The sequence below is a fragment of the Oncorhynchus kisutch genome, linkage group LG18, assembly GCF_002021735.2.
Source record: "Oncorhynchus kisutch isolate 150728-3 linkage group LG18, Okis_V2, whole genome shotgun sequence".
NCBI classification, from domain to species: Eukaryota; Metazoa; Chordata; class Actinopteri; order Salmoniformes; family Salmonidae; genus Oncorhynchus; species Oncorhynchus kisutch.
The window spans coordinates 33,251,991-33,390,336 of record NC_034191.2 but is presented as its reverse complement, the minus strand read 5'-3'; the positions used below and the strand labels follow the sequence as shown (position 1 = coordinate 33,390,336).

The following is a 138,346-nucleotide window of genomic DNA, read 5'->3' as shown; positions in this document are numbered from 1 at the left end:
GGTTTTCACGTTCCGTTTGTTGTTTTGTTTTTGTATAGTTGTTTCATGTATCATCATTTCTTCATTAAAGATCATGAATAACCACCACGCTGCATTTCGGTCCGACTCTCTTTCGACAAACGAAGAACGCCTTACAGAATCACCCACCACACACGGACGAGTGGCGTGGTTACAGGCAGCGACAACAGGAGCGAAAGGAGGTACTTACGAGACGCTGTTATGAGGACGTAATGGACAGCAGAAGCATGGAGTATACGACGTGGGATGAAATAGACAGGTGGGCGGCCAACCCAGAGAGAGTGCCTGAGCCCGCCTGGGATTCGCTAGAGCAGTGCGAAGAGGGCTATAGGCGAATGGAGTGGAGAAACAGACACGGCGGCGCAGAGCGAAACCCGAAAGTCACCCCAGAAATGTATTGGGGGGGGCTCAGAGGGAGAGTGGCTGAGTCAGGAGATAGACCTGAGCCAACTCTCCCTGTTTATCGTGAGGAGCCAAGGAGGAGACCAGAACCAGAGCCGGTGTTGGAGGTGAGCGAAACAGAGACTGTGAAGGAGTTAATGGGGAAATTGGAGGAGAGAGAAATGAGGGAGTTGCTGTGTTGGTGCTTTTTGCATGGAATTCGCCCGACGGAACGTGTCGGGGATTTGATGGCACCTGGGTTAGCGCTCCATACTCGTCCTGAGGTGCGTTTAGTTGGCTGGTGAAGTTGGTGCCAGCCTCACGCACAAGGCCTCCTGTGCACATCCCTAGCCTTGCACGTCCTGTGCCAACACTGCTCTCAAGATCTCCAGTACGCCTTCACGGTCTAGCCCATCCTGTGCCACCTCCACACTCCAGTCCTCCGGTAGCAGCTCCCCGCCAGGCTTCCTGTGCATGTCCTCGATCCAGTACCACCAGTTCCAGCACCACGCACCAGGCCTTCAGTGCGCCTCGCCTGTTCAGCGCAGCCAGCGCTTTCCTCCTCTCCTGCGCTGCCGGAGCCTCCCGCCTGTTCAGCGCAGCCAGCGCTTTCCTCCTCTCCTGCGCTGCTGGAGTCTCCCGCCTGTTTAGCGCAGCCAGAGCTTTTCTCCTCTCCTGCGCTGCCGGAGCCTCCCGCCTGTTCAGCGCAGCCAGCGCTTTCCTCCTCTCCTGCGCTGCTGGAGTCTCCCGCTGTTTAGCGCAGCCAGAGCCTTTCTCCTCTCCAGCGCTGCCGGAGTCTCCCGCCTGTTCAGCGCAGCCAGAGCTGTCAGTCTGCATGGAGCAGCCAGATCTGCCAGTCTACATGGTGCAGCCAGAGCTGCCAGTCTGCATGAAGCAGCCAGAGCTGTCAGTCTGCATGGAGCAGCCAGAGCTGCCAGTCTGCATGAAGCAGCCAGAGCTGCCAGTCTGCAAGGAGCTGCCAGTCTGCAAGGAGCTGTCAGTCTGCAAGGAGCCGCCAGTCTGCCCAGCGCCGCCAGTGCCGCCAGTCTGCCCAGCGCCGCCAGTGCCGCCTGTCTGCCCAGCGTCTCCAGTCTGACCAGCGTCGCCAGTCTGCCCAGCATCGCCAGTCTGCCCAGCGCCGCCAGTCTGTCAGGATCAGTTGGATCCACCAGTCTGCCAGGATCCGCCAGAAGTGCCAGTCAGCCAGGATCCGCCAGAAGTGCCAGTCGGCCAGGATCTGCCAGTAGTGCCAGTCAGACAGGATCTGCCAGTCGGCCAGGATCCGCCAGTCAGCCAGGATCTGCCAGTCAGCCAGGATTCGCCAGTCTGCCAGGATCCACCAGTCAGCCAGGATCCACCAGTCTTCCAGGATCCGCCAGAAGTGCCAGTCAGCCAGGATCCGCCCGAAGTGCCAGTCGGCCAGGATCTGCCAGTCGGCCAGGATCCGCCAGTCAGCCAGGATCCGCCAGTCAGCCAGGATCCACCAGTCAGCCAGAATCTGCCAGTCAACCAGATTCTTCCAGATCAGCCTGTCAGCCAGTCTCTTCCAGATCTGCTAGTCAACCAGAATCTTCCAGATCTGCTAGTCAACCAGAATCTTCCAGATCTGCTAGTCAACCAGAAATCTTCCAGATCTGCTAGTCAACCAGAATCTTTCAGATCTGCTAGTCAACCTGAATCTTCCAGATCCGCCAGCCAGCCAGGATCTACCGGAGCCTACTACCTACCTGAGCTTCATCTCAGTACTGGGCTTCCTCTCAGTACTGGGCTTCCTCTCAGTACTGGGCTTCCCCTCAGTTCCGGACTGCCCCTCAGTTCCGGGCTGCCCCTCAGTTCCGGCTGCCCCTCAGTCCCGAGCTGCCTCAGTCCCGAGCTGCCCCTCAGTCTCGAGCTGCCCCTAGTCCCGAGATGCCCCCTCAGTCCCAAGCTGCCCTCAGTCCCGAGCTGCCCCTCAGTCCCGAGCTGCCCCTCAGTCCCGAGATGCCCCTCAGTCCCGAGATGCCCCTCAGTCACGAGCTGCTCCTCAGTTCTGTGGAGTTCTGGGTGAGGACTATTAGGCCATGGTCGGCGGCGAGGGTGGATTATCCCAGGACGCGAAGGGGAGGAACTTTATTTTTGTATAGTTGTTTCATGTATCGTCATTTCTTCATTAAAGATCATGAATAACCACCACGCTGCATTTCGGTCCGTCTCTCTTTCGACAAACGAAGAACGCCGTTACAGCAGGTGATTCTCGTTGTCTCTGATTGGTGTCAGGAAAATAACCTCACACTCAACGTCAACAAAACTAAGGAGATGATTGTGGACTTCAGGAAACAGCAGAGGGAACACCCCCTATCCACATCGATGGAACAGTAGTGGAGAGGGTAGCAAGTTTTAAGTTCCTTGGCATACACATCACAGACAAACTGAATTGGTCCACTCACACAGACAGCATCATGAAGAAGGCGCAGCAGCGCCTCTTCAACCTCAGGAGGCTGAAGAAATTCGGCTTGTCACCAAAAGCACTCACAAACTTCAACAGATGCACAATCGAGAGCATCCTGGCGGGGTGTATCACCGCCTGGTATGGCAACTGCACCGCCCTCAACCGTAAGGCTATCCAGAGGGTAGTGTGGTCTGCACAACGCATCACCGGGGGCAAACTACCTGCCCTCCAGGACACCTACACCACCCGATGCTACAGGAGGCCATAAAGATCATCAAGGACATCAACCACCCGAGCCACTGCCTGTTCACCCCGCTGTCATCCAGAAGGCGAGGTCAGTACAGGTGCATCAAAGCTGGGACCGAGAGACTGAAAAACAGCTTCTATCTCAAGGCCATCAGACTGTTAAACAGCCACCACTAACATTGAGTGGCTGCTGCCAACACACTGTCAATGACACTGACTCAACTCCAGCCACTTTAATAATGGGAATTGATGGGAAATTATGTAAATATATCACTAGCCACTTTAAACAATGCTACCTTATATAATGTTACTTACCCTACATTATTCATCTCATATGCATATGTATATACTGTACTCTATATCATCGACTGCATCCTTATGTAATACATGTATCACTAGCCACTTTAACTATGCCACTTTGTTTACATACTCATCTCATATGTTATACTGTACTCGATATCATCTACTGTATCTTGCCTATGCTGCTTTGTACCATCACTCATTCATATATCTTATGTACATATTCCTTATCCCCTTACACTGTGTAAGACAGTAGTTTTTTGGAATTGTTAGTTAGATTACTTGTTCGTTATTACTGCATTGTCGGAACTAGAAGCACAAGCATTTCGCTACACTCGCATTAACATCTGCTAACCATGTGTATGTGACAAATAAATTGGATTTGATTTGATTTGATTAGGCAACCATATTCTTTGAGTGTGTCGTGGGTGATTGTTCCTGTCTTTGTGTATTGTCACCAGATAGGCTGTATAGGTTTTCACGTTCCGTTTGTTGTTTTGTTGTCGTGTTTTCTCGTCATTAAACATGTATCGTATTAACCATGTTGCATTTGGTCCGACTCTCTTTCGACGGAAGAAAACCGAGAATCACCCACCACACCAGACCAAGCAGCGTGGTGACAGGCAGCGGCAGCAGGAGCAACCAAGGATGGAATATGCGACTTGGAGGAAATAGACGGGTGGGCAGTCGACCAGAGAGAGTGCCGGAGCCTGCCTGGGATTCGCTGGAGCAGTGCGAAGAGGGCTATAGGAGAATGGAGATTATCGAAGAGACGAGCACGGCGGCGCAGAAGGAAGCCCGAGAGTCAGCCCCAAAATGTCTTGGGGGGGGGCTCAGGAGAGTGCGGCAGAGTCAGGGTTCAAACCTGAGCCAACTCCCCTGTTTATCGTGAGGAGCAGCGATCACAGGACTTCTGGACGTGGGAGGAGTATTGGACGGAAAAGGACCCTGGACACAGCCTGAGAAAGCCTGGCGAAAGCGGAAAGGCGCTGGTATGAGAGGCGCACGCGAGCGGATGGCAGCCCGAGAGTCGCCCCAAAAAATGTATTGTGAGGGGGCTCAGGGAGAGTGTGGCGTTGGAGCAGACACGGCGCGCAGAGAAACCCGAAAGTCACCCCAAGAAAGTATTTCAGAGGGTGCTGAGTCAGGAGATAGGACCTAGACCAACTCTCCCTGTTATCGTGAGGAGCCAGGGGGACCAGAACCAGAGCCGGTGTGGAGGTGAGCGAAACAGGACTGTGAAGGAGTATTAATGGGAAATTGGAGGAGAGAGAATGAGGGAGTTGCTGTTGGTGCTTTTTGCATGGAATTCGCCCGACGGAAACGTGTCGGGGATTCTGATGGCACCTGGTTAGCGCTCACTCGTCCTGAGGTGCGTGTTAGTTGGCTGGTGAAGTTGGTGCCAGCCTCACGCACAAGGCCTCCTGTGACACATCCCTAGCCTTGCACGTCCTGTGCCACACTGCTCTCAAGATCTCCAGTACGCTTCACGGTCTAGATCCTGTGCCACCTCACACTCCAGTCTCGGTAGCAGCCCCCGCACCAGGCTTCCTGTGATTCCTCGATCAGTACCACCGTTCCAGCACACGCACCAGGCCTTCAGTGGCCTCGCCTGTTCAGCGCAAGCCAAGCGTTTCCTCCTCTCCTGGCTGGTAGCCTCGCTCGTTCAGCCAGCCAGCTATTCTCCTCTCCTGCGCTGCTGGAGTTTCCCGCCTGTTTAGGTAGCAGAGTCTTTTCTCCTCTCCTGGCATCGGAGCCTCCCGCCTGTTACAGCGCAGCCAGCGCTTCCTCCTCTCTGCGCTGCTGGGTGCCGTTAGTGCAGCCAGAGCCTTTCTCTTGAGCGTTGCCGGAAGTGTACCTGTTGTGCCAGGCTGTCAGTCTGCATGGAGCAGCCAGATTTGCAGTCTACATGGTTCAGCCAAACTGCCGTCTGCATTGAACAAGCCAGATCTGTCAGTCTGCATGGGAGCAACCGAGCAGCCAGTCTGCACCAAAAAGGCAAGCCAGAGTGGACAGGCAGCGGCAGCAGGAGCAACCAAGGATGGAATATGCAGGAGGAAATAGAGGGTGGGCAGTCGACCCAGAGAGAGTGCCGGAGCCTGCCTGGGATTCGCTGGAGCAGTGCGAAGAGGGCTATAGGAGAATGGAATCGAAGAGACGAGCACGGCGGCGCAGAAGGAAGCCCGAGAGTCAGCCCCAAAATGTCTTGGGGGGGGCTCAGGAGAGTGCGGCAGAGTCAGGGTTCAAACCTGAGCCAACTCCCCCTGTTTATCGTGAGGAGCAGCGATCACAGGACTTCTGGACGTGGGAGGAGATATTGGACGGAAAAGGACCCTGGACACAGCCTGGAGAAAGCCTGGCGAAAGCGGAAAGGCGCTGGTATGAAGAGGCAGCACAGCGACGCGGATGGAAGCCCGAGAGTCAGCCCCAAAAAATGTATTGTGAGGGGGCTCAGGGAGAGTGTGGCAGAGTCAGGGTTCAGACCTGAGCCAACTCCCCCTGTTTATCGTGAGGAGCCAAGGAGGAGACCAGAACCAGAGCCGGTGTTAGAGGTGAGTGAAGCAGAGACTGTGAAGGAGTTAATGGGGAAAGTGGAGGAGAGAGTTATGAGGGAGTTGCTAGGTTGGTGCTTTAGATACGATATTCGCCCGACGGAGCGTGTCGGGGATTTGATGGCACCTGGGTCAGCGCTCCATACTCGTCCTGAGGTGCGTGTTAGTCGGCTGGTGAAGAGTGTGCCAGCATCACGCACTAGGCCTCCTGTGTACCTACCTAGCCTTGCACGTCCTGTGCCAGTCCTGCTCTCAGGCTCTCCAGTACACCTTCACGGTCCGGTCCATCCTGTGCCACCTTCACACACCAGTCCTCCGGTGGCAACTCCTCGCACCAGCCTTCCTGGCGTGTCCTCGGCACGGTGAAGGCTCCGTGCAGATTTCGCCACACGGTTATCAGTATCTGTTTTTTTTTGGCAAGGAAAATATTGGATATCGGTATAAGCCAAAAATGTCATATCGCGCATCCCTAATGCAAATGTGAGCGACTTCAGAGCCTGAGGCCATCTGTGCTTTTCTCTCGTCGGCAGAGGCCCAGGTTATGTTTTCCCAATGTCCTATTCATCATTTCACAGGACCATTGCCCATCAGATGGTATGGCGTGGTGTGGGACTTCTGTACGCCTGCAACACTCAATAGCTCAATAGCTCGGTATTCTCCAAGTTGTCTCCCTGATCTGAGTGTATACGACGAGGTAACCCGTAGACACAGAAGTAGTTGTTACACAACTGATGAGCCACAGACTTGGGCAGACTGGTTTGGACACAAGAAGGCATGAGCCAATATGGTGAAGTGGTCAGTAACAACGAGCACATCCAGGGACTTGTTTGTGGAATCTTCTGCAGACCAAAGTCTATGCACAATAGTTTGAGAGGCTCAGTTGTGATTATACTCTCCAGTGGAGCTTTGGCCACCGGATCAGGAGTCTTCCTCATGATGCATCTCCTGCAGCACCACACATACTCCTTGACATCCCTCTCCTCTCTGTTGTCCCTGGTGGCCAGCTTCATCATGGACACGTTTTAACACTATGTCTCTCATGGCGACTGGTATACAGGTATGTTTTCCTCTTTTTTACCATGTTCTTTGAAACGTGATTCAATACACCCATCTTTTTGGTGAACTTGTTCCAACTTCTGAGAAGACGCAGAATCTCGACAAACACGTGAGGACGCTCTCTCCGTGACGGTCTTCGTCCCCGCTCCACAAAGAAGATCACTCTGCTCATCACGTCATCATCACGCTGCTTACTCATCCGTTAGTCTTGTGGCAGGACATCAACATCGGACTGCTTTGATGGCATCACAGCCTGTGGACACTGTGGCAACAGCAGTGCACGAGAACATACATCCCCCACCCAGCGCCTTTTTGAGTGAAGAACAGCAGAAACTTCCTGTCTTATAAAGCACCAGTTGGGGTGGCAACAGCAGACTGGCAGCTAATGACTAACTCATTGGTGTTAGAGGCTTTGTCAAAGGGATGAGTGGACCAGCGAAACACATCTTGCACTAGGTCTGTGTGCACAGCATTAGCTTTGGCTAGTAATGTCTCGTACGGAAACCTCGTCAGGCGGTGGAGTGCACTGGGTCGTATGAAGTGCTCTCTGCTCAGGGAATCTGCAATGACATTTTTGGGACCAGCGATGTACTTGATGTCAAACTCGTACGGTGCCAGCCTGGCAACCCATCTCTGCTTATAAGCAATGTGCTTTGCTTTTGTTAAGATGTGCAGTGCATTCGGAAAGTATTCAGACCCCTTCACTTTTTTGACATTTGTTTTGTTACAGCTTTATTCTAAAATTTATAAGATTGTTTTTCCCCCTCATCAATCTACACATAATAACCCATATTGACAAAGCAAATTATTTTTGTTGAAATTTTTGCAAATGTATAAAATAAATAAAAGCTGAAATATCACATTTACATAATTGAAGCACCTTTGGCAGCGATTAGAGCCTGAAGGCTTCTTGGGTATGACACTACCAGCTTGGCACACCTGTATTTGGGGAATTTCTCCCTCCAACTCTCCCTCACTCACTATGCTTCTTTGCCTCCCACATACCGGGCTTACCTGTAGCTGGATCAACCGCTTTAAGGAAACTGCGGCGAAGAGGAAGGAAAAGGGATATCCAAGCTGGACTGAAAAGTGCTTTCTGATAGACGTTCGATACTGCAGCGATGCGAAAGTAATCACAAGCTCCTGCTCACCCAATCTGGAGTTTATGATGCTGAATTGCCGGCCCCACTATCTGCCGAGATAATTCACGTTTGTTTTCATGAGTGCTGTGTACATACCGCCGACACCACGTAGCACTCAGTGAACAGTACGAGACCATTAGCCAACAAGAATCCTTACACCCCAAAGCTGCCTTTAACCAGAAAAACTAAAACATCCTTAAATATCACAAACATCTCCTGGCCTACAATTAAATGTTTGGTCCACCAGCCACTGTGGCAGGTGATGGAAAAATCCTCTTTAAACTAGTTAAATAAATAAAACTCAGTCACAAGTTTAATTAAAAAATGTGTTGATGATGTTGTACCCACAGAAAAAATCCAGACATACCCCAACCAAAAACCCTGGATGAACGGAGGAATCCGTGCAACGCTGCGAGCCAGTACTGCAGCATTCAACGTCAGCAAAGCAAAGCCTGATGACGCTGCTGCACATTATGTGTACAAGGCAAGCCTGTATGAGCTCTGGAAAGCCATTAATGATGCTAAAAGACAATATAGACTCATTGGAATCAAAATATGACAGCTCAGACACACAACGCATGTGGCAAGGACAACAGGCCATCCCGGACTACAAAGGCAAATCCAGCTGTGAGATGCCCACTGAGACCTCCCTCCCAGACAAGCTCAACACATTCTATGGTCGCTTTCAGGCCACCAACACCGAGCAATCCAAGAGGTATTTCTCTGCTCCGGACAACTAGGTGCTTCTGCACTCCGAGGCTGACCTGTGGAAAACGCTTTGTGAGTGAATACTCACAAAGCCTCCGACCCAGATGACATTCCTGGCCACGTCCTCAGAAGCTGGTCATGGCCCACATCAAGGCCAGTAGCCAGACACACTGGACCCATTCCAATTTACCTACCATGACAACAGATCCACAGAAGATGACATCTCCATTGCTATTCACATGGCCTTATCACACCTTGACAAGTGGAACACCTATGTAAGAATGCTGTTCATTGACTATAATTACATTAGATTATATTTTAATCATTAAGCAGACGCTCATTCAGTATTCAACACCATTGTTCCCTCCAAGCTTGTCTCAACCACCCTCTGCAACTGGATCCTGGACTTCCTGACTTGCAGGCCACAGTTTGTGAGGATTGGCAACAACACCTCGTTCACTCTGACTCTCAACACGGGACCTCCAGGGATGTGTCCTCAGCCCACTGCTGTACTGCTTGTTCGCCTATGAATGTATGGCAAAGCACCAGCTCCATCATCAAGTTTGCTGACGACAACCCTGTATAACCAGATCTCATAGTTTCACTTCGGAATATGCAGTAATTGGATGAATGTCTATTTTTTTTACTCATTAATTCCACGTGGTTACAGGGCTAATTCCGTGTGGTTACATGGTTAAAACAGAAACAACTCAAAGGGTTAAGTTTAGGTATTAATTCACAGTGGTTAAGGTTAAAGCTATGGTTTGGGGAAAGCATTAAATAAAAATGGCCATTTCCATTTAGTCATCAAGTAATCCCCCTGCTTGCTAGGGAATTGTAAACTGCTGTGGCATAGTGGTCTTACCAGAATGCTCTGGTTCTGGGCTTTGGGAGTTCAAGCCCAGTGTTGTGCCATTGTTTTTGTTGGTGAGCCCCGAGGGAGGCATATATCGACGTCCTCAGGACCTTCTCAAATATCCAAAATCAAAGTCTGTTTCTAGTGACCAGCCTGAGTAGAAGCCCAATCACTGACAATGACGAGTCAGCCTAGAGGGAGGATGTCAGAGTTCTGGCAGTATGGTATCAAAACAACAACCTCTCCTTCAACGTCAGCAAAACTAATTGATTTGGAGGACACACCCCGATCCACATCGACGGGACTGAAGTGGAAAAAGTCAGCAGCTTCAGGTTCCTCAGCGTCCACATCACAGAGAACCTCACATGGACCTACAACACCACCGCCCTAGTCAAGAAGGTGCAACAGCGCCTCTACTTTCTCAGGTGGCTGAAGAATTTAGGCATTCCCCCTCGGGTCCTCTACAAATTCTATCGCAGCACCATCGAGAGCGTCCTGACCCTCTGCATCACTGCCTGTTACGGAAATTGCTCCGTTTACGACCTCAAAGCCCTTCAGCGGGTACCGGAGCATCGGGTCCCGGCCTCCAGGCTCATAGACAGTTTTCACCCGCAAGCCATCAGACTACTGAACTCTTGAACCGGGATTGATGCCCGGCACAACTGTTTTTTGCACTGACTCCCTACACCTTGACACACGTGCACTCACTCACACAAAGGCTCGCACACACACACACACACACACACACACACACACACACACACACACACACACACACACACACACACACACACACACACACACACACACACACACACACACACACACACACACACACACACACACTCCATGACTGCTGCTACTGTATTCCTACTGTATTTATAATACTGCACAATGTCTATTTGTTATTGCACAATTCCCCTACACATGTGTAAATATCCTATTTCATTCAATTGAGTGACTTTTTGTAGATATTTTAGCTAAGTTTGTATCCAATTTTTTTTACATCGAGAATTTATTTTTCTTGTACTCTTTTATTCAGTCAATAACTACTTTCCTATTGTTGTTGCATTGTCGAGAGGTAAACCTGCAAGTAAGCATTTTGTTGCACTGTGTACACCACGTACATCATGTGTATATAATAACCAAACTTGAACATGAACAGATCTAATGAAAATGGGGATGCGTGCCACCAATCCAGCGCGGGCTCTGGCCTTTTTGGGGGGATTTGATGTTGGAGAGAAAAATGCTCAGCTTTAAATGTAATATTCTGCAATTCTACACATTTTGTCATGGGGCCTAGAGAAAATATTGCAGTTTTTAAGCAAATTTTCTAAAATTCTTTACATTTTTTGTCATGTCGGCAGAGAGAACATTTAGCAGCCACTTATGCACTTATTGCCTGAGCACTTACCTAACTACCCACAGGAGGCACCACACCATGACAATTTTATTCTGGGTGTCATTAGAGTTTGAGTAAACAAACTGCTGTACACTGTTTTTTTCTTTGTTTAAAAGGTATAAAAGGTCAGTGATGTGACAGTAGTTTATGTGGAATAGCCCACTGACACACAACGTACAGTATGCCTATGTCTACACCACGGCAGTCTGGAGAAAGATACTAGGTGATCTGGACTTATATCCTTTTTTAGACTTAAATCCTGTTTTGTTGTTTTAGATATATATTTTTAACTTTTTATAATTCAAACAGTAAGGACATCAGAGGGGGAGACAGGCAAGTGGGAGAAAGAGTGAGATAGGTGGACACAGGGATTGATCCATGGTCTCTGGTGGGGAGATGTATATATGACTTATGCAAGGGGGTTTTACCACCGTATGGGTCTGCACGACTTGCCTCCTGTTTGATTCACACACTATGATTGGAGTGTTTGTCAGTGTAACAGTAAAGTAAAGGCTGGTAAGCTGAGACATTGCGTCAATTGTATTTGTTATTCAATATATTGATATTATTGAACTACACTAGGGATGAATGAAGTTTGCTGTATAGACTACTCAATGTACATTGCAGCCACAGGTAACAATGTTTTTCCATGGGAATGCCTATGGGATATAACACTTTGAAGAGTAATACCGTGGCAATAATGCAAAGAGTTTTGGTCATCGATGGCAAATCTAAGAATTAAGGATTTATGAGACATCAATAAGAGATTGATAGTTTCACCTGATAGACAAATATATCTACAAATATTTCAATGTACTATTAGGAAAATGGAAAACTCAACTCAATTCACATCATTTATGCTAGCTGGATATAGTGACAGTGGACACTTAAAGTACTTCTATTTGATTATATTAACTGTGTTATACATCTCCATAGTCTTTGCGAACATTGTGCTTATCATGGTTATATGTATGGAGAGGAGCCTTCATGAACCCATGTATCTGTTTCTGTGCAGTTTGTTTGTGAATGAGTTGTATGGTAGCACTGCTTTGTTTCCTGCTCTTATGATTCATTTGGTTTCAGATGCCCATTCAGTTTCCACTGTGTACTGTTACCTACAGATGTTTAGTATATACACATATGGATCTATTGAATTCAGCAATTTAGCAGTCATGTCCTATGACAGGTACCTTGCTATATGTTATCCACTACAGTATAATGTTGTCATGACACCCAACAGGGTGTGTATTTTAGTTTGTGTAATATGGTTGTACTCTTTTGTAAAATTCATCATAACACTGTCTTTAACTATTCGTTTGAAATTGTGTGGGAACGTTATAGACAAAGTGTACTGTGACAACTACCTGCTGGTGAAACTTGCTTGTTCAACTTCAGACACAACAGTTAATAACATCTATGGACTCTACGGTGTTGTTTTGTCTGTCGCCATCCCTTTAATTACTATTTTGTTTTCTTATATTAAGATTCTGACTATTTGTTTGAAATCTTCCATTGAGACCAGACAGAAAGCTTTCAGCACCTGTACTCCTCACCTGGCCTCGCTGCTCAACTTCTCTTTCGGCTGTTTCTTAAATCTGCTCCAGAGTAGATTTGATAGGCCTATGAGAAATGTTCCAACTGTACTTCACACTATTTTATCAGTGTACTTTCTGATGTGCCAGCCACTTTTTAATCCTGTTGTGTATGGCGTTAGGATGACTAAAATCAGACAGGCTTGTAAATACATACTACCTGTAGGTCTGTACCCTAAAACATAAGCTAAACATTAGTGTGACCTTTTCTGTCCTGATTGTTAGATTTTTGTGAGGTTGACTTGTGTGTTTTGTTACTTATAGTTACCATAATGAATGGGGGTGAGGATGGTGAAAATCAGACATGTAAAACATTTGCTAATTTGTGAAATATTGTCATTGACCTTTTATTCACTTTATAAATAAATGGAATCGGACTCGTTTGCCTGACAGGCCTACTGTCCCCCTATGAACCTCCATTAAGTTAAAGCCACGCCAAACAGCTCCATGCCACCAGGACCTGGATACCCACAACAGAGGACAGTTTCTTTTGCTCCCAAGCACCATGCCTTTGGGACTCACTTCCTGACAATTGCAAGGCTGCTCAGACTGTTGGGGCCTTCAAAGTAGGCCTTATGACTCATCTCTACGAGCCTTCCCTTCCCTTCCTTCTAGATTTTGCTTTCAAGGTTTGGTTCTATATCTATATTTTGTATGCTTTTTTTGTTTATATTTTATTTGATGCACTTTGAGATTATTCTTGTGTAATGAAAAGCACCTAAAAAATGTAATACATTAATTTATTTCATAACCCCAAAAAAACTGAAGTTCATTACTTTGAATTCTTACTTATGTTGACAGCTGTATCTAAGTATGTAACAGCGGATAAACTGATGTACAGTAAATGTGGAAAAGGTAAACCCACCTTATAGCCCACCTGGCACCATTACATCCATCCTAACAGAAAATAGGCCCTGTACAGTACATACAAGCTTGGGGATTGTATGACATTTTGAGAGAGAAATTAAGGGAAACACTGTAGCATGAAAACCAACTGTATTCTGTCTGAGATCTGGATGCATGTCATGTTTTCTGAGGGCCAACTGTTCAATGTAACATGATATATGTGTGCCAGCTATCTGACAGATGACTAGCTTTGGTATTCTTCATACCAGAAAGGCAACTACCTGGGACACAAGAGTAACATGTTGCCTAATTTGGATAGCTTATTCTGTCCTCACAAAATCCAGATAATTCATTCATAATGATAAATATACTGTATATACTGTATTTTGTTTTATTTATAAATTGGAGGACCAGATTTACCTTTATGTCATTTAGCAGACGCTTGTGTCCATAGCAACTTACAGTTAGAGCATTCACCTTGAGATAGCTAGGTGGGACAACCACATACCCATCTTGTTTTTCCAGGGTTACTGTAAAATATGTTTGACCCACAGAATAAAAGAAAACAGCAAGGGTAATGATAATGGATTGCATGTATGAAACACATTTGTCATGTACTCTATCCATCCTGTAAAAAGCTGTCAAAAGTTTTGGAGTTCTGTCAATGAAAATTGTGTGAAACACCAGTAATTTGTTTTACTCCATCCATACTTTACCATGGGGACAGCAGAAGCCAATAACAAGAGCATAATAAACATGTTTATCGAGTCATTAGGTGCCAGGTCATTAGTCCACTATATTGCCTTGTTCCCTAGGAACCAATTAATGCAGCTATTAACCTGTAGAGACCTGAGGGGCTCCAGGAGAGGAACGGCTGGTCTTGATTGCATCCCAAATTGTATTCTATTCTCTCTAAATATTCCCTATTCCCTATATTGATCAGAGGCCTCTGGTCAAAGGTAGTGCACTATATAGCCATTTGGGACACACAGCTTCTGTCATCGCCTCTGGGTTGATAGGCTCTGAAAGTGTACTGTAGGCCTAGGGAAGCCCAGAGTGTCAATAACGGTCCTAATTGTTACCTAAGCAGGAAAGGCTCTGGGCCTAGGTTTTAGACTATAGCTAGGACTCAGGGTCCTGCGTTATTCCCTGTTTTCCCTGGTTAGATCATATGGTCAGGAAAAACTATAGTGCCCTAATACGTATATAGCCTGGGTTCCGGTCTGTTTGTGCTAACATTCCACCCCTTGTCATTCCATACATGACAAGGAGTTGGAATGATAGCACAAATAGATCTGGGCCCAGGCTACCAACGATGACATCTCCTCAGACTGTTGTGTTGCCTCCCTCATTCAGACTGAAGCTAACAAGGTACTCCCTCAACAATACCAAGATACCTGCCAGTGGTTGGAAACAAGAATAATGGACGGATTCTCCATGAAAGTGTATTTTAGTCCAGGACTATACTTAATCTGGGTCCAGGAAAAAGTCCATTGATATGACCTGTCCTTGGTGTTTTCTTTTTTCATCAACGCCATCATTATCTCCCCGAGATTGCGATTGCAATTTTGTGTCTATGTTATAGACAGAGTGTATTGTGACAACTACTTGCCTGTTCAAATATTACACAAAAATGTAATATGGGTTCTTGTAACTGTGCCTTCTTTAGCTATTTCCTCTAAATATGTTAAGTCTTTTAAAGAGACGAAACAGAAAGCATTTAACACCTGTACACCACATATAGCCTCTATGCTGAACTTCTTATTTGGCAGGTTATTTGTGATTCTACAAAGCAGATATGAAACTGCAGATCTTCCAGCTATACTTCACACTATTGTATTCGTTTATTTTCTGGTATGTCCACCACTTTTCAATCCTTTTATGTATGGCATTAGGATGGTTAATATCAGGCAGGTGCGAGGCCTTAACCCCAAAACATAACATGATTGTTTATTTTTATAATATTGAATTATGTTTTTCTTAAGTTGCTATAATTGACTATACAAATATGTGGCCCAAAGATAATAAAAAAAATCATAAAGTTTGTCATATATTGTCACTGAGAATGTTTTATGTCATATTAGGTATCTGATCTTTATAATTCACCAATTAAGTATGGTGTTCCTCAAGGCTCTCTTCTAGGAAAGTTCTGGTTTTCTACAGTTTTCAGAATTGGGCTGAAAAATGGTTGCGGGAAGTGGTCAGGACGTTGTGTCATCATCACCTGGAGGTTTTAGTTCCCGCTTTATCCTGGGGGCTTCCCCGATTACTTAGATTTAGTTTAAATTTCGATTTCATTTTTTCGATAATTTTAATGATCTTTTTGATTGCATCTCTTCAGTTTGTTTAGTTCAGTTTGGAAAGAACAGGGTTAATAGTGAAGTGAAAATATCCAATCAGGATTTTTCTTTGTTGGTCTCTGTGTAAAAAAAAATCGAGCTAGCTCAGCCAGCCATTGCCTAGGTCTTCAGAAGCTGGGTGGCAGGTAGCCTAGAGGTTAAGAGCATTGGGCCGGTAACCGAAAGGTCGCTGATTCAAGCCGGTAAGGTGGAAAGTTGTGCAACTGACTTGGTATCCCCTTTCCCTGACATTCAACTGTATTAGAGCAGGATTGTGGAATGGATCAACATCATTTTGACCTGCAATGGGTGGAACCATTTAAAAATAAACAAGTGACGTGTCTAGGCACATCACTACTGAGAGTGCAAGAGCAAAGAATCAGTGGCAAGAGCAAGCTGTAATCTCACCACGCTAGTTGCTAGTGTGTGTTATAGTAGTGTGACACTGGCGACAGCTGCCGCAGCAGCAGGTGTTTTCATTTTCTGTATTTTTGTTGACTTTTAAAATATACAATCCACCTGCAGAGAAGCTGCTCAACATTTGCATTACATTTTAGTCATCTTAGCAGATGCTCCCATCCAGAGCGAGCAGGGTCAAGCGTCCTGCTCAGGGGCACATCGACAAATCCCCCTGCCAGCCAACTCGGGGAACTGAACCAGCAACCTTACGGCCACCGGTTCAGCACCCTTCGCTCCCGACCAACAACCTTCCTTTTTAGTGTCTTTATTTAGTTTTATATTTTTACCGTCATTTTACCACTCACTCAGCAACGTCACTCTCACTCATCTCCAGTTCCAGATTCCAACTCTCGGTTTCTCTCATCCCATCCTACCTATCTCTGCTGGCCATTCCCTTCAGATTTCAGCCCATTAAGTGATGTTATGTTGTCTGTTAATTTCTAGATTTTTTAAGTTTGATTCAAAGTAGGCTATTGAAATATTTTTGTTCCCTCTGAAGGCCTTGGTCCGATAGTCACAGTTCAAACTAAGTTTTTAAGACATTGTGTCATGGTTCCTCTGGATGTTTTGTCTCGTTCACATTTTTTCCCGGGGACGTCATGTGATGGTAGCAAAGAAACGTTATCCATGTTTACCCAGGGCATGTATATCCTAGTTTCATTACACATCACTTGTTACTGTTGCCAAGCCCATCAAGTCAAACCACTGGTCCAGTCACAGCCATTTGTCTTTTGACAATGTTGGGGACATCCCCCCCCATACACAGTGCTTTTACCATACAATACTTATTTTCTACCATAATTTGCAAATAAATTCATAAAAAATCCTACAATGTGATTTTCTGGATTTTTTTTCTCATTTTGTCTGTCGTAGGTGAAGTGTACCTATGATGACAATTACAGGCCTCCCTCATCTTTTTAAGTGAGAGAACTTGCACAATTGGTGGCTGACTAAATACTTTTTTGCCCCACTGTATATATTTTTTTTAATAGTTTTGTTAACCTTTATTAAACGACTCCGTTTATACCAAGTTCGTTCTCCTGCGCCTGACTTCCCTGCCACCAACACGCACCCATTACAGAATCACCAAACCTTCTATGGAGTCAGCCGGAGAAGGTACCCCGGCCATAGAGGTGGAGGAGCGCGTCCAGGAGCATGCAGTAATACTTTACCATCTTGGTGCCGCCATGGACCGTGTTGTCCAGACAATGGACCACTGGGAGAGACAGGGAGTTCTTCTAGCGCCTCCACCAGCACAACCGGGGTCTCCACTGAGCGCACCTTTCCCGCTTGAACCCAGTGGCATCCGTCTCTCCTTGCCACGGGAGTACGACGGGAGTGATGCCAACTGCCAGAGGTTCCTCCTTCAATTAAACTTCTATCTGGCCACAGTCCACCCAGCTCCATCGGACCGTGAGAGGGTGTCCGGCCTTGTCTCGTACCTCACCGGGAAAGGCCTGGAGTGGGCCAACGCCATATGGAGAGAGGGAGATGCGGCGTTGGACCAGTTTGAGGAATTCATCACCGTTTCCGGGCGGTCTTCGACCACCCACCCGAGGGTTGAGTGGCAGGTGACCGCTTCCACATCAGGGGTGAAGATGGGTATCGCATTTCCACGCCAGGATTGGAGAAGGAGTGTGACCGCATTGCAGCCGTGCGTAATTGGCCGACTCCCACCACGGTAAAGGAGGTGCAGCGATTCTTAGGATTTGCCAACTACTACCGGAGGTTTATCCAGGGTTTTGGTCAGGTAGCAGCTCTCATTACTTCAGTGCTGAAGGGGGGCCCCGTGCACTTGCAGTGGACAGCTGAGGCGGACAGGGATTTTAGTCACCTGAGGGCTTTGTTAACCTCGGCTCCCATGCTGGCCCATCCGGATCCCTCTTTGGCGTTCATAGTGGAGGTGGACGCGTCCGAGGCTGGGATATGAGCTGTGCTCTCTCAGCGCTCGGGTATGCCACCGAAGCTCCACCCTTGTGCCTTCTTCTCAAAGAAGCTCAGCCCGGTGGAGCAAAACTATGACGTTGGGAACCAGGAGTTGTTGGCTGTCGGTGCGCTGTCTTAGTGGGAAGAACTGGTGGCCCACTTTGGCTAAGGATGTGAGGGTTTATGTTTCCTCCTGCTCGGTGTGCGCCCAGTGTAAGGCTCCTAGGCACCTGCCCAGAGGTAAGCTACAACCCTTACCCGTTCCACAACGGCCGTGGTCGCACCTGTCGGTGGATTTCATAACCAATCTTCTACCTTCACAGGGTAACACCACGATCCTGGTCGTTGTGGATCGTTTTTCTAAGTCCTGTCATCTCCTCCCTTTGCCTGGTCTCCGTATGGCCCTACAGATTGCGGAGGCCCTGTTTACTCACCTCTTCAGGCCCTACGGGGTGCCTGAGGATATAGTGTCTGATCGGGGTCCCCAGTTCATGTCGAGGGTCTGGAGGGCGTTCATGGAACGTCTGGGGGTCTCGGTCAGCCTTACCTCAGGTTTTCACCCCGAGAATAACGGGCAGGTGGAGAAAGTTAACAAGTATGTGGGTAGGTTTCTGAGGTCTTATTGCCAGGACCGGCCGGGAGAGTGGGCAGCATTCGTGCCCTGGGCAGAGATGGCCCAGAACTCGCTCCACCACTCCTCAACTAACCTCTCTCCCTTCCAGTGTGTATTGGCATATTAGCCGGTTCTGGCTCCTTGGCATCAGAGTCAGACCGAGGCTCCTGCGGTGGATGACTGGTTCCGGCGCGCGGAGGAGACATGGGATGCCACCGCTGTCTACCATCAGCATGCCGTGCTGCACCGTGCTGCGCCAGAAAGTTGGTGCAGACCACCACCGCAGTGAGGCCCCGGCGTTCGCCCCGGGGGACCGGGTCTGGCTCTCGACCCGAAACCTGGTGCTGGGTTCCGGTGGAGGACGTGTTGGATCCCTCTATGCTGCGAGAGTTCCACCGTCTCCATCCGGATCACCCTGCGCGTTGTCCTCTGGGTCGGTCGGTGTCGACGCGCGGCTGGGGTACTGTCACGACTTCCGAAGTCGGCCCCTCTTCTTGTTCGAGCGATGTTCAGTGGTCGACGTCACCGATCTTCTAGCCATCACTGATCCATTTTCCATTGGTTTTGTCTTGTCTTCCATCACACCTGGTTCCAATCCCATGTTGTATATTTAACCCTCTGTTTCCCCTCATGTCCTTGTCGGTGATTGTTTGATTGTATGTTTGTGCAAGTTATGTGTTGGTGCGCGACGGGTTTTGTACCCACTTTGATTATTTTTATATATATATATATTTTTTTTTGTGTCTGTGCCTGACTTCCCTGCCACCAACACACACCCATTACACTGATAACAAAAATAACAGTGCAGATGGCACAATTCTGCTAAGTGCAGAGATGTATTATAAGTAATGAACATGTATGGGACTTCAGAAAGCAAAAAAGAAATCTATATACCTTGAAATCCAGAGGTTGTGAGTTCATATCCCAGGTATGAAATAATGAAATTTCAGTTTGAAGTGATCATGTCAAAAGTGATCATATTTCAGCTAATGAATCGTGGGACCAACACTACATGTTGCGTTTATATTTTTGTTTTGTGTACTTAGTTTAGTGTAATAATGAACGGGGGTGAGGTTGATGAAAATCAGACATGTAAAACATTTGCTCATTTGTGAAATATTGTCATACCTTTTATTCACTTGCTTATCTCCATTGGCTACCTGTCCCTCAAAGACATTTGTTTAAAATTCTCCTTGTTTAAGAGGCTCTAAATGTCATCGGACCAGCCTACCTGTCAGACCTACTCTCCCCTATGAACCTCCATGCACCCTAAGTTCCAGCAATGCCAAACTGCTCCATGCCCCCAGGACCTGGCTCCTAACAGCAGTTGGGAACAAGACTAAAGGCTGGAATACAGGACCCAGATTAAGACTGGTGCTAGAATAAAATATATTCTCAATGGAGAATCTCCATTGACAGTGTGGTTTAGTTCAGGAGTAGACTCTGGGTCCAGGAAACTGTCCCTTTGTCAGAGACTTGGATTGGTTTCACTGAACTATTTATTTATTGTCCATGGTGCACAATACATAGCAAACAAACTCCTGCTAAAATGTTAGAGAGTGTAGCCTGCCCGGTCCATTGGTGATGGGGTGGTAGGTAACCTAGCGGCCAAGAGCATCGGGCCAGTAACCAAAAGGTTGCTGGTTTGAATCCCTGAGCCAACTAGGTGAGAATTCTGTCGATGTTCCCTTGAGCACTTAATCCTGATTAATCTCTGGATAAGAGTTTCTGCTAAATGACTAAAATGTGAAAATGATGTCACATACTTCTACAGTGTAGAGTACCAGGCTGCAGAGCAAGGGAAACAACTACTTCTTGGTCTCAGAGAGGGTAACGTCTCCAATTGCACGCGAGTGTGAAACACACACTAGCTAGCCATTTCACATCGGCTAGACATGCCCTGTTTAATATACTATTCTTTATGAATTACTGTATTTCTAGACAATTTAAGTCATTTAGCAGACGCTCCTATCCAGAGTGAGCAATTAGGATTAAGTGCCTTGCTGAAGGGCACATCAACAGATTTTCACCTAACTGGTTGAGGGATTAAAACCAGTAACCTTTCCGTTACTGGCCCTAAACTCTTAACCACTAGGCTACCGGCCCCATGGAGGGCCTGTGTTACAAAATGGTATCTGTTTTTCTCTATATGGTTTCCTTGACAGAGAATATCAAATTTTCCCCAGGTATTGGGGACTATTTGCATATCACACCATGTCAGGCATTTTTTTTTAATCTCACAAATATAAGAATCAAGTGAGGAGCTGAGTTTCAGGAGTTCATCATGGATTAGAAATGAGCTGTCTAAACAGTACATGAATTTTATAAATATATTTAGCATTTTAATGCAATAAATAATGAGTGCAGGATAGAAAGTATAATATTGTTTGATTTAGGCTATGAATTATGTTATCCGGAGAATGAAAAGCCATCTACATTGGTGAGTACAGCAATTGGAAAATGTATCACTGTAACATGAACAGGTCAATGTTATCAATTTAGGTCGTCTGGTCTTTGTTTTAACTTATATTGAAGTTACAGTACTATAGAGGATTTGCTCCTCTTCTTCAAACATTGACAGCACATCTTTACCAACTCCCAGGACCATGGAAAACTCTACTCACTACGAGGTCTTTAGGCTTGCTGCATACGGTGATATCGGACAATTGAAATATTTCTACTTTGCTGTAGTGACTGTAATATATTTTGTCATCATTCTTGCCAATACTTTACTTATTGGAGTTATCTGCATTGAAAGAAGCCTTCATGAACCCATGTATCTGTTTCTATGTGCTTTGTTTGTTAATCAGTTGTATGGGAGCACTGGTTTGTTTCCTGCTCTCATGTTTTACTTGCTGTCTGACACACATGATATTTCCCTTCTTTATTGTTATCTCCAGATTTATGTGTTGTACACATATGCTATAACAGAATTTAGTAATTTATCAGTTATGTCCTATGACAGATACATCTCTATTTGTTATCCTCTACAGTATAACAATATTATGACACCTAAAACCATTTGTGGCTTAATTCTACTACCCCAAGTGTATTCTTTTTTCCTCAATGCCATCGTTATCTCCCTGAGTTTGCGACTGCAATTTTGTGGTAACATTCTAGACAGAGTGTATTGTGACAACTACTCAGTCGTCAAGCTTGCCTGTTCAAATACTATGCTGAATAACATATGGGGTCTTGTTGGCACTGTGCTTTCTTTTTCTTGTACTATATGTCCTACCATATACTCATATGTAAGAATTCTACAGATATGTTTAAAGTCTTCTAAAGAGACGAAACAGAAAGCATTTAACACCTGTACGCCACATATAGCCTCTTTGCTGAACTTCTTATTTGGCTGTTTATTTTTGATTCTACAAGGCAGATATGAAACTGCAGATCTTCCACCTATACTTCGCACTATTTTATTAGTTTATTTTCCAATATGTCCACCACTTTTCAATCCTATTATGTATGGCATTAGGATGGTTAATATCAGGCAGGCTTGTAAAAAGTTACTAGGCTGTTACCTTAAAACATAACCTGGTTGTAATTTTTTTGTAACTTTTAATTATGCGTTTTATTACTTATAATTGCTATTATTGACGGTATAGATATGTGTCATTTTGGAATAATTTCTCTGTAGCCCAAATATTATTGTCAAGTTTATAATGTATTGTAACAGAAGGTTGTGTCATATTAGCTAGTTAACTGCATAACTATAGAGCATCAAGGGGAGCGGCCCTCCCTACCTTCAAGCTGTGCTCAAATAGATGCTAAGTGGGATCCTTGGGATGACCCTACACCCCAACTCGTTATGCCTCTTCTGGTCTCTTGGCCCTGGTCTCTTAGCTCTGGTCTCTTGGCCCACCGTACATAAACATTTCTGCAATATATATGTAACGTTTGCTTACGTTATTCTAGCAGTAATGGCTTATGACAGGTATGTCTCCATTTTTAGGCCATTTCAATATTTTTTGCATTATGACCCCTTCTAAAGTGAATATGTTGTTAGCCTTGGCATACTTTTTTCCATAAATATTTTCAAATGTGTATCACTTCAAGGCTCCCTTTGTGCAGGTACAACAACTTTTTGTGATGACTAAGCAGTTGTTAAACGCTCTCGTGTTGAAAGTGCGCTGATCAACCTGTATGATATATGTATCATATCAAGTCTAGTGGTTTTACCTTTGTTGTTAGTTGTGCTCTCATATGTAAAGATATTGTTTGCTTGAAAGCCTCAAAGGAGTCACAAACGAAGAATTTTAATGTGTGTACTCCTCACTAGAACATATTCATCAACTTCTCTGCAAGCCATCCTTTTTTCTGTTGTTTACAACAGGCACAGAGGTTAATGTATTAATATCAGTACAGTTAACTATTTTCCCACCACTGGTACACCCTATCATATATGGTATTAGGACCAAGAAGATCAGGACATGTATTACAAAAATTATAAGAAGAAAAATCTTTCCGAACTCTTGATTTTCCTCATCGAAAATCTGAACCTAAACTGGTAATAATTATGACTTTAGATATTACAGCAGCAGGGCAGGGTTGATGGTTTGAATCCCAGGTCTGACAGGATCATCTGCCAGAACTGAATGCTTATACAATTGTTTTGATCATCAACCTAATCTCTTGTTTCTCCTTTGTATTGCATTCCATTTCTGTGAATTCTTCTGAATTTCCTTTAAATGTATTTTACTGTAGTAAAGTCAAATGAGTGATGCTGCTAGAAGAACAATGTTCTTTTAGCATGTCAGTGGACATGTACGTGTGTTTCAGGGGGGTTGGGTACAACTTAAAAGGATAAAAGGATACAATAAGTTCTGTTTCCACAAATGGGCAAGAAAGTATTCTTCTAGACATGACGGATCTATCAGATATTCTGAAGAAATGTGAATTACAAGCCCAATCCCCCACTCAGCTACACTTAATCTAAAGACACCTCAGTCTGTCCCAATAGAGTACCACATAATACCCATGAAACCTGGCAGTCAAATAGGGAAATGGTTCCATAGGGGATTTTTTTGAAACAATTGGAACCATTTCTCTGTTTGATGGCTTGGTTTTATGGGTATTATGACACCTCCACTGTGGGTCTCTATATGGAGTCTGTAAGATCACTGGAAGTTCCATTGAGGCCATCTCCATTTTGAAGTAGTCCATTTTCTTCTACTACTTCTATGAGTTTTCAAACATACTGGAAGGGTGCATACTGCCACCTAGAGAGTGTTGTTTGAACAGGTATGAAGCCAATGTTGGCGATTTACTGACGCCAGCAGTTATGGAATGTTTGCTCACAAGTATAATTCATTAGCTGATCCCTCATTGTGCCCTTTATGAAATTATGTGATCCTTCCTTAAACCATATGAAGTCCCACCCAGTTACTACTCTAGTGACTTTTGGCCACGCGAGTCCTCCATCTATCTCTACGCTTGCAACTTTTTAGACTGGCCACTGAGCTAAAGGAATGACCCATCTGGCATTTGCCCTAATTACTGGGCCGGTCTGATAAAGCTTCATTCTTAAAAATACAGTTCCAGTCAAAAGTTTGGACACACCTACTCATTCCAGGGTTTGGACACACCTACTCATTCCAGGGTTTGGACACACCTACTCATTCCAGGGTTTGGACACACCTACTCATTCCAGGGTTTGGACACACCTACTCATTCCAGGGTTTTTCTTTATTTGTACTATTTTCTACATTGTAGAATAATTGTGAAGACATCAAAACTATGAAACAATACATATTGAATCATGTAGTATCCCAAAAAAGTGTTAAACAAATCAGAATATATTTTATATTTGAGATTCTTCTAAGTAGCCACCCTTTTCTTTGAAAACAGCTTTGCACACATGTGGCATTCTCTCAACCAGATTCATGAGGTAGTCACCTGGAATGCATGTCAATTAACAGGTGTGCCTTGTTAAAAGTTAATTTGTGAAATGTTTTTCCTTCTTAATGCGTTTAAGCCAATCAGTTGTGACAAGGTAGGGGTGGTATACAGAAGATTACCCTATTTGATTAAAGACCAAGTCCATATTATGGCAAGAACAGCTCAAATAAGCGAAGAGAAACGACAGTCCATCATTAGTTTAAGATATGAAGGTCAGTCAATCCGAAAAATGTCAAGAACTTTTAAAGTTTATTCAAGTGCTGTGGAAAAAAACATCAAGCGCTATAATGAAACTGGCTCTCATGAGGACCGCCACTGGAAAGTAAGACCAAGAGTTACCGCTACTGCAGAAGATAAGTTCATTAGAGTTACCAGCCTCAGAAATTGCAGCCCAAATATATGCTTCACAGAGTTCAAGTAACAGACACATTTCAACATCAACTGTTCAGAGGAGACTTCATTGTTGAGTTGCTCCAAAGAAACCACAACTAAAGGACACCAATAAGAAGAAGAGATGCCGGAGAAGAATGGCAGGGGAGAGGATGGCTGACATTTTAAGTGCTCCTAACCAACGGTGATGTTTTGTTAGTTTTTTCGTGTGTTGTTTTGAACTTTAAACTTTAAAAAACGTAAAAAACGAACTTTAAAAAACGTATTTTGTACATACCGTTCCTGCTATTGGCTCTAATGACCGAAAATAACATCTGGACATCAGAACAATGATTACTCACCACGAGTTGGAAGAAACTTTTTCCTTTAACAAGTCCCACGTGAAGGATATACTGCTTTCCCGGGAACAGGCCCAAATCCCCGTCATTTGCTTTCTGAGAAAAAGGGGACGGAGGTCGGGTTGCCTTCTGAGAATTTGTAGGCGAGCGAATAAACCCCTACTACCATTCACCCTATTGGACAACGTGCAATCATTGAAAAATATAATTGTGCCCTATGAGAAAGATTAAACTACCAACAGGACATTAAAAGCTGTAATATCTTATGTTTCACCGAGTCGTGGCTGAACGACGACATGAAGAACATACAGCTGGTGGGTTTTACACTGTATCGGCAGGATAGAACAGCAGGCTCCAGGATAGAACAACATCCTGATCTTCGGATGTTTTTGTTCAGAAATCCATACGCTCGAGCGGGCACGACGGGGCAGACGAAAATTTCAAATAGTATCTGTAAAGTTCGTAGAAACATGTCAAGTGTTTTTTATAATCAATCCTTAGGTTGTTTTTACAATATATAATCGATAATATTTCACCCGGACTGTAGCTTCTTCAATAGGAGAGAGAAAATGTCTGCTCCAAGCTGTTGCGCATTCTAAATGCTGCAGGCACCCAGCCATCCAATGACGCGATGTGATCTTTCTCGCTCATTTTTCAAAATAAAAGCCTGAAACTATGTCTAAAGACTGTTCACAACATGTGGAACCCATAGGAAAATGAATCTGGTTGGTTGATATCTCTTTAAATGGAGCGAAGGCAGGCAATGGAACAGAGAGCTTTCAGGAAAAACAGCACTTCCGGGTTGGATTTTCCTCAGGTTGTAATGTCAGTTCTGTTATACTCACAGACAATATTTTGACAGTTTTGGAAACTTTAGAGTGTTTTCTATCCTAATCTAAAAATTATATGCATATTCTAGATTCTGGGCCTGAGAAATAGGCAGTTTCATTTGGGTACGTTTTTTATCCAAACATCAAAATACTGCCCCCTACACTCAGCAGGTTAATGAAGGGAAACTTAAATTTGTTTTACCAAATCTCTACCAGTATGTTAAGTGTGCAAACACAGGGAAAAAAACTCTAGACCACCTTTACTCCACACACAGAGACATTTATAAAGCTCTCCCTTACCCTCCATTTGGCAAATCTGACCATAATTATATCCTCCTGATTCCTGCTTACAAGCAAAAATTAAAGCAGGAAGCACCAGTGACTCGGTCAATAAAAAAAAATGGTCAGATGAAACAGATGCTAAGCTACAGGACAATTTTGCTAGCAGAGACTATATGTTCCGGGATTCTTCCAATGGCATTGAGGAGTACACCACATCAGTCACTGGCTTCGTCAATAAATGCATCGATGACGTTGTCCCCACAGTGACTGTACGTACATACCCCAACCAGCGTCAATACAAGATCGAATCGTACTCTGCTGACCCTGACGTTCGTCAGATGTTGGAGGGCTTGCAAAATATTACAGACTACAATGGGAAGCACAGCCGAGAGCTACCCAGTGACACGAGCCTTGAAAATAAAAGAGAGCCGCACACTCTAGGAGCTCAGATGAAAAAATGTAATTATCAACGTTTCGACAGCCAAGCTGTCTTCATCAGGGTATAATCACAAACACTGCAGGATGACTCGTTTATGTAGTGTCAAAAGACACAGGAGTCTGTAATCATGGCCAAGAGTGGCCTAATATCATTGGTTAATTATCAAATATTAAAATGTCATACAAAGAACAGCATACAAACAACAAATGGATAGCATACGATCATAGATTAATTTAACTACACAAGCTTACAAACAATTACAATGGCAAAGTCACAATAATCACAAGAATGGCTTCAGATCAAAGTCTACGTTGAGACCGAAGGGCGCAAGGGTCTTTAAGTTAAAGATCCAGGCAGCCTCTCGTTTTAACAATAAATTATCAAGGTCACCCCTCTCCTAGGGAGGGTGACATGTTCGATGCCAATATAACGCAGAGACAAAATCGAGTGGCCTGCCTCCAAGAAGTGGGCCGCAACTGGATAAGTAAAGTTTTTACACCTAATGGTGCTACGATGCTCTGAGATAGGTACTTTTAATTTGCGCTTTGTTTTACCTACATCATTTTTTCCACAAGGACAAGTTATAAGATAAATAACTGCCTTAGTGGAGCACGTAATAACACCTTTGATTGGGATTGATTTCCCTGTTTGTGGGTGTTTGAAGGATCTACATTTATAAGTGCCATTGCATTGAGCACAGATCTTGGGGTGGTAAATCAGAGTGTACCAATTGGTCTCTGAGATTTCTGCCCTGCGAGAATACGACCAAGGGAAGGTCCGAAAACACATTACCGAGACTATCATCGGATTTTAGGATGTGCCAATGTTTGTGAACAATTCCCTTAATTTGTTCAGAGCACTTTGAATAGCGGGTAGTTAGAACACAAGAACGCGTCTTTTTGCGATATTAATCTGATCTGATTCTTCTAGCCCCTCTCCTTGAACTTTCTTTGCGTCTCAGCCATATTTCTGTCGAAATCTGATTGTTTTTTGCAAATTCTTTTGATTCGACAGAATTGGCTGTAGGGCAAACAATTTTTTAAGGGAAGTGGGTGACAACTATCAGCCCTCAACAAACTGTCACGATCAGTAGGCTTCCTGTAAAGATCAGTGTATAGAACATTATCTTCACACAAGATCAGAAGATCAGGAAAACTGATTTGACATGTGTCAGATTGCATAGTAAATCTCAAATGATCAGAACAGGAGTTAAGAAAAGCATGGAATGCCTGGAGCTGTTTTGCATCACCCCTCCATAGAACAAAAATATAATCAATATACCATTTCCAAATAATGTGAGGCAAGAACACATTTTTTTAGAGGATTGAAAATAGACTGATTCTCCATGTAATCCACATACAAATTAGCATAGGTAGGATCCATGGGGGATCCCATAGCAGTACCTTTCGTCTGAATAAAGAAATAATTTAGAAACATGAAATAGTTATGCGTGAGTACTATTTCAGCCACTGTTCATTAGGGTCACGTTGCAGAAGAAAATGTTCCATAGCTTCAATACCGCCCTTGTGTGGAATATTTGTGTATAACGACTCAACATCAAAAGTAACTAACAAGGTATTCTCAGGGAGAGGATCAAGAGATTCAATGATAGAGATCATACTGCTGGTGTCCTTTACAAAGGAGGGGAGCTGTTCTGCGAGTGGTCTAATAAAAAAGTCAACAAAAGTAGATAGAGGGGCCGTTACTGCATCAATGCCCGCTACAATAGGGCGCCCTGGAGGTTGTGTAACATTCTTGTGTAATTTCGGCAAAGTATACAAAGTAGCAATTTTAGGGTGTTGAATAGCCAAAAAATCATGTTCTTTTTTGGTTATCTGACCAGAACTTAAATACCCATCTAGGACAGTAAAAATAGTATTCTGAAATTGGGAAGTGGGGTCACTTCTGAGTTTCTTGTATAAGGTGTTGTCAAGCAGCTGTCTATGACACTCATGTACAAAAACTGTCCTATCCATGAGTACAACCGACCCACCCTTATCAGCAGGACGAATAATGACTGATGTATCGGATTGTAAATCAAGCAAAGCTTGTTTTTCATCCTTAGGTAAATTATGGAAAGATTTGGACCCCTGTTTATTCTTAAGGAGATGTCCAACATAATTTTCCACAAGTCTGCAATATGTCTCGATAGAGTGATTGCGATTGGCTGGAGGTATAAAATAACTCTTGCTTCTAAAAGGAGTTGGAGTATGTGCAGGAGAGCAAACTACTGGTTATATAGAAGTGTCAGAATTAGGGGAGCTAAAGTATTCCCTTAAACGGATATTTCTAAAAAACTTAAACATGTCTACCTTAACATCAAAATCGTTGCACTGGGTTGTAGGCACAAAAGATTACCCTTTATTAAGCAGAGAGACATGGGCAGGGCTCAATATCCTGCTTGATAAATTAAAGACACTCAGTCCCGTGAGTTCTGGGACCGTGTGAACGGTCTCCTCTGCCTCTGATAGACATTTCTTCTTACCCCGTCGGGTGCGGCATCTCGTCGATGCGCGTGCCTGCGGCCACTTCCGCCTTTCCGTCCATCCAGTCTCTCGTTGAATAAAAAACTACCACTGGAAGCCGATGAGGCGCTGGTTGTAGAGCGTTGATCAGACAAGGGTGGATCGAAGTAAGCGGCATCCCTCCTGCGTCTGTCACGGAGAGGGGGAGCAGGACCTCTTTTGTCAGGGTTTCTCCAGAAGTAGACTTTACCATCAGCCTTGTCTTTTTTGCCTTGGTTGAATTTCTTGATTTTAAGTTCCTTTACTTCTGTAGACAACTTGTCCTGGAGCGCTGTGACTACGAGCTTACCAGACCAGCTCAATTACTTCTATGCTCGCTTTGAGACAAGTAGCACTGAAACATGCATGAGAGCATCCGCTGTTCTGGATGACTGTGTGATCATGTCCTCCACAGCCGATGTGAGTAAGACCTTTAAACAGGTCCACATTCACAGGGCAGTAGGGCCAGATGAATTACCAGGACGTGTACTCTGAGCATGCGCTGACCAACTGGCAAGTGTCTACACTGACATTTTCAACCTCCCTGTCTGAGTCTGTAATACCAACATGTCTCAAGCAGACCATAGTCCCTGTGCAAAAGAACACTAAGCTAACCTGCCTAAATGACTACTGACCTGTAGTACTCATGTCTGTAGCCATGAAATGCTTTGAAAGGCTGGTCATGCCTCACAACAACACCATTATCCCAGAAACCCTAGACCCACTCCAATGTTTATACTACCCTAACAGATACACAGATGATATAATCTCTATTGCACTCCACACTGCCCTTTCCCATCTGGACAAAAGGAAAACCTATGTAAGAATGCTGTTCATTGACTACAGCTCAACGTTCAACACCATAGTGCCCTCAAAGCTCATCACTAAGCTAAGGACTATGGGACTAAACACTTCCCTCTGCAACTGGATCTTCCTGATGGACCGCCCCCAGGTGTTAAGGGTAGGTAACAACACATCCGCCACTCTGATCCTCAACACGGGGAACCCTCAGGGGTGCTTGCTCAGTCACTTCCTGTACTCCCTGTTCACTCATGACTGCACGGTCAGGAACGACTCCAACACTGTCATCAAGTCTGCCGATACCGGTAGTAGGCCTGATCACAGACAACGATGAAGCAGCCTATAGGTAGGAGGTCAGAGACCTGGCCGTGTGGTGCCAGGACAACAACCTCTCCCTCAACGTGATCAAGACAAACGAGAGGATGATTGTGGACTACAAGAAAAGGAGGACCGAACATGCCCCCATTCTCATCGACAGGGCTGTAGTGGAGAAGGTTGAGAGCTTCAAGTACCTTGGTGTCCACATCACCAATAAGTAACATGGTCCTAGCACACCAAGACACCCGTGAAGAGGGCACGACAAAACCTATTCCCCCTCAGGAGACTGAAAAGATTTGGCATGTGTCCTCAGATCCTCAAATGGATCTACAACTGCACCATCGAGAGCATCCTGACTGGTTACATCACTGCCTGTTATGGCAACTGCTTGGCCTCCACCCGCAAGGCACTACAAAGGGTAGTGTGTACGGCCCAGTACATCACTTGGGCCAAGCTTCCTGCCATCGAGGACCTCTATACCAGGCGGTGTCAGAGGAAGGCCTAAAAATTGTCAAAGACTCCAGCCACCCTAGTCATAGACTGTTCTCTCTGCCTCCGACCGCAAGGCACTACATTTTACCTCAATTACCTCAACAAATCGGTCCCCCCGCAAATTGACTCTATACCAGCTAGACATGCCCTGTTTAATATACTATTCTCTATGAATTGTTGTATTTCTATCGAATTTAGGAAAGGATTTGAACCCCTTGGAAGGCCTGTGTTACAAAATTGTATCTGTTTTCTCAATATGGTTTCCTTGACTCTGAAAATAAAAAATTTTCCCCAGGTATTGGTGCTTATTTGCATATCACACCATGACCCCCCCCCCCCCCCCCCCCCCCACAAGTATAATAATCAAGTGAGGAGCTGAGTTTAAGCAGTTCAACATGGATTAGAAATGGTCGGTATAAACGTAGGAATTGGCATACTTTAGATGTAATCAATTTATTTAGCATTTTAATGTAATAAGTAATACGAGTGCAAGATACAAAGTATAATATTGTTTGATTTAGGCTATGAATTATGTTATCAGGAGAATGAAAAAGCATCTATATTGGTGAGTATAGATGTGGGAAAATCTATCACTGTAAGAAGAACAGGTCAATGAATGTTTCATTTAGGTTGTCTGGTCCTTGTGATTTCATTGTTTCAATTTATATTTAAGCTACAGTACTATAGAGGATTATCTACTCTTCATCTAAATTTGACAGCACACCTTTACCATCTACCAGGACCATGGAAAACTCTACTCACTTTAAGGTCTTCAGGCTTGCTGCATACGGTGATATCGGACAATTGAAGTATTTCTACTTTGCTGTCGTAACTGTTTTATATTTTGCCATCATTCTTGCCAATACTTTACTTATTGGAGTTATCTGCATTGAAAGAAGCCTTCATGAACCCATGTATCTGTTTCTATGTGCTTTGTTTGTTAATCAGTTGTATGGGAGCACTGGTTTGTTTCCTGCTCTCATGTTTTACTTGCTGTCTGACACAAATGATATTTCCCTTCTTTATTGTTATCTCCAGATTTATGTGTTGTACACATACGGTTTAACAGAATTTAGTAATTTATCAGTTATGTCATATGACAGGTACATCTCTATTTGTTATCCTCTACAGTATAATAATATTATGACACCTAAAATAGTTTTGGGCTTAATTCTGCTGTCCTGGTTGTATTCTTTTTTCCTCAATGCCATCGTTATCTCCCTGAGTTTGCGACTGCGATTTTGTGGTAATGTTCTAGACAGACTGTATTGTGACAACTACTCGATAGTCAAGCTTGCCTGTTCAAATACTATGCTGAATAACATATGGGGTCTTGTTGGCACTGTGCTTTCTTTTTCTTGTACTATATGTCCTACCATATACTCATATGTAAGAATTCTACAAATATGTTTAAAGTCTTCAAAAGAGACGAAACAGAAAGCATTTAACACCTGTATGCCACATATAGCCTCTTTGCTGAACTTCTCCTCTGGCTGGTTATTTGTGATTCTGCAAGGCAGATATGATACTGCACATCTTCCACCTATACTTCGCACTATTTTATTGGTTTATTTTCTCATATGTCCACCACTTTTCAATCCTATTATGTATGGCATTAGGATGGCTAAAATCAGGCAGGCTTGTAAAAAGGTATTGAGGCTTGGACCTAAAACATAATCTGATTGTTATTTTTTTGGTAATAATTAATTGTGTGTTGCTGCTTCTTTTTGCTTCTTTAGACTGTACAAATACATTGTATTTTTGGCAAATTATTTAAGAAATCATATATTTTATTTTTACCTAGAGTGTTGTCATTTTAGATATCTGATATTTTATAATTAACCAATTAAATAAGGTGACCCCCAAGCCTCTGTTTTAAAACTTGTCTGGTTTTCTACATTTTTCAATATTAGGACGAAAATGTATTTTCTGCTGGCAGATGTTTGGGTTTGTTAATAAATAGACTGAGTGAATAGAATAAAATGAGTTGCTACTTGCTCGTCAAAAACTCAACATATAGTGCCAATGGTGAATGTTTATCAACTCACATTTGATTTGTCACATACACGTGTTTATCAGATGTTATTGCGGGTGTAGTGAAATGCTTGTGCTTCTAGTTCCGGCAGTGCAGCAATATCTAACAAGTAACATCTAACAATTTCACAACAAATGCCTAATACACACAAATGTAAGTAAAGTACTGGAATTAAGAATATATAAATATATGGACAAGCAATGTCAGAGTGGCATAGACTGAGATACAGTAGATAGTACAGAATACAGTATACACATCTGAGATGAGTAATGCAAGATATGTCAACTTTATTAAAGTGACATTATTAAAGTGACTAGTGTTCCATTTATTAAAGTGGCCAATGATTTCAAGTCTGTGTATGTAGGCTGCAGCCTCTCTGTGCTAGTGACGGCTATTTAACTGTCTGATGTCCTTGAGATAGAATCTGTTTTTCATTCTCTCGGTCCCAGCTTTGAAGCACCTGTACCGACTTTGCCTTCTGGATGATAGCTGGGTGAACAGGCAGTGGCTTGGGTGGTTGTTGTCCTTGATGATCTTTTTGGCATTCATGTGACATTGGGTGCTGTAGGTGTCCTGGAGGGCAGATAGTTTGCCCCCAGTTATACATTGTGTAGACCGCACCACCCTCTGGAGAGCCCTGCTGTTCTGGGCAGTGCAGTTGCTGAACCAGGCGGTAATGCAGGCCGACAGGATGCTCTTAATTGTGCATCTATAAAGGTCTGTGAGGGGTTTAGATGACAGGCCAAATTTCTTCAGCCTCCTGAGGTTGCGCCTTCTTCGCCAAACTGTCTGTGTGGGTGGACCATTTCAGTTTGTCGGTGATGTGTACGCAGAGGAACTTAACATGTTCCACCTTCTCCACTGGTGTCCCGTCGATGTAGATCGGGGGGTGCTCCCTCTGCTATTTCCTGAAGTCCATGACCATCTCCTTTGTTTTGTTGATGTTCAGTGTGAGGTTATTTTCCTGACACCACCAGGTTGTTTTTACAATACATAGTCGATAATATTTCACCCGGACTGTAGCTTCTTCAATAGGAGAGAGAGAGAAAATGTCTGCTCCAAGCTGTTGCGCATTGCTGCTGGCACCCAGCCATCCAATGACGCGATGTGATCTTTCTCGCTCATTTTTCAAAATAAAAGCCTGAAACTATGTCTAAAACTGTTCACAACATGTGGAACCCATAGGAAAATGAATCTGGTTGGTTGATATCTCTTTAAATGGAGCGAAGGCAGGCAATGGAACAGAGAGCTTTCAGGAAAAACAGCACTTCCGGGTTGGATTTTCCTCAGGTTTTCGCCTGCAATATCAGTTCTGTTATACTCACAGACAATATTTTGACAGTTTTGGAAACTTTAGAATGTTTTCTATCCTAATCTAACAATTATATACATATACTAGATTCTGGGCCTGAGAAAGAGGCAGTTTCATTTGGGTACGTTTTCTATCCAAACATCAAAATACTGCCCCCTACACTCAGCAGGTTAATGAAGGGAAACTTAAATTTGTTTTACCAAATCTCTACCAGCATGTTAAGTGTGCAAACACAGGGAAAAAAACTCTAGACCACCTTTACGCCACACACAGAGACATTTATAAAGCTCTCCCTTACCCTCCATTTGGCAAATCTGACCATAATTATATCCTCCTGATTCCTGCTTACAAGCAAAAATTAAAGCAGGAAGCACCAGTGACTCGGTCAATAAAAAAAAATGGTCAGATGAAACAGATGCTAAGCTACAGGACAATTTTGCTAGCAGAGACTATATGTTCCGGGATTTTTCCGATGGCACTGAGGAGTACACCACATCAGTCACTGGCTTCGTCAACAAATGCATTGATGACATTGTCCTCACAGTGACTGTACGTACATACCCCAACCAGAAGCCATGGATTACAGGCAACATCCGCACTGAGCTAAAGGGTAGAGCGGCAGCTTTCAAGGAGCGGGACTCTAACCCAGTAAATAATTTTACACGCCCAATTTTTCAGTTTTTTAGTTGTTAAAAAAGTTTGAAATATCCAATAAATGTCGTTCCACTTCATGATTGTGTCACACTTGTTGTTGATTCTTCACAAAAAAATACAGTTTTACATCTTTATGTTTGAAGCCTGAAATGTGGCAAAAGGTCGCAAAGTTCAAGGGGGCCGAATACTTTCGCAAGGCATTGTATACCCAAAAAGGGTATAATCACAAACACTGCAGGATGACTCGTTTATGTAGTGTAAAAAGACACAGGAGTCTGTAATCATGGCCAAGAGTGGCCTAATATCATTGGTTAATTATCAAATATTAAAATGTCATACAAAGAACAGCATAAAAACAACAAATGGATAGCATACGATCATAGATTAATTTGACTACACAAGCTTACAAACAATTACAATCGCAAAGTCACAATAATCACAAGAATGGCTATACGTTGAGACCGAAGGGCGCAAGGGTCTTTAAGTTAAAGATCCAGGCAGCCTCTCGTTTTAACAATAAATTATCAAGGTCACCCCTCTCCTAGGGAGGGTGACATGTTCGATGCCAATATAACGCAGAGACAAAATCGAGTGGCCTGCCTCCAAGAAGTGGGCCGCAACTGGATAAGTAAAGTTTGTACACCTAATGGTGCTACGATGCTCTGAGATACGTACTTTTAAATCGCGCTTTGTTTTACCTACATCATTTTTACCACAAGGACAAATTATAAGATAAATAACTGCCTTAGTGGAGCACGTAATAACACCTTTGATTGGGATCGATTTCCCTGTTTGTGGGTGTTTGAAGGATCTACATTTATAAGTGCCATTGCATTGAGCACAGCCATTACATTTGTAATTTCCATCCAGTAGGGGCGCAAATAGACGTTGTTCAGGAATATCTTGGGTTTGTAAATCAGAGTGTACCAATTGGTCTCTGAGATTTCTGCCCCGCGAGAATACGACCAAGGGAAGGTCCGAAAACACATTACCGAGACTATCATCGGATTTTAGGATGTGCCAATGTTTGTCCTTAATTTGTTCAGAGCACTTTGAATAGCGGGTAGTTAGAACACAAGAATGCGTCTTTTTGCGAGACTGACCTTGAAAAAGGTAATGTCTCGTTTTGTTTTGAATTTTCTCAATGGCAATATTAATCTGATCATTCTTGTAGCCCCTCTCCTTGAACTTTCTTTGCGTCTCAGCCATGTTTCTGTCGAAATCTGACTGTTTTTTGCAAATTCTTTTGATTCGACAGAATTGGCTGTAGGGCAAACAATTTTTCAAGGGAAGTGGGTGACAACTATCAGCCCTCAACAAACTGTCACGATCAGTAGGCTCCCTGTAAAGATCAGTGTATAGAACATTATCTTCACACAAGATCAGAAGATCAAGAAAACTGATTTGACATGTGTCAGATTGCATAGTAAATCTCAAATAATCAGAACAGGAGTTAAGAAAAGCATGGAATGCCTGGAGCTGTTTTGCATCACCCCTCCATAGAACTAAAAAATCATCAATATACCGTTTCCAAATAATGTGAGGCAAGAAAACATTTTTGAGAGGATTGAAAATAGACTGTTTCTCCATGTAATCCACTTACAAATTAGCATAGTTAGGATCCATGGGGGATCCCATAGCAGTACCTTTCGTCTGAATAAAGAAATAATTTAGAAACATGAAATAGTTATGCGTGAGTACTATTTCAGCCACTGTTCATTAAGGTCACGTTGCAGAAGAAAATGTTCCATAGCTTCAATACCGCCCTCATGTGGAACATTTGTGTATAACGACTCAACATCAAAAGTAACTAACAAGGTATTCTCAGGGAGAGGATCAAGAGATTCAATGATAGAGATCATACTGCTGGTGTCCTTTACAAAGGAGGGGAGCTGTTCTGCGAGTGGTCTAATAAAAAAGTCAACAAAAGTAGATAGAGGGGCCGTTACTGCATCAATGCCCGCTACAAAAGGGCGCCCTGGAGGTTGTGTAACATTCTTGTGTAATTTCGGCAAAGTATAGAAAGTAGCAATTTTAGGGTGTAGCCAAAAATAGCCAAAAAATCATGTTCTTTTTTGTTTATCTGACCAGAACTTAAATACCCATCTAGGACAGCAAAAATAGTATTCTGAAATTGGGAAGTGGGGTCACTTCTGAGTTTCTTGTATAAGGTGTTGTCAAGCAGCTGTCTATGACACTCATGTACAAAAACTGTCCTATCCATGAGTACAACCGACCCACCCTTATCAGCAGGACGAATAATGACTGATGTATCGGATTGTAAATCAAGCAAAGCTTGTTTTTCATCCTTAGGTAAATTATGGAAAGATTTGGACCCCTGTTTATTCTTAAGGAGATGTCCAACATAATTTTCCACAAGTCTGCAATATGTCTCGATAGAGTGATTGCGATTGGCTGGAGGTATAAAATAACTCTTGCTTCTAAAAGGAGTCGGAGTATGTGCAGGAGAGCAACCTACTGGTTCAATAGAAGTGTCAGAATTAGGGGAGCTAAAGTATTCCCTTAAACTGATATTTCTAAAAAAACTTAAACATGTCTACCTTAACATCAAAATCATTGCACTGGGTTGTAGGCACAAAAGATTACCCTTTATTAAGCAAAGAGACATGGGCAGGGCTCAATATCTTGCTTGATAAATTAAAGACACTCAGTCCCGTGAGTTCTGGGACCGTGTGAACGGTCTCCTCTGCCCCTGATAGACATTTCTTCTTACCCCGTCGGATGCGGCATCTCGTCGATGCGCGTGCCTGCGGCCACTTCCGCCTTTCCGTCCGTCCAGTCTCTTGTTGAAAAAAAACTACCACTGGAAGCCGATGAGGCGCTGGTTGTAGAGCGTTGATCAGACAAGGGTGGCTCGAAGTAAGCGGCATCCCTCCTGTGTCTGTCACGGAGAGGGGGAGCAGGACCTCTTTTGTCAGGGTTTCTCCAGAAGTAGACTTTACCATCGGCCTTGTCTTTTTTGTCTTGGTTGAATTTCTTGATTTTAAGTTCCTTTACTTCTGTAGACAACTTGTCCTGGAGCGCTGTGACTACGAGCTTACCAGACCAGCTCAATTACTTCTATGCTCGCTTTGAGGCAAGTAGCACTGAAACATGAGAGCATCTGCTGTTCTGGACGACTGTGTGATCATGTTCTCCACAGCCGATGTGAGTAAGACCTTTAAACAGGTCCACATTCACAGGGCAGTAGGGCCAGATGAATTACCAGGACGTGTACTCTGAGCATGCGCTGACCAACTGGCAAGTGTCTACACTGACATTTTCAACCTCCCTGTCTGAGTCTGTAATAGCAACATGTCTCAAACAGACGGCCATAGTCCCTGTGCAAAAGAACACTAAGCTAACCTGCCTAAATGACTACCGACCTGTAGTACTCATGTCTGTAGCCATGAAATGCTTTGAAAGGCTGGTCATGCCTCACAACAACACCATTATCCCAGAAACCCTAGACCCACTCCAATTTTTATACCACCCTAACAGATACACCTAAAAGGAACACCTATGTAAGAATGCTGTTCATTGACTACAGCTCAACGTTCAACACCATAGTGCCCTCAAAGCTCATCACTAAGCTAAGGACTATGGGACTAAACACTTCCCTCTGCAACTGGATCTTCCTGATGGACCGCCCCCAGGTGTTAAGGGTAGGTAACAACACATCCGCCACTCTGATCCTCAACACGGGGAACCCTCAGGGGTGCTTGCTCAGTCACTTCCTGTACTCCCTGTTCACTCATGACTGCACGGTCAGGAACGACTCCAACACCGTCATCGGCGTAGTAGGCCTGATCACCGACAACGATGAAGCAGCCTATAGGTAGGAGGTTAGAGACCTGGCCGTGTGGTGCCAGGACAACAACCTCTCCCTCAACGTGATCAAGACAAAGGAGATGATTATTGTGGACTACAAGAAAAGGAGGACCGAACATGCCCCCATTCTCATCGACAGGGCTGTAGTGGTGAAGGTTGAGAGCTTCAAGTACCTTGGTGTCCACATCACCAATAAGTAACATGGTCCTAGCACACCAAGACACCCGTGAAGAGGGCACGACAAAACCTATTCCCCCTCAGGAGACTGAAAAGATTTGGCGTGTGTCCTCAGATCCTCAAAAGGATCTACAACTGCACCATCGAGAGCATGACTGGTTACATCACTGCCTGTTATGGCAACTGCTTGGCCTCCAGCCGCAAGGCACTACAAAGGGTAGTGCGTATGGCCCAGTACATCACTTGGGCCAAGCTTCCTGCCATCGAGGACCTCTATACCAGGCGGTGTCAGAGGAAGGCCCTAAAAATTTTCAAAGACTCCAGCCACCCTAGTCATAGACTGTTCTCTCTGCCTCCGACCGCAAGGCACTACAAAGGGTAGTGTGTACGGCCCAATACATCACTTGGGCCAAGCTTCCTGCCATCGAGGACCTCTATACCAGGCAGTGTCAGAGGAAGGCCTAAAAATTGTCAAAGACTCCAGCCACCCTAGTCATAGACTGTTCTCTCTGCTACCACACAACAAGTAGTACCGGAGCGCCAAGTCTAGGTCCAAAAGGCTTCTTCACTGCTTCTACCTCCAAGCCATAATACTCCTGAACAGCTAATCGAAGGGCTACCCAGACCCCTCTTTTACGCTGCTGCTACTCTCTGTTTATTATCCACGCATAGTCAATGTAACTCTACCTACATGTACATTTTACCTCAATTACCTCGACAAATCGGTCCCCCCGCAAATTGACTCTATACCAGCTAGATATGCCCTGTTTAATATACTATTCTCTATGAATTGTTGTATTTCTATCGAATTTAGGAAAGGATTTCAACCCCTTGGAAGGCCTGTGTTACAAAATTGTATCTGTTTTCTCAATATGGTTTCCTTGACTCTGAAAATATAAAATGTTCCCCAGGTATTGGTGCTTATTTGCATATCACACCATGACCCCCCCCCCCCCCCACACAATTATAATAATCAAGTGAGGAGCTGAGTTTAAGCAGTTCAACATGGATTAGAAATGGTCGGTATAAACGTAGGACTTGGCATACTTTTGATGTAATCAATTTATTTAGCATTTTAATGTAATAAGTAATACGAGTGCAAGATACAAAGTATAATATTGTTTGATTTAGGCTAGGAATTATGTTATCAGGAGAATGAAAAAGCATCTATATTGGTTAGGATAGATGTGGGAAAATCTATCACAGTAAGAAGAACAGGTCAATGAATATTTCATTTAGGTTGTCTGGTCCTTGTGATTTCATTGTTTCAATTTATATTATATCTACAGTACTATAGAGGATTATCTACTCTTCATCTAAATTTGACAGCACACCTTTACCATCTACCAGGACCATGGAAAACTCTACTCACTTTAAGGTCTTTAGGCTTGCTGCATACGGTGATATCGGACAAATGAAGTATTTCTACTTTGCTGTAGTAACTGTATTATATTTTGCCATCATTCTTGCCAATGCTTTACTTATTGGAGTTATCTGCATTGAAAGAAGCCTTCATGAACCCATGTATCTGTTTCTATGTGCTTTGTTTGTTAATCAGTTGTATGGGAGCACTGGTTTGTTTCCTGCTCTCATGTTTTACTTGCTGTCTGACACACATGATATTTCCCTTCTTTATTGTTATCTCCAGATTTATGTGTTGTACACATATGCTATAACAGAATTTAGTAATTTATCAGTTATGTCCTATGACAGGTACATTTGTATTTGTTATACTCTACAGTATAACAATATTATGACACCTAAAATAGTTTTGGGCTTAATTCTGCTGTCCTGGTTGTATTCTTTTTTCCTCAATGCCATCGTTATCTCCCTGAGTTTGCGACTGCAATTTTGTGGTAATGTTCTAGACAGAGTGTATTGTGACAACTACTCGATAGTCAAGCTTGCCTGTTCAAATACTATGCTGAATAACATATGGGGTCTTGTTGGCACTGTGCTTTATATTTCTTGTACTGTATGTCCTACCATATACTCATACAAATTTGTTTAAAGTCTTCAAAAGAGACAAAACAGAAAGCATTTAACACCTGTATGCCACATATAGCCTCTTTGCTGAACTTCTCCTCTGGCTGCTTATTTGTGATTCTGCAAGGCAGATATGATACTGCACATCTTCCACCTCACTGCGGTGGCAGTCAGCACTCCTCTTCTGCCGTCCACTCGCTTGTTGGAGAGATTCCTTGATGGCCCTCCAGGTCTCCTTGGAGCGCTGTAGCCATTCCTCCACCGCAGGAGCTTCTGTCTGGCTCGGATGCCATGGTGCCAGGACCGGCTGGTACCCCAACACACACTGAAAAGGGGACACGTTAGTAGAGGAGTGGCGTAGGGAGTTCTGGGCCATTTCAGCCCAGGGAATGTATCGTGCCCACTCCCCTGGCCGATCCTGGCAATACGACCGCAGAAACATACCCACCTCCTGGTTCACTCTCTCCACCTGCCCATTACTCTCGGGTGATAACCGGAGGTCAGGCTGACAGAGACCCCCAAACGTTCCATGAATGCCCTCCATACCTGGGATGTGAATTGGGGGCCCCCGATCAGAAACGATGTCCTCCGGCTCCCCGTAGTGCCGAAAGACATGGGTGAATAATGCCTCCGCAGTCTGTAGGGCTGTAGGGATACCGGGAAACGGGAGGAGACGGCAGGACTTAGAGAACCGATCCACAATCACTAGAACCGTGGTGTTCCCCTGAGATGGCGGAAGATCGGTCAGGAAATCTACGGATAGATGTGACCATGGCCGTTGTGGAACGGGGAGGGGTTGTAACTTCCCTTTAGGAAGGTGCCTAGGAGCCTTACTCTGGGCGCACACCGAACAGGAGGAGACATAAACTTAACATCCTTAGCCAAAGTAGGCCACCAATACCTCCCCCGAAGGCTCCCCACTGTCCTCATCACCCCAGGGTGACCCGAGGAGGGTAGGACGTTGGTCCCGAACACCAAGCGGCACGTACTTTTGCCCCGCCGGACACTGAGGAGGCGCGGGTTCCGCCCGTAACGCCCGCTCGATGTCCAAGTCCACCTCCCATACCACTGGTGATACCAGCTTTGAGGCGGGAAGGATGGGAGTAGGTTCGGTGGACCCATCCTCCGTGTCGTAAAGGCGGGACAGTGCGTCAGCCTTTACGTTCTGGGAGCCCGGTCTATAAGACAAAGTAAACCGGAACCGGGTGAAGAATATGGCCCACCTTGCCTGACGTGTGTTACGTCTCCTAGCTGCCCGAATATACTCCAGATTCTGGTGGTCGGTCCAGATGAGAAAGGGGTGCTTAGTCCCCTCAAGCCAGTGTCTCCACACCTTCAGAGCTCTGACCACCGCTAGCAACTCCCGGTCCCCCACATCATAGATATGCTCCGCTGGGCTGAGCTTCCTTGAGAAGAAAGCGCAGGGGCGGAGTTTTGGTGGCGTACCCGAGCGCTGTGATAGCACGGCACCCACCCCAGCCTCGGACGCGTCCACCTCCACTATGAATGCTAGAGAGGGGTCCGTATGCGCCAACACGGGTGCATCAGTGAACAGCGCCTTCAACTTGTTGAAAGCTCCGTCCACCTCTGCTGACCACTGTAATCGCACCGGGCCCCCCTTCAGCAGTGAGGTAATGGGAGCCGCTATCTGGCCAAAACCCCGGATAAACCTCCGGTAGTAGTTGGCAAAACCCAAAAACCGCTGCACCTCTTTTACCGTGGTCGGAGTCGGCCAATTACGCACGGCCCTAATGCGGTCACCCTCCATCACCACCCCCGAGGTGGAAATGCGATAACCCAGAAAGGAGACGGCTCCTTTAGAGAACATGCATTTCTCAGCCTTGACGTATAGGTCATGCTCCAGCAGTCTACCAAGCACCTTGCGTACCAGAGACACATGTGCAGTGTGAGTGGCTGAGTAGATCAGAATGTCATCGATATAAACAACCACTCCCTGCCCGCACAGGTCCCTGAGAATCTCGTCTACAAAGGATTGGAAGACGGCTGGAGCATTCTTTAACCCATACGGCATGACGAGGTACTCATAGTGGCCCGATGTGGTACTAAATGCGGTTTTCCACTCGTCTCCCTTCCGAATACGCACCAGACTATACGCGCTCCTGAGATCCAGTTTTGTGAAGAACTGCGCTCCGTGAAATGATTCCACCGCCGTAGCGATGAGAGGTAGAGGGTAACTATACCCCACTGTGATGGCGTTTAGACCTCTATAATCAATACACAGACGCAAACCTCCCTCCTTTTTCTTCACAAAAAAGAAACTCGAGGAGACGGGTGAGATGGAGGGCCGAATGTACCCCTGTCCCAGCGACTCTGTGACATATGTCTCCATCGCCAACGTCTCCTCCTGGGACAATGGGTAGACGTGACTCTTGGGAAGCGCAGCGTTTACCTGGAGATCTATCGTACAATCCCTTCCCGGTCGATAAGGTGGTAATTTTGTCGCTTTCACTTTACTGAAAGCGATTGCCAAATCGGCATACTCGGGGGGAATGCACACCGTGGAACCCTGGTCTGGACTCTCCACCGACGTGGCACCGATGGAAACTCCCAAACACCTTCCAGAACACTCCTCTGACCACCCCTGGAGAACCCCTTGTCTCCATGACATTTTTGGATTGTGCCGGGCCAGCCAGGGAATCCCTAGCACCACTGGAAACGCAGGCGAATCAATAATATAAAGACTGATACGCTCCCTATGATTCCCCTGCGTCACCATGTCCAGTGGAACCGTGGTCTCCCTGACAATCCCTGACCCTAATGGCCGGCTATCTAAGGAGTGCACGGGAAAAGGAGAATCTATCGGCACCAGTGGAACCCCTAATTTAAGGGCGAGTCCGCGATCCATAAAGTTCCCAGCTGCGCCTGAATCGACTAGCGCCCTATGCTGGGAAGAGGGGAAAAAGTGAAGGAAAAAGGTTAAGACAAACATGTGGCCAACAGGGGGTTCTGGGTGAGTTTGATTCTGACTCACCTGGGGTGATCGAGAAGCGTTCCGCCTGCCATCTCTACTCCCAGACGGACCACCCCAGCACCGATCCGATCCGATGGAGGACGGTGGTGTGGTGGAGAACCCGTTTCTCCTTCGATGGGAGAGGATAGGCTGCTGCTCCTGCTGACTCCATTCAATCAGGTGCGGGATTCTGTAACGCTCCGGGTGTCGTGGGTGTGGAGTCAGACGCAGGAAACAGAGAGTGCAATGCTGTGCTCTTTAATGCACAAACGCACCACAGGGTGCTCACAACCAAACGGCCCCAAACACGGGGGACGAAAAATGTACAACTGAAATACACGACCAGGAACAAACACGTTCCTCTACTACAGAACCGAAAGTCACAATAACTAATCCCGCACAAAAAACAGGCGGGATTAATTATTGAAAAGTCCAACTAATCATTCACAAACAGGTGCTAACAATAAACATACAAGGAGGGGGAGGAAAGACAATCAGTGGCAGCTAATAGGCCGGTGACGACGACCGCTGAGAGCCACCCAACCGGGAAGGGAAGCCACCCTCGGTCGGACTCGTGACAGTATGGAGCAAAATCATTATAAAGATACACATTACATACACTACCAGTTAAAAGTTTGGACACACCTACTCATTCAAGGGTTTTTCTTTATTTTCACTATTTTCTACATTGTAGAATAACGTTGGTTATCTGGGGTTAGGGTTAGGGATAACTTTGGTTATCTGAAAGCCATTTACTGATATTGGATAACTCTGATCTCTTTCACTGAGGTTCTGTTCTTATGGGACACGAGTGGAGCAGAATCATCAGCATAGAAAAACGATTTACATTTGTTGAATGAGGTCCTTATACTTGCAAAAATAGCGGTTCTCATGATTTAAAAATATCTCCCCGTGTCTGTCAGAACTCTCAGTTGGAAAGTACATTTCAAACAATGATTAAACCTCAGAACCAGCAATGAACCAGCTTTATGAGCATTTCTGGGACAATTTAAAGATGGACATGAACTGAACAAAAATATAAACGCAACATGCAACAATTTCAAAGATTTTACTGAGTTACAGTTCGTGTAAAGTTACAGTTCAGTCAATTTAAGTTCAGTCAATTTAAATAAATTCATTTGACCCTCATCTATGGATTTCACATGACTGGGAATACAGATATGCACCTGTTGGTCACTGTTGGTCACCTTAAGAAAAGGTAGGGGCATGAATCAGAAAGCCAGTCAGTATCTGGTGTGAACACCATTTGCATCATGTAGTGCGACACATCTCCTTCATATAGAGTTGATCAGACAGTGGAATGTTGTCCCACTCATCTTCAATGGCTGTGTGAAGTTGCTGGATATTGGCATGAACTGGAACATGCTGTCATACACGTTGATCAAGAGCACCCCAAGCATGCTCAATGGTTTACATGTCTGATGAGTATGGAAGAACTGGGACATTTTCAGCACCCAGGACTTGTACAGCGCATTTAGAAAGTATTCAGACCTCTTGACTTTTTCCACATTTTGTTGCGTTACAGCCTTATGCATGGGGCCATACATTATCATGCTGAAACAGGAGGTGATGTCAGCAGAAGAATGGCACAACAATGGGCTTCAGGATCTTGTCACAGTATCTCTATGCATTCAAATTGCCATAGATAAAATGCAATTGTGTATGTTGTCCGTAGCTTATGCGTGCCCATACGCACTGCACAATGCGTCACTCCCTGTTAAACACGGAATGAGGGGGAACTCAGTTTGTTGTTTTGGAAAATTTTGAAAGTCTATTGAAAAAGTTGAGTTACTAGATAGTTATCATTTGAGTTTAGATCCTGCGACGCGGTTGGCATCAGTTGCTGGGACCACTACTATCTGTCTTGGTGTAGCAGCTAGCCTAGCTGCCTATCAAGCTAGCGTGGTTTTGTTGAGGTCTTGAACGCAGCCCACGACGCGGTTAGATATTGTGGCAGGGACCGCAGATTTTACCTGGCTTGTGGCTGTCTAGATCCCTATTGTTGTTATTGTTGTTTCCAATCTTTCCTACATAAGAGACACCATTGGCATTACCCATATGGTTGATGAGGATATTGCAAACTCCATATTGCAAATGTATGGTCCCTTACTAGACGTCCACGAGTGTTATTAAAATAGGCCGGCGGCCTCAGGTCGTGCCCCAGGGCCAGATCTCCTGGGAAGTCATCAAATAAAGTCTGTCTGACATTTGGTTTCCGTCATTTCTGGAAAATTATTGCAAATGGACAAAACATCACCAAACAGACATGGCCGTCTCTCCTAAAAGGAAAAGACTTTGAAGGCGAAACTCGGTGAGCACAGTTTGGCCAAATGGGCTTTTAGCCCAGAAACAAGATGGCATCGAGGCCTCAACACTTTTTGAGTTAAGGCCCATTTTCTGGGATTATAGGTCAAAAACGGTAATACACCGCTAATTTGACCACTTCACGTCAATGTACATAAACTTACGGTGTAAGGAAAAAAAGAACCAAACAGAAATATATATGTCTTTTTGGTGATGAAAACCCCCCCACATTTCCTTAACCAAAAATGTTATAGATCCAGTTGCGGCATGTTCAAATGAATCTGTTAAGGCAGGTTTTGGAGCTGTATGTGATTTACGTGATTTTCTGAACTAACACACACACATAGTCAATGAGTAGTGACACAGTGTGAGGTTTACAGATACACAGAGCCTGCAATTATTTATTTGTTCACCTTTATTTATCCAGGGAGGCCAACTGTGACCTGGCCAAGATAAAGCAAAGCAGTGCGACACAAACAACAACACAGTCAATAACACAGGCAGATAAGGTAATAAATCGGCCATAGTTGCGAAATAATTACAATTTCACAATTAAACACTGGAGTGATAAATGTGCAGAAGATGAATGTACAAGTAGAGATACTGGGGTGCAAAAAAACAAAAACAATATGGGGATGGGGTAGTTGGGTGGGCTATTTACAGATGGGCTATGTACAGCTGCAATGATCTGTAAGCTGCTCTGACAGCTGATGCTTGAAGTTAGTGAGGGAGATATGAGTCTCCAGCTTCAGTGACTTTGCAATTCGTTCTAGACTTTGGCAGCAGAGAACTGGAAGGAAAGGTGGCCAAAGTAGGAATTGGCTTTGGGGGTGACCAGTGAAATATACCTGCTGGAGTGCGTGCTATAGGTGGGTGCTGCTATGGTGACCAGTGAGCTGAGATAAGGTTAGGCTTTACCTAGCAAAGACATATAGATGACCTGGAGCCAGTGGGTTTGGCGACGAATATGAAGCGAGGGCCAGCCAACGATAGCATACAGGTTGCAGTGGTGGCTAGTGTATGGAGCTTTGGTGATAAAAACGGATGGTACTGTGATAGACTGCATCCAAGTTGCTGAGTAGAGTGTTGGAGGATATTTTGTCAATTACATCCCCGAAGTCAAGGATCGATAGGATAGTCCGTTTTATGAGGGTATGTTTGGCACCATGAGTGAAGGATACTTTGTTGCGAAATAGGAAGCCAATTCTAGATTTAATTTTGGATTGGAGATGCTTAATGTGAGTCTTGAAGGAGAGAGTTTACAGTCTAACCAGACACCTAGGTATTTGTAGTTGGCCACATATTCTAAATCAGAACCGTGCAGAGTAGTGATGCTAGACGGGCGGGCAGGTGCGGGCAGCGATTGGTTGAAAAGCATGCATTTAGCTTACTTGCAGTTGGAGGCCATGGAAGGAGAGTTGTATAGCATTGAAGCTCGTCTGGAGGTTAGTTCATTCTTAGCGCCAGCGGGACTCCTATTGACAACTTCCGGTGAAATTGGAGGGCGCGCAATTCAAATAAATAATAATAGAAGTTATGGATATTAAACATTTAGGTACATACAAGTGTCTTATATCGGTTAAAAGCTTAAATTCTTGTTCATCTACTTGCATTGTCCAATTTACAATAGGCTTAACAGCGAAAGCATGACTTGCTATTGTTTGAGGACGGCGCACCACAATATATTTTTCAACCTGCACAGGCTTCATAAAATCACAAATAGCCATTAAATATTCACTTACTTTTTGAAAATCTTCCTCTGATTTGCAATCCAAAGTGTCCCAGCTACAACATGTATGGTCGCTTTGTTAGATAAAATCTTCTTTATATCCCAAAAAGTCTGTTTATTTCGAGCCATCGATTTGAGTAATCCACTCGTTCAACATGCAGAGAAAGGAATGCAAAAAGCTTCAGCTAAACTTTGTTAAAACAAGTCAAAATATGTTTCTATAAAATCCTCAGGTACCCTAAAGTGTAATTAAACTATAATATTTCATACGGAATGAAGTATGTTCAATAGGAAAGGAAAATTAGCAGGTGCGCGTCCTCTTCGTCGCGCGCGCACAGACTAATTTCCGGCTCTGACTCCCAGTACTAAAACTCAAAATTCTTCCTTGTTTGGGAAGAAACATGCCTGAAACCTTCAACAAAGACTGTTGACATCTAGTGGAAGCCATAGGAATTGGTTGTGACCTTCCATTGAAAGAGCATGGCTATCAACAAAAAAAATCATTTCTGGTTGGTTTTTCTTTGGATTATCTCCTACCATATCTATTGTGTTATAGTCACAGACATTATTTTAACATTTCTACAAACTGCAAAGTGTTTTCTATCCAATCGTACCAATTATATGCATATCCTCGCTTCGGGGCCTGTGTAACACAAGGTTTACTTTGGGCATGTCAGTCAGTCGGTAATTCAGAAAAAATGACCCTAGCCTGAAGAAGTTTTAACACAGTGTCCAAAGAAGGGCCAGTTGTATGAAGAATGCTGTCGTCTGCGTAGAGGTGGATCAGAGAATCGCCAGCAGCAAGAGAGACATCATTGATGTATACACAGAAAAGAGTTGGCCCGAGAATTGAACCCTGTGGCACCCCCATAGAGACTGCCAGAGGTCTGGACATAAGGCCCTCTGTTTTAACACACTGAACTCTGTCTGAGAAGTAGTTAGTGAACCAGGCGAGGCAGTCATTTGAGAAACCAAGGCTGTTGAGTCTGCCGATAAGAATGCGGTGATTGACAGAGTCAAAAGCCTTTGCCAGGTCGATGAATACGGCTACACAGTATTGTCTTTTATCGATGGCAGTTATGATATCATTTAGGACCTTGAGTGTGGCTGAGGTGCTTCCATGACCAGCTCGGAAACCAGATTGCATAGTGGAGAAGGTACAGTGGAATTCGAAATGGCCGGTGATCTGTTTGTTAATAACTTTTTAGGGCTAGGGGTTCCACTAGCAGCAGAGCGTGAAATTCAAAAATATTACAGCTGTAGAAAAATGCTTATTGAAAATCTCAATTATTGTGGATTTATCAGTGGTGACAGTGTTTCCTAGCCTCAGTGCAGTGGGCAGCTGGGAGGTGGTGCTCTTATTCTCCATGGACTTTACAGTGTCGCAGGAACTTTTAGTTTGTGCTACAGGATGCAAATTTCTGTTTGAAAATTGGTTCCTAACTTCCCTGAAAAGTTGCATATCGCAGGGGCTAGTCGATGCTAATCCAGTAAGCCACAGGATGTTTTTGTGCTGGTCAGTCAGGTCTGGGGTGAACCAAGGGCTATAGCTGTTCCTGGTTCTACATTTTTGAATGGGGCATTCTTATTGAAGATGGTTACCTGCGTTCGAAATATCAAAGAACCGTCAGACCTAGAGCTCTGAAACATTATATACATGTTCTAGAGCTTAAGTCGATAGTGTACGGTGAGTTATGTGGCTCTAGAAGGTTCTCAGGCCGAGAAACAGCGTCATCCATTTGCAATGACTTCAATTCATTTTGAACATCGCGAAAATGATGACCTTTAGAAAAGTCCCAGAATCAAAAGCCTAGGTGCATTGAAACCGTCTCATCCCATAGAGACATACCATAAAGTTTCTGTCCGATAGCTCATTCAGGGACACCATAGCAACGCCTGGAAAAAGTGTATTTTCAGCACTAATTAAGGTCGCTGCTCGGGCTCCGAATGACCTATTGAGCCGAAATTCGGGATTCCGGGTCGCCTCTTCTAGGCCTACATATAATGTCAGAACTGGATCTACAGCTAGAACATAACTACGTGTGTTTTAAGTTTTTATTATAGTTTAAACAGAAGGCACTCTGAAATATGTGACAGTTGGCTTCTAAACGTGTTGGACAAAGTGGGTTTGGTGTCAGTATGTATCAGTTTGGTGTCAGAATGATATCGTATTGACTGATGGATGCTGACTTGATGGCTTACTTTTGTCCGTTTGCAATAAGTTGAAACAGTGATGAACCATCACCAAATGCACAGGCTGAAATCAACACCAACAAGCGATGGAGAGGAACCACTGGACGGCCATCCCGAGTTCAACGGGCCAGTCAATTGGGCATTTCTGAAGTATATTAGACCGTGTCCAATTCGTGATGGTAAATGCCCATTGTAAAACATTGCAAATGGACAATACATTTCCAATGTTTTTAATGAGGGATTTACCATCACCAAATGTACAGGCTGAAATCAACACCAACGAGCGATGGAGAGGAACCACAATCACTGCTCATCCGTCCCGAGTTCAACAAGCCAGTCAATTGGGCATTTCTGCTGCATATTAGACCGTGTCCAATTCGTGATGGTAACTGCACATTGTAAGACATTGCAAATGGACAGCTGTGCACCTGGTAATCTGAACGGGTTACCAGGAGCAAATTTTTAAAATGGTTTTTAATGCCTTTAGGAGGGTGCAAGGGGTCCATGGCTGGGTAGGGAGCACCCCCCACCCGTGTCCATCCAATAGAGGACGCCCCTTGTCATTTTGGACATTTAAAAAAAAATCCCACTTCTCTCTCATTGCACGAGCGATGGAGACAAACCACTGTCACTGCTCTTCCATCCAGAGTTCAATGAGTCAGTCAATTGGGCATTTCTGCAGTACCATGTCCAATTCGTGGTGGCAAATGCCCATTGACTGGGCACCCCTGGTCATTTTTCAAAGTCCCACTTCTCTCTCATTGCACCAAATTCTTACTTCCTATAACTTCCTATGATCAAACATGACAAATAGACCTTCTAGGTTGATTCAGGGCTTAACATAGTGATATATATCATTTGGTCAGTGTAAAGGCCATTTGGATATTTCTTATGCCATTTGGACATGGTTCACAGACAATTGGGTTCGGAAGCCAACTTCCTATGATCATATATTGCAAATGGACAAACTCAATAAACTAAGACAAATCTATGTTCATACGGTTATTACATATGTATAATTGACCCAAAAAAATCTACGGTGGAGCGCAGTTGCCATCTTTGGGATTTTTGGGGTATGACACTTGGCATTTGCCATGTTCCACTTTCCATATGGTTTGGATGAACTGCCGACCATTTGAGTGGTATTTGTGATTGTGTATATGGAATGCCAAATAGCAGTAAGTTGCCATTCATTTTTGTCCATTTCATGGGGGTCTTCCCTTATCTGCGACTTGCACTGTCTGGAACTGCGAAGAGTAACAGCGTAACCTATGATTCTACCATGACAAAGACCAAAGCCGGCGGGTGTACCGTTGAGGACAGTGGTATCTCTCTATCACAGGTGAAGGATCTTTTAAATGAACAAACAAACAGAGTTCTATAAGCAGTTGTTACAACAATAAGACATTTTCTTCAAGTGTTGTGTCCAAATACTAGTGGAGTTAACTAATAAAATAATGTACGACCTGACCAGAGAGTTCCAAGACCTGAAGAACAATTTGCAGTTCTCCCAGAGTCATCTTGATAAGTTTAAACAGGAGAACGGCAAGATGACAGCAATATATATGTGAATCCATGATAACAATGACAGATAAATCTCGAGGGACAATCAAGGCGGAACAACACGGTTATGGACGGAATTGCAGAATCTCCACATGAGACCTGGATGGATTTTGAGGACAAAGTGAGGGAAATTATCTCGTAGAAATTGAAGATGGACCACAGGAAAATTGAGGTGGAGCGCACCCACAGAACTGGAAAATCCACCACCGGCCCAGATGAAAGGCCTAGGCCGATAGTGGTCAAGCTCCTGTGTTTCAAGGATGAGGTAGCTGTTCTGGAAAGAGCCAAGAACTTGAGAGGAACGTACATCTTCCTCAATGACGACTACCCTGAAGCTGTGCGCCAGAAGAGGAAAGAACTTATCCAAGCCATGAAGGCTGCCTGAGCGCGTGGGGACATTGCTTACATCTGCTATGACAGGCTCATTGTCCACCCTCCCTTCCAAAAGCCTGGGAAGGATGAGAGAGACAAGCCTATGGGTTTGTAGCTTCAACCCCGCAGCACACACACCAACTGATTAATGGACTGCTGAATGTATATGTTTTTCTCTTGCTTTGTTTGCTATTTTCCACATCATGTCTATGTCTGATAAGCTACCCAGGAAAGGGCTGAAAATAGCCCGTATTAATATATGTAGCATTAGAAAAAAGGTTCATGCGAACATCAGATAACATTCATATATTAGCCATTTTGGAGACTCACTCAGATAATTCATTTGATGATACAGAAGTAGCAATACAAGGATATAACATATATAGAAGAGACAGGAATGCTTATGGGGGCGGTGTTGCTATAAACATTCAGAGCCATATTCCTGTAATGCTCAGAGAAGATTTTATGTCAAGTGTTATTGAAGTGTTGTGGTTGCAGCTTCACCTGGCACATCTAAAGCCTTTTATTTTGGGTGTTGCTATATGCCACCAAGTGCTAAAGTAACATTCAGTGTCTAAATAATATGTGTGAAATATTTGATAGTGTATGTGATGTAAACCGAGAGGTCTACTTTCTTGGGATCCGAATATTGACTGGTTTCATCAAGCTGTCAACTCAAGAGGAAGCTTCTCACTGTAACCAGTGCCTGTAATCTGGTTCAGGTTATTAATCAACATACCAAGGTGTTTACAAATACTACAGGAACAAGATCATCCACATGTTGGATCACATTCTTACTAATACTATAGAACTTTGTTCTAAAGCTGTATCCGTACCTATTGGATGCAATGATCACAATATGGTATATTCAAGAAAGCCGAAGATCCAAAAGCTGGGCCTAAAAGTGTGTATAAGAGATCATACAAATGATTTTGCTGCAACTCTTCTGTGGATGAAGTTAAAAAATATTTGTTGGTCTTATGTAATTAATAAGGAGCATCCAGATGCTGCACTTGATGAATTTATGAAATTGCTCCTTCTAATTATTGATAAACATGCACATGTTATGTAACTGACTGTTAGAACTTTTAAGGCTCCATGGATTGATGAGGTATTTAAAAACTGTATGGTTGAAAGAGATGGGGGGGAAAAGAAGTGGCTATTAAGTCTGGATGTACACAACCGTTCAAATGTTTGGGGTCACTTAGAAATTTTCTTGTTTTTTAAAAAGCAAATTTTTTGTGCATTAAAATAACATAAAATTGATCAGAAATACAGTGTAGACATTATTAATATTGGAAATGACTATTGTAGCTGGAAACGAGTGATATTGAATGAAATATCTACAGTGCCTTGCGAAAGTATTCGGCCCCCTTGAACTTTACGACCTTTTGCCACATTTCAGGCTTCAAACATAAAGATATGAAACTGAATTTTTTTGTGAAGAATCAACAACAAGTGGGACACAATCATGAAGTGGAACGACATTTATTGGATATTTTTAACTTTTTGAACAAATCAAAATTGGGTGTGCAAAATTATTCAGCCCCCTTAAGTTAATACTTTGTAGCGCCACCTTTTGCTGCGATTACAGCTGTAAGTCGCTTGGGGTATGTCTCTATCAGTTTTGCACATCGAGAGACTGACATTTTTTCCCATTCCTCCTTGCAAAACAGCTCGAGCTCAGTGAGGTTGGATGGAGAGCATTTGTGAACAGCAGTTTTCAGTTCTTTCCACAGATTCTCGATTGGATTCAGGTCTGGACTTTGACTTGGCCATTGTAACACCTGGATATGTTTATTTTTGAACCATTCCATTGTAGATTTTGCTTTATGTTTTGGATCATTGTCTTGTTGGAAGACAAATCTCCGTCCCAGTCTCAGGTCTTTTGCAGACTCCATCAGGTTTTCTTCCAGAATGGTCCTGTATTTGGCTCCATCCATCTTCCCATCAATTTGAACCATCTTCCCTGTCCCTGCTGACGAAAAGCAGGCCCAAACCATGATGCTGCCACCACCATGTTTGACAGTGGGGATGGTGTGTTCAGGGTGATGAGCTGTGTTGCTTTTTTACGCGAAACATAACATTTTGTATTGTTGCCAAAAAGTTCAATTTTGGGTTCATCTGACCAGAGCACCTTCTTCCACATGTTTGGTGTGTCTCCCAGGTGGCTTGTGGCAAACTTTAAACTACACTTTTTATGGATATCTTTAAGAAATGGCTTTCTTCTTGCCACTCTTCCATAAAGGCCAGATTTGTGCAATATACGACTGATTGTTGTCCTATGGACAGAGTCTCCCACCTCAGCTGTAGATCTCTGCAGTTCATCCAGATTGAGCATGGGCCTCTTGGCTGCATCTCTGATCAGTCTTCTCCTTGTATGAGCTGAAAGTTTAGAAGGACGGCCAGGTCTTGGTAGATTTGCAGTGGTCGGATACTCCTTCCATTTCAATATTATCGCTTGCACAGTGCTCCTTGGGATGTTTAAAGCTTGGGAAATCTTTTTGTATCCAAATCCGGCTTTAAACTTCTTCACAACAGTATCTCGGACCTGCCTGGTGTGTTCCTTGTTCTTCATGATGCTCTCTGCGCTTTTAACGGACCTCTGAGACTATCACAGTGCAGGTGCATTTATACGGAGACTTGATTACACACAGGTGGATTGTATTTATCATCATTAGTCATTTAGGTCAACATTGGATCATTCAGAGATCCTCACTGAACTTCTGGAGAGAGTTTGCTGCACTGAAAGTAAAGGGGCTGAATAATTTTGCACGCCCAATTTTTCAGTTTTTGATTTGTTAAAAAAGTTTGAAATATCCAATAAATGTCGTTCCACTTCATGATTGTGTCCCACTTGTTGTTGATTCTTCACAAAAAAAATACAGTTTTATATCTTTATGTTTGAAGCCTGAAATGTGGCAAAAGGTCGCAAAGTTCAAGGGGGCCGAATACTTTCGCAAGGCACTGTACATAGGCGTACAGAGGGCCATTATCAGCAACCATCACTCCTGTGTTCCAATGGCATGTTGTGTTAGCTCATCCAAGTTTATCATTTTTTAAAGGCTAATTGGTCATTATAAATCCCTTTAGCAATTATGTTAGCACAGCTGAAAACTGTTGTCCTGATTAAAGAAGCAATACAACTGGCATTCTTTAGACTAGTTGAGTATCTGGATCAGAATTTGTGGGTTCGATTATAGGCTCAAAATGGCCAGAAACAAAGAACTTTCTTCTGAAACTCGTCAGTCTATTCTTGTCCTGAGAAATGAAGGCTATTCCATGCGAGAAATTGCCAAGAAACTGAAGATCTTGTACAACGCTGTGTACTACTCCCTTCACAGAACAGCGCAAACTGACTCTAACCAGAATAGAAAGAGGAGTGGAAGGCCCCGGATCCCAACTGAGCAAGAGGACAAGTACATTAGTCTCTAGTTTGAGAAACAGATGCCTCACAAGTCCTCCACTGGCAGCTTCATTAAATAGTACCTTCAAAACAAGTCTCAACATCAACAGTGAAGAGGCGACTCCGGGCTGCTGGCCTTCTAGGCAGACATCCTCTGTCCAGTGTCTATGTTCTTTTGCCCATCTTAATCTTGACTTTTCATTGGCCAGTCTGAGTTATGGATTTTTCTTTGCAACTCTGGTAAATATTTTCTTAAACCTTCTGGAACTGCACTGTTGGTTAAAAACCTCTCTAGGGTATGTGGGACGTAGTGTCCCACCTAGTCAACATCCAGTGAGATTGCAGAGCGTCAAATTCAAGTGAATGTGAAGGTGATATACTCTGACCTTCAGTACAGAGACCATACAAAAAAACAGACCATGCGAATGACGATCTTCAAGGAGAACTTGATTGTTGTTTGTACTCTGTGTTGACCATTTATCAACCATATGAATGATCATTGATTATTTTCAAGGGGAACTTACTTTGAAGACTTGGAAATTAGTTACTTTGTTTTGATTAATAACGAATATTTTTAAGGTTCCTCCCTAACTTTGAGTTTAATGATTTGTGAAATGTAATGTTTGATGCAGAATGTGATTCATGTTGAGTACTGTACTGTACTGTAGGTGGGTGCTGTTGCTGGTGGTTTTGGGTTGTCCTGCAATCAAAATAATGTTCAACTGACATTTGAATATAACAACACTGTTTGAATGAGTGCTACAAAGTGCTACTGTACAGTTACAGTCAGATTGTCATCAAACAATTTTTAAATAGACCAACCAACAAAACTTGGATAAACTGAATGTTCTCAAGTCCTGTGTAAACTAGCCATGTGTGCCTGGTGTCAATGACAATGGATTTCAACTACTCCCAGAAGATAGTGTTTGTGCAGCATGGACTGAACGAGACACAGAAAAACAAACAGATCTACAAATATACTTTATAACCTTATTTGACCATCATATGATAATGTACATTGAGTGCATGACCCAGATATTTGTCATCTACTTCTATGCTTTCTGTGAATTCAACAGCTTGACAGTGATGGCATATGACAGGTGGTGGCCATCTGTAAGCCATTACAATACCACTATATCATGACAACTCAAAGTGTGGACACTGCTTTATCGGACGTGGCTTTTCTCATTGCTAGTGTAGAGAAATGCTAATTCTTATGTAGGTGACCAAACTATTGTTGATAAAGGGCTACCACTCAGAGTTGAGCCTGTGGGGTCCCCTACAGGATAGCTCCCGCATTACACTAATGGCCAAAACCAGCGCACACACACATGATCTCCGTTGTCTCTGAACGTTGAATGCCCGAAGAGGATTCTACGATGACGGACAGACTACTGAGCCAATGGCGGAAGACTACAGACTACACCCCAGATGAACCAATCCAAAGATCCGATCTTCCAGAATCAACCTACATTCTTTCCTATATAATAGTGGTGTACTGATTGTAACGGGCTCTTCTTCGTCTGCGCTTCCGTACGAACCAGCGGGAGAGCCGTAATTACGCTGTTCTAGATATCTTCACTCTGAATAAACTGTAGCTTGTCATACAATTTACCACCTTGTCTGAATCGATCCTTGACCGACTCGTCCGTCTACATATCAAATTACTAACAGAAATGGTAGCAGAGGATGGTTTACTAACGATCCAGTCGAAGTGAGTTGATTTGGGTGTGGAGAAGGCGAGTTGGGGAAAGGACGATTCATTAAATAAATAAGAAAGACGGGTGAAGACTTTCGGGGGAGGGCAACAATTCTGCTCAACTCGGAAAACTGATTTCAAGGTGCACCATATAAAAATAAGGTAAGCAAAAGCCTGTTAAATCAAACTTTGCATATTGTCGAATAGTCTGTCCAAATTTTTATCAGTTTTTCCGAGTAAGTATGAATTCTTGTGTAAATTTATAATTTGCTGACGAGTCGAAATAACAGTGTATGTGAACATATGTAGTAACGAACCGGCGACGGCCGGTGTGATTTAAATCATTGATGAGATATCAGTCCGGTCAGCACAGTCTGCTAGCTTTCAATGATGAGTGATCACTGTTTTGTCTTTGTTAGTTCCGATAGGGGTCGGGAATAGAGATCAGTAGGGGATAGCTAATTACTATTCTTCAAATCTGGCACCGAGGGGGATAAATTGTAATTTTATCCTGTGGCCCGGTACGGCTCAGTCTGATAGAGATTCACCGATAGGGGTCGGACATGTGTGTTAGTTCCGATAGGGGTCGGGAATAGAGATCAGTAGGGGATAGCTAATTACTATTCTTCAAATCTGGCACCGAGGGGGATAAATTGTAATTTTATCCTGTGGCCCGGTACGGCTCAGTCTGATAGAGATTCACCGATAGGGGTCGGACATGTGTGTTAGTTCCGATAGGGGTCGGGAATAGAGATCAGTAGGGGATAGCTAATTACTATTCTTCAAATCTGGCGCCGAAGGGGATAAATTGTAATTTTATCCCGTGACCCGGTACGGCTCAGTCTGATAGAGATTCACCGATAGGGGTCGGACATGTGTAATAATTCTGATAGGGGTCAGCTCGATAGGGATCAGGAATAGAGATCAGTAGGGGATAGCTAATTACTATTCTTCAAATCTGGCGCCGATGGGGATAAGTTGTAATTTTATCCTGTGGTCCGGTACGGCTCAGTCTGATAGAAATTCACTGATAAGGATCGGCTTTCAGGGGTCAGAGATATAACGTGCTGTTTTGTCTTGTTTTGTCTATTTGTAACTGTTTATGTTATGTTATGTTAAAATGCAATGTGGTTGTAATTGTTTCCATTAAGATTGTTGGTGGTTAGATAGAGGGAGAGAGAGAGAATTATAATAAGGGATATTGGATAAATCCGAAACTTCTATAATGTATGTACCTATGTTAATAGGTACATGTATAAATGTATAATCAGGAATGAAATGACTGATGTATAATTGAAATAATATCTGAATATAATATTTAAATATTGAGACTAAATAGTCGAATAGATCCCTTGGTTGTGCGCTCCACAAATGCTATACCAGCCCATGCGGTTTTTCTCAACCTGAATATACGAAGGAGAAGCTCTGAGATAAGGCAGAGCACGAGCAATAGTGTCTCTTCGAATACCTCGTGGGCATTAATCAACGTCGGGCGAAGTATATGCTAACTATATTCAGATAGAAGGAGAGAATTTCGATTAAAACTACGATTAAATTCCGATTGAATTAAATTAAATTACGTTTAAAGCAAATTCACAATGGCGAACCCCAATACTCCAAAGCTGAGGTTTAATGAGTTCCTAGAACAAAAAAATTGAATATAGATCGGGGGGAAAGGAACGATGGACGCCTATAAAGAAAGTTTGGGAGGGATTGAAGTTAAGATGGACACAAGCAGGTTATCTAGGGGGGTGGCCGCCAACAGGGGCCCAGCTGAAAACAATGGAACGTGAGTTGAGAGGGACGTAGCAGGAGGCCAGAGACAAGGAAGTTGAAAGAAATAAAAGCCATGTATTTAAGAACCAAGGGACCAAACAGAGAATGAACAGAAGGCGGGGCCATTGCGTCTCCCACTGGTCTGCTTACTGGCGTAAATGAAGATTTGCAAGAATCAAATCCTGTGCATGAAACACGCTTGATATTCAGTCGGGGACTAATATCGATATGAATGAGGTCGGGGACAAAGCGAGTGTGGTACATGAGGTGTTTCAGTTGGAGCTGGAACCGGTGAGAATGTTGAAAAAGTCGCAGGCTTGCTGATGAGAGTTATATCATAGAATATTGAGGGGGGTGCATGACTGTTGGAAAGAGTGTTAAACTCTATTAACGCAAAATTCTTTTTGCGGATTTATATTATGAGGTTTGAACTATACTAATGTTGTAGAATTACATAATCAACATCTGAACATACTTACGTTAAACATTAATTGAGCCACTGAGTAATAGATAAGCTGTACACTAGGTACGGGGCGAAGGGTGTGGTCGATGTAAGACGGGAGTGGTGTTCTAACCAAATTATTTAGTTATTTTAATTCATTTACACAAGTACTTCCCGGGTATTGATTTTGGTTTGATTGTTCAGATAACATCATTGAAATTAAACAGGAGGTCAAGGTATACTATCATTAGAATCTGTTTTCATTATGGAGAACAATGAAAGGCCCGCAGAGTGGATTGCAGGCTGAGGTTTTTATGTTAAAGGGACAGTGCACATTTATCACAGTTGTGTGTGTCTGTCTAATGGCTGGGTATTTAAGAAGTATTTTGGGGAGACAATTTGGAGAAACACGAATAAGACATGAAACATCGAGACAAATTATTTGAGTTTGAGGGGATTATCATAATTATTAGGTTTTGTTTTTGTAGTAAATGTTTGGGTTAAGGGGATTTCCATGTTCCCAGAGACATGATATTTTAAAGAGGCACGCTCACATATGGAACCTTTATGAGTTTTTTATTTTATGAGTTTTAATTACACAGGTGATTTTTATTTTATTTTAAGGATAAAGGGTTCTTTAATATGTCTAATATGGTATGGAACACGAATGTGGGGGGATGGTGTAACCCGTGACCGGATTTCATGGCTCTCTCGGGTGGTCTGATCAGCCACAAGGGGGTGCCATTTGAATAATACATTTGTGGTCATGGGTAATACTGTTAAAAAAAATTATTATTATTTTTTTTTAATTAATTTAATTTGTTTTTTAAGGTAACTTAATTATAGTGGAGTTTACTTAACCTATATAAAGACTTTATAAGAAACTAATATTTAAAAAAATGTAGTTAACAAATGGGCATAGAAGTTAAAGATAGAATCAGATAAAACATGAGAAACTGTTTGTTAACCAAGCCTGTATGTCCAGCATTTTATGCATTATAGGTGAACTGCAGGTGAAGTCACTCAATCCAGTCCCAGAGGCTTATTGGGGGGACCATACCAAGGTCTCCTGGTGGCAGCTAGCTGAAAGAGCTACCCGGATTCATATCGCACGGTGGGAGGGTAAGACACACGGACACTATCGAACAATAAACAGTGTTCGAGAGGAGAACTGGAATTAACAGAATTCCGGGGGCCATCTCTCGAATGAAGAAAATCCTCCCTGTCCTGTCACCCCTGTTTTTGTTCATAGAAGTGAAGATGTGTCTGGCTCTTGCTAAGTGATGTGTTCTCGGGGAAAGGGTGGGGCTTCACATGGAAGCTGTTTGTCTGAGCTGTCTTATCGTGGGTGACATCCCAAATAACACAGCTCCGGATGAATCAGTACCCGAAGCCTCAGCTGGTTTGACCACCCTGGATCACGGGTTGACAGAAAACACTGGGGTGGATACTTCTGATTAATTGGGTTTGATAATATGTTTAGAAAATGGGGAAAATATTATGATCACTGTACTATGGGCTACATTCACCTGTGTGACTGTTTTAGTTTTATGGGGCTGCTGTCTATGAGGCCTTATTTCCAGGACTCTGGAGAAATCGATGGAAATAGATGGTGATGTACCAGCGGATTCCAGGTTCTGACCCGTGGAATGCTGAATGTATGTCTACAGAACAAGTGGACGAAAATTATAAATGAAATTATATTAAATTAGGAGGGTGTCCGTATGGGGATTACAGGATAACCGACTTGGGACAGTTCTGGGATTGGAAGAGAGGGTATCCTTATAGCATAGGGGATCCCACAAAGGTGGATAGGTTTTTCATGATATGGGAAAACCTGGGAGCACTGTTGAACTTTGTAAAGGTGATGAAATCTTGCTAACCATCAAAACTATTAAGCTCTCTGATGCAGGCACTTACACCCTCGGACTACAAAGGACCGGGACAGACACGATGGGTGTGTTTTCTATTAAGGTGCTGCCAAAACCAGAGGTCCCAGATGAACCAGGGCCAGACACACTCCTCTACCACCCCTGGACCGAACCTGCCACCACTGTGTTAAAAAATCCCATTCAGGTAATTAATGTTAGACTATTCAGCTATTGATCAATTAGGCACTGAGACTGGTGTTATTGGTAGGGACAATTTGTGGCTTTCTTATGAGGTACAGTTAAGACCCTGAAAAGAAAGGACTACATGAGTTACATGAAACATTGGTCATGATGGACCTGTTCTGGCTACACACCCATTTGCTATAGGAGAAGGAGAGGGGTGGTTGTGTATTCTGAGAGGTTTATACCTGGTTGAGGCCAATTCAACTCTCTGTTCCTCTTTGAGCCTTGTGTTTCCTACAGTACCTCCTCATCGGGCCCCTTGGGGTGTTGAGGCATATGGGGGCAATTACAGTTGCATCACGGGTACAGGTAATGGCATTGATTATGGGAGATTGCCTGAAGCTGATTGCAGTAGTAACATAACCATTAATTCCACTTGGCCAGTTACAGGCCTAAACCAAACTAGTGGTCTGGCTGATGTGTGGTGGATCTGTGGACCCAAAAGAGTGCTGAGACCCATTCTTAGAGGAGACTGGCAAGGTACGTGTGCTCTGACCAGTTTGATAATTCCACTGACCATTGTTGATGTTACTGCTGAACAGTTGTTGGGTTCTGTATCCAGGGGACCTGAAAACATTCCATCCCATGGGAGACATAGAAGTAGTGCTCCATGGACAGAGGATGTAGTTGACATACACACTAACCTGTTAGGAGTGCCGGTGGGGGTTCCTCATGAGCTTCAGGCCTTGGGCAGGAATGATGGATTATAGGTCTAGCCATGGTGGATGCAAGACAGACTGCATGGATTTATTACATCTACTATGATCAACAGCGTTTTGTTAATTACCCCCGTGATGCACTCACTGGTATGTCTGAACAGTTTGAGGCCAGACAGAATAGACTTGCTTTGGATATGCTTTGGATATGCTTCTTGCCAGTCAGGGGGGCGTATGCAAGATGTTCGGTGAACAATGTTGCACGTATATTCCTAATAACACCAGTCCAGATAGTAGTATATCTAAGGCCCTTAGTGGGCTTGATGCACTATCTGCTGAGATGTGGACCATGGCGGGGGTGGAGGAGTCTGGCCTGTTCTCTTGAGTGGGAGCCTGGTTTTGGTAAGTAAACTAGAATGGTGGTTACTGGATTTCTGACCCTAATTTTTGTTATTTGACGTGTTGTGCTGCTTGCATCATACCGTGTTTTAAGAAGTCTGTTACAGATGTGGTGAAGGCTTCAGGCATGATGATGCCTTTGCTTGATGCTCCAGTTGGAGATGCTGATACTGAAGCATGCTTTCAGGGGAGGATGAGACTGACTGAGGATGACCCATGGTATGCTGTGGGCGAGGTAGTAGAATAAATCTTACACCACCACAGTTCCTTGTTATACATCTTTATGATGGGTTTTCTTTCCAGTATGTTTGTTCTCCCTGTTGTGAAGGTTTTGAGTCCCTGGGTGGCATGAAGCCCAACTGGTGCAGGATAGGAGTAGCTGAGAGGACCAGATGGTTTATAATAATGCTTTGCTTTGTTTTACTCTGTTTTCCATGACCAAAGTTTTATCCGGTATCTTACATGTCAATAAACAATAAAGTGTTATCCTGTTTTTGCTAAGTGACACCCTTGTGGGTGTCAAAAGGGGGACTTAAATTTCACACAATTTTTTTTTTAATGTGCTGTTTTTGAATGAGCTGTTCTCTTTTGACATGAAGGTATTTTAAACTCTGTGACTGTTATATGATTCATTGCTGAATTTTTGTTCACACCCTGGGGGGTGTGAAAAAGAGGGATTATTGGTTCCTGTGTTTTACATTATAGCCATTACCATATATATGATTGAATATTATCTGCTGTTGGCTTGTGTTGATGTATGCAAGTGTTATGCAACATAGCTGACTTGAAACATTGTTAAAAGTGTCAGGGCCAGGGGACTTTCTCATGCTGGAAAAATACAGAAGGGAGGGCACATTCAGAGCGTGGGGTTGCGAGAACAAGCGTTTTTTGTTGTTAGATAACAGGAGCCAGGTGCGTGATAACGGTATGGAGCATGAGCGCCTGGCTGCAACTTCTCTTATGACATTCCAGAATCGCATTGCAGTAGATATGCTACTGGCGGAGAAAGGTGGAGCTTGTACTATGTTTGGTGAACAGTGTTGCACTTTCATCCCTAATAACGCAGCCTCCGATGGTAGCTTGATCATGGCCCTAGAAGGTTTGAGGACGCTTAATGGTAAAATGAAATCTCATTCTGGGATGGATACCTCGATGTGGGACTCCTGGATGAGTGCGTTTGATGTTTCCTCTGCTGGATAAAGACCTACATGAATTCGAGGATGAGGAGGAGAGTGCCTATTTAGGTTTACATTATATCTGCTGTTGCCTTATGGGGATGTATGTATGTGTTATGCAAGTGGATCATTCCGCCTGACTTGCCTAGTTTAAGTCACATCTCTTTGGAGATGTGAAGAGAGGGAATCACAACTTTTTCCTGCGGGAAAAAAGTTGGCTTATGTAGACAAGCATTTACTTTTATTTTGAGCTGTTGTTCTCCGCTCTGTAAAATGAGGGTTGTAAGTTCCTAGGTGGCTGGTAGCCAACTTAGTACATAGTGGGATTGAATGGAGAACATGATGTAATACATATATATCTATTTCTGTTTAAAACCGTGCCTTATTTCATAGTCCCCTTGGGAGAAGTTTCTCTTTGTGTCTGGATCCAGTTAGGTTGTGTCACGTCTCTGGTGAGACGTGAAGAGAGGGTTTTGTAGAGAAATGCTAATTCTTATGTAGGTGACCAAACTATTGTTGATAAAGGGCTACCACTCAGAGTTGAGCCTGTGGGGTCCCCTACAGGATAGCTCCCGCATTACACTAATGGCCAAAACCAGCGCACACACACATGATCTCCGTTGTCTCTGAACGTTGAATGCCCGAAGAGGATTCTACGATGACGGACAGACTACTGAGCCAATGGCGGAAGACTACAGACTACACCCCAGATGAACCAATCCAAAGATCCGATCTTCCAGAATCAACCTACATTCTTTCCTATATAATAGTGGTGTACTGATTGTAACGGGCTCTTCTTCGTCTGCGCTTCCGTACGAACCAGCGGGAGAGCCGTAATTACGCTGTTCTAGATATCTTCACTCTGAATAAACTGTAGCTTGTCATACAATTTACCACCTTGTCTGAATCGATCCTTGACCGACTCGTCCGTCTACATATCAAATTACTAACACTAGAAAGTAGCATTGAGATGGGACTAACAGCTAGGTTGACCCCTGTGGCTTCTACATCGATAAACTCTACTGCTTAAACTAGGAGTTCTTGAAACTCTCATGTGTTGACACCACTCTGAACAACCTCTATGGCTTCATTCTCGCCTTTTCTCACGTCTCTCAAACAATAATCCTGATTTCCTATATGGATATCATCAAAGCGTCTTTGCGTTTCAGGGAGGAGAGGAAGAATTTAATACAGACCTGTCTGCCTCATCTGATCACCCTGACTAACTTCATCATATCCGTCACCTTTGATGTGATGTTTGCTCGCTATGGCAGCAACACCAGCCTGCTGGCCCTGAGGAATATCATGGCGGTGGAGTTCTTAGTTGTGCCTCATTTGGTGAACCCTATAATGTATGTGATGAAACTTGCTGCCCTAAGCTAAATGCATTGTGGTGATGGACTTGTGTTAAAAACCCTCCCCCCCCTGTGTGCATCAACATATCTGACTCCAATACTTCCAACAGTTGTGTCAAGTTGTCTGGATGTCGTTTGGGTGGTGAACCATTCTTGATACACACAGGAAACTGTTGAGTGTGAAAAACCCAGCAGAGTTGCAGTTCTTGACACACTCTAACCGGTGCGCCTGGCACCTATTACCATACCAGCCAGGTGACCTGTGATACAAGTCAGTACTCAACATCCATCCATGTCTGAGGACGTCGGGAAATGACGTGGAAACCGGAGTTAATGCCTTAATTTGACCATAAACACTTTGGAATTTAACATTTGGAACAACTTTGAAATTTGAGAAACATGGATGAATGTCTAGTTCTGATGTGAGACTATGAGAGCTGGTAGTACCATACACTGTTCAAAGGCAATTCAATATGTTGTCTTGCCCATTCACCCTCTGAATGGCACACATATATAATCCATGTCTCAATTGTCTCGAGGCTTAAAAATCCTTTAACCTGTCTCCTCCCCTTCATCTACACTGATTGAAGGGAATTTAACAAGTGACATCAATAAGGGATCTTTCACCTGGATTCACCTGGTCAGTCTGTCATGCTTTGTAAACTCAGTGTATGTCATGGAAAGAGCAAGTGTTACTAATGTTTAGTACATTCAGTGTTTATTCCCACACTATGAGGTTGGAATAATGCTGTGAAATTGTAAAAATTATGAACATGCCCTTTTAGTGTAAAAGCAATTTTTAAAGACCGCCTAAAATTTCAGCCAGTTTTGGTTGGATGGAGTTTTGGCCTGCAGGCTATTTGGTGGGATGGAGTTTTATTCCATCTGCTGACAACACCAGGCAGTAAATTAGAAAATAGACGAATCATTTTAAAAAGGGTTCCAAATCTCTCTGCCAGTAACAGCTAGTTTTCAGTTTTCCCCTCCCCATTCAGACCACACCCAGACAGTCCAAGTAAAATTCTTTATGGAGAAATTGCCCACTTGCTAAGAAGCAATTTGTGTTTGTTTTCAAATTAGGTGGTCAAACATAATCACAGTAATGTACTTCAATTGTTATCCAAAAATCATACGATATTGAGATAAAAATGGCTGCATTTGACCTTTAAGTGAAAATAGCTGTTCATAGGCCTACCTTATATATCCTGCTCTTATACAGTGGGGAGAACAAGTATTTGATACACTGCCGATTTTGCAGGTTTTTCTACTTACAAAGCATGTAGAGGTCTGTAATTTTTATCATAGGTACACTTCAACTGTGAGAGACGGAATCTAAAACAAAAATCCAGAAAATCAATTGTATGATTTTTAAGGAATTAATTTGGATTTTATTGCATGACATAAGTATTTGATCACCTACCAACCAGTAAGAATTCCGGCTCTTACAGACCTGTTAGTTTTTCTTTAAGAAGCCCTCCTGTTCTCCACTCATTACCTGTATTAACTGCACCTGTTTGAAAGACACCTCTCCACACACTCAATCAAACAGACTCCAACCTCTCCACAATGGCCAAGACCAGAGATCTGTGTAAGGACATCAGGGATAAAATTGTAGACCTGCACAAGGCTGGGATGGGCTACAGGACAATAGGCAAGCAGCTTGGTGAGAAGGCAACAACTGTTGGCGCAATTATTAGAAAATGGAAGAAGTTCAAGATGACGGTCAAACAGCCTCGGTCTGGGGCTCCATGCAACATCTCACCTCGTGGGGCATTAATGATCATGAGGAAGGTGAGGGATCAGCCCAGAACTACACGGCGGGACCTGGTCAATGACCTGAAGAGAGCTGGGACCACAGTCTCAAAGAAAACCATTAGTAACACACTACACCGTCATGGATTAAAATCCTGCAGCGCACGCAAGGTCCCCCTGCTCAAGCCAGCACATGTCCAGGCCCGTCTGAAGTTTGCCAATGACCATCTGGATGATCCAGAGGAGGAATGGGAGAAGGTCATGTGGTCTGATGAGACAAAAATAGAGCTTTTTGGTCTAAACTCCACTCACCGTGTTTGGAGGAAGAAGAAGGATGAATACAACCCCAAGAACACCATCCCAACCATGAAGCATGGAGGTGGAAACATCATTCTTTGGGGATGCTTTTCTGCAAAGGGGACAAGACGACTGCACCGTATTGAGGGGAGGATGGATGGGGCCATGTATTGTGAGATCTTGGCCAACAATCTCCTTCCCTCAGTAAGAGCATTGAAGATGGGTCGTGGCTGGATCTTCCAGCATGACAACGACCCGAAACACACAGCCAGGGCAACTAAGGAGTGGCTCCGTAAGAAGCATCTCAAGGTCCTGGAGTGGCCTAGCCAGTCTCCAGACCTGAACCCAATAGAAAATCTTTGGAGGGAGCTGAAAGTCTGTATTGCCCAGCGACAGCCCGGAAACCTGAAGGATCTGGAGAAGGTCTGAATGGAGGAGTGGGCCAAAATCCCTGCTGCAGTGTGTGCAAACCTGGTCAAGAACTACAGGAAACGTATGATCTCTGTAATTGCAAACAAAGGTTTCTGTACCAAATATTAAGATCTGCTTTTCTGATGTATCAAATACTTGCAATAAAATGCAAATAAATTACTTAAAAATCATACAATGTGTTTTTCTGGATTTTTGTTTTAGATTCCGCCTCTCACAGTTGAAGTGTACCTATGATAAAAATGACAGACCTCTACATGCTTTGTAAGTAGGAAAACCTGCAAAATCGGCAATGTATCAAATACTTGTTCTCCCCACTGTATATGACTTAATAAGACATTTCCACTCTTGATGAATTGTTATCTTAGGAGGACTACTTATTAAAGTTAATTTCCCCTGGATTGTTGAAGCACTAACTTTTATATCGATCTTGTGTCTAATCATATCCCTGATAAACAGGCATGTTTGTATCTCAAAACAAATCAAATTACACTTCTCACATCCGCCGAATACAACAGGTGTAGACCTTACAGTGAAATGCTCACTTGTAAGCCCTTAACCAACAATGATTTAAGAAGTTATGAAAAATAAGTGATAAGTAAAAAATGGAAAATAAAAGTAACAAATAATTAAACAGTAAAATCAGTAAAGTAACAATAGCGAGGATATATACTGTGGGTACCGGTACAGAGTCAATGTGCAGATGCACTGGTTAGTCGAGGTAAAATGTACATCTAGATATAGTTAAAGTGATTATGCATAGATAATAAACAGAGAGTAGCAGCAGCGTACAAGAGAGGTCTGGGTAGCCCTTTGATTAGCTGTTCATGAGTCATATGGCTTGGAGGTAGAAGCAGTGAAGAAGCCTTTTGAACCTAGACTTGGTGCTCCGGTACCACTTGCAGTGCGGTAGCAGAGAGAACAGTCTATGACTAGGGTGGCTGGAGTCTTTGAAAATGTCCTCTGACACCGCCTGGTATAGAGGTCCTGGATGGCAGGAAGCTTGACCTCAGTCAGGATGCTCTCGATGGTGCAGCTGTAGAACCTTTTGAGGATCTGAGAACCCATGCAAATCTTTTCAGTCTCCTGAGGGGGAGACTCCTTTTCTTGTTGTCCACAATCTCCTTTGTCTTGATCACGTTGAGGGAGAGGTTGTTGTCCTGGCGCCTGGTCTCTGACCTCCTCCCTGACCTCCTCCCTATAGACTGTCTCGTTGTTGTCAGTGATCAGGCCTACCACTGCTGTGTCATCAGCAAACTTAATGATGGTGTTGGAGTTGTGCCTGACCGTGCAGTCATGAGTGAACAGGGAGTACAGGAGGGGATTGAGCACGCACCCCTGTGGGGTCCCCGTGTTGAGGATCAGAGTGGCGGATGTGTTGTTACCTACCCTTACTACCTGGGGGCGGCCCGTCAGGAAGTCCAGGATCCAGTTGCATAGGGAGGTGTTTCGTCCCAGGGTCCTTAGCTTAGTGATGAGCTTTGAGGGCAATATGGGGTTGAACGCTGATTTGTAGTCAATGAATAGCATTGTTCCTTTTCGTCCAGGTGAGAAAGGGCAGTGTGAACTGCAATAGAGATTGCATCATCTGTGGATCTGTTAGGGCGGTAGGCAAATTGAAGTGTGTCTAGGGTTTCTAGGATAATGGTGTCGATGTGAAACATGACCAGCCTTTCAAAGCATTTCATGGCTACAGACGTGAGTTCTACGGGTCGCTAGTCATTTAGGCTGGTTACCTTAGTGTTCTTGGGCACAGGGACTATGTTTGTCTGCTTGAAACATGTTGGTATTGATGGGCCCAGGGACTATGGTGGTCTGCTTGAAACATGTTGTTATTACAGACTCAGACAGGGAGAGGTTGAAAATGTCAGTGAAGACACTTGCCAGTTGGTCAGCGCATGCTCAGAGTACACATCCTGGTAGTTCGTCTGGTCCTGCGGCCTTGTGAATGTCGACCTGTTTAAAGATCTTACTCACATCGGCTGCAGAGAGCGTGATCACCCATTCATCTGGAACAGCTGATGCTCTCATGCATGTTTCAGTGTTACTTCTATGCTCGCTTCGAGGAAAGTAACTTAACAGGCTCTTAACTTGGTAGGCTCGTGTCACTGGGCAGCTCTCAGCTGTGCTTCCCTTTGTAGTCTGTAATCGTTTGCAAGCCCTACCACATCCGATGAGCATCGGAGCCGGTGTAGTATGATTCGTTCTTGGTCCTGTATTTATGCTTTGCCTGTTTGATGGTTCGTCGGAGGGCATATTGGAATTTCTTATAAGTTTCCGGATTAGAGTCCTGCTCCTTGAAAGCTGCAGCTCTACGCGAATGTTGCCTGTTTCCAATACATGGCTTCTGGTTGGGGTATGTACGTACAGTCACTGTGGGGGGGGACGTCATCGATGCACTTATTGATGAAGCCAGTGACTGATGTGGTGTACACCTCAATTCCATCGGAAGAATCTTGATGCATTGATGAATACACCATTCTAGCAAAACTGTCCTTTAGCTTAGCATATGCTTCCTCTGACCACTTTTTTATTGACCGGGTCACTGGTACTTCCTCATTTAAATTTTTGCATGTAAACAGGAATTAGGAGGATAGAATTATGGTCAGATTTGCCAAATGGAGGGCGAGGGAGAGCTTTGTACGTGTCTCTTTGTTTGGAGTAAAGGTGGTCTAGAGTTTTTTCCCTCTGGTTGCACATTTAACATGCTAGTAGTAAGTTTCCCAGCATTAAAGTCCCCGGACACTAGGGGCGCCGACCTGTGGATGAGTGTTTTCCTGTTTCCTTATGGCGGTATACAGCTCATTGACTGCGGTCTTAATGCCAGCATCGGTCTGTGGTGGTATGTGGACAGCTACAAAAATACAGATGAAAACTCTCTAGGTTGATAGTTTATTTATTTTACTAGGCAAGTCAGTTAAGAACAAATTCTTATTTTCAATGAAGGCCTAGGAACAGTGGGTTAACTGCCTGTTCAGGGGCAGAACGACAGATTTTTACCTTGTCAGCTCGGGGATTTGAACTTGCAACCTTTCGGTTACTAGTCCAACGCTCTAACCACTAGGCTACCCTGCCGCCCCATACTTTACCTCAGGCGAGCAAAACCTACCCTGCCGCCACCCCTTGTCTTACTATAGGTTGCTGTTCTATCCTGCCGATATAGTGTAAAACCTGCCAGCTCTATGTTCTTCATGTCGCCGTTCAGCCACGACTTGGTAAAACATATGATATTACAGTTTTTGTTGGACTCGTTAAAGGAAAAAGCTTTTTCCAGTAGTAATCGCTGTTCTGGGGTCCAGAAGTTATTTTCGTTCATTAGAGATGGTAGCAGCAACATTATGTACAAAATAAATTACAAACAACGCAAAAAAATGAATCAAATAACCCAGTTGGTTAGGAGCACGTAAAACGTCAACCATCCTCTCCAGCGCCATTCTGCTAATATCTGGGGAGATATTTAAGAATAAAGCAGAAACAGGTGGACCAGGTAGTTAGGGCAAATTCCAGACTGGCTGGTCCATCCTTAGCTCAGTTGCCGGTCTAAGAAGTTTGTAACCTTAGAGATAGATAGAGGCATCTCGTGCCCAAAATCCAATTTTAGCATGGGCTGCGCCATTTTTAAGTAGTAACTGTGTGGGACTTCCTATGTTAAGGAAGGATCACATGATTCCATACAGGTCACCAGGGGGGATTAGCCAATTAATTATACTTAGGAGCCAACCTTGGCTTTATTCACAGTGGCAGTGTGTACCATTCCAGTTTGTTTGTCAGATCGTAGAAGTAGTAGAAGAAAATGTACTATTTCAAAATGGAGATGGCCTTAATGACGCTTCCAGTGCTCTCACAGATACCATAATGGGACAGATACACTGATGCAATGTCTATCTGAGTCCATGTTTGTTACTCACTGTCTGAGTGTTTGTTACTGAGGTTTGGGTGAAGTGTAATTGAGTGGGGAATTGGGCTGATCTTTGTCATTGTACATGAAGCTCCAAAATGAATTGGAATTATTTTAATTCATATATACAATAAGTAATGCAAAGATGTATTCATTGTAGCATGATTAAATTAATAAACAGCTTTTTTATCATGTGAATGGAATCATCCCTTTTATTGTACAGGAAATTGTGTGTATTTTACTAGGACAAGAAACAAAATCCTTATATCAAAAGGATCTATTTGTAACGGCAGATCTCCTCTTCCTCTGAAGAGGAGTAAGGATCGGACCTAGATGCAGCGTGGTAAGTGTCCATAATGGTTTTTAATAAAGACAAATGAACACTCGAACAAAAACAATAAACGATAACGTGAAATCTACAACAACCGAAACAGTACCGTGTGGCGACAAACACACACATGGAAACAAACACCCACAAACCAACAGTAAAACCCAGGCTACCTGAGTATGATTCTCAATCAGAGACAACTAACGACACCTGCCTCTGATTGAGAACCATACTAGGCCGAAACAGAAACCAAACATAGAAAAACAAACATAGACTGCCCACCCCAACTCACGCCCTGACAATACTAAATAAAGACGGAAATAAAGGTCAGAACGTGACACTACTAGATCCGCCATGTCTGGAAGAACACTTTACTGCCCATTTGTGGAAACAGAATTTATTGGATCCTTACATCCTTTTGCTCTTTCTCCAACCCCCCTGAAACACACATGCATGCCCACTGACATGTGACACAGTGTCACGGTCTGACCATCGTTCGTATGTGTTTTCCTTGTTTTAGTGTTGGTCAGGACGTGAGCTGGGTGGGCATTCTATGTTGTGTGTCTGGTTTGTCTATTTCTATGTTTGGCCTGATATGGTTCTCAATCAGAGGCAGGTGTTAGTCATTGTCTCTGATTGGGACCATATTTAGGTAGCCTGTTTTGTGTTGGGTTTTGTGGGTGATTGTCCTTAGTGTCATTGTTCCTGTCTCTGTGTTAGTTTACACTAGTATAGGCTGTTTCGGTTTTCGTTACGTTCTTTATTTTGTAGTGTTTGTATTTAGATTCGTGTTGCTTCAGTTTAATAAACATGGATCGCAATCTACACGCTGCATTTTGGTCCGACTCTCCTTCACCACAAGAGAACCGTTACAGAATCACCCACCACAACAGGACCAAGCAGCGTGTCAACAGGCAGGAGCCGCAGGAGAAGCAACAAAGGCAGCAACAGCGGCGCAATAAGGAATTCTGGACATGGGAGGAAATCCTCGACGGGAGAGGACCCTGGGCTAAACCAGGGGAGTAAAGCCGCCCCAAGGTGCAGCAGGAGAGGAGGCAACAGGAGCAGCCCAAAGAGGAGTACAGTATGGACTATACTTCTTGGGAGGAGATAGACAGGTGGGCGGTCGACCCAGGGAGAGTGCCGGAGCCCGCCTGGGATTCGATGGAGCAGTGCGCGGAAGGTTATCAGAGAATGAGGTTGGCGAAGCAAGCACGGCAGCGCGGAAGGAAGCCCGGGAGTCAGCCCCAAAAATGTATTGGGGGGGGGGGCTCACAGGGAGTATGGCTATGCCAGGTAGGAGACCTGCGCAAACTCCCTGTGCTTACCGGGGGGCTAGAGAGACCGGGCAGGCACCGTGTTTTGCAGTGGTGCGCACGGTGTCCCCAGTGCGGGTGCATAGCCCGGTGCGGTATATTCCAGCTCCTCGTACTGGCCGGGCTAGAGTGGGCATCGAGCCAGGTAATGTTGGGCAGGCTCGGTGCTCAAGAGCTCCAGTGCGCCTGCACGGCCCGGTCTATCCAGTACCACCTTCACACACCAGCCCTCCGGTGGCAGCTCCCCGCACCAGGCTTCCTGTGCGTGTTCTCGGGCCAGTACCACCAGTGCCAGCACCACGCATCAGGCCTACAGTGCGCCTCGCCTCTCCAGCGCTGTCGGAGTCTCCCGCCTGTTCAGCGCAGCCAGAGCTTTCCTCCTCTACAGCGCTGCTGGAGTCTCCTGCCTGTTCAGCGCAGCCAGAGCTGCCAGCCTGCATGGAGCAGCCAGAGCTGCCAGCCTGCATGGAGCAGCCAGAGCTGCCAGCCTGCATGGAGCAGCCAGAGCTGTTAGTCTGCATGGAGCAGCCAGAGCTGCCAGTCTGCAAGGAGCTGCCAGTCTGCAAGGAGCTGCCAGTCTGCAAGGAGCCGCCAGAGCTGCCAGTCTGTAAGAAGCCGCCAGAGCTGTCAGCCTATATGGAGCCGCCAGTCAGCATGGAGCAGCCAGATCCGTCAGTCTGCCAGGATCCGCCAGTCAGCCAGATTCTTCCAGATCTGCCAGTCAGCCAGATTCTTCCAGATCTGCCAGTCAGCCAGATTCTTCCAGATCTGCCAGTCAGCCAGACTCTTCCAGATCCGCCAGTCAGCTGGGATCTGCCAGAACTGCCAGTCGGCCAGGATCCGCCAGTCGGCCAGGATCCGCCAGTCGGCCAGGATCCGCCAGTCAGCCAGGATCTGCCGAAACCACCAGCCAGCCAGGATCTGGTAGATCCATCAACCTGCCTGAGCTACCCCTCAGTCCCGAGCTACCCCTCAGTCCCGAGCTACCCCTCAGTCCAGTGGGGCCCGTTGTTAGGTTTCCTAGGCCAAGGTTAGCGGCGAGGGTCGCCACTCAAGGGACGCTAAGGAGGTGGACTAAGACAATTATGGAGTGGGGTCCACGTCCAGCGCCAGAGCCGCCACCACGGACAGATGCCCACCCAGACCCTCCCCTATAGGTTTAGGTTGTGCGTTCGGAGTCCGCACCTTGGGGGGGGGGTTCTGTCACGGTCTGACCATCGTTCGTATGTGTTTTCCTTGTTTTAGTGTTGGTCAGGACGTGAGCTGGGTGGGCATTCTATGTTGTGTGTCTGGTTTGTCTATTTCTATGTTTGGCCTGATATGGTTATCAATCGGAGGCAGGTGTTAGTCATTGTCTCTGATTGGGAACCATATTTAGGTAGCCTGTTTTGTGGGTGATTGTCCTTAGTGTCCTTGTTCCTGTCTCTGTGTTAGTTTACACTAGTATAGGCTGTTTCGGTTTTCGTTACGTTCTTTATTTTGTAGTGTTTGTATTTAGATTCGTGTTGCTTCAGTTTAATAAACATGGATCGCAATCTACACGCTGCATTTTGGTCCGACTCTCCTTCACCACAAGAGAACCGTTACACACAGCAGCATCCCTGATTTGACTTTCCAACAGTAAAATACATTTAAAGGAAATGCATCAGAATTTACAGAAATAAAATGCAATACAAAGGAGAATCAAAAGATTGGGTTGATGATAAAAATAAAACAAATGTAGAAACATATAGTTCTGGCAGCTCACATCTTGACAGACCTGGGATTCAAACCAGTAACACTGGCCCTGCTGCTATACCATCTAAAGTCATATTTGGTACCAGTTTAGGTTCAGATTTTTGATCCCCTTGGTCCTAATCCCTATATTATAGGGTGTAACAGTGGTAGGAACAGAACATAGCTACAGGAAGTATGGGTGCTGAGGGTGCTGCAGCACCCTGTAAAAAAAATCTGAATTCATATAAAGATTAATATTTTTGTGAGAAATGCTTTTCTCTCGCAAAAGTAGGGCACTGTTATAGCCTTCTGTATCCCGGGCATAGTGTTTTCCCCCGTGGCTATGGAATACAGTAAACTGTAATACATTAACCTCTCTGGATACTTTGCTGTGCCTGTTGTAAATAACAGAAAAAAGGATGGCTGTAGAGAAGTTGATGAAAGTGATCAAGTGGGGAGCATATGTATTAAAAGCCTTAGTTCGTGACTCCTTTGAGACTTTCAAGCAAACAAGTAATATGTTGATGTATGAGAGCACATTTAACACAAAAGGTTAAACCACTAGACATGCTATGATACAAATACCATACAGGTTGCTCAGTGCACTTTCAACACAGGAGAGTTTAACAACTGCTAAGTTACCACAAAAAAAGCTTATTGCTGTAGGTGCACACAGGGAGCCTAGAAGTGATAAACATTTGAAAGCAAGCATAGTTATGGAAATAAAATACACCAAGGGTACCAACATCTTCACTTTAGAAGGAGTCATAATGCTATGATATTGCAATGGCTTACAAATTGAGACATACCTGTCATATGCCATCACTGCTAGAATAACGCAAACACACGTTACATATACATTGAAAAAAAATGCAATATACAACCTTCGTGAGAGATTACCTTAATCTCTGCCTCATAGTTAGGTGGGCCAATAGACCAGAGGTGGCAGAACGGGTTGGGGTGTAGGGTTTTCCCAAAGATCCCACTCAGCATCTGTTTGAGCATTGCCTGAAGTTAGGGAGGGCAGCTCCCCTTGATGCTCTGTAGTTATGCAGTTAATTAGCTAATATGACACAAAACATTCTTAGTTACAATACATGATAAACGTAATGCGTCTTTGAGCTACAGAGAAATTATGCCACAATGACACATTATTTGCATAGTCAATTATAGCAACTATAAGTAACAAAACACATTATTCATTATTACATTTTTTTACAATCAGGTTATGTTTTAGGGTTAAGACATAGTACCTTTTTACAAGCCTGATTTTAACCATCCTAACGCCATACATTAAAGGATTGAAAAGTGGTGGACATATCAGAAAATAAACTAATAAAATATTGCGAAGTATAGGTGGAAGATGTGCAGTATCATATCTGCCTTGTAGAGTCAAAAATAAACAGCCAAATGAGAAGTTCAGCAAAGAGGCTATATGTGGCGTACAGGCGTTGCATGCTTTCTATTTCGTCTCTTTTGAAGACTTTAAACATATTTGTACAATTCTTACATATGGTAGGAAATAAAGTACAAGAAAAAGACAGCAAAGTGGCAGCAAAACCCTGGTACTGTAGCTTAAATACAAGTTAAAACAAACTTAAAACAAATGGTCCACCCACACAGACAGTGTGGTGAAGAAGGCGCAACAGTGCCCCTTCAACCTCAGGAGGCTGAAGAAATTTTGCTGGGCACCCAAAACCCTCACAAACTTTTACAGATGCAAAATTGAGAGCATCCTGTTGGGCTGTATCACTTCCGGTACGGCAACTACATGGCCCGGGGGGCAAACTACCTGCCCTCCAGGACACCCGATGTCACGGGAAAGGCCAAAAAGATCATCAAGGACAACAACCACCAGTGTATCTTAGTCTATGCCGCTCTGACATGGCTCATCCATATATTTATATATTCTTAATTCCATTTCTTTACTTAGATTTGTGTATATTGGGTATATATTGTAAAACTGTGAAATATTAGTGCACTGTCGGAGCTAGAAACACAAGCATTTTGCTACACCCGCAATAACATCTGCTAAACATGTATATGTCACCAATACAATTTGTTTTTATTTGAATTTATGAATGCTCAACACCCATTGAATGTGGCCGGTGTCAGTAAATGTCGGCAAAAAAGCATAATTAAATTGTTGCCAGCAGCACAGTTACAGTCACAAACGCTCTGGGTAATATGAAAACAGCCTATCCAGCTCTGCTAGGGTGAGTAAAATGGTCAGAGTGGGGTGTTCTCTCGTTTGTATCTGGAAGTAGCTTACAAGCTTGTCAATGTTAGCCAGTTAGCTTGGGTGCTTGACTACCGTTGTTAGGTCAGAACGCTAGGATCAACCCTACTCATCGGTCATAGCGAAATTCTCTGAATTTACAAACGGACAATCTGACAACGCAGATGCAGTCACCAACGCTCTGGATAACGTTTAAAAAAAAGCCTAACCAGCTCTGCTATGGCGAGTAATGTTCAGTGAGCTGTTGTCTCATTTGTGTCTGGAAGTAGCCAGTTAGCTTGGGTGATTGACTGCTGTTGTTCATACAGAACGCTCAAATCAACCCTTAAAGAGATGGGTCGGGCTTAAGCTTAAGAGGGTGTGAACGATGCTAAATGGGTGTAGACAAAGAAGAGCTCTCCAACTGGTACCAAAACATTCAGATACCATTTCCTCAAAAGTGAGGTTACAAGTTTATCAACATTCAAAGCAGAATTACTTTCCCATTGTTCCTCAAATGGAGTGTATGATCTACCATTTTGTAGCTCTGTCTCTGCTTTTATCCAATGTAAAAAACACAATTTCAAACTGAATCAAGGCGGTCGGTCACATTTATCCAGTATGTCGCCAAAAGGGTTCCCCACAAATGCTCCAAAATGTTTTTTATTTATTATTACCCTGTGAGTGTTTATGCAACTTTCCACTGCTTCCGAGTGATTGAAGCAACTACAGCAAACCTGGGACAAAATGTCCCGGACGAGACCTAATTTTGTTACATTCTCCAAAAAACAAAATTCATCACTCAACATAAAAAAGGGACTAATAAATGAGTCACTGACAACCAAAACAAAACTAGGTGGGGTTTGGAAATAGGTTCTGAGAGGCATCCACGGGGGTACCTACTGAGTCCTGGCCAAGGAAACTTGAGTAGGGTCTAAACTAGGGTCGCCATTGGTGTTAGCTAATGGGAATCCTAATAACATCAATCTAAACATACACCCACTGTGGATGCCCACTAGATTTACCTGAGAAGACAAACTAAAAGAAAACCCACACCACCTTTAGGTTAGGGAGTGAAAGTTAACATGGACCAAACCAAACAGAAAAGACACGATAAAAGGCATTGTTTACCCCAAGCTTAAAGGGAGAGTTAAACATCGGTCTAGCTCTTCCAACATCTCTCACACCACTAGGAGCATTGGCTCTGCCAGCACAGGTGAAACTAACGAGGCGACAGGTGCAACACATCCTGGCCAACAAGGACGACTCCAATCAGTGCACATCCACACCCAAAAACCAAAGCCTGTAACAATTACCATGCTTACTTGCGCACCATTATCCCAATATTAATCGTTGTTGTATCCCGGTTATGAGAAACCCAGATAAGATGCCTGGGATATACGGATCTAAGATGTGATACTGTGGCATGTTGTAAGGGTTTTCCTCCTCTTCGTCTGAAGAGGAGGTGTCGCAAGGATCAGACCAAGATGCAGCGTGGTAAGTGTCCATAATGTATTTAATGAAGACAAAAATGAACACTTCAATTTACAAAAACAACAAATGTGAAAAGCGAAAACAGTACCGCACAGCCACGGAAACAATCACCCACAAACAAACAGTGAAACCCAGGCTACCTAAGTATGATTCTCAGTCAGAGACAACTTAACGACACCTGCCTCTGATTGAGAACCATACTAGGCCGAACACAAAACGTAGAATGCCCACCCAACTCACGTCCTGACAATCCAAACAAACAAATAACACAAATACTAGGGTCAGAACGTGACCCATGTAAACATCTTATCCTGTTTACTGTTGTTTTTGCAGTCTGCCCAGGCTCAGTTAGGCATATCATGGGTGTTTTGTGATGTTTTCATCAGATTGTCAAATAAATCACTTCAAAAAGTAGGCTACCCGAGCAGTTCAATCCACCATAATAGTTGAGCCTACTATAATGTATTTACTATTTACTACTGGCTACTTTCACCCATAATTTAGACAAGTTTCTGCTTATAATTTCCGACATTTGGTAGGCCATGTTTTCTGTCAACTACAGTTAAATACATGCAGTTTCTCTTCTTTAATAACGTTTTGCCCCAGAAGACTAAATAAAGTAGTGCTCACATTGATAGAATGAATGCATTAGTAATCTACATTGAACAAGATATATAACGATTCTGGATATTGGCAAGAACTGGAACACGATGTTGTACACGTCGATGCAGAGTATCCCAAACAGGTTCAATGTGTGACATGTTGCGTGAGTATGCAGGCCATGGATGAACTGGGACATTTTCAGCTTCCAGGAATTCTGTACAGAACCTTACAACATGGGGCTGTGCATTATCATGCTGAAACATGAGGTGATGGCATGGATGAATGGCACAACAATGGGCCTCAAGTATTCTTCATGGTAACTATGTGCATTCAAATTGAGCTGATGTGAAATGGTCTGATGTGTATTTTAGTGTTCAGTTCGTTTTGAATAAATCATCATGAACACTTACGACACTGCGCTTTGGTCCGATACTTCTTCCACCTCTGAATGCCGTTACAACTACAGACACCCTGGTTCGAATCCAGGCCGTATCACAACCGGCTGTGATTGGGAGTCCCATAGGGAAGTGCACAATTGGCACAGCATATTCCGGGTTTGGCCGGTGTAGGCCGTCATTGTAAATAAGAATTTGTTCTGAAGTGAAAATAGATGTTTTAGGCCTACTGTATATATCCTGTTCTTATATTTCACTTAAGAAGACAATGCCAGTTATGTGGATAATTGTTAACTTAGGCCTACTACTGATTCAAGTTCATTTCCACCTATTGTTGAAGCATTAACTTTAACATTGATCTTGTGTCTAATCCTCTGACTGATAAAAAGTCAGGTTTGTCTTTGGGGAGATTTACTCAAACATCAAGCCACCATAAAACACTGCCTTCCTCTCTCATAGGCCTGAATGTTCATTTTTCCCATTGACATAACTGCACGATTGAGGCAAAAAATGGCGAAGTTCCAAATGTATTTTTCAAGTTAGAATTCTATGCATAATCCCTTGATCAAAGCATCCGTCCATACACAATACTAAGCACTTCATATGTGACACAGTAAGGCCCAATCAATATAATGATCATAAACAAGCCTATTTAAATTAGAATTGAATGATGAACTTTTCCCAAAACAGGGGAATTAGCTTTGTGACATGTAGACATGTGTACCACCTATGCTTCACTATTTTATAATATGCCCACCAATTTTCAATCCTATTATATATGGAGAGAGGCTGGCCAAACTAAGACAGGCTTGTAAAAACCTACTAGATCTGTACCCTAAAGAATCTTCAGAATCTTCATGATTACCATTGAATTTAGTGGCTATTTGCTTATAGCTGTAATCACTGACTGTACACATGGCAATGGACTTTCACAGTTGCTCAAAGACTATTAAATGTTTGCATCGTATTTAACCTTTACATGTCTCTTGCCATATCATCTTCATATTCAGACCCAGTAACAGCACAAAGGCAGTAATTCAATCTATTTCAGATGAAGTAGAATCACACTGTGGTTCACTTAGAATGTTATTTTACTTTTATTTTACTAGTCAAGTCAGTTAAGAACACATTCTTATTTTCAGTGACAGCCTAGGAACAGTGGGTTAACTGCCTGTTCAGGGGCAGAACGACAGATTTGTACCTTGTCAGCTCGGGGATTCGAACTTGCAACCTTTCGGTTACTAGTCCAACACTCTAACCACTAGGCTACGCTAGTACCAGAGGTGTTCTCCATGTTAACACTGACACACCCCACAAACTTTTTCCATTATTATGGAATATTGGTGTGAAACAACACCTGTGCTTAAATTACAGTGTGCACATATCTTGAAGAATTAAGCAGAAACAAACTGGCCAGGCAGTTAGGGCAAATGCCAGATGGGTTGGACAATCTTTAGCTCAGTGACCGGTCTAAAATGTTTGAAAGCATAGAGATAGAGAACTCTTGTGGCCAAAAGCCACGAGAGTAGTAACTGGGTTTGTCTTCATATGGGTTAAGGAAGGATAACATCATTCCATGAAGGTCATCATGAGGGATCAGCCAATGAATCATACTTGTGGGCAAACTGCAGGTGGCAGTAAATCAACAACTTTATACCTGTTCAAACAACACTCTCCGAGTGGCATTATGCAACCTTTCAGATTGTTTGCCAACTCATAGAAGTAGTAGAAGAAGAAAATTGACAACTTCAAAATGTAGATGGCCTCAACGGCGCTGCCCATACTCTCACAGACGTCATATTGGGACAGATACGCTGACGCGATGTCTATGTTTGTAACACAAACTGAGGTGTCTTTAGATTAAGTGTATTTGAGTGGGGAACTGGGCTGAACTTCCTTATTTTACATGAAACTATTTAAAAAATGCATTTGAATTATTTTCAATTATATAAACAATAAATAATGCAAAAATAGTTGTATTTATTTTAGGATGACTAAATTAATAAACTATTTGATCAAAAAAATGCATACATTCCTTTTTTTACAGGAAATTATTTGTTTATTTTACTTTCTAATTCACATTTCTTCAAAATATCAAAAGGATCTACTAGATCCGTCATATCTGGAAGAATACTTTACTGCCCATTTGTGGAAACAGAACTTATTGCATCCTTACATCCCTTTTCTCTGTCCCCAACCCCCCTGAAACACACATACATGCCCACTGAAATGCTCAATTGGAAGGACATCGGGTCAGCGACACAGCACCATCCCTTATTTGACTTTCCTACAGTAAAATAGGCTTAACAAAATGCATAATAATTCACACAAAAAATGCAATACAAAGGAGAAACAAGCGATTAGATTGATGATAAAAACATTCAGTTCTGGCGGCTCACATTCTGTCATAAGTTCTTGTGATACCTGGGATTCAAACCGGCAACCCTTGCCCTGCTGCTGTACCATCTAAAGTCATAATTGGTACCAGTTTACGTTCAGATTTTAGATGAGGAAAATCAAGAGAGTTAAGAAAGATTCTTGTTCTTATAATTTTTGTAATACATGTTCTGATCTCCTTGGTCCTAATACCATATATGATAGGGTGTACGAGTGGCGGGAAAAGAATGAACTGTACTGATATTAATACATTAACCTCCTTGCTAACTGTGCTGTGCCTGTTGTAAATAACAGAAAAAAGGATGGCTGTAGAGAAGTTGATGAAAGTGATCAAGTGGGGAGTACACGTATTAAAAGCCTTAGTTCGTGACTCCTTTGAGACTTTCAAGCAAACAAGTAATATTTTGATGTATGAGAGCACAACTAACACAAAAGGTAAAACCACTAGACTTGCTATCACACATATACCATACAGGTTACTCAGTGCACTTTCAACACAGGAGAGTTTAACAACTGCTAAGTTATCACAAAAAAGCTTGTTGATATTGTAGCTGCACACAGGGAGCCTAGAAGTGATAAATATTTGAAAAGCAAGCATAGTTATGGGAATAAAATATACCAATGCTACCAACATCTTCACTTTAGAAGGGGTCATAATGCTATGATATTGCAATGGCTTACAAATGGAGACATACCTGTCATATGCCATCACTGCTAGAATAACATAAGCACACGTTGCATATACACTGCTGAAAAACACCTGCAATAAACAACCTTTGTGAGAGATGTCCTTTATGTCATGAACAAGATTGTCCATGATCTTCGGACAGACGGATAAACACCCAATCAGTCCATTCACCGCCAAGTTGAACAGAAATATGTACATGGGCTTGTGTAAGTGTGATTCTAAGTAGATGACAAGCATGAGACTGATGTTGGCAAATATTGTAATGAAGAAAAGCAAAAATGTTAAGAAAAAAGCTGCGTAGTTGAGTGGGCCTGGAGGTCCATACGCAGTGAAAAATACGGTGCTATGCAAGACAGTTTGGTTCATATTTCCTGAGGAAAAGACAATTATAATCAAGTTATCAGACATCATTATACATATAATATAATGCAGTAATAAAATAAACGTTTAGAAAATGTGCAAATGTCAAAATAGTTACCATCAGGTTAATACACTAGAGTTGGTGTGAATGAATTCTACAATGAACAGTCTTCCAAGTAAGATGTTGGCTGGCGTGATACATTTGAGCCTTTTTTATACCTTCACCATATCATAATTGACATGAGTATTTTTAGTATTTTCCAAATTAAAGCAATGTCTTAGAGAGATGTCACCCAATGGCATTAATTAAGGATGTATTTGTATCACTTCGTTTGAGATCAGGGAGGTGTTTGTGTTTGTTTGACTGTATTCCAATTATTTTGGTTCACTTAAATGGGCAATCTTACATTTTCAAACTTTTAAAAGAATCATATACACCCATTGATTCTTGAAAAATATAACTTATGAATACCTCATGGGCTTAGTCAACTGTCTTACCCCATAAGAACCCAAAATATAAGCTTGTTTCACTCCATTGTTTATAAACAATATAACTGAAAACAAACACTGTATAGCCTCAAAACATGGTTAAAAATATGATTTTGATATCATGGATGGTCAGTCCTTGCTTCTATGAATTTGGACGATATATACCACCGCCAACAACAGTTTGACTTTATTAGGGGTCATGATGGTGTGGTACTGCAAGGGCTTACAAATAGAGTCAAACAGGTCACAGGCCATCACTGTTAGAATCAGATATGAATAGACTCTACTGAAAGAGATTGGATTAAACAGCCAAGCGAGATATCTTGGATTCCCACGAGGAGGTATCATGATCTTTGGACAGACTGAATAACTTTCAATTACAGCCAAGTGGAACAAAAACATGTAGACTTGTTTCAATGGAGATGACCATGAGAAACAGGTGTCACGTTCTGACCTTAGTTCTTTTGTTATGTCTTTGCTTTAGGTTGGTCAGGGCGTGAGTTGGGGTGGGTTGTCTATGTTCGTTTTTCTATGTTGTGTTTTGCGTTTGGCCTGATATGGTTCTCAATCAGAGGCAGGTGTCGTTAGTTGTCTCTGATTGAGAATCATACTTAGGTACCCTTTTCCCACCTGTGTTTCGTGGGTGATTGTTTTCTGTCTTTGTTTATGTGTATGTCACCAGACAGGACTGTTTCGTTTCGTGTCATACTCTTTGTTATTTTTGTTTTAGTGTTCTGTGTTTAATAAATTCATCATGAACACGTACCACGCTGTGCATTTGTCCTCCGATCCTTCATACTCCTCAGACGAGGACGACGAACGTTACAACAGGTTAAGAGACAAAGTTTAGACATACAGTGGGGCAAAAAAGTATTTAGTCAGCCACCAATTGTGCAAGTTCTCCCACTTAAAAATATGAGAGAGGCCTGGAATTTTCATCATAGGTACACTTCAACTATGACAGACAAAATGAGGGGAAAAAATCCAGAAAATCACATTGTAGGATTTTTTATGAATTTATTTTATTTTGGAGCAGGAAACAAACCACAGTGCTCCCATACAACTGATTAACAAACAAAGCACATAGAAACAGATACATGGGTTCATGAAGGCTTCTTTCAATGCAGATAACTCCAATAAGTAAAGCATTGGCAAGAATGATGACAAAATATATTACAGTCACTACAGCAAAGTAGAAATATTTCAATTGTCCGATATCACCGTATGCAGCAAGCCTAAAGACCTCGTAGTGAGTAGAGTTTTCCATGGTCCTGGGAGTTGGTAAAGATGTGCTGTCAATGTTTGAAGAAGAGGAGCAAATCCTCTATAGTACTGTAACTTCAATATAAGTTAAAACAATGAAATTCCAAAGACCAGACGACCTAAATTGATAACCTTGACCTGTTCATGTAACCGTGATAAATTTTACCATTGCTGTACTCGCCAATATAGATGGCTTTTCATTCTCCGGATAACATAATTTATAACGTAAATCAAACAATATTATACTTTGTATCCTACACTTATTATTTATTGCATTAAAATGCTAAATATATTGATAAAATTGATGTAACGTTTAGACTGACCATTTCTAATCCATGATGAACTCCTGAAACTCAGCTCCTCACTTGATTCTTATACTTGTGGGATGAAAAAAAAAGTGCCTGACTCTGTGTCATTTGCAAATAGTCCCCAATACCTGGGGCAAATTTGATATTCTCGGTCAAGGAAACATATAGAAAAAAACAGATACCATTTTGTAACACAGGCCCTCCATGGGGCCGGTAGCCTAGTGATTTAGAGCTTTGGGCCAGTAATGGAAAAGTTGCTGGTTTAAATCCCCAAGCCAATTAGGTGAAAAATCTGTTGATGTGCCCTTCAGCAAGGCCCTTAACCTTAATTGCTCACTCTGGATAGGAGCTTCTGCTAAATTACTTAAATGTAAATGTTCAAAACAGTTCTTACATTTTTTTAAAATACAGTAATTCATGGCTAGCTAGTTGGCGTTGCACACTAGCGTTCAATCAGAGACGTTACCCTCTCTGAGAACAAGAAGTGGTTGTTCCCCTTGCTTTGCAAGGGCTATGTCTTTCGTGGGAACAATGCTTCATGGGTGACGATTGTTGATGTGTTCAGAGGGTCCAACACTGTGGCACATGGTCAGAGGGACATTCTTAAATAAAGAGAGAAGTTTGGTAGGATAATGCAGCACATCAGAAGAAGACATCTTTTAATGTTATTTTATTGAACCTGTGTTAGTAGCCTCTGATCCTGTTAAAACAATATGTGTTGGGACCCTATAGCCTGGTAGTCTACACTAATCAGGGAAAACAGAATAACTCCGGACCTTGATTTATAGTTATGGTCTAAAACCTAGGCCCGGAGCTTTCCTGCTCAGGTAAATGTGAGGACCTTTAATATCACTCTGGGCTTCCCTAGGCCTGCAGTACACTTTCAGGGCCTATCGTCCCAGAAGAGAAGACAGAAGTTGTCCCAAATGGCACACAACTGTTTTTCATCATTTTTACAGGATGGATTGAATACATTGTCCAATGCGTCTTATAAATACATAATGACCGTTCCTGGATTATTTTGGTCACACATCTCACAGTGACCCTGGACAAACAAGATTCCTTATTTCAAAAACGGTATCTGGCCATCTGTCAGATAGCTGGCACAAAGACGGGTTGTTATAGCAGCAAAGGAGGGACCAACTCCCTATTAATGCCCATGGTTTTGGAATGAGATGTTCGAGCAGGTGTCCACATGCCTTTGGTCATGTAGTGTATGTGTATGTACTGTATATACAGTGGTTCCTCCTTTAAAAGTTGTGAGCTTACATTGCGGGACTTAGAGGTACCAAGCGTCACGGCTTCATTGCTCAAGACCACCACAAGGGGGAGTTAGAGCACTCATTATGCATTTGGGTCCCAAGGTTTTTATATGACCAATCATATCGAGTAGTTCCAATGACAAATTTGACGCAAGCCACCCGTCCTTGGTGGCTTTCTTCAATGAAGATGGCTGACAGAACATTACAGGGGAAGCAGATGTAAGTATTTATAACGTCATAACGAGTCAAGCTAAAAATGTACAATTGAGAGGAATATGTTAGTTTATGTAGAGACAAATTATTGTGCATATATTTTTGTCATAAATGTGATTTATGAAGTTAACTGACTAGCTAACATTAGCCAGCTAGCTAGCTGGTGTTATGACATGAGTACAGTATGACATTGTAATTCTTGTTGTTTAATATTTTAGGGACTACTGAGAAAAGAGAAAAACTGCCTGAGAACTGGCAAACCTGGCTGTCTTGGAAAACAGTGGATGTAAGAATCTAGCTAGCTAAATAATTTACTGCAAATTGAATATGCAATTGTGTAAGTTTGCCTTGCCATGTGTCAGGACCCCGTTACGAACTCGGGTCTCCGGTGTGAGAAACAGTCACTTAGTGAACTGAGCCACTAATAGTCGGCAGAACCCAGAAGATGAGGCAGACACAGCAGTACTAGAGACGGTGATTTAATAAAGAAAAAAGGAAAAGATCTTCAGGCAAAAATATAAACCCACAACGTCAAATGTAATTCCAAGAGAAAAAAATGTATATCCTCCAAGACACAAGGAAAATCCACAAAGTGGTAAGAACAGCAGGGAAAAAACAAACCTCAAAAGAATAATAAATAAAAAAGAACAAAACCAGAGTACCTCAAGAAAATCCAACTAGAGAAACAAATGTTCACAGCATGGCTGGGTGCTAACATACAAACACAGAGCAAAGAACTGAGGAACACGAAGGGTTTAAATACATTCAAGGGAAATGAGGCACAGGTGCCACTAATAACTAGAACAAGGGAAAAACAAAAGGGTCAAAAAAGCACAATGGGGGCATCTAGTGACCAAAACCTGAACAATCCTGGCCAAATCCTGACACCGTGCAATGCATCTGATGTAACATAGCTAACGTTAGCTAACTATTTACTTGCTTATTGTGTAGTGGAGGATACACATAACTGCATGCCTATGGATGTGTAGCTAGCTACAGTAAGTAGCCGATCTGTGTATGCACCCCAAAACGTTAGGTTCCAAACTAATATTCATACCAATCTATGAACCTTAGCTATCATAGTTATTGTATCAACTTCAAGTCTGAATGGCATTAATGAAGCCTATGGATTGAATAGGATATAATACCTTTGTGTCAAGGATGCAAGTCCTATATGCATGTACTGTAGTTATTACCACGCATGAGAGCCCCACATTGTAGCCTGTACAGTGAATATATTCACTGATCACATACTCTTCCTTGACAAATAAAGGTGTGGTTCAGGTATGAATCTCTGAGACATTATTTTTCCGTCATATACAATACCAGGTATTTCAAACTCCATTCTTTGAATGATGCGGTGTCTGCATGTATATATTACAAGTATACACTTCAACAGTGTTTACCACTCCTGCTCCTGGGACATAAATGATTACACATTGTAACTACGCAATAGACTTGAAACATGATTTAAGTAAAGGGTGATTTGTAATTAATATAAACAGAAAGAAGATGCATATCTAACTACCTTCATCTGCATTAATCTGAGGACACAGGATAGTATTTCAATGAGATACTTAATTTCAACCAGTGGAGAATGTGAAACACTTTATTGAAAGAAGTTCATTTCCTGGTGCTATAAATACACAATACATGCATTATAATTATCATAATTGTAATATTATAAATACAAATTCAATCTGTACTTCAATGCACATATGGTGTGGATTATAAAATGAGGAAGAAAGATGAGATGGGGAGAGAGGTGTAGAAGACAGAAAGGGAAATAGGTAAGAACAGAGGCAGACAGCATATGATTAATGAATTAAAGTGCTACCCTAGTACTCTCTCAGTTCACCACAATTACAGTGTCTCTAGCGGTGTCTCCTAACCAGCCTTGGGCCCCCAGGTAGCCCGAAGGTTATCTTAAGAGCGGGTGAGGTGGCCATGACAGGACTGGCTATCTCTCTCACATCAAAACATACCTGCAGACGAGACAGATGGATAGAGAGAGAGAGTATGATTAAGCCTTGTTTTTTTATTCTAACACAGTCAGTCATCATAATCATCAGGAGGTGAAATGCAAAACTGACCGTGGATCATTAACTCTGGAACTACTACATCTCTACCTGTATTTCAATGTAAAGCATCTCTTTAATAATACTTCCTGTTGACCTGGCCTCTCACCTATGATCATGCTGTGCCCTCTGTGTCAACCAGTTTAGATGCGGGAGGGGTTCACCGACACAGCTGATATAACCTAGAGGAATTAGGGAGAAGGGGGTGAGGGATGAAGTGAAGGAGAGAGACTGTTATTGTGTGTATTGTCTCACCTGGTGTCCACACTAAGTGTCCAAAGAGTACTTTATGATGCTTGATGATGACTTGATCATTTTAATCAGCTGTGTAGTGCTAAGGCAAAATAAAAATGTGCTCAGGTGTTTGGAGAATTCTGATATGCCACAGCTGGTGAGGTGTCATGTGCGCCTCTTTATTTAAAGGGTGATTATTCCAACTCTATATGAAATGTTGCAGATCTGCCCACAGACGAGGTAGGGACAAATATCCCACACAGAAGAGGTGGATAAAATTCGACAGGTCAAGGTATCCTTCTTCCTCCAAACTGTGCATGTGAGACAGGTTCAATGTACATCAAGACAGGCAGAGAGGAAGAGAGAAAAAGAACACAGAACAGTTTAATTACCTCTGGTTATGGACACTTGCCAGCAATAAAGCTTCTGCGGCCTGTTCCTCGGACAGTGAACATCTGACAATAACTACATTTTCGACCACTTGATCAGCTCGCACTCTGAAGTAAAGAAAATAGCTTCTTATTGGTGGATATGAAAGCAATCACTGAGATATGACACTTCAATCTAAAGCATCAGATGTAATTTTCAGGATACGTCAATACAGCACAGAAAGATTAATTGGAATTGGAATTAAAAGTGAAATGTTTAACCTATTAACCTGCTTCATTATTTATGTATTACCAGTTGATGATGAACAACTCCAATTTCATACATCATTGAATATTGTCTAGATTTGATGGAGACATTATACGTCTTAATACCTTATCAATTTATGATTTGTATCAATGTGGACTAGACACAGAGGTGCAGGGGAACAGAGGAACAGAGTAGGGGAACAGGGTATTTTTGCAGAGCAATGCAACAATGCTGGATCATTCTGGCAATGATACCTGCACCATCTACAAATGGCCCATTGCTCTGCTGACATATCAGAATAGCATTCCCTGACAGACATATTGTGTTCTTTCATCCTTCTGTAAACAAAGCTAACCGTTACACTGTAATGAAATATGATTATACATCGACAATTAAACAAATACGACATGGCCTGCTTATGAGTTGCTAGTTATATATACAGTATTACATTTACACAACTATTCAGACCCTTCTCTCAGTACTTTGTTGAAGCACCTTTAGCAGCGATTACAGCCTCAAGTCTTCTTGGGTATGATGCTACAAGCTTGGCACAACTTTCTTTACCATTCTGGCCATCATATTTGCCACCAATGCTCTTTATAGGACGCATCACTGCACTCTTTTATCCTCTGTAAACTAGTCATCTCTGTATACTCTTCGCAAGACCCACTGGTTGGTGCTTATTTATAAAACCCTCCTAGGCAGCACTCCCCTTGTCTGAGATATCTACTGCAGCCCTCATCCTCCACATACAACACCCGTTCTGCCAGTCACATTCTGTTAAAGGTCCCCTAATCCCACACATCCCTGGGTCGCTGCAGCTAGCGACTGGAAGAGCTACAAACAACCTCAAATCTCTTCATTCAAAAATTCAATCATAGACACTCTTACTCACAGTTGTGGCTGCTCTGCGTGATGTATTGTTGTCTCTACCTTCTTGCCGTGTGTGCTGTTGTCTGTGCCAAATAATGTTTGTGACATGTTTTGTGCTGCTGCCATGTTGTTTTGCTACCATGCTGTGTTGTCAGGTGTTGCTGCCATGCTATGTTGTTGTCTTAGGTCTCTCTTTATGTAGTGTTGTCTCTCTTGTCGTGACGTATGTTTTGTCCTATATTTTTACTTAATAAATTACAAAAATTAATCCCAGTCCCCATCCCCGCAGGAGGCCTTTTGCCTTTTGGTAGGCCGTCATTGTAAAAACTAATTTGTTCTTAAAACCTGTTCGGGATAGGGGGCAGCATTTTCACGTTTGGATGAAAGCGTGCCCAGAGTAAACTGCCTGCTACTCAGTCCCAGTTGCTAATATATTTATGTTATTAGTAGATATGGATAGAAAACACTCTGAAGTTTCTAAAACTGTTTGAATGTGAGTATAACAGAACTCATATGGCAGGCGAAAACCTGAGAAAAATCCTACCAGGAAGTGGGAAATCTGTGGTTTGTAGTTTTTCAACGCTTGGCCTATTGAATAAACAGTGTCTATGGGGTCAAATTGCACTTCCTAAGGCTTCCACTAGATGGCAACAGTCTTTAGAACGTTGTTTGAGGCTACTACTGTAAAGAAGGGGCTCATAAGGGCTCTGAGTCAGTGGTCTGGCAGAGTGCCACAAGCTCGTGATGCTCGTTCACGTGAGAGGTAGCTCGCGTTCCATTGCATTTCTGAAGCCAAAGGAATTCTTCGGTTGGAACATTATTGAAGATGTATGTTAAAAACATCCTAAAGATTTATTCTATACATCGTTTGACATGTTTCTACGGACTGTAATGGAACTTTTGGACTTTTCGTCTGGACCTTGATCTCGCGCTTCATGAAGATGGACTACTGGGCTGAACGCGCTAACAACAAAGAGGAATTTGGACATAAATGATGAACTTTATCGAACAAATCAAACATTTATTGTGGAACTGAGATTCCTGGGAGTGCATTCTGATGAAGATCATCAAAGGTAAGTGAATATTTATAATGCTATTTCTGACTAATGTTGACTCCACAACATGGCAGATATTTCTTTGGCTGGTTTGGTCTCTGAGCGCCGTACTCAGATTATCGCATGGTGTGCTTTTTCCATAAAGTTTTTTTGAAATCTGACACAGCGGTTGCATTAAGGAGAAATCTATCTTTAATTCTGTGAATAACACTTGTATGTTTTATCAATGTTTATTATGAGTATTTTTGTAAATTGATGTGGCTCTCTGCAAAATCACAGGATGTTTTGGAAGCAAAACATTACTGAACGTTACGCGCCAATGTAAACTGAGATTTTTGGATATAAATATGCACTTTATTGAACAAAACATATGTCACGTTCTGACCTTAGCTCCTTTATTATGTCTTTGTGTTAGTTTGGTCAGGGCGTGTGTTGGGATGGGTAGTCTGTTATGTTTATGTGTTTGGCCTGGTATGGTTCTCAATCAGAGGCAGGTGTCGTTCTGTTTGAGAATCTGTTTTCCCGATTTTAGTTGTGGGTGATTGTTTTCTGTCTCTGTGCCTTCACCAGACAGAACTGTTTTGTTTTTTGTTTCTGTCTTTCACTTTGTTATTTTGTATTTTTGTGTGCAGTGTCTTTTCATTAAAAATGACGAACACTTACCACGCTGCACATTGGTCCGATCTGTCATACTCCTCGTCAGAGGAAGACGAATTTCGTTACAACATACATGTATTGTGTAACATGATGTCCTATGAGTGTCATCTGATGAAGATCATCAAAGGTTAGTGATTAATTGTATCTATATTTCTTTTTGTGACTCCTTTCTTTGTCTGGAAAAATGGCTGTGTGTGTATTTGTGACTTGGCTCTGACCTAACATAATCATATGTTGTGCTTTCGCTGTAAAGCCTTTTAGAAATCGGACACGATGTGTAGATTAAAAATACGTTTCTTTCATTTGGTGTATTGCACTTGTTAATGTGTGAAAGTTACATATTTCCCCCCAAAAATATTTGAATTTGGCGTGCTGCCTTTTTCAGCAGAATGTTGGGGTGCTGCTAGCGGAACCTTTAGCCATAAGAGTGCTTGTTGAGTGCTGCAGATATGGTTGTCCTTCTGGAAGGTTCTCCCATCTCCACAGAGGAACTCTGGAGCTCTGTCATAGTCACCTCCCTGACCAATGCCCTGGAAGAGTATCGGTGGTTCCAAACTTCTTCCATTTAAGAATGTTGGGAGGCCACTGTGTTCTTGAGGACCTTCAAAGCTGCAGAAATGTTTTGGTACCCTTCCCCAGATCTGTGCCTCGACACAATGCTGTCTCAGAGCTCTACGGACAATTCCTTCGACCTCATGGCTTGGTTTCTGCTCTGACATGCACTGTCAAATGTGGGACCTTATGTAGACAGGTGTATGCCTTTCCAAATCATGTCCAATCAATTGAATTTAGCGCAGGTGGACTCCAATCAAGTTGTAGGAATTTCTCAAATGGAAACAGGATGCACCTGAGCTCAATTTGAGTCTCATAGCAAAGTGTCTGAATAATTATGTAAATAAGTTATCTGTTTTTTATTTTATACATTTGCATACATTTCTGTTTATACTTGCGTACTATTGTTTGTACAGATGAATGTGGTACCTTAATAAGGCGTTTGGAAATTGCTCCCAAGGATGAACCAGACTTGTGGAGGTCTACAATTTTTTGAATGATTTCTTTTGATTTTCCCATGATGTCAAGCAAGGAGGTGCTGAGGTTGAAGGTAGGCCTTGAAATACATCCACAGGTGCACATCCAATTGACTCATTATGTCAATTAGCCTATCGGAAGCTTCTAAAACCATGACATAATTATCGGGAATTTTCCAAGTTGTTTAAAGGCACAGTCAACTTAGTGTAGCTAAACTTTTGACCCACAGGAATTTTGACCCACAGAACTTTTGACCCACAGAAACCCACAGGAATTGTGATACAGCGAAATAATCTGTCTGTAAACAATTGTTGGAAAAATTACTTGTGTCATGCACAAAGTAGATTTGTTTTTGGCAAGTCCTAACCAACTTGCCCAAACTATAGTTTGTTAACAATAAAGTTGTGGATTGGTTGAAAAGCTAGTTTTAATGACTCCATCCTAAGTGTATGTAAACTTCCTACTTCAACTGTATGCCGCTCAAGCCCTTTCTCCCCAATTAAGGTGCCACCAACCTCCTGTGGAGTGAACATATATTTAAGAATTAAGCAGAAACAGACTGGCCAGGTAATTACGGCAAATGCCAGATGGGTCATTCCTTTAGCTCAGTGCCCAGTCTAAAAAGTTTGCAAGCGTAGAGATAGATATAGGACTCAAGTGGCCAAACGTGTAGTAACTGGGTGGGACTTCATATGGGTTAAGGAAGGATCTCATAATTCCATACAGGTCACCAGGAGGGATTAGCTAATGCATTAAATTCATGAGCAAACACTCCATAACTGCAGGTGGCAATAAATAGCCAAACTTGGCTTCATACCTGTTAAAAAACTTGTAGAAGTAGAAGAAGGAAATGGACTACTTCAAAATGGAGTATGGCGCTTCCAGTGATCTTAGACGCCATGCAGCCCATATTGGGCTGATCTTCCTCATTGTACATGAATCTCTTTCAAAAATGCATTTGAAGCATTTTAATTTACAATAAATAATGCAATGTTTTATTCAGTGTAGCATGACTAAATGAATAAACAACTGTTTTGATCAAGAAAATGGATTCATCCCTTTTATTTTACAGGAAATTATGTGTATTTCACTTGCTAATTCAAATTTCATCTAAATATCAAAAGGATCTGCTAGAACTGTCACTTCTAGAAGAATACTTTATTGCCCATTTGTTGAAACAGAATTTATTACATCATTTTACTTTGTCCCCAACCCCACTGAAACACACATACATGTCCATTGACATGCTAGAAGAACACACAGCAGCATCACTGATTTGACTTGACAACAGTAAAATACATTTAACGAAATGCAGAAGAATTCACAGAAATAGAATGCAATACAAAAGAGAAGAGATTAGGTTGATGATAAAAACAAATGTATAAACATTCAGTTCTAGCAGATGATCCTGTCAGACCTGGGATTCAAACCATCAACCCTGCCCTGCCGCTGTAATATCTAAAGTCATAATTGGTACCAGTTTAGGTTCAGATTTTCGATGAGGAAAATCAAGAGTTCGGAAATATTCTTCTTATAATTTTTGTAACACATGTCCTGATCTTCTTGGTCCTAATACCATATATGATAGGATGTACCAGTGGTACATCCCACCAGTGGTGGGAAAAGAATGAACTGTACTGATATTAATACATCAACCTCTGTGCCTGTAAACAACAGAAAAAAGGATGGTTTGCAGAGAAGTTGATGAATATGTTCTAGTGGGGGGTACACACATTAAAAGTCTTCGTTCGTGACTCCTTTGAGACTTTACTATTTTGACATATGAGAGCACAACTAACACAAAACGTAAAACCACTAGACTTGATATGGTAGATATACAGTACCAGACAGGCTGCTCAGCTCACTTTCAAAACAGGAGAGTTTAACAACTGCTTAGTCATCACAAAAAAACAGATTGTTTCCGGCACAAGGGAGCCTTGAAGTGATAAACATTTGAAAAGAGTTATGGGAATAATAATAATAAAATATACCAATGTTCTGATATTGAAATAGCTTACAAATGGAGACATACCTGTCATAAGCCATCACTGCTAGAATAACATGAGGACATGTTACATATACATTGCAGAAATGTAACGGTGGGCCAAGAGAACAGAGGTGGCAGAGCTGGTTGGGGTGTAGGGTCGTCCCAAAGATCCCTGTTAGCATCTGTTTGAGCACAACCTGAAGGTAGGGAGGGCAGCGCCCCTTGATGCTCTGTAGTTATGCAGTTAACTAGCTAATATGACACAAATCATTCTCAGTTACAATACATTATAAACTTGATGCTTTACAAGAATCATTGGTCTACATAGAAATTATGGCAAAATTATACATATTTGCACAGTCAATGATAGCAACTATAAGTAACAAAACACAATTCAATATTACAAAAATCATCTGTTTATGTTTTAGGGTAAAGTCGTAGTACCTTTTTACAAGCCTGCCTGATATTAACCATCCTAACGCCATACATTAAAGGATTGAAAAGTGGTGGACATATCAGAAAATAAACTAATAAAATAGTGCGAAGTATAGGTGGAAGATCTGCAGTTTCATATCTGCCTTGTAGAACCACAAATAAACAGCCAAATAAGAAGTTCAGCAAAGAGGCTATATGTGGCATACAGGTGTTAAATGCTTTCTGTTTCGTCTCTTTAGAAGACTTTAAACATATCTGTAGAATTCTTACATATGAGTATATGGTAGGACATATAGTACAAGAAATATAAAGCACAGTGACAACAAGACCCCATATGTTATTCAGCATAGTATTTGAACAGGCAAGCTTGACGACTGAGTAGTTGTCACAATACACTCTGTCTAGAATGTTACCACAAAATTGCAGTCGCAAACTCAGGGAGATAATGATGGCATTGAGGAAAAAAGAATACACCCAGGACAGTAAAATTAAGCCACAAATGGTTTTAGGTGTCATTATATTGTTATACTGTAGAGGATAACAAATAGAGATGTACCTGTCATAGGACATAACTGCTAAATTACAAAATTCTGTTAGAGCATATGTGTACAACACATAAATCTGGAGATAACAATAAAGAAGGGAAATATCATGTGTGTCAGACAGCAAGTAAAACATGAGAGCAGGAAACAAACCAGTGCTCCCATACAACTGATTAACAAACAAAGCACATAGAAACATATACATGGGTTCATGAAGGCTTCTTTCAATGCAGATAACTCCAATAAGTAAAGTATTGGCAAGAATGATGACAAAATATAAAACAGTCACTACAGCAAAGTAGAAATATTTCAATTGTCCGATATCACCGTATGCAGCAAGCCTGAAGACCTCGTAGTGAGTAGAGTTTTCCATGGTCCTGGTAGATGGTAAAGATGTGCTGTCAATGTTTGAAGAAGAGGAGCAAATCCTCCTACTGTAGCTTAAATATATATTAAAATCATGAAATCATAAACATTAAACAACCTAAATGGATAATTCATTGACTTGTTCATTCAGAGATACATTTGCTCACATCTATACTCACCAATACAGACAGTTTTAGATTCTTCTGATAAAATAATTAATTGCCTAAAACAAACAATATTATACTTTGTATACGGCACTCATGTTACTTATATCAAAATGAAATGGAAAATAATTCATTGATTACCTGTAAAGTATGCTAAATCCAACATTTTGACAGACCATTTCTAATCCATGATGAACTGCTTAAACTCCTCAAACAATTCCTATACTTATATATATATAAAAAAAATCACCTGCCATGGTGTGATAGGCAAGTGTACACCAATACCTGGGGAAAATGAGATATTCTCAGAGTCAAGGAAACCGTCCAGAGAAAAACAGACACCATGTTGTAACACAGGCCCTCTAGGGAGGAGGTGCAAAGCCTTTCTTAAAATCTATACAAACTACAGTAACTCATAGAGAAAAGTAGATTACACAAGGCATGTACAACTGATGTGAAATGGCTAGCTTGTTGGCAGTGCTATCTTTTGTTCAATCGGTGATGTCACTCTTTCTGAGACCTAGAAGTAGTTGTTTCCCTTGCTCTGCAAGGGCCGTGGCTTTTGTGGATTGACAGGTAACGATGCTTCATGGGTGACGGTTCTTGATGTGGTCAGAGGGTCCCAAGTTGTAGCCCAGGTTGGGGCAAGGCAGGGGATGGAAGCAATACTGTTACAGTACACATGGTAAGAGGGACATGTGTACTGGTAGGCTTTGTTAGTGGCCTATGATGCTGTTAAAACAATGTATGATCGTGGACTACAGGAAAAGGAGGGCCGAGCATTCACCCATAGATGTGTCTAAAGTGGAGCAGGTTGAGAGCTTCAAGTTCGTGGTGTCCACATCAGAAACAAACAAACAAGGTCCAAACACACCAAGACACTCGTGAAGAGGGCACGACAATGCCTATTCCCCCTCAGGAGACTGAAAAGATTTGGCATGGGTCCTCAGATCCTCAAAAGGTTCTACAGCTGCACCATCGAGAGCATCCTGACCGGTTGCATCACCGCCTGGTATGGCAACTGCTCGGCCTCTGACCGCAAGGCGCAACAGAGGGTACTGCGTACAGCCCATTACATCACTGGGGCCAAGCTTCCTGTTATCCAGGACCTCTAAACCACGCTGTGTCAGAGGAAGGTCCTAAAAATTGCCAAAGACTCCAGCCACCTTAGTCATAGACTGTTCTCTCTGGTACCGCACGACAAACGATACCGGAGCGCCAAGTCTAGGTCCAAAATCATTTTTAACTGCTTCTACCCCCAAGTCATAAGACTCCTGGACATCTAATCATATCGCTAACCAGACTATTTGTATTGAACCCCCCCCCCCCCCTTTTATGCTGCTGCTACTCGCTGTTTATTATCCATGCTTAGTCACTTTACCCCTACTTACATGTACAAACTAACCAGTACTCCGGCACGTTGACTTGGTACCGGTGGCCTCATTATTGTTGTTTTATTGTTGCTCTTTTCTTTTTTACTTTAGTTAATTTAGTATATATTTTTCTTAAAACTGCATTATTGTTTGAGGGCTTGTAAGCAAGAATTTCACGGTAAGGTCTTCATCTGTTTAATTCGGAGCATGTGACAAATACAATTTTATTTTATTGAATGTGTTGGGACCTTCTAGCCTGGCACTTCGACAAAATGTAGAAGAATTATGTGACATCACCAACCTGCTGTGTAGGCAATGCTATCAGCTCTCACATTAACCTTCCAGGAGTTTGTGTTCTATGTACTGTGCATAATAAATAAATAATTCAGTCGAACCAATGCAAAGCTTCTGACAAAGGGAAGGTTACCCAGACGCAGATTAAGTCTACTCCTGGACTAAAACACACTGTCAATGGAGATTCTCCATTGAGCATTTTTTATTCTATTTATTCTATGACCAGTCTTGATCTGGGTCCTGTAATTCAGGGAGGTAGCAGGGTACTGTTGAGGGGCTACCTTGCTAGCTATAGTCAGAATGAGGGTGCAACACAACAGTCTGAGGAGAGGTCATCATTGGTAGCCTGGACCCAGATCTTTTTGTGCTATCATTCTAGCTCCTTGTCATGTTTGGCATGACAAGGGGTGGACTAATAGCACAAACATACTGGTACCCAGAATATACAGTTAGGGCACTGTCGTTTTTCCTGACCATTTGATCTAACCAGGGAAAACATAGAATAACTCAGCAGCCTGAGTCCTAGCTATAGTCTAAAACCTAGGCCCAAAGCTTTTCCTGCTCAGGTAAAAGTGAGGATCCTTATTATCACTCTTGGCTTCTTTAGACCTACAGTACACTTTCAGTGCCTATCCACCCAGAGGGGATGACAGAATGCATGAGTCTCAAATGGCACCCTATTGCCTTTATAGTGCACTACTTTTGACAAGAGGCTTCTGGCTAATATAGGGAATAGGGAATATATATATATAGGGAATAGGTTACCATTTGGGATGCAATCAAGACCAGCCGTGCCTCTCCCGGAGCCCCTCGGGTCTCTACAGGTTAATAGCTGCTTTAATTGGTTCCTAGGGAACAAGGCCATATAGTGGACTAATGACCTGGAACCTAATGACTCAATAAGCATGTTTATTATGCTTTCCCCATGGAAAAGTATTAATGGAGTACATGAACAACGTGTCTTATAAAGTGTGGAGAACAAGTATTTGATACACTGCCGATTTTGCAGGTTTTCCTACTTACAAAGCATGTAGAGGTCTGTAATTTTTATCATAGGTACACTTCAACTGTGAGAGACGGAATCGAAAACCTGAAGGATCTGAAGAAGGTCTGTTTAGGAGTGGGCCAAAATCCCTGCTGCAGTGTGTGCAAACCTGGTCAAGAACTACAGGAAACGTATGATCTCTGTAATTGCAAACAAAGGTTTCTGTACCAAATATTAAGTTCTGCTTTTCTGATGTATCAAATAATTATGTCATGCAATAAAATGCTAATTAATTACTTCAAAATCATACAATGTGATTTTCTGGATTTTTGTTTTAGATTCCGTCTCTCACAGTTGCAGTGTACCTATGATAAAAATTACAGACCTCTACATGCTTTGTAAGTAGGAAAACCTGCAAAATCGGCAGTGTATCAAATACTTGTTCTCCCCACTGTACATAAACTCAGCAAAAAAAGAAACGTCCCTTTTCAGGACCCTGTCTTTCAAAGATAATTCGTAAAAATCCACAGATCTTCATTGTAAAGGGTTTAAACACTGTTTCCCATACTTGTTCAATGAACCATAAACAATTAATGAACATGCACCTGTGGAATGGTCATTACGACACTAACAGCTTACAAACGGTAGGCAATTAAGGTCACAGTTATGAAAACTTAGGACACTAAAGAGGCTTTTCTACTGACTCTGAAAAACACCAAAAGAAAGATGCACAGAGTCCCTACTTATCTTTGTGAACCTGCCTTAGGCATGCTGCAAGGAGGCATAAGGACTGCAGATGTGGCAAGGGCAATAAATTGCAATGTCCGTACTGTGAGACGCCTAAGACAGCGCTACAGGGAGACAGCTGATCGTCCTTGCAGTGGTAAACCATGTGTAACAACGCCTGCACAGGATAGGTACATCCGAACATCACACCTGTGGGACAGGCACAGGATGGCAACAACAACTGCCCGAGCTACATCAGGAACACACAATCCCTCCATCAGTGCTCAAACTGTAAGGCAGGTCCTCACCAGACATCACAGGCAACAACGTCGCCTATGGGCACAAACTCACCGTCATTGGACAAGACAGGACTGGCAAAAGGTGCTCTTCACTGATGAGTCAGGGTTTTGTCTCACCAGGGGTGACGGTCAGATTCGAGTTTATCGTTGAAGGAATGAGCGTTACAACGATTTCTGTACTCTGGAGCGGGATTGATTTGGGGGTGGAGGGTCCGTCATGGTCTGGGCCGGTGTGTCACAGCATCATCAGACTGAGCTTGTTGTCATTGCAGGCAATCTCAACGATGTGCGTTACAGGGAAGACATCCTCCTCCCTCATGTGGTACCCTTCCTGTAGGCTCATCCTGACATGACCCTCCAGCATGACAATGCCACCAGCCATACTGCTCATTCTGTGAGTGATCTCCTGCAAGACAGGAATGTCAGTGTTCTGCCATGGCCTAGCGAAGAGCCCGGATCTCAATCCCATTGAGCATGTCTGGGACCTGTTGGATCGGAGGGTGAGGGCTAGGGCCATTTCCAACAGAAATGTCTGGGAACTTGCAGGTGCCTTGGTGGAAGTGTGGGGTAACATCTCACAGCAAGAACTGGCAAATCCATGAGGAGGAGATGCACTGCAGTACTTAATGCAGCTGTTGGCTACACCAGATACTGACTGTTACTTTTATTTTGTTCAGGGACACATTATTCCATTTCTGTTAGTCACATGTCTGTGGAACTTGTTCAGTTTTTGTCTCCATTGTTGAATCTTGTTATGTTCATACAAATATTTACATATGTTAAGTTTGCTGAAAATAAACGCAGTTGACAGTGAGAGGACGTTTCTTTATTTGCTGAGTTTACATCATCATGACCTTTACTGGATTGTTTTATTCTGGGTCAAACATATCCCACAGTGATCCCAGAAAAATAAAGGTATCTAGTCCTCTGATTTCTCAATTGAATACAAAATATATACAGTTTATTTCTTATTATCAAGGAATTACCTGGACATTTTTAGGAAATAATCAACTATCCAAATTTAGCAACAGGTTTTCAGAGGAAAAGCAAAGCTAGAGGCCAGGCCATCTGTCAGATAACTGGCACAGAGGTATTATGTTACATTGAACAGTTGGACCTCAGAAAACAATACATGCATTTGGTTGGATTTCATGGTATAGTATGTCCCTAGATTTCTCCCTCAAATTGTCACACAATCACCAAGCTTGTATATAACTTACATTGCCCATTATCCATTACTGATGTATGTGATAATAGTAGTGTCAGGTAGCGTAGCGGTTTGCATTTTGGACCAGTAATTGAAAGGTCGCTGGTTCGAATAAAAGGCATATAATATAAGGCATATAACCCTAATTTACTCCAGGGGTGCCGTACTGCTTTGGCTGACCCAGTAAAACAACACATTTCACTGCACCTATCCGGTGTATGTGACAATAAAACATCTTATTTCTTTATGGTGGGCTAAGGGGTGGGCTTACCTTTTACACATTTAAATCCATTTATTCACTGTTGTCAATTGATCCTGAAAGTCTTGCATATCTTATGTAAGAAATTCAAAGTCATGAACTTCTGTTCAAATTTTTTTATTTATTTAAATAATAAATGTATTGCATTATACAGGACTTATCTCAAAGTGTATAAAATAAAATACAAACTTGATAAAGACTTTTAAAAAATCCATGTATGTTTTTAAGACAAACTAGAAGAAGAATATTTTATTTTATGCACTGAGATTGTTGTGTATTGAGTCATATACTGTGTGTGTGTATGTATATATATATATATGTGTGTATATATATGTGTATATATATATATATAGATATAGAATCATGACATCAAAATGTAGGATGAAAGGAAGGCCAGCCGACAGAGATGAGTCTTAAAGCCTGCTTTCAAGGCCCCAACAGTCTGAGCAGCCCTTAGATTGTCCGGAAGAGAGTTATAAAGGTGGTGGCTTGGTCGTTAAAGGCATGTCCCCTATTGTGTGGCGCTAGGGGTGAGGAGCAGTTTGGCGTGGCTTGAACGTAGAGTGAGTGGAGGTTGGGGTGGCAGGGTAGCCTAGTGGTTAGAGCCCCGAGATCCCCGAGCTGACAAGGTACAAATCTGTCCTTCTGCCCCTGAACAGGCAGTTAACCCACTGTTCCTAAGCCATCATTGAAAATAAGAATTTGTTCTTAACTGACTTGCCTAGTTAAATAATAAAAAAATTAATAGGGGGAGAGTAAGTTTGACAGGTCAGTGGGTCCAAATGCCATTTATGGCTTTGTAGACGAGGAGGATAAGTACATTTTTTGAAAGATAGGTATCTAATGGTGACCAGCAAGTGAATTACACCAAGTCAATGGCAATATTTCACAAATCAGAAAATGTTTTACATGTCTGATTTTCACCATCCTCACCCCATTTCATTATTGCAACTAGCCTATAAATAACAAAAACACACAAGTCAACCTCACAAAAATCTAACAATCAGGACAGAAAAGGTCACACTAATGTTTAGCTTATGTTTTAGGGTACAGACCAACAGGTAGTATGTATTTACAAGCCTGTCTGATTTTAGTCATCCTAACGCCATACATAATAGGGTTCAAAAGTGGCTGGCACATCAGAAAGTACACTGATAAAATAGTGTGAAGTACAGTTGGAACATTTCTCATAGGCCTATCAAATCTACTCTGGAGCAGATTTAAGAAACAGCCGAAAGAGAAGTTGAGCAGCGAGGCCAGGTGAGGAGTACAGGTGCTGAAAGCTTTCTGTCTGGTCTCAATGGAAGATTTCAAACAAATTGTCAGAATCTTAATATAAGAAAACAAAATAGTAATTAAAGGGACAACAACAGACAAAACAAGACTGTAGAGTCCATAGATGTTATTAACTGTTGTGTCTGAAGTTGAACAAGCAAGTTTCACCAGCAGGTAGTTGTCACAGTACACTTTGTCTATAACGTTCCCACACAATTTCAAACGAATAGTTAAAGACAGTGTTATGATGCTTTTTGCAAAAGGGTACAACCATATTACACAAATTAAAAAACACACCCTGTTGGGTGTCATGATGACATTATACTGTAGTGGATAACATATAGCAAGGTACCTGTCATAGGACATGACTGATAAATTGCAGAATTCCATAGATCCATATGTGTATATGCAAAAGATCTGTAGGTAACAGTACACAGTGGAAACTGAATGGGCATCTGAAACCAAATGAATCATAAGAGCAGGAAACAAAGCAGTGCTACCATACAACTCATTCACAAACAAACTGCACAGAAACAGATACATGGGTTCATGAAGGCTCCTCTCCATACATATAACCATGATAAGCACAATGTTCGCAAAGACTATGGAGATGTATAACACAGTTAATATAATCAAATAGAAGTACTTTAAGTGTCCACTGTCACTATATCCAGCTAGCATAAATGATGTGAATTGAGTTGAGTTTTCCATTTTCCTAATAGTACTTATAGAAATATTTGTAGATATATTTGGTTCACAAGACAAGGATAACAGTATCTATCGCGTGAAACTATCAAGCTCTTATTGACATCTCATAACTGCCACATTCTTAGAATTGCTAAAGATTTGCTAAGATTGTGCATTATTGCCACAGTAACCTGTTACGTGGCTGTCATGGACATTGAGTAGAACATACAGCAAACTTAATTCATCCCGAGTGTAGTTCACTAATATTATATATTATCCAAATACAATTGACAAATTGTCTTAGCGTACCGATCTTTGCTCTACTGTTACAAACACTCCAATCATAGTGTGTATATCAAACAGGATGCTATTCGTGCAGAGCTGTGGTGTGGTAACACTCCTCATCATAAGTCACATGCATCTCCCCACCAGAGACCAGGGTTCAATCCCTGTGTCCAACTTTCTCACTGCTTCTCCCACTTGACTCTCTCCCCCTCTGATTGTATTACTGTATAAAGAAACACTAATAAAAATATGTACATACACACACGTGTATATATATATATATATATATATATATATATATATATATATATATTAATAACAGGATGTAAGTCTAGATCACCTGGTATCTTTTTCCAGATTGCATTGGTGTAGACAGACCTTCTGTATGGTCTGTGCCGGTGGGCTATTCCACACTAAACTACTGTCATATCACCGACCTTTTATACCCTTTAAAGGAAGAAAAAAACTATATACAGCAGTGTGTTTACTTGAACTCCAATGACACCAATAATTAAATTGTCATGGTGTGACTCCCAGCCTCCAGTGGGTGGTTAGGCTAGTGCAGTGTCTGCTTGGCCAATAAACGGCACAAGCAGTCACTTAGTGTGTGTGTTGTGTGTGTTAAGGAGTTGGAGGAGCCCAGGTCTGCCTTTCTGCAATTAGTACTTTCCTGAGCACAGATTATTCTACAGTCTCAATCTCTCTCTATCTCTCTCTCTGTGTTTGTGTGAACACATGAACCATGTAGGCCATGAACAGAAATATGATTAAACAAATATACAGTGCCTTGCGAAAGTATTCGGCCCCCTTGAACTTTGCGACCTTTTGCCACATTTCAGGCTTCAAACATAAAGATATAAAACTGTATTTTTTTGTGAAGAATCAACAACAAGTGGGACACAATCATGAAGTGGAACGACATTTATTGGATATTTCAAACTTTTTTAACAAATCAAAAACAGAAAAATTGGGCGTGCAAAATTATTCAGCCCCCTTAAGTTAATACTTTGTAGCGCCACCTTTTGCTGCGATTACAGCTGTAAGTCGCTTGGGGTATGTCTCTATCAGTTTTGCACATCGAGAGACTGAAATTGTTTCCCATTCCTACTTGCAAAACAGCTCGAGCTCAGTGAGGTTGGATGGAGAGCATTTGTGAACAGCAGTTTTCAGTTCTTTCCACAGATTCTCGATTGGATTCAGGTCTGGACTTTGACTTGGCCATTCTAACACCTGGATATGTTTATTTTTGAACCATTCCATTGTAGATTTTGCTTTATGTTTTGGATCATTGTCTTGTTGGAAGACAAATCTCCGTCCCAGTCTCAGGTCTTTTGCAGACTCCATCAGGTTTTCTTCCAGAATGGTCCTGTATTTGGCTCCATCCATCTTCCCATCAATTTTAACCATCTTCCCTGTCCCTGCTGAAGAAAAGCAGGCCCAAACCATGATGCTGCCACCACCACGTTTGACAGTGGGGATGGTGTGTTCAGGGTGATGAGCTGTGTTGCTTTTACGCCAAACATAACGTTTTGCATTGTTGCCAAAAAGTTCAATTTTGGTTTCATCTGACCAGAGCACCTTCTTCCACATGTTTGGTGTGTCTCCCAGGTGGCTTGTGGCAAACTTTAAACAACACTTTTTATGGATATCTTTAAGAAATGGCTTTCTTCTTGCCACTCTTCCATAAAGGCCAGATTTGTGCAATATACGACTGATTGTTGTCCTATGGACAGAGTCTCCCACCTCAGCTGTAGATCTCTGCAGTTCATCCAGAGTGATCATGGGCCTCTTGGCTGCATCTCTGATCAGTCTTCTCCTTGTATGAGCTGAAAGTTTAGAGGGATGGCCAGGTCTTGGTAGATTTGCAGTGGTCTGATACTCCTTCCATTTCAATATTATCGCTTGCACAGTGCTCCTTGGGATGTTTAAAGCTTGGGAAATCTTTTTGTATCCAAATCCGGCTTTAAACTTCTTCACAACAGTATCTCGGACCTGCCTGGTGTGTTCCTTGTTCTTCATGATGCTCTCTGCGCTTTTAACGGACCTCTGAGACTATCACAGTGCAGGTGCATTTATACGGAGACTTGATTACACACAGGTGGATTGTATTCATCATCATTAGTCATTTAAGTCAACATTGGATCATTCAGAGATCCTCACTGAACTTCTGGAGAGAGTTTGCTGCACTGAAAGTAAAGGGGCTGAATAATTTTGCCCGCCCAATTTTTCAGTTTTTGATTTAAGTTTGAAATATCCAATAAATGTCGTTCCACTTCATGATTGTGTCCCACTTGTTGTTGATTCTTCACAAAAAATACAGTTTTATATCTTTATGTTTGAAGCCTGAAATGTGGCAAAAGGTCGCAAAGTTCAAGGGGGCCGAATACTTTCGCAAGGCACTGTATGAAAAATAATTCATGATGATTCATATTTGTTCATATTAAAGTGACGTTTGCGTTAAATGTGGGTTTTAAAACATGGTCCAAGGTCATATAAATATCCCAAATGTGAATCACTATACAGTATATGGAATACATTTTGGCTTCTAGAGCAAAAATTGTTCTGGGTGCCGGAGTAAAAGTATTGTCGGGTGTACTCAACTGGGTCTGTAGAATGTATTTCTGTCATCATTTAATGGAGTTCTGAATAATACGAAGTGTTGGCCTTTTACTCTTCCCATTCCTTTGGTGGCCACAATGTGAATCACTCTATATGGAATACATAATCATTAGATGTGCAATTACTGCACTACAGAAAACCCTCTAACCAAACAACAGTGGGCAACTACAAAGGGCAATTATACAAAAAAATGGAAGTTTCCAAGATTTTTCACATCATCACATGATGTGGCTTAAGCATTGTTGTGAACTCAGAAAATCAAATGTTGCTGTTTTTCTATTTTAAAAGTTTGGAAGAAACTGGTGGAAACCGGAAAAACATGGGGGAATCCGAAACCTGGAAAAACTAAACTGAGAATATGGAATTTGAGGAGAAAAAAACGAAGTAGACATGAAATTGAAACTGATTTAAAAGGACTCACCAACGTTTTTTTCTGTGCATGACTGCACTTTAGAGTTTTATCCTGCAGCCCAGCATTTTGTGGAAAGTTGAGGTCAGGTCCAATATTGACTATGCACCCAAGAGGGAAAGAAGTTGGGCCATCCTATAAATGTTTTACAGAAATTGAATATATCAAATTTAGCAGACTCTTTTATCCAAAGTGACTTAGTAATGTGTGAAGACATTTTTAAGTATGGGTGGCACCGGGAATCAATCCCACTATACTGGCATTACAAAACTCTACCAAGATGCATGAGGTTTATAAATGCTTTGTGAAACTTCATTCCAAAATGATTTATAAGGCCTTTATTAAGCGTTGCTTATGATAAACTTTATAAAGCACAAGTTTGTCAAATTTGACATCGGTGATTATGTCACACAGTTATGCCAAATTTATGAAACCTTTATAAAGCATAACATACAGTTCTAGATGATTTGTAACACATTTAAGTATTGTTTATGAAGGCTTTATGAAGTCTTTATAAGCTGCATGTCATTTAAAGCTGGACCGATACTCCTACCTCAAGAAATGCCACGTCGCAATTGTAAATGAGAACTTGTTCTCAACTTGCCTACCTGGTTAAATAAAGGTAAAATAAAAATAAATTTTAAAAAAAGTGTAATTTTACAGACAGTCGAGCACATTTCTTATATTTTTCTGCCTCTTCAGTCCAGGGTCCACTGTATGGTGCCGTTGCGAATGTCAGACTCCACTCGGCGAAGCAAATCGATCTGCAGGTTGAACATGATTCGATTGTAGACTCCTAATAGTGCAGTTTGATAAGGCAATTTTACAGCTAACTAGCTGCTTCACATACTGATATTGTCTTTGGTATTATTGTGCGTAGCTATGTTTGCTAGCCAGCCAGCCCATAGAGAAAGCATTACAATGTGGATTTTGTCGTCAACTTGAGCTGCAACAGATTTCCACAACAATTTTCATATGTTGCTACCATCCCTATTAAAAAGACAAAATTAAACATTGGTTCACAAAAACATATTGTTGTCACATACTAGTGTTATTTAAATTATAAGAATGAGCGTTTTGGGTGGATTTTTCATTTAAAAAAGGCATTTGAACACCCTGGAGGGCATGTGATACAAAATGGTATCTGTTTTTCTCTATATGGTTTCCTTGACTCTGAAAATATCTAATTATCTCCAGGTGTCCCAAGGTATTGGTAATCATTTGCATATCACACCATGGCAGGCTTCTTTTTTTTAATCTCACAAGTATAAGAAGCAAGTGAGGAGCTGAGTTTAAGGAGGTCATCATGGATTAGAAATGAGCAGTCTTCATTTTGGATTTAGAATACATGTAATCAATGTATTATTTTGCAATTTAATGTAAAGTTACATGAGTGCAGGATACAAAGAATAATATTGTTTGAATTATGTTATCAGGAGAATGAAAAGCTGTCTATATTGGTGAGTATACTGTATATGTGGGGAAATCTATTACTGAATCAACAAGTCAAGGAAGTATCCATTTAGGTTGTCTGTTCTTTGTGATTTCATCAATTTAACTTATATGAAAGCTATAGTAGGAGGATTTGCTCCTTTTCTTCAAACATTGACAGCACATATTTAACAACTCCCAGGACCATGGAAAACTCTACTCACTTTAAGTTCTTCAGGCTTGCTGCATACGGTGATATCGGACAATTGAAGTATTTCTACTTTGCTGTAGTAACTGTATTATATTTTGTCATCATTCTTGCCAATACTTTACTTATTGGAGTTATCTGCATTGAAAGAAGCCTTCATGAACCCATGTATATGTTTCTATGTGCTTTGTTTGTTAATCAGTTGTATGGGAGCACTGGTTTGTTTCCTGCTCTCATGTTTTACTTGCTGTCTGACACACATGATATTTCCCTTCTTTATTGTTATCTCCAGATTTATGTGTTGTACACATGTGCTCTAACAGAATTGAGTAATTTAGCAGTTATGTCCTATGACAGGTACATTTCTATTTGTTATCCTCTACAGTATAATAATATTATGACACCTAAAACCATTTGTGGCTTAATTCTACTGTCCTGCTTGTCTTCTTTTTTTCTCATCGCCATCACTATCCTCCTGAGTTTGCGACTGCGATTTTGTGGTAATGTTCTAGACAGAGTGTATTGTGACAACTACTCGTTAGTCAAGCTTGCCTGTTCAAATACTATGCTGAATAACATATGGGGTCTTGTTGTCACTGTGCTTTATATTTCTTGTACTATATGTCCTACCATATACTCATATGTAAGAATTCTACAAATATGTTTAAAGTCTTCTAAAGAGACGAAACAGAAAGCATTTAACACCTGTACACCACATATAGCCTCTTTGCTGAACTTCTCCTTTGGCTGGTTATTTGTGGTTCTACAAGGCAGATATGAAACTGCAGATTTTCCACCTATACTTCGCACTATTTTATTTGTTTATTTTCTGATATGTCCACCAATTTTCAACCCTTTAATCTATGGCGTTAGGATGGTTAAAATCAGGCAGGCTTGTAACAAGGTACTAGGCCTTAACCCTGAAACATAACCTGATAGTTCCTTTGTGTAATTTAGAATGATGTGTTTTCTTACTTATTGTTGCTATAATTGACTGTAAAAATCACATCAAGTTTATCATGTATTGTAACTGAGAATGCTTTGTGTCATATTAGCTAGTTAGCTGCATAATTACAGAGCATCAAGGGGAGCTGCCCTCCCTACCTTCAGACTATGCTCAAACAGATGCTGAGTGGGATCTTTGGGAAGACCCTACACCCCAAACCATTCTGCCAGATCTGGACTCTTGGCCCACCTAACTCAGGACAGCTATGTACCTGCCCATCTTCCTAAAACGTTTGTCTAAATTTTTTGTTGCAGTTTTCAAGTTCATTTCCTGCAGTTCTACACGTTTTGCCATGAGGCAGAAATAAAGGGAATCTCTCACAAAGGTTGTATATTGCAGGTTTTTTCTGCAATGTATATGTAATGAGTGCTTACTTATTCTGTCTGTGATGGCTTATGACCGGCATGTCTCCATTTGTAAGCCATTTTTATTTTATTCCCATAACCATTTTCTCTCACTTAGCAAATGTTAAACTCTCCTGTGTTGAAAGTGCACTGAGCAACCTGCATGGTATATGTATCATAGCAAGTCTAGTGGTTTCACCTTTTGTGATAGTTGTGCTCTCATTTGTCAAAATATAATTTATTTGCTTGAAAGCCTCAAAGGAGTCACGAAAGTAGGCTTTTAATACATGTGCTCCCCACTTGTTCACTTTCATAAACTTCTCTACAGCCATCCTTTTTTCTGTTGTTTACAGTAACCAGAAATATCTGTTCAGTTTATTCTGTTCCATAGCCACGGGGGGGGGGGGGGTTGGGGGAATACTTGCCTGCACTACAGAAGGCTATATTGGTCCGCTAATGCAGGACTAGTAAAGGCCTAGTGTGCTACTTTTGTGAGAAAAAAAGTTATCCAAAAATATTAATATTTGTTATTAATTCAGATTTTTCAGGGGGTGCTGCATCACCCTCAGCACCCCTACTTCCTGTAGCTATGTTCTGTTCCCACCACTGTTACACCCTATCATATAGGGATTAGGACCAAGGAGACCAGAAATCTGAACCTAAACTGGTACCAATTATGACTTTAGATGAAGCAAACGGAGGTCACACCAGATACTGACTGGTTTTATGATCCGCGCCCCTACCTTTTTTTGACTGTATCTGTGATCAACAGTCCATCTCATTCCCAATGATGTGTTATCCATATGTTAGTTCAGAGTTGGGAGGACCAAGAGACCAAAGGTGTCAGAACGGTGTGCTCGGGTTAAAGAATAAATTGTATTAGTAAATGTCCTACTGCTACTGTAGACCTAGGTCCAATCACTGCAAAAATACATATACTTTACTAATCATACATATCAATAACCATTGTTTTATATAGCTTAATAACAAGATAGATATTAGTCTCCACTACGACATACAGGTGTCAAGTGTATTAGAAATGCAGCTGTATGCTACACCTAAACTATAGCCTACTGTAGCCTATCAAAGCTAATTTAACACATAGGTTTATAGTATTAGATGTAGATGAAATTGAGAAAAGTGCAGCCTGGTCTCATAAACTAGACGTAACATGGTAAATGTAAATTCAGTCAACAAATTTGTATAATAATTTATGTTATGTTTGGTATGGTTACATAAGACAAAAGGTTACTTAGTGCAAAAATTTAAGGAGGGTGGGTAGTTGGTTGGTTGCTATGAAACGTTACAAGTTGTAAATAGTAACATATCATACTAAATGGAGGGAGACCGATTTACATTAACTGTGTTACGTCTACCCCTGATTCCAGATTGAATAGTGAGGTAGCCTACGGAATGGAGTGCAATGGAACATGAAAGAGAATGATTTTAAAACAAACAAATAACACACACATTTTTGGGGATCTATATATAATCAAATAAGAGCACTTAATGTTTCTAGCAGACCTAACGTTTCCAATCACTGTTCAGAATGAGTTCAAACGAGTGAAGTCTTAACTGAATGAATAACGGAGACTATTTAGATTTGACGGCAAGTCACATATGTCACATTAATGGAAGGTGTGAAAAACATTCATTTGTGTTTCCCTGGCTGAGTTGACCTGCTGATATGAGCTGATGGCCCATCAGTTGAACTACAAATGTAGGATCTTAATTTGAGCCGGTTTGCCGTAACAGGAAATGTGAATAATTATGTGGATTTTAATTAATGGACATTTTGTAAGGATTGATACAATTTCCGTCAGAGGAAATCAAGTCTTAAATTTCTAAGTGGAAATTTAAACTTTTTAAACTTCTTTTTAAACTTCAAATACATTACAAAGGTGTCAGAACGGTGTGCTCGGGTTGGGGTGTATGTAATGTTTGATCATAGCCTGAAGGTAGGGAAGGGCAGTTCCTCTGGCTGCTCCGTCGGCAAGTACCTTGTTTGATATTGGATCTTGAAATCATGAAACGACAATAGTCTTATGAATATAGATTACAATACCTTAAGTGTAAAAAATTTAATAAGACATTCAAATATAGTATCAAGTAATTCCGAAAACTAGGCTACTATGCACAGGTTTGGAGAAGATTGCTGCTGAACTGATTGGGACGAATGAGGACAATGGCCATGGTGTTAAGAGATTTTAGCATGTGTGAATATACATCTTTCCAAAACTCATTACATGGACTGGTGTAGTTCACAGAATTTCCAACCTTATGAGATCTGTTTTTATCATGGCGTGTCAATACTCAGCTTTTATTTATAATGATTAAAGATACAGTGCCTTGCGAAAGTATTCGGCCCCCTTGAACTTTGCGACATTTTGCCACATTTCAGGCTTCAAACATAAAAAGATATAAAACTGTATTTTTTTGTGAAGAATCAACAACAAGTGGGACACAATCATGAAGTGGAACGACATTTATTGGATATTTCAAACTTTTTTAACAAATCAAAAACTGAAAAATTGGGCGTGCAAAATTATTCAGCCCCCTTAGGTTAATACTTTGTAGCGCCACCTTTTGCTGCGATTACAGCTGTAAGTCGCTTGGGGTATGTCTCTATCAGTTTTGCACATCGAGAGACTGACATTTTTTCCCATTCTTCCTTGCAAAACAGCTCGAGCTCAGTGAGGTTGGATGGAGAGCATTTGTAAACAGCAGTTTTCAGTTCTTTCCACAGATTCTCGATTGGATTCAGGTCTGGACTTTGACTTGGCCATTGTAACACCTGGATATGTTTATTTTTGAACCATTCCATTGTAGATTTTGCTTTATGTTTTGGATCATTGTCTTGTTGGAAGACAAATCTCCGTCCCAGTCTCAGGTCTTTTGCAGACTCCATCAGGTTTTCTTCCAGAATGGTCCTGTATTTGGCTCCATCCATCTTCCCATCAATTTGAACCATCTTCCCTGTCCCTGCTGAAGAAAAGCAGGCCCAAACCATGATGCTGCCACCACCATGTTTGACAGTGGGGATGGTGTGTTCAGGGTTCAGAGCTGTGTTGCTTTTATGCCTTGACATAACGTTTTGCATTGTTGCCAAAAAGTTCAATTTTGGTTTCATCTGACCAGAGCACCTTCTTCCACATGTTTGGTGTGTCTCCCAGGTGGCTTGTGGCAAACTTTAAACTACACTTTTTATGGATATCTTTAAGAAATGGCTTTCTTGCCACTCTTCCATAAAGGCCAGATTTGTGCAATATACGACTGATTGTTGTCCTATGGACAGAGTCTCCCACCTCAGCTGTAGATCTCTGCAGTTCATCCAGAGTGATCATGTGCCTCTTGGTGTTACGGTTTTCTAGATGTGAAGGAGAGTCGGACCAAAATGCAGCATGTAGATTGCAATCCATGTTTAATGAACAAAAAACGAAATACTAAATAATACAAACACTACAAAAACAAAGAACGTAATGAAAACCGAAACAGCCTATACTAGTGAAAACTGACACAGAGGACACTAAGGACAATCACCCACGACAAACTCAAAGAATATGGCTGCCTAAATATGGTTCCCAATCAGAGACAACGATAAACACCTGCCTCTGATTGAGAACCACTCCAGACAGCCATAGACTTTGCTAGATAACCCCACTAGCTACAATCCCAATACATACACACCAAAACCCCAAGACAAAACACACCACAATACAAAAACCCCATGCCACACCCTGGCCTGACCCAATACATGAAGATAAACACAAAATACTTAGACCAGGGCGTGACACTTGGCTGCATCTCTGATCAGTCTTCTCCTTGTATGAGCTGAAAGTTTAGAGGGATGGCCAGGTCTTGGTAGATTTGCAGTGGTCTGATACTCCTTCCATTTCAATATTATCGCTTGCACAGTGCTCCTTGGAATGTTTAAAGCTTGGGAAATCTTTTTGTATCCAAATCCGGCTTTAAACTTCTTCACAACAGTATCTCGGACCTGCCTGGTGTGTTCCTTGTTCTTCATGATGCTCTCTGCGCTTTTAACGGACCTCTGAGACTATCACAGTGCAAGTGCATTTATACGGAGACTTGATTACACACAGGTGGATTGTATTTATCATCATTAGTCATTTAGGTCAACATTGGATCATTCAGAGATCCTCACTGAACTTCAGGAGAGAGTTTGCTGCACTGAAAGTAAAGGGGGCTGAATAATTTTGCACGCCCAATTTTTCAGTTTTTGATTTGTTAAAAAAGTTTGAAATATCCAATAAATGTCGTTCCACTTCATGATTGTGTCCCACTTGTTGTTGATTCTTCACCAAAAAAATACAGTTTTATATCTTTATGTTTGAATCCTGAAATGTGGCAAAAGGTCGCAAAGTTCAAGGGAGCCGAATACTTTCGCAAGGCACTGTATCATGGCTTCTTGCATCATTAAACAATTAATTGATATTTAGAATACACTGCACATGCACAATTACAAAGCAGATGCATAAGACGTAGATATCGCTCCAACAATGTCTTCATTTACTTTCACCTGACAAGGTGCTCTCCAAGGCTTGGAAGACATTCATAGACAGTGTGACGAAGCCAGTGATCAAGCAGCTCCTGGATTACCTTTTGGAGGACAAGGTGCTGAACGATGAAGAGACAGAATCGGTGACGGAGGAGAACAGCACTCGGGCAGAGCAGGCACGATGCCTTATCGATACGGTGCAGAAGAAAGGGAGCAAAGCCAGTGAGAAGATGATTGCCAGAGTTCAGGAGAGAGATCCTGAACTTTATAACAAATTGGCTCCCGGGCAGCCTGCCCAGATGAGTGAGTGAAACTGATACATCATTCAGTTAGTTCTGTCCTCACCCCCAGCGACTTTAAAATCATCCTTAAAATCTGTCAGCTTAAGCTAAAGATATGAGGTTTTTTGCATGGGTTGCGTCTCAATCGTCTCACGAATATAATGCAAACTATTTTGACCACTCTATGGAAAGGGGAGACTCTCACGATGGTGTTCTTTATTTTGCTCTACAACACCCACAAGTGTCATGGAACTTGTCTGAACTCGGTAACGCTGATGTACCAACGTCTGTGTCACGTTCTGACCTTTATTTCCTTTGTTTTGTCATTATTTAGTATGGTCAGGGCGTGAGTTGGGGTGTGCAGTCTATGTTTGTTTTTCTATGATTTGGGTATTTCTATGTTTCGGCCTAGTATGGTTCTCAATCAGAGGCAGGTGTCATTAGTTGTCTCTGATTGAGAATCATACTTAGGTAGCCTGGGTTTCACTGTGTGTTTGTGGGTGTTTGTTCCTGTCTCTGTTTTCACCAGATAGGCTGTTTAGGTTTTCTCACGTTTATTGTTTTGTTAGTCTATTCATGTATAGTTTCTTTATTAAAGAACCATGAATAATAACCACGCTGCGTGGTAAATAAAATAGCTAAATGATCCATGGTATGACTATCATAAAACATTTCCATATGTTAGCTTAGTACCCCCTCTTAGAGGTTAAGGTGGACATTCTTCATAGGAAGTGTCGCGAGGTTCAAGCTTATAAACCCCTGGGGGTACCTGTGTCACAGTTTCAGAAACACAATAATTTGAGTTACACTAAAAGCAATATAAAACAATAAAATCCTCATCTAGCAGTGAGTATAGTCCTACAGCGTAAACAAATCTTCATCATCGTATTGACTTGTAATTTCACTAACCGCAATAACTAAGTAACAATGCATACCTACACTGTTATTATACAGTGGTTTTAGCACCACTTGTGAAGTGGGACCAGTTTGCCCACATATTTTGATGAGTTGAATTGTTGCTATTACTGTTTGCACCTGTCATTGCTTTTCTCTATAAGATTTACCCTCCAATTGATATGTCTTGTCAGAAGCACCAGAAGATTTTAAACCTAACCTTAACCACACTGAAAACCTGAATACCTAACCCCAACCTTAAATGAAGACCCAAAAGCAAATGTTTGTGTGAAGAATCTCAAATATAAAATATATTATTGATTTGTTTAACACTTTTATGGTTACTACATGATTCCATATGTGTTATTTCCTAGTTTTATTTACAATGTAGAAAATAGTAAAAATAATGAAAAACCTTGGAATGAGTAGGTGTATCCAAACTTTTGACTGGTACTGTGTCTCAGAAGTCTTGAGTATTTTCACTCAATGTCTACACTCTGACGGCAAAAGTTCTGTAGCATTGTGGCTGCACAGTTATTGAGTGTTAGCACATGAACATTTATGTTTTTAAGGGATATGCAGTAGGTTGAAAAAGATATCACCAAAGTACATCTAATCACCTGAACATCTAATCAAATGGCTTCCCAGACTATTTGCATTGCCGCCCTCCCTTATTTTAACCACTGCTACTCTCTGTTGTTATCATCAATGCATAGTCACTTTAATAACTCTACTTACATGTACATATTACCTCAATTACCTCGACACATTGATTCTGTACAGGTACCGCCCTGTAAAGATGAAGTCGGAAGTTTACATACACTTAGGTTGAAGTCACTAAAACTTGTTTTTCAACCACTGCACACATGTCTTGTTAACAAACTATAGTTTTGGCAAGTCGGTTAGGACTTCTACTTTGCGAATGACACAAGTCATTTTTCCAACAATTGTTTACAGACAGATTATATCACTTATAATTCACTGTATCACAATTCCAGGGGGTCATAAGTTTACATACACGAAGTTGACTGTGCCTTTAAACAGATTGGAAAATTCCAGAAAATTATGTCATGGCTTTATAATCTTCTCATAGGCTAATTGACATCATTTGAGTCAATTGGAGGTGTACCTGTGGATGTTTTTCAAGGCATACCTTCAAACTCAGTGCCTCTTTGCTTGACATCATGGGAAAATCAAAAGAAATCAACCCTCAGAAAAAAATGGTGGACCCTCCACAAGTCTGGTTCATCCTTGGGAGCAATTTCCAAATGCCTGAAGGTACCACATTCATCTGTACGAACAATAGTACGCAAGTATAAAGACAATGGGACCACGCAGCCATCATACCGTTCAGGAAGGAGACGTGTTCGGTCTCCTAGAAATGAACGTACTTTGGTGCGAAGGGTGCAAATCAATCCCAGAACAACAGCAAAGAACCTTGTGAAGATACTGGAGGAAACAGGTACAAAAGTATCTATATCCAAAGTTAAACAAGTCCCATTTCAACATAACCTGAAAAGTCGCTCAGCAAGGAAGAAGCCACTGCTCCGAAACCGCCATAAAAAATACAGACTGTCACGTTCTGACCTTAGTTCCTTTGTTTTGTCTAGGGTGGGCAGTCTGTTTGATTTTCTATGTTGGTTCCTGTGTTCGGCCTAGTATGGTTAATCAGCAGCAGGTTTTGTTAGTTGTCTCTGATTGAGAATCATACTTTAGGTAGCCTTTTTCCATCTCTGTTTCGTGGGTGTTTATTTTCTGTCTTTGTGTATGTCACCAGACAGGACTGTTTCGATTTTTGTTTATTCACGTTTATTGTTTTGTTCCAGTGTTCTGTTCAGTTTGATTCATTAAATATTACATCGTGATTCATTAAATATTACATCGTGAACACTTACCATGCTGCAAATTGGTCCTCCGATCCTTCTCGCTACTCCTCCTCAGAAGAGGAGGATGAGATCCGTTACACAGACAATAGTTTGCAACTGCACATGGGGACAAAGATCGTACTTTTTGGAGAAATGTCCACTGGTCTGATGATACAAAAATAGAACTGTTTGGCCATAATGACCATCGTTATGTTTGAAGGAAAAATTAGTTTGTATGGGTTACCTTCAGACGAGTTCCGTGATACTTGTGTCATCCAGCAACAGTACCCAGGCCAGAGTGTCCGGCAACAGTCTACAGACCAGAACCTCCTATGACGGGCCGCAGACCGGAACCTCCTATGACGGTCTGTAGACCGGAACCTCCGGTCCGTAGTCCTCCGAACCTCCTCCGTAGTCTACCACGACGGGTTGCAGTCCGTAGTCTACCATGACGGGTTGCAGTCCGTAGTCTACCATGACGGGTTGCAGTCCGTAGTCTGCCAAGACGGGTCGCAGTCTGGAACTTACCACGACGGGTTACAGTCCGGATCCGCGAGAGTCTCTCTCTGTAAACTTCCAACTTCAACTGTACCCATTTTCGTCTTTCTTTCTGAATTACTCTTCTGTTCCCAGCTGGGGTTTATGGTGAACTCAGACAATCTTGAAAAAGCAAACAGTGTGTTCTGCATGATCACCGCATGCTTCTGTCTGAGTAGGATAAGTCTTGTCGGTAGGTGTCTGGTTTCCAAGGAGAATGTAGATCATTACATTCAACTGGTTTGGCCGCACCACAAAGAAACATGATCAAGCCAGTCTGTCAGCAAGCTCTGTAATTATAGGGATACTCGCAGGGGGCGGGCCGATAATCCGGACAGGAAGTCACGGGACCATCCAGTTGACTATGACAATTCAGTACATTTCTGGCTATTGAGATAAATCGGAAATTTCCTCTTGTCCACAGTGTCTTCCTACTGTACAGAAAACAGGTCAACAGTCCTTAGGATGAAATATGTAGCCTCTACAGTAGGATCTAAAAATGGCTTCCATAAAATGCATACATAACATGTTACAGCAAATACACATTATACACCTATTTAATGAAATAGAAAAATCTGAAGAAATATCACATTATTCTTCAAGTTATGATTCCTTCAGTTTGATACGTTGTTAAGGAAAGTGTTTAAATGTCAGTGGCGCAATTGGCACCACTTCTCCCTCTTTCCACAAAGAATATCATAGCCTGCCTCTCCTCCCTTTTCTAAGAATCCACATCTGTGGCACCCCCAGAAATGTGTGTGAATCATGTGGATGGTCTGGTGATCTGAAGAAAGTGGCTGTTATTTGTCTCCTGACCTCCTTCAGGGGACACCCAGTGGGGAGGAACAGCTGAGTGATAGGGGTGTCTGGAAAGCCACTTAGTGACAGGAATGGCTGACCCCCCTTCACACCATTTATGGGTGAACTGTGTATCTTTGCCTGGAGGGTGTGTGACAGTCCCCCTTGTGGTTTCAGCTTGGATGGGTTTCCCAAGCTGTGAACCTAAATGTAGGCGTAGCCACGAGGTGTCCAATGGCGGGTGTGTTTCCCAACCACGTTGTTCTTTCAGCCATCTTGGTTGACGTAGGCAGTAAATTGGTGACAAAGTTAATGGCACGTGACATTCAGGCAAAACACCATTACATTTCCTTTCTTATGAGTGGACGCCATAGCACTGTGTGGTTGTATGGAAGACTGTACATGGCAGTTTGGTCCCAAAGAAATCTAAAGATGACAAAAATAGGTAACTAAACACATTCATTCTGGTTACCACACCTTAACAATCTAAGCAGATATTTTTATGATGTCCATACAATGGATTAAATGACTATTAGGAGACTTGTGTAATTTGTCATACCTAGGGTGATTCTACTTCAATGGTTTGTTGCTTTACCCTTTACATTGGCAAGAAAAAGTACCTGGATTTCTGCATAAATTGGCCGTAAAATTGAATCTGATCACAACAATAGACAAACAGTGTGCTGAAACTAATAACACACCAATTATTGTATTTTTCTTGTTTACATTGAATACATAATTTAAACATTCACATTGTAGATTGTAAAAAGTATGTGAACCCCTAGGCTAATGACTTCTCCAAAAGCTAATTGCAATCATTAGTAAGCTAACCTGGAGTCCAATCAATGAAACGAGATTGGAGATCTTGGTTAGAGCTGCCCTGCAACATAAAAAAGACTCACAAGATGTGAGTTTGCTACTCACAAGAAGCATTGCCTGATGTGAACCATGCCTTGAACAAAAGAACTCAGAAGGCCTAAGAATAAGAATTGTTGACTCACAAAAAGCTGGAAAGGGTTACAAAAGTATCTCTAAAAGCCTTGATGTTCATCAGTCCACGATAAGACAAATTGTCTATAAATGGAGAAAGTTCAGCACTGTTGCTACAGTACTCTCCCTACGAGTGGCTGTCCTGCAAAGATGACTGCAAGAGCACAGTCCAGAATGCTCAATGAGGTTAAGAAGAAGCCTAGGGTGTGAGCTAAAGACGTACAGGAAACTCTGTAACATGCTAACATCTCTGTTGACGAGTCTATGATAGGTAAAACACTAAACATGAATGGTGTTCATGGAAGGACACCACGGAAGAATATCCTGTGGACAGATGAAACTAAAGTTGAGTTGTTTGGAAGGAAGGAACACACAACACTATCTGTGGAGAAAGAAAGGCACAGCACAACAACATCAAAACCTCCTCCCAACTGTAAAGTATTGTGGAGGGAGCATCATGGTTTGGGGCCTCAGGGCCTGGACAGCTTGCTACGATCGATGGAAAAATGAATTCCCAAGTTTATCAAGACATTTTGCAGGAGAATGTAAGGCTATCTGTCCCCCAATTTGAAGATCAACAGAAGTTGGGTGATGCAACAGGACAACGACCCAAAACACAGAAGTAAATCAACAACAGAATGGCTTCAACAGAAGAAAATATGCCTTCTGGAGTGGCCCAGTCAGAGTTCTGACCTCAACCCAGTTGAGATGCTGTGGCATAACCTCAAGAGAACAGTTCACATGAGACATCCCAAGAATAATGCTGAACTGAAACAGTTTTGTAAAGAGGAATGGTCCAAAATTCCTCCTGACCGTTGTGCAGGTCTGATCTGCAACTATAGATTAATGTTTGGTTGAGGTTTTTGCTGCCAAAGGAGGGTCAACCAGTTTTTAAAGCCAAGGGTTCACATAACTTTTTACACCCTGCACTGTGAATGTTTACACAGTGTGTTCAATAAAGACATGAAAACATATTTGTGTGTTATTAGTTTAAGCAGACTGTGTTTGTCTATTGTTGTGTCTTAGATGAAGATCAGATAACATTTTATGACCAATTTATGCAGAAATCCAGGTAATTCCAAAGGGTTCACATACTTTCTTTTGCCACTGTATATCCAAATGTAATTCTAGAATACTGCTGTAGATTACTGAGAATTTTCAAGATAAAGCTAATTTTCTCACACAATACAAACAAACAGCTAAAAAACAAAGACCAAATGACAATTACAAGTTAACTAAGTTTTAAAGAGCACAACATCTTCTTTAATATGACACCACATTCATGTCGATTGGAATAACACTAAGTTTGTCTTGCATTGTGTAGACACTCATTATCAAAAACGAATAACGCCAAAAAACCTTGAGTATTTGAATTGTCATTTGACTAAATTTGACTAAATTACTCACTCAAAATGTATCCAGTTTAATACATTATACATATTTTAAAAAATCATCCAAAATTCCTCCGAACCTCCCTACTGGCTTTAGAATGAGCCCACAATGTCTTTTGAATCCTAGAAACGCCCCTGATTAATATCACTTGTAATGTGTAATTGCTCCGGGGTTGCCATGGCAGACCCTGTCCTTGACACTCTCACTATATTATTATTATTAATTAAACCATATGTGTATTATTATATTTTTTTTTTTACAAATACCCACCTGGAATCTGGGACAAACACTCGACAATTGTGAGTAATAAATATAATTTGAATGCATCAGGGACCTCTCCTCTCTTCAATGGAAATGCGTATGCAACCAAACCTGTATGTTTGCCTACAGAAGTGGCTTTCAGAATCTAGTGTCCTTAGCAACTAAACTGTCTGTATTTTCTATTCTCTTAGCAGATCAAGACCGGAGAGTGAAAATCTTTTTACATAATCTTGACCATATCAGGATTTCCACTCTCAGGTCACAGGTCAACATAATATGAGCAACAATGTGTTTAGAGTACCTTTCTGGTGTAGCAAACTTCTTGTTAGGCCCAGTTTGATATGGTTGCATCAGACCAGTCTGAAGGGAAAACATTAAGCCTAATAACATTGTGTACCTCCCTGGGACTAACCCTTCAATTGGTCTAACGAGAGACAGCAATCATGGGCTACCTCTGTTTTTGTTTCAGCTTCCCTGGTCTCATAGGTTGCTAAAAAGTTGTCAAGGGAATTGAAAGATACAGTGGACTAATGACCTGTTTTGTGAAGACTGATGGCCAAATACAGTAGATACAATTATTTGTCATGTGCTTCGAATTCAACAGCTGTAGACCTTACAGTGAAATGCTTACTTACAGGCTCTAACCAACAGTGCAATTTTTAAGTAAAAAATAGATATTAGGTGAACAATAGATAAGTATAGAAATAAAAACAACAGTAAAAAGAGTGAAAAATAACAGTAGCGAGGCTATATACAGGCACTGGTTAGTCGGGCTAAATGAGATAGTGTGTACATGTAGATATGGTTAAAGTGACTATGCATATATGATAAACAGAGTGTAGCAGCAGCGTAAAAGGGGGGGGGGGGCACAATGCAAATAGTCCAGGTAGCCATTTGATGACCTGTTCAGGAGTCTTTTGCCTTTTGGTAAAAGCTGTTGAGGTATTTTGGTCCTAGACTTGGCATTTAGGGCCTTCCTCTGACACCGTCTGGTGTAGAGGTCCTATATGGCAGGCAGCTTGGCCCCAGTGATGTACTGGGCCATACGTACTGGGCCATACGCACCTTGCGGTCAGAGGCTGAGCAGTTGCTGTACAAGGCAGTGATGCAACCATGCTCTTGATGTTGCAGGTGTAGAGCCTTTTGAGGATCTGAGGACCCGTGCCAATTCCTTTTAGTTTCCTGATGGGGAATAGGCTTGGTCGTGCCCTCTTCACAACTGTCTTGGTGCATTTGGAGCATTCTAGTTTGTTGGTGAACTTGAAGCTCTCAACCAACTCCACTACAGCCCCGTCGATGAGAATGGGGGCGTGCTCTGTCCTCCTTTTCCTGTAGTCCACAATCATCTCCTTTGTCTTGGCAACGTTGAGGGAGAGGTTGTTATTCTGGCACCACTTTTGTCCAGGTGGAAAAGGGCAGTTGTGGAGTGCAATAGAGATTGCATCATCTGTGGATCTGTTTGGGCGGTATGCAAATTGCAGTATTGAATATTAACAATCTACCATTTCCAATGAACAGAGCTAATTTCTCTTCACGTAACTCTTTTTCTGCGACATTAGTTAGTCTGATAGGTTGTAAGTGAGGACTTGAGGTCTCATCAAACACCATCACCACTTTCTACTCCAGCACATCCTTAGTCTTGTTTCCTACCTTGGCCCTTGTTATGCTTTCTTTAATTGACGCTCCACTGGTTTCTGTATCACGATCTCTCTCTTTCCTATGTCTTTCCACTACTTGACCCTCATCGTCCCACTCCATACCGTCAGAACTGACACCCATATTGTTCGCATTCCAGCACAGTTGTTGCTTCACCAACTTTATCTCAATTTCTTCTATTTTGCCCGCACTACTTGCCGCCATTTCCGACCTCCAACCCGCTCTCTTTCCATTCACTCGTGTGACAGCATGTCTACTCCCAAATGTCCCCTCCTCCTTCAGTTTTCTTATACTGTGCACATTATATGGCGATTGGCAACCAACTTGACGGTACATAACCGCACCAACTTGACTGGAGTGTGGACCTCAGTTCATCTTTCAATCACCCACATGGGTTTAAGCTCCTAAAAACCAATGAGGAGATGGGAGAGGCAGGACTTACAGCATGTCACACGTCAAAATAGAATCAAGTGATGAAATGATTGAATAACATATGCGTACATTTATTTTGCAATGCTCGCACAAGCTACGTGGGCGGTGTGGTCAGCATGTAAGGCTGAGGATAATTGACAGGCATTCAAGTCTTTACTTAGCGTCCCAATGTCTGTGTTTTTATGTGGTATACACTTTGTTATATCTCATACAACATACAATATATATATCCCCATAAGTAGGGTGGCATAATTTTACCTATTTCTTTGTAATGACCGCAATATTAAAATAAGTGGCCGTATGTCAAGTTGCAAATATAAGGACATTGTGTTTCAGTCATTCCTAAGCCTAATATGAGTCAGGCCTGTGTACTATGGTGAGGGAAGATAGAGGTTTTGAGGACAATGTTTTAAGGTAATTACAAGTATTAACTTGTACATTTATTTTACTCATGCTACAGTACATTCAAATTTATACATTTAACTCATCAGTGCCCGTACAACATTTTGGGGGAGCATGATGCCCATGGCTAGGTGTCACGCCCTGACCTTAGTTATCTTTGTTTTCTTTATTATTTTGGTTAGGCCAGGGTGTGATATGGGTGATTTATGTGTTTTGCCCTGTCTGGGTTTTTTTGTAGATTTATGGGGTTGTGTTCAGATTAGGTGTCTAGGTAAGTCTATGGTTGCCTAGATTGGTTCTCAGTCAGAGCCAGGTGTCTATTGTTGTCTCTGATTGGGAACCATATTTAGGCAGCCATATTCTTTGGGTATTTTGTGGGTGATTGTTTCCTGTCTTTGTGTTTACTGCACCAGATAGGGCTGTTTCGGTTTTCACGTTTATTGTTTTGTAGTGTGTTCATGTTTGAGTTTTCTTATTAAAGAACCATGAACTATAACCATGCTGCGTTTTGGTCCGACTCTCCTTCCCAGGAAGAAAACTGTGACAATAGGTGTGTTATGCCAATCAAGATATCAACTGCCATGAGGCCTGTGAACAGTACATTGGAAGTAGATAGATTATACAAACTACTTCAATATCAACTTTATGAAGGTTATAGTACAGTGCATTTTGAAATGTAATAGTTTAAAAAAATTAAATAAGATGAAATGATTTGTTAATTAATTAAATGTAGCCCTCGGGTCCAAATACCAATTACAGATGTTGGATCTTAATCTGACCCGTTTTGTCACAGGAGTAAAATAATCCTGAAGCAGGTGGACTTAGAAAAATATTTAGAATCGCCACCAGAGGGCGGCTGGAAGAGCTGATTGTACGCAATATAGTACCTACTAGCTACATTGTCCCTTAGACTGCAGGCCCACTGGGCACCATTTCAAGTAGCATAGTGTAAGCTACATGCAGCTACAATGCATCTCGTGTGAACTCTTACGTGGTACTAAATTATAATAATTTGACATTTGTAGGGGGGCTATTTTTTGGAGACTAGGCCAATGCCCAAACAATTTTTGATAAACTACGATATTGCATTTTTGTCTCTGTTCATTCAGTTAAGACTTAAGACTTCACTTAATTGAACACATTTTTTGCAGTTGATTAGCAACCTTAGGTTCGCTAGAAACCTGCACTGTTTTTATGTCATTAGAAGACAGAGAAATGTGTTTAAATTACCTCATCCCAACACCAAGAAATGCCTACTCACAATTGGTCAAAATCACACAATGCACACCGATGATGCCATTGGAATCGCTTACCTTCCCCTATCTTTTTTTTTACTATAAAAACATTCAAAGTTTCACATATGTGGATGTTAGGATGGTGCTGGAGATGGGCAAGTTTCCCTTTAAGATGTCCTCTTTATCGATAATATATAGATACAAAATTAATGAGCTGCCTTCTTGCGTGTTTCTTGTTTTACAATCTTTCTTTCTACAACATTGCATTCCATTCCGTAGGCTACCTCACTATTCAACCTGGACAACCTGGACTAAAGTAAGTCTGTTTCCCTCCATTTAGTATGTTCGCTAAGAATGACAATTTGCATGATATGTTACAAATTTTAATTCTAATTCTAATTTGACGTGGCTAATGTTAGCTAGTTCGCTAACGTTAGCTAGGTTAGAAGTTAGGGTTAAGGTTGGTGTTAAGGTTAGGAGTTAGGTTAAAGGGTTAAGATTAGGGTTATCTAACATGCTAAATATCTAAAAAGTAGAAAATATTTGCAAAGTTGCTGATTAGCTAAAGTGCTAAAGTTGTTCATGATGAGATTCAAACGTGTAACTTTTGGCAAGGAAAAGCCAAGTATTGACAAGTCACAATAAAAACAGATTTCAACAGTCATGAGTTTGGAATTTCTGTGAATTTCACCAGTCTGAGTCTTCAGCTTTGGAAGGACCTGGATCTTCACACATGCTAATAGCTCTTAATAACACCTTGACATTGTTCTCATTCATCCTGATCAGTTCTGCATAAATCTTCTCCAAATCTGTGCAGTAGCTTAGTCTTTGGAATTAGTTAATATTTTTTTTTAAATATCTTAAAGACTAATACACTATTAAGTTATTGGAATCTATATTCATACAACTATTGTCGTTCCATCGTTTCAAGATCCAATATCAAATAAAACTTCAACTCTAACATTATTTTTTATTTTCAAACTGTATTTTCACATGAAATTAAGGATAAAAAAACTAACAAAAGGTAATAAAACACATGAATCAAAGAACAAAAAACAAAGGCTGTGGAAAATAAAGTTGGCTTTAATAGGACAAACTAAAAAGTCAGACTGTCAAATAGTATTTAAACAGCTCAAGCAGTTTCACTGCACAATGCAAAGTTCCATAGTTCTGAATGAATTGTGAACAATGATGAGTGAGAAAGTTACAGCCGGACAAATATCATACCCCCAAGACATGCTAACCTCTCACCATTAAAATAACAGGGGAGCTTAGCATTATTTTGGGGGGGGGTATGATATTTGTGTAATCGTTATTCACGATTATTTCAGGACTATCCATAATCATAGCATCCACATGAATGTAGAAGTATACTGAAACATATTTTATTCTTATTTAAAAGTCACTCCAAAATGTCACAATACATGATTTACCATGAATTGCTATTCGGCACAAAATAATCTGAAACACAACCAAAACAAACAGCAAATGCATCCAACAAGTTTGTATAGTCACAATCATTCCGTGCTTGGAATATGGTACCAAATACTAAACGTTTTAATAATTTAATGAGAGCCTAAGGGGGGGTATCAACTAAAGTATATTGAATTGTTTTAACCTCTACGGCTTTGGTGTACCTATACCGTGACGGTTGTCACTAACGTGCGCTAATGTGACTAGCATGACGGTGTAAGTAACAGCAAACTTTCCAGGACATAGACATGTCTTATATGGGCAGAAAGCTTACATTCTTATTAATCTAACTGTGCTGTTCAATGCACAATAGCTATTACAGTGAAAAAAGACCATGCTATTGTTTGAGGAGAGTGCACAACAACAACAAAATTTTTATCATGGAAACTGGTTTGATACATTTGAAGATAAAAAATGTACTTACATTCAGCAATCTTGCCCGGCCATCTAGTTATGAGCTGTATGAGCTAATGATCCATAATGTATGCCATTCCTGAGAGTGTGTAAACTTACATTTTGTATTACTATGTCATTTTTGTATTTTCTCTATAGTTATGTACTTGAAAATGTATCAATTGACCAATTCGGCACATTTCGGCAGACTTGATCAAACATATTGTGCAGTATTGCAATGCTCTGGATCAATCTGAAACTTTGCATACACATGGTTGCCATCTAGTGGCAAATGTAAATTGCACCTAGATTCCTATATTATAAATTGGCCTTTCTCATTCCAAAGATGAAACAAAAAAAATAATAGAAAGCGCCTGTTTTTTTGTTTGTATTATCTTTTACCAGATCGAATGTGTTATATTCTCCTACATTACTTTCACATCTCCACAAACTTCAAAGTGTTACCTTTCAACTGGTATCAATAATATGCATATCCTTGATTCAGGTCCTGAGCTACATACAGGCAGTTAGTCATTTTAGACAAAGATTGGAAAAAAGGGTCCAATCCTTATTAAGGTCATACCAGGGAACATTTTGCTATTGCATTTTTAATTTTACAACCGCTTGAAGTACAGTTGAAGTCGGAAGTTTACATACACCTTAGCCAAATACATTTAAACTCAGTTGTCCACAATTCCTGACATTTAATCCTAGTAAAAATGCCCTGTTTTAGGTCAGTTAGGATCACCACTGTATTTTAAGAATGTGAAACATGATATAGATTTTTCATTAAGGGGTATTGTGTGTAGATTGATGAGATTGTTATTTATTTAATCAATTTTAGAATAAGGCTGTAACGTGACAAAATGTGGAAAAGGTCAAATAGTCTGAATACTTTCCGAATACACTGTATACTGTACTTCCATTCATCACTTTATATACATCACAGAATACTGAAATATAACAAAATAGTTTGACATAGAAACACAGGTTACTTGAGATATTTGTTAATTATGCAATTATGTAAAAATATGAATAACATTTCACCCATGAGGCCAAAAAGGGTGATTTTTGTCATTGACTGCATCTGGTGAGTGGAACTGTGTTTTTTGTAATAATAACATATATATATTTTTTTTTTTCTCAGTCTGATTGGGTGGGCCTGGCTCCCCAGTGAGTGGGCCTGTGTCCACCCAGGCCCGCTCATGCCTCCGCCCCTGATGCACATTTTTCAATACCTGGTTTGCATACCAATTTTTGCCTTAGTTAGAATTTACTGGTAGATATGGAACGTCTTTCCTACATACTACATACCGGCTACCAACGACATTCTCCTGTGAGCTGCTCCATGCCAAAGCCAGTTGAGAGCTGAGCACTCTTACTGTCTGCAGATGATATTCTGCAGAAAATAGGCTATATGTGTGGCTGTGGCACGCATGTGGATATATTTCACAATTTTCAATTGTGAAATGTATGCTACTTCTGCATGATTTCACTATTGTACTCCATAATTGACAAGTCGTATAACTGCACTACACCACTTTGATACGCATCAGTGGGGATTAAGAAGTGACTATACACAATGCCCACTGAAAAAGAAGTGGGTATATGGCTTATACCATAGCCTCCACTACAACACTGGCCCTTTGTGTTTTACAAAAAGTGCACTCTCCTACATAAGTGCGCTGGTATTACCATTGCTGTCCTTTCAGCATCATGAACCTGTCACACACTGAAGGCTTAGGTCCAGTAGGTTCGCACTGAGCAAACATGTCTACAATAGATATAAAGACTCTTCAGGCATTCATGTTTCAAAAAAGGAGTGCACAGTATACATTTGGCCTGACGAAGCGGTTTTATGCGCTTATTGAGCGGAAGCTGATAATTACGAGTTTATACAGTCCTCTGGTCTCTGCTGGTCTCGGGAAGAAATAAGAGTCCTCACTGTCAAGACCGAAGAGTCAAGACCCAGTACAAATGTATCTTACACGAGACAAGACCAAGACACTCAAAATGTGGTCGTGAGTACTGCAACACTGCAAAAAAACATATACTGGGCCATAGTCCAAAACACATTGGCCATGGAGGTGCATATTTGGTGTGCAATACCATTTTCCATACAATCTTGCAAAGCTCTCACAGAACTGTTGTATAAAGTGGCAGTGAGCCTCTCCAACTCGCTCAATGTTACAGGCTTTGTTACAGGCTTGTTACAGGCTTTGCTACATCCCACTGGTCAAAAACTGGTTGAATCAACATTGTTTCTTACCCCCAAATTAAATGTGATGATGTTGAATCAGCGTGAAAAACTGATTGGATTTGAAAAAAGACATCAACGTAAGGGAATTTAGTCATTTGTTCACCCAACTTTTAACCTAAATCCAATGATATTGTGAAATGTTTGTTGATTTCACTTTGAATTGACGTTAGTTGACAACTCAACCAAATGTAAATCCAAATCTAGACGTTGAACTGACATCTGTGCCCAGTGGGATGTCTATGGGCTGGAAATATGGAAATTTGAATAACTTGGTCATATAGTATAGTAGGTTTGGCTGATTATAGAAACATAATTACCCATCAGAGCACTGAATCAAACAAAGTCTCCACATTTGCGGGATGTTGTGGAACACTGGCACTAAACATCTCTGGGGAGCACAAGGGAGAAATGTAATATTGTTTCGAAAAGATATGCGTGTCAGCTAAATTCTTTATGATGGCAGGCATGCTTCTTTATGTTTGACTAGCGAAAACTCCCTAATTCCAGAATACCATTCACTATAAAACAAAGTCAAAGTCAAAGATGGATGTGCCCATTGCCTGAAAAATGTGAACTTAGTTTGGCCATTTTTCAGCACGATAAAAAATCTTCGATGTATTTGTTACAGTGTATAGAAGATCCGGAGCACATGACTTGACAAGTCATTTACCGTTTCTGACAAATCACAAAGCAAATAAAATGTTATCACATCACAGATCCTCACACTAAATACAAGCCTACTGCCTAGCCTAACCGCCGTGTGAAAGCTAAGCAGGGATGAAACCATTTTGGGGGTTATTTTCATTTGTGGGAGGGCTTTCAAGTCCAGGGGTGTCATGTTCTGACCTTAGTTCCTTTAATTTGTCTTTGTTTTAGTATGGTCAGGGCGTGAGTTGGGTGGGTTGTCTATGTTCCGTTTTCTATGTTGTGTTTGCTTTTGGCCTGGTATGGTTCTCAATCAGAGGCAGGTGTCATTAGTTGTCTCTGATTGAGAATCATACTTAGGTAGCCTTTTCCCACTTGTGTTTCGTGGATGTTTATTTTCTGTGCCTGTGTGTTCCACACGGAACTGTTTCGGTTAGTTATTTCACGTGTCGTTTATTGTTTTGTTTCAGTGTTTGCTTGTTTTAATAAAGAGCATGAACACGTACCACACTGCACATTGGTCCTCTCCTCGTCGGAGGAGGAGGAAGACAGCCGTTACAGAAACACCCACCACCAAAAGCAGCAGCAGCGATCTCAGGACTCCTGGTCATGGGAGGAGATTCTGGATGGCAAGGGAGCCTGGGCACAGGCTGGAGAATATCCCCGCCCCAAGGCTGAGTTGGAGGCAGTGAAAGCCGAGAGGCGGTGGTATGAGGAGGCAGCACGGCAGTTCGGCTGGAAGCCTGAGAGGCAGCCCCAAAAATGTCTTGGAGGGGCACACGGGGAGTGTGGCTAAGTCAGGTAGGAGACCTGAGCCAACTCCCCGTGCTTACCATGGAGAGAGGTGGACCGGGCAGGCACCGTGTTATGCCGTAAGGCGCACGGTGTCCCCGGTGCGCAGGCATAGACCGGTGCGGTACATAGCAGCGCCTCGTATCGGCCGGGCTAGAGTGGGCATCGAGCCAGGTGCCATGAAGCCGGCTCAGTGCATCTGGTCTCCAGTGCATCTCCTGGGTGTTTATTTTCTGTGTCTGTGTGTTCCACACGGAACTGTTTCGGTTAGTTATTTCACGTGTTGTTTATTGTTTTGTTTCAGTGTTCGCTTGTTTTAATAAAGAGCACGAACACGTACCATGCTGCGCATTGGTCCTCCGATCCTCGTCGTCGTCGGAGGAGGAAGACAGCCGTTACAAGGGGGGTATAAATGGCGGAAGGTATCGTGGGGGATATGATGCAGGAAATATTACTATGATGGAGGATTTATCAATAAATGAGGGGCAAACACAGGAGAAGTTAATACGCTAAATAAAAATAAAACCCCTGGAAGGGGGGTCTGAGCTGGCAACCCTGATGTACCACAGGGGCGGCAGGGTATCCTAGTGGTTAGAGCGTTGGACTAGTAACCGGAAGGTTGCGAGTTCAAATTCCTGAGCTGACAAGGTACAAATCTGTCGTTCTGCCCCTGAACAGGCAGTTAACCCACTGTTCCTAGGCCATCATTGAAAATAAGAATTTCTTCTTAACTGACTTGCCTAGTTAAATAAAGGTAAAAATAAAAAATAGTTACAATCTGATGCCGTGTTCAAAACCACTGAGAACTCAGAAATCGCAGACTTTAGTGCGTTCAAGACAACTGAGAACTTGGGAAGAAAGCGACTTCCGACTGGGAAAATCTTTTTGAACAGTCATCCAGCTTGGAATTCCAACTCGGGAACTCATGCCTCTTTCTCGAGCTCCAACTTTCAGACCTGAAGACCACTGACGTCATGATTTGACCTCGTATTTTTCCGAGTTTCCAGTTGTCTTGAAAGCACCATAAGTCAGTCGAGTAAACTATCCCTTGACCTCATTTTTTATAACATCTTTGGTCTGACAGACACTTACGTGACAACCAGAATGCATTGTATGATGTCAACAAACATGGCGCCACACATAACTGGCAAATAGGTTATCATTAGCTCATTATAATCAGCAAAACCCTCAAAAAAGTATTTTACACACATATGTGTGCATTACAATCTATGTAAGAATCAGAATGCATGATTTGTCACCCGTGTTTGAAAACGTGAATAAAACAGTAAATAAATTATGCTCCATACATGCATACGTTATGCTACAGTAAAAACGACAAGATATACAGAAAATATGGCACTTACTTTAATAGGAATGCATGCATGTCCAAAGTTATTATTTGTAGCTAAGGAAAACAACAATGAAGGCAATCCGGGCGCCAGCCAGAAAATGAACCAGGCGGATAAAGTTTGTGCAATGCCCGACTAGAGATGTGTTATGTCTTCATACTTGATCTGGGCAAGTTCTTGGGCTCTCGATGAAGAGAGAAGTTTGTAAAAGCCTAAAAACATAAATTGTCCACAACTGTGAAATTACCTACTTCATATGTGAATTAATGACTTGGCGGAACACACCTCAATTTAAACTGTTGTTAGAAAATCAAACTGTTGCATAACAATCACATTTTGGAACAGTGAGTGCACTCTGGCATCACCCTCATAAATAAACTCACGCTGGGGCAACCGTTAGAGATATTTGGAACTCACACGTGAAAAGGCTAATGAGTACAAGTACAAATGTAACCTATTTGGTGCTGTGTTGACTACCCCCACATGGAGAAAACGAGAACTGTGGGTTTTCACTGAATCTATCTAAATCATGAGTCTCATTTTTATTTCCTGATGTGCAGGAAAATTCTCCTCGACAAGAAAGAACAAATTACGATCCGACATCTGTAGGAGTTTGGCCATGCTCTAAACAAGTTCTGTTCAAAATGAAGTAAAGTGGCAAATAAACTTGAACAACATTACTTTGAAAACATTGAAATTGTTGGAAAGCGTTAATATGATCTTGATAAATATTACCTTGCTACATGAACGAAATACTGTTTTGGTATTCATCTCATATCTCATCTCATAATCGATCTTATTGACGTGGTCTCATTAAGAAGGTAACCTCCAGAGTGAGCAGTGTGTCTGAGGGGTTCACCTGTCTATCACTCCATACATCTCACACGTTGCTATGGCAGTTGAGATACTCAGATACTGCCCCATAAAGGAGTGGTGCGGAGAGTGGAGAAGTGTCATACCTACTGTAGGTATGATCTGGTCTGCTCAGGTGAAGGTGATCTGCTCTGGCCCTCAGAAGAGAGATACAGAGACCATACAAATACACAGACCATACCAATGATCATCTTCAAGGAGAATTTAAGGAGAACTTGATTTGTTGTTTTTATCATTGATCAACCATACGAATGATAATCAATTATTATCTTTCAAGGGGAACTTTGAAGACTTTGAAATTACTTTGTATGATTAATCATCTAATTCCGTTCAATATTTGTTTTTTAACTTAGTTAAATTAAGATTTGTGAAGATTAAGAAATATATATAATGCTTCATGCATACCAGAATGTGATATATGTTGAATGCCAGACTGTATGCTCACTGCATTTTACTGTACTCTAAGTGGGTGCTGAAGCTGGGTGGTTTAGGGTTGTTCTGCAATCAAAATAATGTTCAACCTCTGAATGCCAACAACACTGTTCAAAGGAGAGATATCATTGTTGAGAGGCTGACAGACTGCTGTATGGTTGTCAGTTACTGTTCGAATATATATATTTTTTTAAAGATAAACTGAACATTCTCAGGTCCTGTGTACACTAGCCATGTGTGCCTGCTGTCAATGACAATAGAGTTCAACTCCTCCCAGGAGATAGTGTTTGTGCTGCATGGACTGAACGTGACACAGATAAACAAACACATCTACTTCTCATTTACTCTCATCCTATACATCTTCACCATTTTTGTGAATCTGATACTGATCGTTACCATTTTTCTGGAGAAAATGTTGCATGAACCTATGTATTTATTTCTCTGTAATCTGTGTATTAATGGTATCTATGGTGCTTCAGCTTTCTACCCAAAGATACTTTATGACCTTTTATTTGACTCTCATGTGATAACATACATTGGGTGCATGACCCAGATATTGGTAATCTACTCCTATGCTTTCTGTGAATTCACCAGCTTGACAGTGATGGCATATGACAGGTATGTTGCCATCTGTAAACCGTTACAATACCACTCTATCATGACTACTCGAAAAGTGTGGACACTGCTTCTTCTTACGTGGCTTTTCTCATGGCTAGAAAGTGGCTTCGGGATGGGAATAACAGCTAAATTACCCCTCTGTGGCCTCGACATCGATAAACCCTACTGCTCAAACTGGGCGGTCGTGAAGCTCTCATGTGTTGACACCACTCTGAACAACCTTTACGGCTTCATTGCCACTTTTTCTCACATCTCTCAAATGATACTCATCGTGATTTCTTATGTGAACATCATCAAAGCGTCTTTGCGTTCCCGGGCGGAGAGGAAGAAGTTCATGCAGACCTGTCTGCCTCATCTGATCACCCTCACTAACTTCACCATATCCCTCACCTTCGATGTGATGTTTGCTCGCTACGGCAGCAACACCAGCCTGCTGGCCCTGAGGAATATCATGGCGGTGGAGTTCCTTGTTGTGCCTCCTCTGGTGAACCCTATCATATACGGGATGAAACTCACTCGGATTCGGAATAGAGTTGGACAGATGTTTAAACTTAAAGTTGCTGCCTTGACCTAATTTATTGTGGTGATGTACTGTAGTGTGTATCAACATGTCTTTCTTGTTGATCTATTTTACATAAAGCTTGACCATTTGCATATGTTCTTTTTAATGGAAATTAGGAAGGAAAATGTGCATCTCGTTCACAATTAAACACGCGGTACTTTATTGATTGAAATATTAAAATTATGATATTGGATCCATCAATGGCCTTCGTCAGAAAAATATTTCAAGGACATGATGTGTAATAACCTTGGCCCACATATTTGTTGTTAACTTCTTGGATATAGGGGGCGCTCTTTTAATTTATGGATTAAAAAAACGTGCCCGTTTTAAGCGCAATATTTTGTCACGAAAAGATTCTCGACTATGCATATAATTGGCAGCTTTGGAAAGAAAACACTGACGTTTCCAAAACTGCAAAGATATTATCTGTGAGTGCCACAGAACTCATGCTACAGGCGAAACCAAGATGAAACTTCAAACAGGAAATGAGCAGAATTTTTGAGGCTCTGTTTTCCAGAGCATTTGGTGTCATGGAGTCATCTTCTTACCCTGACAAATTAAGTGAAATTAGCTGTGTATATGTCACAGGTGAGACAAATGCCATTTGATTACTTTGCACGTTTTAGCCCATGTACTCCTAATCTAGTGCTTGCTAATTGATGAATTGAGAACTGTGATTAGCTCCCTGTTGTTCCATGCGAGAGGATTTACTCTGCCCAAAATCTGTACATGAAAAATAATCCCACAAAGTGAGGAAGTTTTGTATGTACACTACCGTTCATAACTTTGGAGTCACTTAGACATTTCCTTGTTTTTGAAAGAAAAGCACATTTTTAGTCCATTAAAATAACATCTAATGGATCACAAATACAGTGTAGACATTGTTAATGTTGTAAATGACAATTGTAGCCTCACAAGTCCTCAACTGACAACTTTATTAAATAGTACCCACAAAACACCAGTCTGAACGTCAACAGTGAAGAGGCGACTTCAGGATGCTGGCCTTCTAGGCAGAGTTGCAAAGAAAAAGCCATATTTCAGATTGGCCAATAAAAAGAAAATATATAGATGGACAAAAGAACAGACACTGGACAGAGGATATGAGACCCATGGGAAAGTGCAGGTCAGAGGGAAACTAAGTTGTTGAAGCAGACATTTGAGTTTGAAACTGTGGCAGAGCTAAGCCTAGGTTTTGCTAAGAGAAGTATTGCTTGGATGAAATTATGATTAAAGTTGAGGTTGATGCCAAGATGCTTTCCCTCCACCTGCACTGAAACCTGTTTTTGTTTGATTGTGTTCACTATTTTGTGTTATCCTCCCTCTGTGTTTGCTAAGCAAAGGCTAACTTAGTTGATGGAAGCTAAAATTGGGAGAGAAATAAATTCACTTGTGATCCTTTATCTGCCTCTGATTTTCCTTTCATGAATTTCCACTCAAGCCCATTATCAGAGAACATGTGCTGCCTATGGTAAAACTGCTATTCAGAGCTCCCTATGCTCTTGGTGTAAACCTAGTGGTCTAGGATCAATGGTACTGAACTGAGTTTAGTCAGAGCCCCTCTTGGCCAGTGTGTGGCATATAGACCTACTGTATGTATGTCGGGGCGAGTGAGGTAAGTGCCATTTTTTACAGTCAGCAAATATAGTATCTACATCTATTTCAGGATGTTGTGTATCCCTGGAAATAAATCAGAATTAATGTAAACATTAGTTTTGAAAATCAAGCTTGTCCCCCCTAAAAAAAAAAAAGTCTCTTGGCACAACTTACCCGGGTATGGGGTAAGTTTAGTCACGGGACAGGGTAAGTTTGGCTCACCTACACATTTATGTACTGAATGGCATATTACCACTACCTTCTTAAAACCATGTCTATATATTTATTTCCAAAACAACTGAAAACAATCAAATGCTTTTTAGTATTTTTAGGCATATTTTAACACAGGCTTAGCACCTAACAAGGACTCTGTACTTTTTAAAAACACTTAACATAGGCCAGGCCCCGTTATTACCTCAAAGCGAGAATGTCTTGCATTACACCTAAGAAGAAAACTCTTCAATATGCTACATTTGCTAATAGGCAATTTACCCCAAGGCAATCATTTTGAATATATTATCCCACAAAACTACAAGGATGCACTCTCATTTTGTGTTTAGGATCGCATACTGAAGCGTACAGAGACCAACTGATGTAGGAACTAACTTCCTTGCCACTTTTTCCATGTGGTTTCTGTGAGCGGACCAAGTAATTGGGCGTCACTCAAAAGCGGAAAGGTGGAATAAAGGAGTCAGGAGTAGGTTTCTTAGTTGAACACAGTTCTCTATTGAGGCAATTTGGTCAACACAAACACTCCAACATAATTAATGAAAATCTCCCAAGGAAAAAACATACATTTTCCCCAGATCAAACAGGAACACAATACGATTATCTTTAAACTACAACAAAAGTCACGGTATTGTCACCGTCTTAGTGGTTCTTCACAGATGGCTCCTCTGTCTCGGTGGCCATCTTCCAGAGATAGTTTTTCACCCTCTGCTGGTCCCATACTCTCTCTTATAGGGGAAGGAGAATATGTCATTAGTACCATCAGCTGTGCTTAATTGCCTCTGGTTACCTTGTCTCCCATGCCTTGTTGGTCTACTATCCGTGAGCCCAGCCTGCTCTCTGGTGGTCCTTCCACATTTCCTTCAGAGACTCCATGGAATTATGACCTCTTTCTAAATATTTGTACAATTACACATTTTGTGAATGGTTTCCTAGAAACAAGGGTGGCTCATCTTTTCCCGGCTCTCAACATACCCCACTCTCCCCTACTGTTTCTATCCTGCTGTTATATTTGAATTGGAACACAGTCTGCATTCCAATGTTTCCCAAAGATAAGGGAGGAGTTGAGGTCAGTTCTTCCACACTGATCTTGACAAACAATTTCTGAATGAACCTACCTTTGTGCACGGGGGCATTGTCATGCTGAAACAGGAAAGGGCCTTCCACAAACTGTTGCCACAAAGTTGGAAGCACAGAATTGTCAAGAATGTCATCATATGCTGTAGCATTAAGATTTCCCTTCACTGGAATCAAGTGGCCTAGCCCGAACCATGAAAAACAGCCCCAGACCATTATTCCTCCTTTTCATTCCCTCTGCAGTCTAACTCATCCCTAACCATCTCAATTGGGTTGAGGTCAGGTGATTGTGGAGAGCAGGTCATCTGATGCAGCACTCCATCACCCTCCTTCTTGGTCAAATAGCCCTGACACAGCCTGGAGGCTGACACAGCTATGTTGGGTCATTTTCCTGTTGAAAAACAAATGATAGTCCCACTAAGCGCAAAACAGATGGGATGATGTATCACTGCAGAATGCCATGCTGGTTAAGTGTGCCTTGAATTCTAAATAAATCACTGACAGTGTCACCAGCAAAGCATCCCCACACCATCACACCTCCTCCATGCTTCAGGTGGGAACCACACAT

The 138,346-nt window shown here is 42.0% G+C and overlaps 8 protein-coding genes and 3 pseudogenes across 8 annotated transcripts; 7 read left to right on the top strand and 4 right to left on the bottom strand.

The window, feature by feature from the left end:
• The first annotated feature begins 11,313 nt into the window (after positions 1-11,313).
• Positions 11,314-15,020, top strand: LOC109909407 (olfactory receptor 11A1-like). The gene has a single exon (XM_031796373.1). It carries the CDS (start codon positions 11,917-11,919, stop codon positions 12,865-12,867), a length of 951 nt encoding a protein of 316 aa, XP_031652233.1. The 5' UTR covers positions 11,314-11,916; the 3' UTR covers positions 12,868-15,020.
• A 6,142-nt stretch (positions 15,021-21,162) lies between these two features.
• LOC116354782 (olfactory receptor 11A1-like) lies at positions 21,163-23,253 on the top strand. The gene has a single exon (XM_031796291.1). The coding sequence runs from the start codon at positions 21,471-21,473 to the stop codon at positions 22,401-22,403; it is 933 nt and encodes a 310-aa protein (XP_031652151.1). The 5' UTR covers positions 21,163-21,470; the 3' UTR covers positions 22,404-23,253.
• On the top strand, positions 22,625-23,362 carry LOC109909406 (olfactory receptor 52K1-like; annotated as a pseudogene).
• An 8,205-nt stretch (positions 23,363-31,567) lies between these two features.
• LOC109909405 (olfactory receptor 11A1-like) lies at positions 31,568-33,082 on the top strand. The gene has a single exon (XM_031796433.1). It carries the CDS (start codon positions 31,907-31,909, stop codon positions 32,837-32,839), a length of 933 nt encoding a protein of 310 aa, XP_031652293.1. The 5' UTR covers positions 31,568-31,906; the 3' UTR covers positions 32,840-33,082.
• A 7,443-nt stretch (positions 33,083-40,525) lies between these two features.
• On the top strand, positions 40,526-65,360 carry LOC109909404 (olfactory receptor 49-like; annotated as a pseudogene).
• Positions 65,361-75,212: 9,852 nt separating this feature from the next.
• Positions 75,213-78,622, bottom strand: LOC109909526 (olfactory receptor 2A12-like; annotated as a pseudogene).
• A 3,468-nt stretch (positions 78,623-82,090) lies between these two features.
• On the bottom strand, positions 82,091-83,229 carry LOC109909402 (olfactory receptor 52K2-like). Its single transcript, XM_020508455.2, has one exon. The coding sequence runs from the start codon at positions 83,227-83,229 to the stop codon at positions 82,210-82,212; it is 1,020 nt and encodes a 339-aa protein (XP_020364044.1). The 3' UTR covers positions 82,091-82,209.
• Positions 83,230-94,358: 11,129 nt separating this feature from the next.
• LOC109909401 (olfactory receptor 11A1-like) lies at positions 94,359-96,657 on the bottom strand. The gene has a single exon (XM_020508454.2). The coding sequence runs from the start codon at positions 96,655-96,657 to the stop codon at positions 95,725-95,727; it is 933 nt and encodes a 310-aa protein (XP_020364043.2). The 3' UTR covers positions 94,359-95,724.
• Positions 96,658-102,866: 6,209 nt separating this feature from the next.
• LOC109909399 (olfactory receptor 11A1-like) lies at positions 102,867-104,040 on the bottom strand. Its single transcript, XM_020508453.2, has one exon. The coding sequence runs from the start codon at positions 103,941-103,943 to the stop codon at positions 102,993-102,995; it is 951 nt and encodes a 316-aa protein (XP_020364042.2). The 5' UTR covers positions 103,944-104,040; the 3' UTR covers positions 102,867-102,992.
• Positions 104,041-108,754: 4,714 nt separating this feature from the next.
• LOC109909398 (olfactory receptor 11A1-like) lies at positions 108,755-109,929 on the top strand. The gene has a single exon (XM_031796321.1). The coding sequence runs from the start codon at positions 108,870-108,872 to the stop codon at positions 109,800-109,802; it is 933 nt and encodes a 310-aa protein (XP_031652181.1). The 5' UTR covers positions 108,755-108,869; the 3' UTR covers positions 109,803-109,929.
• Positions 109,930-133,609: 23,680 nt separating this feature from the next.
• Positions 133,610-135,121, top strand: LOC109909397 (olfactory receptor 4S1-like). The gene has a single exon (XM_020508451.2). It carries the CDS (start codon positions 133,951-133,953, stop codon positions 134,890-134,892), a length of 942 nt encoding a protein of 313 aa, XP_020364040.1. The 5' UTR covers positions 133,610-133,950; the 3' UTR covers positions 134,893-135,121.
• The last annotated feature ends 3,225 nt before the right edge of the window (positions 135,122-138,346 follow it).

Bases quoted from the DNA above. Each gene is read 5' to 3' on its own strand.
- LOC109909407 (XM_031796373.1), top strand. From the start codon at position 11,917: ATGGAAAACTCAACTCAATTCACATCATTTATGCTAGCTGGATATAGT.
- LOC109909399 (XM_020508453.2), bottom strand. From the start codon at position 103,943: ATGGAAAACTCAACTCAATTCACATCATTTATGCTAGCTGGATATAGT.
- LOC109909401 (XM_020508454.2), bottom strand. From the start codon at position 96,657: ATGGAAAACTCTACTCACTACGAGGTCTTCAGGCTTGCTGCATACGGT.
- LOC109909397 (XM_020508451.2), top strand. From the start codon at position 133,951: ATGACAATAGAGTTCAACTCCTCCCAGGAGATAGTGTTTGTGCTGCAT.
- LOC109909405 (XM_031796433.1), top strand. From the start codon at position 31,907: ATGGAAAACTCTACTCACTTTAAGGTCTTCAGGCTTGCTGCATACGGT.
- LOC116354782 (XM_031796291.1), top strand. From the start codon at position 21,471: ATGGAAAACTCTACTCACTACGAGGTCTTTAGGCTTGCTGCATACGGT.
- LOC109909398 (XM_031796321.1), top strand. From the start codon at position 108,870: ATGGAAAACTCTACTCACTTTAAGTTCTTCAGGCTTGCTGCATACGGT.
- LOC109909402 (XM_020508455.2), bottom strand. From the start codon at position 83,229: ATGAACCAAACTGTCTTGCATAGCACCGTATTTTTCACTGCGTATGGA.